The 134,888-nt window shown below is 39.7% G+C and overlaps 3 protein-coding genes across 3 annotated transcripts; all 3 read right to left on the reverse strand.

Annotated features, from left to right (window-relative positions):
- Positions 1–11,982: 11,982 nt before the first annotated feature.
- Positions 11,983–18,280, reverse strand: rab38a (RAB38a, member RAS oncogene family). The gene is made up of 3 exons (XM_056238616.1): positions 17,882–18,280; positions 15,504–15,784; positions 11,983–12,846 (listed from the first exon to the last, which is right to left on the reverse strand). Exons 1-3 carry the CDS (start codon positions 18,081–18,083, stop codon positions 12,694–12,696), a joined length of 636 nt encoding a protein of 211 aa, XP_056094591.1. The 5' UTR covers positions 18,084–18,280; the 3' UTR covers positions 11,983–12,693.
- Positions 18,281–25,108: 6,828 nt separating this feature from the next.
- Positions 25,109–32,677, reverse strand: ctsc (cathepsin C). The gene is made up of 7 exons (XM_056238595.1): positions 32,348–32,677; positions 31,359–31,504; positions 29,330–29,493; positions 29,026–29,181; positions 28,011–28,126; positions 26,567–26,698; positions 25,109–25,720 (listed from the first exon to the last, which is right to left on the reverse strand). The coding sequence occupies exons 1-7, from the start codon at positions 32,499–32,501 to the stop codon at positions 25,221–25,223; spliced, it is 1,368 nt and encodes a 455-aa protein (XP_056094570.1). The 5' UTR covers positions 32,502–32,677; the 3' UTR covers positions 25,109–25,220.
- Positions 32,678–57,595: 24,918 nt separating this feature from the next.
- grm5b (glutamate receptor, metabotropic 5b) lies at positions 57,596–107,279 on the reverse strand (the record flags this gene model as incomplete). The annotated part of the gene is made up of 7 exons (XM_056238632.1): positions 57,596–58,579; positions 64,861–65,800; positions 67,668–67,794; positions 70,416–70,584; positions 70,789–71,035; positions 75,294–75,529; positions 107,030–107,279. Coding segments are annotated over 7 exons (2,915 nt in total), but the record flags the coding sequence as incomplete, so codon positions are not given.
- Positions 107,280–134,888: the final 27,609 nt, after the last annotated feature.

Raw genomic sequence — 134,888 nt, forward strand, 5'->3', positions numbered from 1 at the left:
TTAACAGACTTTCGTAATATTTTCACACAAATGACATTTCGGGAAACGATTGCAATGCCGTTTGTGTGCATGTTTGGAATAGAGATCAGGAAAAATTAAACTAAACACCGTCCAGTTGCCGATCGCGTGTTTGGAGCACAAATAGCCGATCGACCGGTGCATCTCTAGAAAAAAAGGTCGCAACACAACAATCATTTGTACTCTCACAAATGCTCCCAAATAAATTTTGAGGTCGCACAGATTAAATTTTGGGGCATATGCATAAGCCTTGATAATGTGGGGGGGGTTTTTGTACTTATTTTTCTGTTGTTTTCGGGAGCTACCGGGACAGTCGAGTCAAATCACATTTATTTATATAGCGCTTTTTAAAATACAGATTGTTTCAAAGCAGCTTAGAAAGAGATAACAGGAAAATAATTCAACAAAGTTTGTTTCCGTCACAGTCCAGCTTAAGTAAAAAACTAAAAACTTGTAGAGAAATGCATTTTGCACTTTTTGTGTAGGCCTATACCACCTTTTATTAATGCGCTTTTAACTGCTAGATGGTCTGGTTACCAGACCAGAGCTCAGGTATGGCTATTACTACAGATCCCTAAGATCTCCTCTGAATTGGGTAGATTTCTTTTAATTTCTTTTTGCTTGTTTACTGTACTGTACACCTACACAGTTTGTTGCTGTAAATGAGAACTTGTTCTCAGTCAACTTACCGGTATAAAAAAAAAAAAAAAAAGTAAGTTCAGTGATGTTTCATTTTTGTTGTAAAAAAGTTATTAATTTAGTATATATATATATATATATATATAGCCGCTCTGGAGAAAACCGTGATGTCATCGTCCAGCCCAGTTCAGTTCTCATATAAAGGTGTCAATGCAGGCAGATCAATGTTATTGTTGAATACTAAATTAAATGTTAAATTTAATGTCCCCAACTAGCAAGCCAAAAGCCAATGGCAACAGTGATAAAGATCTATCGCGATCGACGGGTTGGCGGCCACTGTTTTAGATAATGCTTGTGGTTAGTATGACCCATGGTGTTAAACTGCATCTCTGTCAGTAAAATTACAATCCATTTCATATAATCTTCCTACACACCTTTGATGTGTCTGGGACAGTTTTAAACTGGTTTAAATCCTAATTTACTGACCGTTCCCAGTTATAAATATGGATGGGTACAGGTCTGAATTAGGAGAATCCTCTTGAAACATTTGTTGAGCTATTTCAATTACTTTTGTTTGATTTGTTCATTGCAAACAGCTGAAAGTCTGTCAATTTTGCCAGTAAACCTGATTTGCAATGGGGGTTGAATAATTTTGATTACAACTGTATATAAATGTTTTTAAATCAACATCCTTTGTGACATTATTGAGACCTATCAGACTGCTTTTATCATTTCTGCATAAACTAGTGAGTATTTGATTGTTCAGTTGACTACTTAAAGGAGAACTCCGGTGCAAAATGAACCTCGGGTGTAATAACACATTGGTACAGACTAAATCGTTCCCTGAGATTTGTTTTCATGATAATCGAATATAAAGAGTTTTATCTCTAAAAACAGTTTAGCTTATAACGCTAGTATATTGGGCATCGAGTAAGCAAAAAGAGATCGCTAGTTAATACCATTAACAAGGCTCAAATTAGCCCCACACTAACACGGCAGCATAATGAGTGTCCTTACATGCAAACCGAAGCATTGAGAACTTTGTAAGTGTATAGACAGTTTAATAAGAAGATACTTTACACAGACAGTACAGTTAGCGCATACAGACAGGAGCCATCTTGGAAAACAGTCTCGATCAGTCAAACCACGAACACGGTGATACGTGAGCTGAACTGTGACTTGGAATCTCATATGGTCCGTTGTTTCCGGAAGAAAGCACTGAGCGCATAAGAGAAGCACTGAACGCAACAGAGAACATATAAAAAAATAAATATAATTTATCTTATCTTTAATATCTACACGTACTGTTTGCTCACCTTCGTGGTTCGATTGATCGAGACTGTTTTCCAAGATGGCTCCTGTCTGTATGCGCTAACTGTACTGTCTGTGTAAAGTATCTTCTTATTAAACTGTCTATACACTTACAAAGTTCTCAATGCTTCGGTTTGCATGTAAGGACCCTCATTATGCTGCCGTGTTAGTGTGGGGCTAATTTGAGCCTTGTTAATGGTATTAACTAGCGATCTCTTTTTGCTTACTCGATGCCCAATATACTAGCGTTATAAGCTAAACTGTTTTTAGAGATTGTGGTGAGCAGGACGGCCGAGGGACGTGAGAGAACGTCGCGAGGCCGGTGGTGCGATTGCTAATGAGCAGCACCTGGGAAGCACACCGGTCTCGCATCTCTCACGGAGGAGCGGAAGCATAAAGGGGGAGCGACGGAGTGGATGATCGAGAGAGGAACAGGCCTGCTTTTGTTTGTGTTTTTTATTTTATTTTGGTAGCCAGCAGTCGTCCGTGAGGGGCTGCTGGCAGGTAGTTATATTTTATTTTGGGTAGCCAGCAGTTCCGTGAGGGACTGCTGGCAGATATTGTGTTTATTTCATTTAAATAAAGTTTTAATTTGATTGTCCGCCGGTTCCCACCTCCTTCTTCCCTGAACATTGCTACAGAGATAAAACTCTTTATATTCGATTATCATGAAAACAAATCTCAGGGAACGATTTAGTCTGTACCAATGTGTTATTACACCCGAGGTTCATTTTGCGCCGGAGTTCTCCTTTAATAGTCGTCTTTCCCAAGTGCAATGCATATCAGATATTTGTGAATGGTAAATTACTTTTGCAATCCAAAATTGTGTTAACCTAAGCCAATACCAATTCCTGATCTCATGAGAACATGTATTTTACATGATGGTGCTATGCTATGAATTTGTACAATGTGATTCATACAAAAACATAAAATTTTAGAACAAAAAGTAAGAAGGTTAATCATTAGCAACACATTTTACTTTCGTTATATTTGAAACAGATATTCAGTAAAAACAAAAAAAAGTCTTGATATTATTCCTCAGGAATTGACTGAATGTAGACAAATATCTATCAATGAAAAATGATTGGAGGTCTGAATAAAATAAGAGGTTTTGGGGACATCAACCAAATAGGATAGTTTAAAAGTTCGATTATACCAAACATTTCAGGAAAAAAAAAAATTCTGTGGAATAATGTGCACTGACGAATAATGCACAATAAGAGCAGGAACATGCATTAGTGTTGATTTCATGTTGAATTTAATATGCATTTCTACAAGAATGTGATTTATCGCATTGTATGAACACAAATGTGTGCCAAGAGAATCAAAGAGCATCCAAGGATCAAAAGTCTAATTTGTGCAAAAAAACAGAATCACTATTCAAAGAACATGGAGTTTCCATGGTTACACATCAACCCCCCCTTACATGCCTCACACACCCCTAAAACCCAGAGGAATGCCGATCCCAAGTCTGTGATGTCAGGAATTTTTCCTCTTTTTTTTTTAAATCATGATATATCGGTCATATGACTGCAATTCATGCTGTGAAATCACAAACCCTCAACATTTCATCCACAATGTTCGATTTGAAATTCTTAGTTCAGACAACTGGGTTTGATTAGTTGGGAATCGACATTAGAGGGAATTCTGTCTAACATGGGTTTTTTATGATGTAGTAATTCATTACTTAAAATCTGTGACTCAAAGGGTCCCGTGAATTTTAAAATATGTAGATGCATTTTTACAGTGTATAGCATATATTAGTAGCATGTAGTTTGAAATGTTTATCATTGCATTATGCATTGTTTCACTGCTATTTTTGTAGTAAACTTTCTAAAATAAAGGTTCCAAGGGTTTTCATAGTGATGCAATAGAAGAACCATTATATACATATACACCGTTGAGCCAAAAGATTACGACCAGTCACAGGTGAAGTGAATATGGTTGATCATCTCCTAACAAGGCCACATGTTAAGGTCTGGGTAGATTAGATGCTGAGCAAACAATCAGTTCTCATAATCAACATGTTTAATGCAGGAGAAATGGACAGGAATAAAGATCTGAGTGACTTTGACAAGGGCCAAATGGCAAGGCGACTGGGTCAGAGTATCAATGAAACGGCAAGACTTGTGTTGCTCCCGGTCAGCAGTGGAGAGCTTACCAACAGTGTCTGAGGAGGGACAAATCCACAAACTGGTGATGGTGTCAAGGCTCATCGATGCATGAGGGCATGAAGGTTATCCCGTCTGGTCTGAGCCAACAGAATCTGTAATGATGGTTATGGGAGGAATGTGTCACAACACAATTTTTTTGTATATGGGACCAATCCGAGTGCCTATAATGACCCCTGTCCACCGTCAAAAGTGCCTAAAATGGGCTTGAGAGCATCAGATCTGGACCTTGGAGCAGTGGAAGAAGGTCGCTTGGTCCTGTGGTAGATTTTTCCCTACGCACCTGACTTAGGTTGAACCGGGTATTCTTGACTCCTGAAAATATTACCTCTGAACGCGCGGGTTGATAGGGGGCGAGACGCCTAAGTTGATCGCACCCTATCGAACACTATCACTTGGTAGTAAGGTCTCTAGTGTCTCGCTAAATAACTTGTTCCACTAACTAACTTTCTGCGCAGCAATAATAACCAAACAGACTTCAGCAAATGTCCTCTAAATGCTTTAATCACAAAGATTAAAGAAGAAGAATACATCACGGCCGGAGGATCTCAGACAAATTTCAGAGAGAATCCCACCCAAAAAGAAGAACAGTTTTTATAGAATAGAGACAGACATAACAAATAAGATCATCGTGACCAACATGTGTCACCTTCTCTCAATATGATTGGTTCAATTTATAAAAGCAAGACCCCACCTTTTTACCCTCTGTTACTAGCAGTTGATTACTCAATATATCATGACATAATGCAGACAGTATATTTTTGATTTTGTCATGATCAGCACTTGAGAATTTTTTCATAACACAAATAGAAAAAGAACAGAACGTCTTGGTACATTTTGTCCAAAGTGTTAGAATGTTAGGAGGCCTAAGGAAGTAAGGTCAGATGTTAGAGTTATGATTAGTTTGATATACATGAGTCCCGTTTTCTTTTGCATCACGTGGATGACCGTGCACGTGTGCGCCGACATGGGGAAGTTATACACCAGGATGACCTGTGGGACGACGGGCCAGTGAGGGAGTGTGATGATCTGGGAAACCCTGGGTCCGGCCATTCATGTGGACGTCAATTTGACACGTGCCACACTAAACATTGTTGCAGACCGTGTACACCCCTTCATGTCAATGGTGTTTCCTGGGGGAAGTGGCTCTTTCAGCCGGATAATGTACTCACCTAGGGGTGTAATGATACCCTCATGGCACGATTCGATACATATCACGATACAATATTATTGCGATACTCCCAAGTCATATGATAAAAGGTTAACAAAAAAAGGACTGTTGATTAAAATGCTAAATTTGGTGTTACATTGTGGGTGTAAATGAATAAGCTTGGACTCGGCGCTGGGAACCCAATGCACAGGATAATGGTGACACCAGAATATAAATATTCATGATTCTGAAACTAAAGATACAAAACAAAATACAACTTAAAATTTAATAGATGAATATGCTTGCACTCTGTCACCGACTAGATATATTTAAAACAATGTAGGCCACTTTTTACTGGTAGCATCAGACATTTGGCATTATCAGGACCCACAAATATTCCCCCGTTGCATTATCTATCTATAAATTACAGGAACGTCTGTCTTTCTGTCTGCCTGTTAATTGAATATCTCTCGAACCGCTAGTCCGATGGATTTCAAACTTGACAGGTGTCTTGCTACGGGCAAGAGTAAGTGCAGTGCCGAGTTTGACGTTGTTTAGATTAGAAATGCAAAAGATATCGTTAAATATATTGGTAAAAGAAGCACACATTGAAGTTGTGGTTTAAAAATAAACATTCTGACATTAGAGAGGGTTGTGGTTTAAAATAATCATTCTGTCAGCTAAACATTAAGCCAGCTACACTGTTTACTACTTCTGAAGTAAAAAAGTTTATTTTTGAGAAATGTAGCGATTCTTTTCAAGGTTATTATACATTGTATACAGTGTTATTATACATTTATTACAATTGTAATTATATGTTTATTACAATGTATTTATACATTGTTTACGGTGTGTTATTGTACATTTATTACAATGTAATTATACGTTTATTACAATGTAATACATTACAGTGTTATACATTTATTACAATGTAATTATACGTTTATTACACTATTATTATACATTTGTTATATTTTTATTTAGTTGCATTCTTTTTGAAAAAGTAGCGATTCTTTTGAAAAAAGTAGAGATTCTTTTTGAAAAGTAGAGATTCTTTTCTGAAAAAGTATCGATTCTTTTTGGAAAAAGTATCGATTCTTTTTGAAAAAGTAGCGATTCTTTTTGGAAAAAAGTAGCGAATCTTTTCTGAAAAAGTATCTATTCTTTTTGAAAAAGTAGCGATTCTTTTTGAAAAAGTAGCAATTCTTTTTGGAAAAGTAGCGATTCTTTTTGGAAAAGTAGCGATTCATTTTGAAAAAGTAGCGATTCTTTTTGGAAAAAGTAGCGATTCTTTTAGAAAAAGTAGCGATTCTTTTTGAAAAAGTAGCGATTCTTTTTGGAAAAGTAGCAATTCATTTTGAAAAAGTAGCGATTCTTTTTGGAAAACAGTATCGATTCTTTTCTGAAAAAGTAGCGATTCTTTTCTGATAAAGTAGCGATTCTTTTTGAAAAAGTAGCGATTCTTTTTGAAAAAAGTAGAGATTCTTTTTTAAAAAGTAGAGATTCTTTTTTAAAAAGTAGCGATTCTTTTCTGAAAAAATACAAAACAATACATACAGTCACTATCCATATACATATTGTTGCATTTTTGTATTGCGACACGATATATTGTTACACCCCTAACTCACACTGCACACATTCTTCAGGAATGGTTTGAGAAACATGATGAAGAGTTCAAGGTGTTGCCCTGTCCTCCAAATTCACCAGATCTCAATCCAACTGAGCATCTATGGGATTTGCTGGACCAACAAGTTCAATCCACAGTGGCTCCATTTCTCAACCGGACTTGAAGGATCTGTCTTGGAGTCAGAAACCACAGGACACCTTCAGGTGTGCCCCGGCGGGTCAGGGTTGTTTTGGCTCATCTGTGAATATATATATTCAATAATCTGAAGAACCTTGCAATGGAAAGGTTCCACGGATGCCAATAAGGAACCCTATTTTTTATGAAGAATGTGATGTCTTGTTCAGTCTTGTCAGATTTCTCCTGCAGCATTTATGACTTTGTCCACTATTGATCTCAATCACATACCAACACGTGTGTGTGTTGTTGTGTGTGTCTGACAGACATTTGCTTGCTCATGGTTGATGTATTATGTAACTGTCACTAGTTGTTTGGGTAAAATGTGAGCTTCGTTAGACTCCTGTCCTGCAGGGGGTCTTTCATATAACCTGAAGTCCTGTATGCGTGTCATTACTCACAGATGTCACACTCACACAGGTGCAGGCTTTTCTCATTACTGCAGCTGTCAGAGATGCTTAAACTCCAGAAGAGTGATGACCTGCAGTCTACAGGTGCATCTGTGTGTGTCTCCAAAACAATCACACACACATCTGCACGGGGAACATCATGACATGCATGCGTTTGTATGCATTTCAACAAATGCTCTTTAAATGCTGCATCTCACAATTGTATATCTCTTTCGTTGTGAATGATTTAATGAGTGAAAACATTTATAACCGCAGCTGTATAAATACATTATCATTTTTCAGTTGTTCCTCTCTCTTTTTCATGCGCACACACGCGTTTTGTTTTAATTAAATGTCAAGCTATGTCAATTTTGATTTGATCTGCTATAAGTCATTGTCCTGCTTCTAAAGCGGCTCTTTTTCTTTCTCCAAATGGTGTATTTACAGGTCATCTTTATTCCTTCCATGCTCATTAAAGATCTAATAGCCTACTCCGGATTTGGTCATTTGATCTCCTCACACTCTCTTTCTATCCATTAATCACAGATGACGTGGGTCTCGACAGGATTGGAAACATTTATCAGGCATCTGGCGAATTCGAAATCCACACGATCAGAAATGTTTGAAACACTACGTCTGTTCCTTTGATCACATTAACGAAATTTTGCAGGCAAAAATGTCTATTGTCAATAGTGTAGCCATATTGCATTGTGGGAGACAGTGCTTGTTGCAGTGTAGATATACTTTTGCTTGCTCACATGCATGTCTGTGCGCAGTATACACTGCAAACATAGTAATATTCTGCAGTATGTAGGCTATAATGTGCACAGACATGCATTCCCTAAAAAGTAGCCAGTATTTTCTTATGCCTCTGCAGTTGATGCTTCAAGTTTTTTGAACGCTGAAAATTTTCAGTTAATTACAGAAAAGAAAAGGCCAATAAAAAGAGGGCAAACCGTTTAAAGGAAAAGAGTAAAGATTGTTCCTTTATGACAGAAAGACCTTATTCTCCTTTGGATTGTGACAGCCTGTCAAATGAACAGGTCTGGGATGATGTCAACCATACCCAGAATTCAATTCACCTCCTCATTTAAAGCATCCCAGCGAGAGAGAGAGAGAGTTGATGAGGGAAGGGGTTGTAATATGAACGATGGACTAAAACATCTCACAGTAATTGAGACCGAAAATGAATCTACTCTTTTCAATTCTCAGAAATTCAAAGTGGTAACAAGATACAAGCTGAGAAATGGAAAATGAGGCAAACACTGAGACCTGAGCTGAACGCCAATTCATAAAGGCTACTACTGTCACAGTCACCCTAGTGACGTCTTCCTTTGTTCTGTTTTCCCGCCACTCATCTGTTTCTATGGTTACTGTCATTTAGTTCATTGTCCCACCTGTGTCTAGTTAATTATCATCTGTGGCACCTGGTTTCTGTTAATCTGTGTCAATCAGTGGTTGTATTTAGTCCCTTTCAGGCCCTGTCCACACGGACACGGGTATTTTTTATAACCGTGACTTTTTTTACGCGTTTCGGCCATTCGTCCACACGGAAACGCACTGAAACCGAACATTTTTGAAAACCCCAGCCAGGGTGAGGATTTTCAGAAACGCCGGTTACAGTGTTGTCGTGTAGACAGTGATACCGGGGTTTTTGCCTTGCGACGTCAGAGTGTGCGCCGTTAGCCGCTGTGTTTGACGTCAGATTTGCGCTTCTGATTGGCCAACGTGGCTTTACGGTTAAGGGTTATATCGCCGCCTGCTGGCGTGGCATGCTCTTGGTCGCTCTTGATAGCGTGTTTTTGCGTTTTCATGTAGACTGAGACCGAGCATGTGTGGACGGGTTTCTTTTTTTTAAATACCCGTGTCCGTGTGGACAAGGCCTCAGTTCAGCCAGTCTTTGGCCGTTCTCAGTGTTATTTAGTGTGTGTTCATCATGCCCGTCTGTACCCGTTAGAGTTATATTTATAGTAAAAGTTTGTTTTGGAGCTTTTTGCCTCTTCACCCGTGACACCTACATCCTAACTAGTGGGCAAGATTAGGATTAATGCATCCCAAACTATAGTGTGCTGAAAATATGCAAAAAGCTGAATGAATTCGGAGGTAATAAATTTAGCTAGACCCTTTTTGTTTCAACTTAAAAAAAATGTTTATACTACATTATAATTGTAAGTTTAGTCACCTTGAAATGCGAATATTTGGATATTTGAGTTACATCTTAAGGCCCTTGCACACTTTCCGTGTCCGTCATAAGATTTATGTATTTGAATTGCACATAAAATTTCAGTTTGAATCACACAGTTTTAATATAAACAAACTAATAAATATAATGTGCGTTATTGTTCCAACAAATGTGTGTGTGTGGAAAGAGACTAAATGTATTTTACACAAGTAATTTAAGACAAATTTCATATATGTGAAAATTTTTTATTATTTTTTTAAATCAGCGTAATTTCGTGTGTAAAGAACACATTTCCAAAGTTTTATTTTCATGCTAATAACTATGGGTTAAAAAAAAAAACTGTACATACCTCTTCCGTGTCAAAATGGACCTGAATGCATTAGTTTGACAGACAAATATGCATCGAATTATGTTTATTTGTTTGTGTTAAAATTGTGTAATCGAAATGGATGGATATTTTATATGCATTTAAAATACATGAATATTAATGTAGGCCTCTTTCTCTCTCTCTCTCTCTCTCTCTCTATATATATATATATATATAGAGAGAGAGAGAGAGAGAGAGAGGGGCCTACATTTAATATTCAGCCAAATGGGAAAAAAAATAGTAGTGATGTTTACACTACAAATGTAAAGTGTATGTAAAGTTTTCAGAGAAGGATGGAAAGAAGAAAATAAATGAAAGAGATCTTCCGGAATCATAACCAAATCATAATGATTAATTAAATGCAATAAAACCCACACAAGATCCATGACTACAGCATGTGTAGGTCTATCATATCAACCCAGAACACCAGAGAGAGAGGGTAAATTACTCATTACTCGCTGACCTATTGGTCATGCTCTAGTTTGCATATCAAATGAATCCTCCTCTGTGTGTGTGTGTCAGGTCAGAGCTAAATTGGCCTGGAATATCTCGGAACCAATTTATTTCATTAGGAGCCGCGAGACCGGGAGCACATGGCCTGAGTGAACACACACGCTGAGATTCTGTAACTCAGTGGATACGACAGTCCAGTTCAATGGCAAATTATGCCACGAAAATCAATTAATAGTGCATGTTTCACTCTCAACATACAACACAATTTATAATATTTCTGTCTGCAAACATCCTGCCCCAAACACAACACATACTTTTGGTTGTGACAATGCTTTTGCAATGCTAACCCTGGATAATCAACTTAAACTCAAAAAATATATTAGGCCTAAATTTAAGATTTATGTATTTGAATTGTAAAATGTCCACCCATTTGGATTACACAGTTTAAACATAAACTATAATAAACATAATGTGACGCATATTTGTCAGTTACACATAAATGAAACGGGTAAGAGTCAAAAATGAGCGCATTGGAAATAAATTGAGGACGAATTTCATCTAGTGGAAGCGTTTGGTACTGCACACAAAACCACAATTTTTTTAAATATCAACTTCAAATTTGGAACACAGCTTTAGATTTATGGCTTTGATTTTCTAGCAGTTTGAGAGTAAAACGTGTTTTGGAAAATATATTTTTTATATAAAAATTGAAAATGGTATTTTTGTGCATTTTTTATAACAATACATGTCAAATTTTATAACTTTTTTCACTTCAGTAATATATGCCAAGTGTCATCTTTAAGAAGAGACCAAATTGAAGTTGCTTCAGGTCCATGCTCAAAAAGTAAATAAATGGACAATAACTACTGTAGTTTTTAGTAATATAAAATAAAATAAAAAATATTATCAAACTAAAATATAGTACATTTAATTGAAATTTAAAAAGTCCGACACACGAACAGCACACGAAACAGAGTGTTTATGTAAAACCAGCATTGGCTTAAAAATTTAAATACACAAATTTCTGGATTTCTTTTTTTATATATATAAATTGTTGTTTTTATGAATTCAATTAATTAGACATACTTTTTGATTATTTCAATTTAATTAAACCATTAAAATGGAATCTAAAAAAGTTCAAACAGAAAACACAGAATTTGGTAAAAAAAAAGGGAAAAAAAGGAATAAAATGTATTTCATAGGGCCCGAAACATGTCATTTTTGATAAACTTTGAATAAATTGTTGTTTAATGCTTTTTGATTTTTTTTGATTACTAAAATTTAACAATTAAAATAGAGTCAATATATATATATATATAGATATATATATATATATATATATAAAACAAATTTGGAAAAAAATTACGGAAAAACAGAATTTGGAAAAAGTGAAAACAGAATGTGGGAAAAAATAAAACGGATTTCATAGGGCCCTACATTTCATTGAGCATGAACAAATTGAAATCACAGAAATACAAGTGCAGAGGGAACACGCAAACACTTGAGTAGATATTGTTTATTAATACTTTAACTCTGAACCGTTTTGCTGTATACTGGGTAAGTACAGGGGTATTTACATGACATCATCTCATATTCTCTATCAAAATATATTTGAATGTGACACTCGATAAATTAAAAGAACAAATGTTGCCGGTTGATGGAACTGTAGTGTTTAAAACAAATGACAAACATTCTAAATAAGAACATTTTAGAATCATCCGTGTAACTGCATGCACACCAGAAATATTTATATTCAGGAATATTTCTAAGGCCAGCATTCATAATTCATTAGTAGCAAAATTTTATGCTCAGTGGGCAAAAAAAAAATTATGTTTTTAATTAGCTGGTTTTGCCTATTCAGACGATTTCGGTTGGACACTGAAAATAATGAATTCAAAGCTAAGCAGTAAAATGTGAATCAAATGAAGGAACCTCAAATGCTCAAACTGGTCTTTGGGATTTCGCATCCTGACGATTCATCCAGCAGGAACTTCCCGTGAATTCTCCCCGCTGCCTCTTTCTCCTGAAACAGTTTCTGCTCTGCAGAGTGTTCGATAAGTCTGTTACCATGGAAACCGAGACATGGTGGCGGCAGGGTTGCTGACACGGATAAACGAGAGGAGACGTGAGTGAGATGAGAGAAGAGAAGTACGATATGAGGCGGGAACGGGAAGAGAGTTCCTCTGGGACGTCCGGTCTGGATTTCAGGACTTCAGGACCTAAAACACGCTGAGCATGTTCCTCCTCGGATGGGCTCCTGCTGCGGAGAGATGATTTCCGAAACCTCGGACTGCAGCAGATCCTTCTCATTAGATATAATGTGCTTCACCAGGCAGTGTGCCGCCTCATCTATATTAATGTTCTCCTATAGAGAGAGAGAGAGAGAGAGAGAGAGAGAGAGAGAGTCTTCACACACCTTGTCTCTGGCTGTGACTGCATTAATTAGCTGGTGAATATTCATGAGGCATCATGACACACTGTAGCAGAAGGACTGTGAGTCAGCAGAAAGTGTGTGAGTGACTGTCAGCTCTGATGGGACAATCACACTTCTCACACCCGATTCGCTACACATAATCATCCGTAAAACAGCCTAGAAGGTCAGACAGCAAAGCAACAGTTAAAGTTGTCACCATTTACTCATCCTCGTGTCCTTCCAGGACCTTTTCCAAAGACTTCTTTTCATCAATGGAGCACAAAAGCAAGAATTTAACAGCGTTTCAGCTCCCTCACTCACTTTTTTAAATACTTTTACTGAGCAAGGACACATTCAATTGATCAAAAGTGACTCATATTCTACAAAAGATTTTTATTTAAAATAAATGCTGCTCTTTTGAACATTCTGTTCGGCAAAGAATCCTGAAAAATACACAAATATAAAGCATAAAAAACGTTTTCAACATTGATAATAATAATAAATCTCTCTTGAGCATCAAATCATCATATAAGAGTGATTTCTGAAGGATCATGTGACACTGAAGACTGGAGTAATGATGCTGAAAATCCAGCTTTGATCACAGGAATAAATTACATTTTACAATACATTCAAATAGAAGCGTTATTTTAAATTGTAGCATAATAATATTAAACACAATATTACTGTTTTTACTGTATTTGTATTTTCTTTCATATAAATGCAGCCATGGTTAGCAGAAGCACACCTGATTCAACCAGAGACAATTTATACAGAGACATGCCACTTCCTCAATCCTCAATACAACTATATAGGGAAAACCCGTAACGCCAAAGATGGCGGTTGTATGCACATGGCCCGGCCCTCCCGCTGGAAAGCCAATCGTCTGCTTTTAACAGTCAAGCCGGGAAACATGTAAGCCTATCGTCCGGTTCCACTGACGCATGCGCACAGTTGAGGTTTGCGACAGCGGAGACGAGAACCCTTGCGCATGCGTAGTAAACGCATAACCTTGGGGAAAAATACCTTTTAAACCTTATTTTGGGGCAAAGTCATCAAACTTTTTCAGCGATTTTTATCATATTTTACTGCTGTTTCTATACAAGCAGTTTTTATGTCCCGGTGACCAGTGAAAGTGCAGTTCTGACTCTCTGCCCATTCATTTAGATAGGAGCCTGGTCTTGTTAGTCCGAAATAGCTGCCCGGAGGCATTGCCAAGATGGCGGCCGAGTGGCATGACTTGCCTAAAAGGACTTTGATTCAACTCATCAGCTCATTATCACCTGGGTTAATGAGCTGATGAGTTGAATCAGGTGTGTTTGATTAGGGAGACAAAGAAAACGTGCAGTGTTGGGGGTCCTCCACATAGATATCCATAATAAAGGCTAGATGTCTCGTCCGCGCTGCTGGCCAATGGAGGTCTACGTCCGCACCTGGCGGCCATCTTGTCACAGGCAGCTCGCTCACTCGTTACATTGTGTTTTAATGGTGCATGTACTTTTTAAATAACCATAACTTGCTAAATTTTCTACCGATTTTCAAACGGTTTGGTTTGTTATAAACGTCAGAGATGTAGTTATGACACTGCATACTTATGAATAATAAGTGTATAAATAAATAATCATCCAGAATTGTAGCCACGTTAGTAACGTTTGTAAGAAACCAAACCGTTTGTAAATTTCGACGAGATAAGAGTATTTGTGTTCGTGCTGATCACTCATCTTACATCAGGCACCACAGAGCCTTGCCTGTTACAAGATGGCCGCCGGTGATGATGATAGAGACTCCGCCGTAAGACATCTAGCCTTTATTATGGATATCTATGGTCCTCCAGGACAGGTTTGAGAACCACTGATTTACAGGGTTAGTTCACCCAAAAATTATCCCATAATTCACTCACCCTCAAGTCATCCTATAGATGTTTATGACATTCTTCTTTCAGACAAACACAATCAGAGTTATATAAAAAAGCTTTATAATGGGAGTGAATGGTAACTTAAATTTTGAAGCCCAAAAAGCGCATCCATCCATCATAAAAATTATCCTTACGACCCCAGGGGATTAAAAAAGGGCCTCTGAAGTGAAGCGTTTGTGTAAGAAAAGTATCCATATTTATAACTTTATCAACTATTCATTCACTCCCATTATGAAGGTTGTAAGAGCCAGGATATCTTTTAATATAACACTGATTGTGTTTGGCTGAAAGAAGAAAGTCATTTACACCTAAGATGGCTTGAGGCTGAGTGAATTATGGCATAATTTTCATTTTTGGGTGAACTAACCTTTTAAGGAGTTTGCACATTCATAAGCTTCTCCGTGTGTCCGAAAGTCCTACAGGTTTGAAATGACATGAGGATGAGTAAATGACGACAGAACTTCAATTTTCGGTGAATAAACAATGTCTGAGATTCTTGACCCAATGAGTGTGCGCCGCTGTGTGATAGAAATGAGTCTTTCAATTAAACCACAAACAGAATAGAAACTAGATCATATTTTTTCTAGTATCCTAATTAACCTTTGGGACATTGATCTTGAATCATCTCAAATGAGTGTTTATATCATTATCAGCTGTCTATAAATAAGCTCAGGGTCTTCAGATGTTCGTTACATACCTTGGCTGAAGTTTCAAACCATCCCACGAAGCCGTTCTCCCGGCAGAACTGCTCCATCTTGATGCCGTTGTTGGTGAGAACGTCTCTGCCCTGATCGCACTTGTTGGCGAGCAACACAGCCGCCACGTGTTTCCCGTTGGATAAACTCAGCTTGGCGTCGAGATCCTCCTTCCATTTCGTTACCGCCTCGAACGTCGACGGCCGAGTGACGTCAAAAACGATGAAAGCTCCCATGGCCTCTCGATAATACACCCGCGTCATGTTCCCGAAACGCTCCTGGCCTGTGGAAGCGATGGAGTCGGAAAAAAACCACATGAGAGACAAAGTCTTCTGTAACAAACATATACACACATTCAATGACTACAAAGACAACAATGAGATGTTTATTATCAGTTGAAGCCTTGGGTGAATGTGAGAGGATTTCAGTCTCTCTCCTTGATCCACGTGATCGCACTTTGGGATTCTTGTACACATTTTCCACGGGTGCGAGCTAAAGCCTGGATATCAGTAATGAGGAAAAGCACATTCCAGCAGCTCATATTGATCAACTCCACTGAGCTCCAGCCTCACGCCGGTGAACTTAAAGCTCTGATCTGGGCCACGACTCAATGCTCAGGATTAGTGTCTGAAGTTACTGGAGTGAAGTCTGAGAAACACTGAAGCAGAACTGAGGAAGCCGAGTCTTGCAATGGAGACTGATGCTGAAACAATCCTTAATGAGAAATAAATAGTTGCCATTTACAACAGAAGAAAAAAAAATGCTGTCTTTACAATAAATGCCACTTGATATCTAATCTTAGGTATGACACTTAATTGCCCAAATAGATCTAAAATCGTGTTGTTGTTCATTTTTTGAAGTCCCCTGTAGTCAATAATTGTATCCCTTAAAACTCATCTTTGATCACCAAAAAGACATATTTAAACGTTTTTTCCTTGAATAAAAATTCTTCATGCCTTAAAATAGCTTGAAGCCCCGCCTCCACTCACTCACTCAGCTCAGAGATCCACTCGTTGACGATCACACGTTGATCTGATTGGTTACAAGGTAGTTTGTGACGTCAGAAACACCAGCGATTGTGTTTTTGAGACTGTCTTTGATTCACTGCAATTTTAAGGAGAAAATACTCAGCAATGCTGTCGACTTATGAATTTACACATGGTTTGTTTTAAAGCACCACATAGGCATATAAAAACATATTAAAACCTTGATTTTCACCACAGGGGGACTAATTTATAAAATAATGTTTTATTTAATATTTTTTTATTAGGGGTGTCCCGATATGATTTTTCATGGCGGAATCTGTTTTTTTTACAAGCAAAAACAGAGTGAGACTTTTGTTTTGTGAAATTGTCCTATAATTATGCTAGAATACACCTGCACAAAAGTGAGTGGAGGCGGGGCTCATTTGCATATTCATAGAACCGCGTTTACTAAATGGGGCAAGGGTGTAGAGTTACATTCGAGCTATTTTAAGGAAAGAACTCTTATATGTCATTTTGATGATCAAAGATGAGTTTTAAGGGATAAAATGATCGACAACAGGGGACTGAGAAGGTAATTTTGACTGCACATGGTTACATTTTTTCCCACCCGGCCCTCAACCTAAAATGAGTTCGACATCCCATATATACTGTAGAGTGACATTCCTTTTTTCACAGCAAAAACGCAAATATGTAATTTTGGTGATCAAATAAGTTTTAAGGGATAAAATGATTGACTACAGCCAGGGGAACTTTAAGATGTATGATTAAAACGTCAATATAGCCCAATGTTTTTCTGTAAAGCTGCTTTAAAACAATGTTGTGAAAAGTGCATTTGAATTACTTGACTTTCTATCGAGAACGATTTCACAATGACAAATCCTCCTGTCTGGTGTCCCTGTGCATTTCTCCTATTTACAAAGACGTTCCTGTTTGCCTTCTTTTGAAAATCTCCCTCACATGAGCGGCGAACACATGACCGCGCAGAGCGCGCGCTCGCCCGTGAGGAAAGTTATTCAAAAGAGACTTGAATAAAACAATGCGGAATCGTAATTGATTACAACATATTTGAATACACTTGGCCCATATAGCAATATCAGACCAACAAATTATAAAGTGCCTTAAGTGTGTAGAAATAAGTTGTCTGTTTATAATACGTAGAAAATATTATAGGCCTATAAGTTCTCGACAGCTTTCTGTGACAAGTCAAGAATAAAAATAATAACTTTTTTTAATAAATAGCCTATGGCCAAGGCAGTACATATTAGCCTACTATATAAATAAAAACAATTTATATTAATATATTGTTTGATTTAAATTAATTTTATACAAACTTTGGCCCAGAAAAAAGAGTAGGCTATATATTTAAAATTAAATTAAACATAATTCAAAGTTACCGGCGATGTCCCAGAGCTGCAGTCGGACGGTCTCCTGCTCGAGGTTCAGGACTTTGAGCGCGAAATCCACGCCGATCGTCGCCCGGTAGTTTGGTGAGAAGTTCTGGTGCACGTAGCGCTTGATGATGCTGGTTTTCCCCACACCCAGATCTCCGATCACCAGGATTTTATACAGGTGTTCCTTCTGGTGATGGTTCTGCATGGCTGTGAGAGATGGAGCCGAACATGGACGCGTGTGATCTGCAGTGAGACTCTGAGGGAAGAAACAGAAACGCCCCGCGGAGAGAAAAACTCAAACTTGTGACTCGTCAGTCGAGCATGAGACCAGAGACGTGAGGTGATGGAGGGGTCGAGGTCGAGGAGGGCCTGGTGAAAAACTGCATTAGAAATTCAGAATGGTAAGTATAGTTGTCGATAAAAAGATAATATAGTCACTACTAAAGTTAGAATAAGAAAAAGCTCTGAAATGTGTGTAAGGGTGTGAGGACCGTCTAAGCCCCCAAGAACTGACTAGTTTTCTTCATTAAATAGTGCTAAGAGTCTTCAAATGTGAAAAGACTGAAGTGTAGGCCTTATTATAAGTTTACACCCACTACTACCCTAAAATATAGCATGTGTGACGAGTGTATGTTGTTACACTAGATTATTGACATAATTAAATCAATAACAGTATTATTTTGTGGGACTCTTATTTTGAAAACATTTGTTTTGGAAACTGCACATGTGATCATAAACTTAATAATTTGCGTTGTTTTCAATTCTTCATACATGTATATTTCTTATTTTTTTGTATTGTTTTTGGTTTCACTCTTGATAAATATTTTTACACTAAATTAAGGAAGCACTATTACGTAAGCTTCATTATGCATGAGGGTAATGCCAAAGTCCTTTTAGGCAAGTCATGCCACTCGGCCGCCATCTTGGCAACGCCTCCGGGCAGCTATTTCGGACTAACAAGACCAGGCTCCTATCTAAATGAATGGGCAGAGACCCAGAACTGCACTTTCACTGGTCACCGGGACATAAAAACTGCATGTATACAAACACTAATAAAATATGATAAAAATCGCTGAAAAAGTGTGATGACTTTGCCCCAAAATAAGGTTTAAAACGCCTTTTTCCCCACAGGTTATACTTTTACTGCGCATGCGCTAGGGTTCTCTCGCTCTCTGTCGTGCGCGCGCTACTGCTCGCTCGCTCTAGATTCCGGGAGATTTGAACTAATTTGCGGTCATCAGGGAGCCGCTATCAATCTGCGGGAGACTCCCGGAACTTCCGGGAGACTTGGGATGTCTGATATTTACACAACTAACACATCAAATCTGCCGCCTTTTCAAACAGTAACATATTTTCCGCTGTCGCAAACCTCAACTGTGCGCATGCGTCGGTGGAACCAGACGATAGGCTTAAATGTTTTCCGGCTTGACTGTTAAAAGCAGACGATTGGCTTTCCAGCGGGAGAGGCGGGGCATGTGCATACAACCGCCATCTTTGCCGTTACGGGTTTTCCCTATATAGACCTTATTCGCAAACACCGGAAGTAGCTAACCGCGGCCATATTGTTGACATGACATCTGTCCTGCTGCCCCTAACCGCGCGCAGATTTGAGTTGAGGGGAGCAGTAGCCTGGCTTCATCTCGTCGGTATCAAGAGAAGATAATACTATTATTTGATGTGGGTCCACACCAATCAAGCTTAAGTAAAGATCCGTCCTTATTGCCACTTTGCCAGCCGTAACTTATCCGGATATTTATAACGATCTCGTTCATACAGTATCCGTATACAAACTACAATGCACCTCAACACAAGGCAACATAATGAACGGCACTCGTCTCATTCGTGGAGGTGGAAAAACAAGTTCTTTGTGACATGCAAGATTTGTTGTATTAAAATGTAAATGCAAAAGAAAAGGCATGAGAGTCGGTTGTTTGTCAATTTTAAGTTTTCATTTAAAATGTTTGTGCGTTCATGTAAATGTTTAACATGGTTACATATTTGACCAATTGCTTGAACAACTTAATATATAGAAGTAATACATGGAATAATTGGCTTACGTTGTTGAAATAGTGAGTATGTGTTAAAATAAAAATAGTGAGTACCGGGGTGTTTGTGGTAACGTTACAGCCGCGGATCAGTTAGCTATACGCACTGCAAACGCAGCATGTAGCACTAAAGCACTGTAGCGCGTCCTGCTTCTGTACCGTATACGCAACGCACCGCACACGCATTGCACACGGATTATGTGTGAAACCTGTGGTAAAAGGATGGGAACAGACTTTTCTGTGGTGAGTTGGCTGAAAGTTTAGCCTATTTATCCTAGCTAGCCTCTCCTGCGCTGGCTCAACTCTGTCTCCTTCCCTTCACGTTTTCTGACAGTCGGTAACTTATCGAAATCATAAAAACTAACTCCGGGGTTCTTATTGCTGTTGTTAGAACAGACGTGTATTACACAACACACCATCACGCTGTTTAAAAAAAAAAATACAGTGATAATACCATGGATAATACCGACACTGCCTCGCCTGTCAATTGACAGACTGACAGTTGCCGTGATTTCTATGTCAACAATATGGCCGCCGCAAACATTGATGACGCAGATCGAATAACATCTATAGTTGTATTAAGGATTGGGGAAGTGGCATGTCTCTATATAAATAGTCTCTGGTAATGCTGATGCAATTTGCGTGCGCGCAGCGCGCTCTCTCTTTCGCGGGATGTCGTGGCGAGAGGTATGTTTTTATCTGCTCCTCAGAAAAGTGTATAAATGTGCTATAAATGTTCAAATGTATTTTCTGTATATGAATTTACATTGAGATATCGTGTGTTGATTGACAGGCACGGCTAGACCGGAAATGCCAAGGATGTGTGCTTAAGTGTGATCGTGTCTGTTATTTCTTTTGACACAGGTATGTAGATGGATCATTTACTATTGTTATTTTTTTTTAATATTTCTTATTTTTCTTTTATTATTTCATTTATTTCTATAATTGTTAAGCTCTCTTTCGCGGGATGTCGTGGCGAGAGGCACGGCTAGACCGGCAATGCCAAGTATGTGTGCTTAAGTGTGATCGTGTCTGTTATTTCTTTTGACACAGACACAGCAAGGCTGAGAGTAAAGAAAAACAAAAGTACATCATTGTGTGGGATCTCTTTCTTTAAAAATCAAACACAACGCAGAAGAAAACCCACTACACATGTATCAATATTGCTGCCATGTATCATGGTACCATGGTATTTTTTAAAGTACTTTTCAATAGAGCATAGTAATTATTCAGTATGGTACCAACACAGTACATTTTTGTAAGGGGTTGCAATTGTAATAAATTTATTAGGATAGGATAGGACATAGGATCTCCTTACCAGATACGAATTTGGATTCAAGACAAGAGAGTGGTTAGAGATTGTGCCGTGAAGCCGTACGTAAACTGCTAAGTTATAATTCATGTAAAACCAAAACCAAATTCTCAAGCAAGCGGTTCCTTTAAGCTCTAAACAAGAGGTGTTCCCAGAGAGATCATTGAGGCTAGTCGTCACGAAGGAATACCATTTCCGGATCCAATTGAGAAAAAGTTTAGAGTAAAATCTAAACAGCTGTTCATGAGCACTGTTTATTTATATTACACATTTAAGCTAAACTGTTAATAACTCATTGAGTGCACTATTGTGTCCAGGGTCATGGCATCCCGGACACCAATGGGGGTTATGTGCAACATTTACATTTATGCATTTGGCAGACGCTTTTATCCAAAGCGACTTATATTGCATTTCAAGGAACACATTTACATTCTTATCAGTTCTTGCTTTCCCTGGGAATTGAACCCATGACCTTGGCGTTGCAAGCGCCAACGTTCTACTGTTTGAGCTACAGGAAAGCAAACTTTTGCATTTGGCAATTCTATAAGATCATTACAAATCACACTGTACAACACTGATCTAATAGACTTTGGTACAACGACATGTATGTAGACTTTATTGGCGCTTTTCCACTGCATAGTACGGTAGGGTTCGGTTCGGTACGGCTCACTTGTGGTGCTTTTCCACTGCATGGTCCGGTACGGTACGGCTCCGTTCCGCGCCGAGTCGTACCAGCAGTGGAAAAGCGCCATATGATGATGACACCTACTGAATTGTAGGCTTACTGTAGAAGAATAAAACATCATCGGCATGAGGTAGTGGTAAAAACAGAGTAAGATTAATCGCATTTTGGCAATTGTGGTTTTTATGTGCGCTGAAAAAAGAGAATGTAGCATAGCTTGGGAAAAGAGGCCACCTTGGCATGGCAATTTTGCAAATGGAGCTTGATCAATACGGCATTTCATGTTGCATTTTCATTGGCCAGTCAGAAGAGGTAGATCATAGCAGCAAACGCACTGAGAGATGATCATGCTAAACTGATGACAGTCAGAAAATTAACGCAGGCTATCTTTGGTCGCAAGACTCCATCAACGGCCATCTTTGAACCTCTCTCACTGTACGAACAGTTTCGCCACCACTGGCCATCTTTCATCTGGGACAGCCCAAAATTGTACTGGGCATAAAACAGGTTGCATCGATTCCCGCTCAGGTCTTTTGCGCTCCGCTAGATATAGCCTAGAGCGGTTTTACTCAAGATGCCTTCAAAGGAGCTACTAAAGAGGAGCATAACCGATGGCCATCGCATATGCAGATTGATATCTAAAAGCTTATTTTTCATGTTCTCACTGACATTTGGATATTAAAATTGAATAACACGCCAACAATAAAAAACTAGCTAGGTTAGCGGATTAAAAAACTAAAAAAATCCATAAACTGTCAGTTCATACTGCGGTTAACACTTTCTGAGAAGCAGATGCGATGAGACCCGTTTTCCTGTTTGTTCACGTGACTCTCGACAAACCTTATATTCTAATGATTCATAAAAGAATCTTGAACATAAAAAGCTGAAATTTCGTTATGAAGATAAAGGTTAGGATCCTGTTTTTGTGGTAGTATTAAAGCACACCGCAAGTTTTTATTAGCACACTTTGCTGTTGGCATCTTATATAGCGATTAGACCCGGAAAAGCAATGCATGACGTGAGACTTAAGCGGATAGTTCTGACGCAAATGTCATTTGCATTGCATTACATCTTAAATGATCAAAACCCACTTAAATACTAAACAGTCAATTTGAATTGGATATCATATCATATATACAAGTCTGATTTCATGCATTAAGGCAACAAAGTCAAGTACACCTGAAGTCAAACGTATCATTAAAAGCAACTTTATTAAAGATCATGAAACAGATACAAAGGCAAAATATTAAAATAGTCCTGAGCAGCTTGTCTTTTGGCAAATAACCTGACAGGACTCGTAATATAACGCACATCCCTTTAGTCTATTGCTATTCGAGTGATTGTTCATTAAACCAGAAATATGGATTTTCCCGAGGACAACTGTCAACTTGATATTCTCTGAATACAAAATGACCTCTTGTCCAATTAAAACAGTGGTGCAAAAGTGAATGCAGAAGAGTGCAAATGTGACATTCAGAGCTCACATGGATCAACGAAAATCTAAAATCCCTTTTCTAAAAAACACACTTTAAGCAGTTGAGGCTTGTGACAGCACCTGAAGGCATTCAACTTCCACTAGCGCAGATCCAGCAAGAGAAAATTAAATTGCCAATTTCTGTCATTCACACAGTTTTGGAGGAAATCCACGCTAAAAGAAACCAAAACAAAAAAAAGGACAAGGCCTCTCTTTCTCCAAGCAGGTCAGTTGCAACAAAACAGTAAAATGCATGTAGGTCTTGCCTTTAGATTAAGCAAAATTTAAAGCCATAACTAGACTCTAGACAGGGTTGGGTAACACTTTACTTGAAGGGGTGTACATAAGACTGACATGACACCTTCATAACCATGACATATGTCATGAATATGAAGTAGGGTGTATGCATGTTTATGACAACTGTCATTAAGTGTCTTTCGCTCAATAATGACATTTTGAATGCAAATATGACATTGTTTAAGATGTCTTTGTTATGACAACTTGACATAAACCATAACATCATTACCTGTCAGTGTCTTTGTCATGACAACTTGACATTAAATTAAATTAAACTGTCATGTGGTTGGTTTTGACATTGGCTGTCATGAGGCATTATAACTGTGTCATGAATATTTTTCGTGACCTCAACTACAGTGGTACAAATTGAATTTGTCATTAAACAGTTATAATGGCTTCATGACAGCCAATGTCAAAACCATCCACCTGACAGTTTAATGTAATGTTAACCAATAAAGCTAAGTGGTTTCTTAAGTTTGAAAATTAATCTGCTAGGTCATGTATATGACAGGTTGTGTTGTCTTAGTATTGTGAAGTTGTCATGACAAAGACACTGACAGGTTATGATGTATTTGCTTATGTCAAGGTGTCATAAAGACATTTCAAACAATGTCATATTTGCATTAAAAAAGTCATAATTGAGCGAATGACACTTAATGACAGTTGTCATAAACATGCATACAACTTCCTTCATATTCATAACATGTGTCATGTCATGATTATGAAGGTGTCATGTTAGTCTTATGCACACCCCTTCAAGTAAAGTGTTACCCAGGGTTGTTTTCGGCTGACAGCAACAATTGGAAACACAGGTGACCCAAGACAAAAACATGACAGACTGAATCAGAGCGAGAGTTTTTCCAGGGATGCAGGCGGCTCAGAGGAAAAGAGGAAGATGGCATCTGGGGGGTTTTCAAGCTCGAAGATTCATTCTCATGTGGATCTGAGCAAAAAGAACATCTTGACTAGATGCTTCGAGTTGAAGGGACGGAAACCGAGTGGCTCCACTATTGTTCTGTAAAAGGGCGCCTGGCAAGAGAAAGGACTGGAAAAGGCACAGATGAACAAATTCCCCAGAGGCCAGCGACAGGAAAAGTCAACGCTCTGAGACAGATCCGACGTCAACGGTCACATGGAGCCAGACCAAAGAGGAGAACCTCGAAGCTAAAAATTTTTTTTTAAAAAACCCACTTTGAAGCAGGCTGAGGTTGGTTTAATATGTTTGAGAAATGAGACCGAATCAAGTCTATCGGGTCTTGTAATTTCACACCGTTTGCTATTAAAAGGAATCTGAAAGAGAAAGATGAATTACAAGACAGTGAAGTTACTATTCTACATTGCTTCTTTCATCACCTAACCCGTCTAGTGGAGGTCATGGAGAAAAAGAAACCTGTTTTCAAGAAAGAAATTACAAGTTTACAACTTTGTTGCTGTTTTCCCTTTGTTTAGGCTGCAGAATTGCGATTATAAAAATGCCCAGAAACATGACTTTGACTGTGCTCGTTACAACTGGCCAATTCATCTACACGCACTTAAAGTTTGGAGATTGGCGTAGTAGCTACAGCAATGCTCTCAATGGCACACTCATCCGTTCCACGGCGGATCTTGAAAAACCCGTTCTCGCCCCAGTTGGATCCCCAGCTGTTCTTCACGATCCAGTATTTCTCCCCGGTCTTATGGCACTTCCCATACCCCACCAACAACACGGCATGATTGGTCAGCTCAAAGGGATTGTTGGAGTCGCGGAGGAAGGTGTGATGGTAGATGCCCTCTTTATAGTTCATGAAATCTGAGTACACCTCCAGTGCCACTCCTAGGGGTCCGTTCTTGACCAGCTCCAGCATCATGGCCTCCTCGCTGCATCCCCCGTAAAAACCACCCACGTAGTGATAGTCGGAGGCATAGTAACGGGTGCATTTCTCAGGGACTTTGCAGGGAGAATCATCTCCGGTGTACGGGAAACAGCTCTCCTCCACAATCCCGAAGTCCTGGATGTATTTACCAATCAGGTATGGAAAACCTCCATCACAACCTGTACAGAAGACAAAACCCTTACAAATCCAAAACATGAACGGCAGAACATCCATTTAATTGCACAATTATGAAAAAAACACATTCAAATGTTATATATTTGTAGTGACAATATGATTATGACGATTGCAAATTATACAATAATGTGTATGGTATAACAAATAACAGAATTGCTATTAATAATAATGATGATATCCATTATTTAAAAAAAACCAGCATTCACATAAAAAAAAAAGTAATCTAAAAACAAACAAACATCCTTTTTTAACATAGTTTGTTCATTCCTCTCCCAATTTTAATGTAGTTAAATGGAAAAAGTGCTTATTCTGAAACTTTACACAACTGAACAATGTTTTATTTTCATTAAAGCTTTGCAATATATAAAAGCATACATGTCTATATCCCTAAAGAAATTGTAACTAAAACACCTTAAAATAAAGTAACCAGTGTAATTATGCAGTTAAGTGTGGAGGAATATCAATAAACAACATGTACTTACTAGTAAATGTACTTAATAGTTTAGGATAAGGGGTAGTTGCATGTAATAATGCATAAATTACTGTTGTTACTATAGTAAGTACATTTAACAAAGGCACTGTAAAATAAAGAGTTACTGATTTTTCTTCTTTTCTTACAAAACCTACAGGAGGAGGAGGGGGGGGACCAAGTCAAACATTTATGCAATGAATCCATTCTGATCTCAATCGGATTGTGTAACCATAACCCTGAGGGTGTTGGAAAAGCAAACAGTCACAGTTTTATAACTGCAAATACGCAGACTCTGAAGTTCGGCACAGATACGGGTCATATTAAACATTTGCCTCAGGGCATCAGCGCATGCTTTTACCTTGAGAATACTGGGAGCAGGACACCACTTGCTGAGGACTGAACACTGGCTGCTGGGTGTTGTTCGTCTGGATTCGGACTCGTGCTTCAAGCATTCCCATAGTGGCAAAAGAGTAACAGCTGCCGCATTGAGCTTGAGAAAGAAAGAAGAAATCATTTACAGGTGAAAAAGGACCATTCACAACCTCATTTCCTCATCCTACAGAAACATCCTTAACCCGCTCTCCTTCCTTCTCGAATGTATCCCGAGCATCTGAAGGAGCTCTTCACAAAAGGCAGAAACTATCGGACTCTGAAAGGAAAGAGCCACTCCAGACACGGCAACCAGCGCCTGAAGAGCCGATCATCCACTCGCACTTATTTCAGAGAGAAATATGTGTTTCTCTTCGACCGTACAAGACGGACTAGGGAAGGTGAGACTGTAAACCCGAGAGCAAGTGGAAAGATACAAATCCAAAACAGACCTTTCCAGGGTCAAAAATGGTCAGATATCTTACGAAAAAGTCACGGCTTTAAATACACAAATTAGTGACCCAACCAACTTGCTCAAAGGACCGCAAAACTTCAGTACAAAATATTACACTTTTAAAAGCTGGTAAAACATCTACTAGCCTAAAATAAAATTAGCGAAATGTTTCTTGCCAAAAATGCTTCCTCCTTAGAATAGATGGCTAATTCTCAACGGAGATATGTGTAGTAAAAAAAAAATAAAAAAAAAATGGGTGTAGTTACTGCATGTACCAGAAGAAAATGGGATCAGTGGTTTGTGTGTGTGTGTGTGTGTGTGTAATATATACATACATTATATATATATATATATATATATATATATACACACACACACGTTACATCCTAGTATCCAAAAGTTGAACAAACACAAAAAAGACAAAAAGCAGAAATGACAGACTAAAATAAAAAAAGAAAACAAATATACAAGCTAATTCAAAGTATTATGAACTATAATAGTAATACTGAAATTAGACAAATCATAGTCATTCAAAAACATCCCTGCACTTTTTATGAGGGCAAAAAGAAATGGTGGCTTCTCCAGAAACTTAAATTCAATCATTTTTATACACTTAAATTTTAAAATAAAATATTAAACATTAAATAAATAAACATTTGCTGGGGAAATACATGAGAAACAGCCAAACACAGATTAGAGAAAGAGCTTGTAATTTCCTGGTAGTGTTTCTAGGATCATTTGTCAGGCGGTTCCAGTAAGAACAGCTTCATCACTGTCAATAACACACACTCCCAGGATTTCAGATTGAACACAATCAATAGTAGCATATTGATGTTTATCCCAGGACCGACTCAACTGTAGGTGTAAAGCACTGCATTGAAGACGTTTATAATATAAAATGACATGCTTCAGTCAGTGTTTGCTCAGAGCTGAACAACTGTTTTGGTTGCAGTATTTCCTCTCACACACACACACACACCTTGGTTGCGGACAGGGCTGACATAACTGAGCCCGTTCACGTTTCTCCAGTCCCATTGTTCTGGAAGACCAGCTGCCATCTTACGGTCTGCAGCAACAGTCACAGGCCTGACACGTCTGAGAGAGAGAGAGATTTTTATATTTAAAAAACAACTTTATTCTATACAATCAATTTGACAAATTCCAAAAAAACAAACAAAGTAAACACCAAAAAAAAAAAAAAAAAAACACCATTCCATTTCAAAAGATGTCATAGCATTCATTAATTTATAGTACTTCAAATCAACAACTCTAGAGCTGACATAGGCTTTAAATGGAGAATAGAACTGGCCAATATATTGTCTATTCTATTTTTCCTACTTGTATAGAATTGCAAGTTTTGAGAGAGAGAAATCATTAATTGACCATTTATCTTCTTAATAAAATTGGGCTGCTATTATTATTCTGTAATATGGAAGCTCGTTTCCGCCACAGAATAAAAAAAATTAAAAAAAATTATAGTTTGCATCTCGCAATTCTGACTTCATTTCTCAGAATTACGCGATATAAAACTCACAATTCTTAGAAAAAAGTCAGTCTTTATTTCCTCAAAATTGGACTTTAACTTGCAATTACGAGTTTATACCTCACAAGAAATAAAAAAAAGTCGGAATTGCGAGATAAAAAGTCGCAATTACCTTTTAAATTGTTTTATTCCGTGGCGGAAACAAGCTTCTATTCTGTAACCAATCGATTCATTTGGAGATATATTTTGTACAGTCAGTTTAGTGAAGTTTTGTTCAAGCATTAACTGAAATCAGCATGGACTAAGACTACTGAGATTTAACAACATTGGTTAAACATTAACAACATCGGTTGATCAAAATGAGAATAGATAAAAATCGAGAAATCATTACTTCTAAATAAATTGCACCAGATATTTTGAGCTGGAAATCAGTTTTAAAGGCATCCATTATTAATTTACACACAGAAGCCTGACTGCGCCAATGAAAGTGTGTGTGTGTGTGTGTGTGTACCGTGGGATCTTGGAGGCACGTCCTCCTGATCTTCTCAGCATGTCCTGTATAGTGAAGGTCTCATGGAGACTGTACGTCGTCGCTTTCCAGGACTTCTGGACGGAGTTTATCTGATCCACAAACGCCATGTTGTTTGTGTAAGGCAACTTCATGAGCCTAGAGATCATACAAGATGTTTGTTACCAATAAACATCAATCATTCATTCATGCAGTGCAGGGGAGATGAAATCACATGAGATCTCATCAAGATAGACAGCGAGATAAGAGACAATCACGAGCACAGCTGACACAATCAAACACTCACAGTTGGTGATCGAATCCAAGCATGTGATTGCGGTCGATTCGGGGGGGGATGGGCTGCACCTTCTTCCCAGTGAAACAGGCCCAGTTATTCCCCAAAACATCATGAACCCAACCGGGCAGCGTCTGATCGCAGTAACTGGTCACCTCTGAACCCTGCTGGGTATACTAGACACACAGAGAGAGAAAAAATTAAAATAAATAAGGTAACACTTTAATTTAGGGTCCAATTCTCACTATTAGTTGCTTATTAGTATGTATATTACATTTAGTAGATGCTTTTTTTTTTAAATCCAAAGCGACTTACATTGCATTTCAAGTTACACATTTACATTCTTATCAGTTCTTGCATATTTATAGGATATTGGTGGTTTATTAGTACTTCTTAATTCATGACCATATTCTACAGCCTTTATCCTACCTAAACTTAATCTTTCCAACTATTAATAAACAGTAATTAGGAGTTTGAGGCAAAATGTCAGTTAATAGTGAGAATTGGACCCTTAACTAAAGTGTGACCAAACACAAATACTCACTGTTACTTTTAAAGCACAGTATTTAATCCACTTTCAGACATTTATTATTAGGACTCGACGTTTTTTAAAATGACAAACATTTTATGTAAATCCCAAGCATCACGATACTAGGGTTGTGCAAAACTACATTTTAAAAAACGTGTCATAATTGTTTGTAAATTTCTATGTGAAGGCAACGGTCCGTTCTGTTGAGTCCATATCGTCTGAACTCCGTGTTATTGTTGACTGAAACTATCAAAAACTACAGAAATATACAGAGCCTCGCACATGACATGCGAGAAAAAATAAATGCATATTAACAATTTGTTCCAATACGTCAGCATGTTTTACTAATTTGTTCCCTTGTTTTAAGTAAATCGTGCACACAATATAATCATTTGTTCCCTCGATTTACTACATAATGGCCATGTTGTAATAGTTGTAAACGTGGCAACGATTTACTAAAACAAGGGAACAAATTAATAAATAGTGGGATCGAATTCTTAATTCGTGGACACTAGGGTGTAACGATATATGTATTTGTACTATGAATTTTCGGTACGCATGTGTACACAACCATGAACCACCAATGATCGCAATAAGCTCCATGTTTTGTTACTTAAGAAGCAGAGTCTCATATGTCAAATTATGTCCATTGTATCATCTAATTCAATCAATAAATGCCATTGACGCTCTTTGATGTGGCGTGACTGATCGCAGTATAAGCCAAGAATGAACGTGATCATCCCTTCCTCTTTAATACTACTTACAGAATAAACATGAATGAGTACAACAACTGAAATAAGTGGAATAAAAAGACAAACTAAATTAGAGAAAAAAGCTAAAAGATTTTAAAAAACGAATAATAATTAAAATAAAAAGACAAAGCACAAATCAGTAAAACTTAAACTACACTTCCTAAGGAGATCTAGTTAAAAAAGAAAGAGTATATATTTATAAATGTACGCATTCAAGCAAAACGGCTTATTTCTTTAAATTGTAAAAGTATTGTGCACCAAGTATAAGACATTGGCTAAAAGAAATGGTAACAAATATCAATGGAAAAGATGACTTATATTTTAAGGGACAAATATGATCGTTCTTAAAATGTGGTGGACTTGGAAAGGTGTTAATATAAGACGAGGTATAGACTATCAATGTAAAATACTAAGAGGCGGTTTCTTTTTTTTGTTCTTGTTTTCTGTTGCATGGAATTGTATGTTCATGTGTATAGTTAAAATGCAAAAAAAAACTAAACTAATTAGAAATTAAACTCTGAAAATATCAAATTCAAAATATTACTAAACTATAATAGTCATAATACTAAACCAACCAGATCTAGTCACTAAAAAAAGATAGCACTTGTAAAATCCTAGCACATTTATTGAGCTAAACACAGCAGTGCAGACCACAGAAACACAAAAGAGCTGATGTCAGAATTTCCCTTCTGTTGTGAAACCCGTCATCTGATCAGTCATGTGGTGTCATCCGAGACTAAAAGTGTCTCATCACGCTTACCTTGAAAAACCCGAACCATTTGTAGTCCTTGATCACCACTTCAAACCCCTGGTTATAGATGAGCGTGAAGAAGCCAGTGTGTCCCAGATCATCCACAGCTAGAGACAACTTCTGCAGGTCCACAGTCACTGTTGTCACCGGCTTCCCTGTTTAACAGCCAACCAAGTTTATTTTACAGCATTGAATGTGGAGAACATATGTAGATAATAACATGATGAGTAATTTAAAGTTGGTTTGATACCTTTAGGTCTAACAGTGTTGTAGTTTAATGGATTTAAATGGGTTCAATTATATGAAAATACCAGATTAATAATCTGAACAATTGTGCAATAGAGGGAATAATATTCGAGTTTGATAGGCTACGTCAAACGGTGTTGTAGTTTCATGGATTTACGGTTTCTCACACATTTAAAATTCCAAAATTATTATAAAACATAACATGCTAATTCCAAAAACAGCCCTGTGCAATAAAAGGGCTTAGCTTGATATAACAATATAATACATTTAAATTGTTTAATAGGGCTAATATACATTTTATTTCTTGAAATTAAGCCTTGTGCTATGAAAAGGGTATATGTTCATGTATATCTGAGTTGGTTTTGGGCTGCAACCCGATGAATGAAACCGAATGTCTAACGAATGTCAAACTTTAAGCTAACTTTACTTACAGCCTCGCTTTCATTCCCGTTAAAAATCAAAGATGGCGCTGCTGTGAATAAGGTCTAGTCAAGGTCTAATCATGGTAAAGATTCAGTACTAGTAGCATGGTACATGTCAAATTATGAGGCTAAAGTAATTACCATTCTGATCTAATCACTGTACCATGGTACCAAAACAGTAGCAGAGTTGTGTTGTTGTATAGTAGCGTGTACAAAACAATAGGGCAAAGATACACAGACTTTTCAGGGGAAACCCTCAACATGAAACCGAAAGTAAACTTGATCTTCCTTGTTGAAGAGAAAAGCGCACTGATGGTTGCCTGGTCTGACCTGTGCTGGAGCAGTCGATGGTCCGATCCTGACCCACATCAGACACACTGAAGATCCAGGTGCCCAGCAGGTCCTCATAGGTGCAGTTTGCAGGAGTATCGGCCGCGGACCCGCCGATAAACACGAACAAAACAATGACGGAGAGCGCGCGCATCCTTATGACGGCCCGACAGCAGATATAACGGTATAAGTGCTTTACCGATACAGCGCGCGGGGTGTTTAACAATGAACGGACGCAAGGAAACAGGTGTGTGTCCCTCTCGTCCTTCCGCGCATCTGCAAGTCTGAAACTCTCTGTTGTTGACCAGCCGCGTGCTACTGAACTTATACAGCAATGGTCATATGACACGAGTCATGTGACATTCCAGTAAGCGCGCGCGCGCGCGTGCACACACATCACTTCCACAGAAACCCATTCATCATACAACGGGACGCATTTGATTATATCACACACATAATAATTAACTGTCATGACAAACACACATTAACTCAATCACATAAGTATAAAAACACACGCACACACATATAAACCTATTCATCACATGAAGAGACAAACACATTTATATGGTCATGCACATTAAACAGTGACACTGACATAATCACAACAATTTACTCACAAAACCAACAACCCTATTTCAGTCTGAAATAATCACACTACAGAAGTGTGTAATCACAATAGACACTACTTTCGTGTTGAGTTTAAATGTTTTCAACAAATGTCTCCAAAGTATCTTCGAATTAAAAACATGCAAAGACTAAGAGGATGATCTTTAGTGAAGTGAAAATGCATGACCTTTGAAACACACTTCTGATTTTATAACTGATTTATCAGCAAAACAAACAAAGGACATGTCAGTGAGGATTACTCGTTTCACTTCTCACTGTGAATAAAAGTTTCAGCTCTTTGCTTCAACATTTAATTTTTTAAGGGTACGTTTACACGACAACGATGTATTAAAGGGGTCATATAATGCCATTTTTGTACAAGCTAATATCATTCTTTAGGGTCTAAATTAAAAGTTTGTAATATACTTTAATTAAAAATTCTCATTAGTATTGTAAGAAAACACTTATTTTACCTGGTCAAAAACAGCTCTGTTTTCAGCACGCCGTTTCAGTGCATGTGACTTTAAATGATCATGAGCTTTGCTCACCCCGCCCCTCTGTTCTGTGCGTACACGTTTGTAACACAATACCATAACGTGTTGTTCATTATAAACGTGGGATTATGAATTATATGGAGAACGTCGTACATAGAAAACATGCAGTAATGTACCCTGAGTGTAAACCTTAGACTCATTCATCGTGAAGCGATTTGCAAAGATATAAATATTAATATAAAGTTTAATAAAACGTTACACTCACTTCAGTTGTTCTAGAGGTTCAGCAGGAACACGAATATCTGGTACCGATTCTTTATTCAGGAGCAGCTGCTTAGCAAATCCAGCTTTATACTGACCCTCGTTTATAAAGCAGTCTGCTGAGAAATGATTCGCGCAAACATGAAAGCATTGATTGACGTTGCTCGTGGGGAATATTCCCTTCGAAAACAAACTCAGCCACTGCGTCTTCAGCGGTTCGGATTTAGGAACATTAAAATGACTGTGTTCGTTATTACACGCAAGAACAGAACACCACAATCGCTTAGACGCCATTCTGCTCATAGACAGTGCTCCAGCATATCAACAATGACCGCGCCGGTCCGCGCAGACTATGATTGACAGCTCTCACGAGCGAGGGCGGGTCTGTGTTGAAACGCGCCTATCAATCAACAATCGCGGGAGTGGCGTCCGACCGTGTGACGTCACACGGTCGAACGGCTCGATTTGAGGCAGGGGAAAACATATAAGATTAAAACAAAACCACTGGATGGATTTTTATCATTATATGATGGTTGTGTACAGGCACTGCCAACACACATTTCAGTACAATCAACTTGAAAAAGTGCATGTACCATTATATGACCCCTTTAAATACGGAAGCATTTTTCCTTTGTGTTTTTTGCGTACAGGCGACAACGTTGTCAAAACAATCCGCAAAAAACCCGACTAAAAACACTGTATTATGCTGCCAGGCCAGTAGGTGGCAATGTCACTTTGTAAGGAAACACTACGCGCCTATAGACTGAACACTCATGGTGCGTTCACGTGCTATGGAAAATATGATATTTTCCACTTGTGAACTATTTACCAGTGTGTTGCGTTTAAGTGCTTTTGTTGTCGTAATGTGGTAAAAAGATGGAGATCCAGACCTGTTATTTAGCTAAAACTATTTTAGATTGCTTAAGTCATCTGCTACAGCAAGAAAATGATTTATCAAAACTCAAACGGTAAATAATATGCTGTATATTTTCTAGATCATGAATAGTACATATTTTTACCATTCACGACTCTCGCGTTGCTCTCCGCCATTTTGAAAAGGTCAAAGGTTATCTCATCTCGGCAACTCGTGCATCAAAATATTCTAGGAGCTGCCCAGTGGAAAATACCACGAGGGGGTGTTCATGTGCATTTTCCACGTCGGCTTTTGGTATTTACCATAATTACCATAGCACGTGAACGCGCCATTAATATTAGGGGTGTAATGGTACGTGTATTCGTCCTGAACCGTCACATACAGTCAGACCATGAATACAGTCAGACACAGGCGATCCACACTCCAATCCAGAAGAGGGCGCATGCGGTAATGCAACATTGTTTGCTAACTGCAACAACAGGAAAAAGAGCAGAAGAAGAAGAGATGATCTACGCACTAACCAAAAACATAAGAGTTCAGATGGGACGCAAGAGCCTAAACGCTTCGTTTCCATTAATTTTTGTGACGCGCTCCACAAATTTCATGAAAGGAAACCGGGATGCCAGAAAGTGGCATCATGATTGTATTCTTTATTTCACAAAAGCACAATGTTTTTTATTGTGAGTCTACACAAATAAAATAGATGAATAATGTCTTACTTTTATCTGTATGACCGTAAATGACGGAGTATTTTAAGTTGTTTCCGCTGTTATAATGAGTTTCTTGCACATCTTACCGTGATTTCTTGAAAAAGTGTAATATTGAACTTTGTGCATCCGCTATAGTAACCGCATGTTAATGAACTCACGCGCAAAGAAAAAAGTTGTATTTTTCCATTTATTTTGTAGCTTTTTGATATAATAATACCTTTGAATATTTATCAGCCCTAAAACTATTTAAAATAACCTATATGCAAGAGTTCATTCTGTTTATTGCGTAGTGCTTATAATACACTAAAGGAGGTTGTGTAGGAGGAACAAACTGTAATTTGCACTACTGTCTGCTCAAAATAAATAAAAAGAAACATAGCATTGGGGATTTGTCGCTTTTTCTTTTTGTAACGAACCCGTATTGAACCGGGACTTCAGTGTACTGTTACACCACTACTTAATACGCATGTGCACGACGTCACCGCTTTCACAAATGTGTGTATTTTTAGTGTACACGCAGACAATAACAGTATTTATTTAAAAAATGTGCACTTTGAAACCCTTTTTAAAAAGTTTTCAGGCCCACAAAAAGCCGTTGTCGTGTAAATAAACGGCCAAAATGTATAAAAGGTTTTCAGTTTTTAGTTGAAAATTTTGTCATATAATGATTTTATAAATAAAATAGTTTATTCTTTAGTGGAGTGCTTTATCTGATCGTGCAACTGCCTAAAGTTTTTGGATGTGCACATAATACTTCGAAACCATTTTATGCAAAACCAACACTACATTTTGTGCTTATTACAAAGTATATTGAAATGAAAATGTAAAAAAAAAAAAAAAAAAAAGAAAAAAAGAATCAGTGTTCCAATGCTGATGTCATTTCTAACACTTAACCCTGGGTTAACATATATTATTTTACATCCACATTCTCCATTATCGTCATGTTAAGGTCAGTTTAAAACCACGTCAATTAATGGAGTCCTGGAAAAACAAACACTTTAGCATCATATACGCAGCATAAACTTCTGATGGCAAATTTGGAACTGAGATAAAAGTTGTCAGACATTGTGTGAGTTGCAACAGCTTTTCTTCAGTTGATGTTTTGATTTTATTGTGCTTCCACAGACTCTCATTTCCTCAATTTGATAAGTGATGTTGCAGTTTCTACTGAAGACGGTGACAACCAATCATAAACTTGTCAATGCTTGCCCCATTAAATATTCATGTGCTTTGAACAGTTACCAGAACAATCAGATGCAAGTTTTCGGCACCCGAGGGTTGAAAAACATCCAAGAGATTTTCAGCAGGATGAGAAAAAAAAAAAAAACAGGCTCCTTCCGTCGGGTGCATAAAGCACACACACATTAATTCATTATAATATTTTTAGCAGCATATCACACATTTTGACCTTTGGCAACAATAATGTGCCCCGCTGCTGTATGAAGGAAAGCTTCCTCGGGCCATTAGTGGTTTAAACACGTAATGATGCAGTAAACAAACTTAATGTATGAAGTGATATTTTTTCCTAAATGCTATTGGCTGATTAAATTTGGAGCTGTTTAAGACAGAAAAGGCCATCTGACGTCCCCCTCTGAGCTCAGCTGTCTCTTCTACTGAATGAACAAGCTGGGGCTTTTAACGAGCCTCATTAACCAATCAGAACAGAGCAGGGTGGGGGAAGACAAAGAGGAGCAATTACCACAACGACTATGATTCACACACTCCATCCTAACAGCCCAGAATAGACAGCGCAGAAATGCTCAAATGCACAGGAATTAGTCACTCGGGCTATTTAGATGTACAGCACTGCCACTGTGTGTGTGTGTGTGTGTGTGTTAGGAGGAAGACAGTGAGAAACAGAAGGAAGTGAGAGTTTGAGTGTGTCCACTTTAAAACAGCTGTTTTATTTGGAGTCCTGGTGTGGCACTATTGTTTCGTCTGCCAGAATATTGTTTTCAGTCGTTGCCGTATCAGTGACACTAATGAGAAGATGATTTCAGAGCAGTTTCCTGTCGCTGTGAAATATAAAATGGGAGATGAATAGAAGAGATCACAGTACTAGCATACTGCACTGCACTGCATACTATTTATCAAATAGTACATCGAACAGAAAGCAGGCAGTAGTATGAAACATTGTTGTCATATTACATCATTATTATGCATTTTTATACATCTTAACTTTTGGCGGCCAGATGAAATAATGAGGTGAAAGAGATGTCACCTTTGGTTCAGTCGTCACACTGGACATGATTGCATTGTGGGATGCATTGGGATACTGTTCGCAGCGCAGCATGCTTGCTCTATACTGCACATGTTGGTAAATGTGGTACATTTACATTCATGCATTTGGCAGAATGTGAAAAAGTAGTGTGCTTGTTTGTATTTGTACTTCAAATCATAAAAGTATATTTTTAAAAAACTGTACTTGCAGATAATATAATATTAATGAAATAAAAGGACATTGAAGTGTACTTAAAGTAAGTACACTATCATGACTATGGGCCCTATTTTAATGATCTAAGCACATGGTATAAAGCGCAAGTGCACTTAGGTCGTGTCCGAATCCACTTTTGCTAGTTTAATGACGGGAAAAATGTCCCGGCGCATGGTCTAGAAGGGTTGTCCCTATTCTCTTAATGAGTAATGGATGTGTTTTGGGCGTAACATGCAATAAACCAATCAGAGTCTCATCTCCTATTCCCTCTAAAAGCCAGTTGCGCTTGCGCCATGGCGGATTCGCTATTTACATGGAGGAATTTGCAACAGGAAAAACTGAGCGCTTCTCTAGCGAGGAAACGGATCTGCACGTGCACGAGGTTAAAGCGACCAAGCAGACCATTGATGGGACAAAATGTACGGGCGTTGTGTTCCCGCGAATCCCGCCTATAAGCGCATATTACTAACGCGCTCTTTAAATAACAAAAAAAAAAAAATACTGAACTAGTGTGAACGAGGTGTGTTCAGGCGCATTGTTGGCGCGTTGCTATTAAATAGACTGCGCCATTGACCAACTGAAACCTGGTCTATTTAATAGCAACGCGCCAACAATGCGCCTGAACACACCTCGTTTTCAGACCATCCGCCCATGGGTGCACAGATGGGCGCAAATGCATTTGCTATTTAAACAAGGTGGCACAGGACGTGAAAATGATAACTGCGTCAGGCTGAAATTTAAAAGTTTTAATTTACATTTTAAATAAATGTTTTAATCTTTTTTCATGCTTGAAAGTACACTTATTTTGATGTGTTGACCAACATACTAAAGCACATGTAAAGTATCATTTTAACTGTGTGTGTTATATGATATTGCATTTAAAGTTAATATATTTTAAATGTACTACATTGCAAAAGATAATACTCATAATTATGAAATTACATATAAAGATGTACTTAAAGCTGCAGTCGGCAAGTCTGGCAGATTGAGTGGATTTAGGAAAATTTTGAATGTTTACAACTCTCATGCCCCTCCCCCACTATCAACGGATACCCTCCCATCGAGTTCATGCTCGTCAGTGCGTGTGCACCAGATTTTCAGTGAACGCGCCCGTCTCATCAGCATCCATCAACACCACGGAGTATTTGGAGGTATGCTGTCCTGGCAAATCTACCGATAGATTGCAATTGCTAACGTCATTTATACTCTAAATGAGCTTACTTGATTAAACTGCCATCACTCTTCGTTACTGCGCGAACTTCCGCGAACTTCAGGCGTGTGCATGTGTGATTGTAGCGGGCGCGAGGGAGGGGTGGCGTGTGCCCGATCTGTGATTGACAGTCAGATCTCACACCCCCCTGCACTGATTGGACCCGATGAACCGGGAGCTGTGGATTTTTGCAAAACAAATAACACACCAGGTGGAGTTAGCAGCTTCTAAAACCACTTTATTTATGTTGTTCTGTCAGATTATAGTGTCGATTTCACTGAACATGATCAAAAAAATGTTGCCGACGGCAGCTTTAAGTCCTGCTTAAATGGTTCAACTAGTTGCATTTAAAGTCCCCATGTGGTGAAGTTTTTAATGTTGTTTATATGTCTATGTGGTGTTTCTAATGTGCTTTAAGACAAACCATGTGTATACTCATAAGTCGACAGCATTGCTGAGTATTTTCTCCTTAAAACTGCAGTGAACCAAAGACAGTCTCAAAAACACGGTTTAAATCGCTGGTGTTTCTGACGTCACAAACTACCTTGCAACAAGTGGATCTCTGAGCTGGGTGAGTGAGTGGAGGCAGGGCTCATTTGCATATTCATAGAACCGCGTATACTAAATGAGGCAAGGGTGTAGAGTTACATTCAAGATATTTTAAGGTGTGAAGAATATTTTTAAAAGGAAAAAATGTTTAAATATGTCATTTTGGTGACCAAAGATGAGTTTTAAGGGATAAAATGATTGACTACAGGGGGAGTTTAATTTAAGTTTAAACCACAATACATACCGCCGGCGGGCCCATTTGCCATTGCATGTTTAAAACAATAATATCTTAATAAAAACCTAAAGTAATATTGCCAAACTATATATCATTTGAAAGCTTAAAATCTCTAGTTTTCATATTTGGTGGCTGTTATCTAAAATAAATTACAGAGGAGCAGTAATTTATCAATTTGCAACAAGAATATTTCATATTCATTAGGAGTATTTAGGCCTTTATTTTGAAATAACAATAAACACGAAAAATCATGAAAGATTGGTAGAAACCTCAGTTTGTTTTCATGCCATGAGTTCAAAAGATAACACCAATTCCATTTTATGAGAAAAAAAGGTCTGAAAATGTTTTAAATATAAAGAAAAATGTATGGATTCTCGATTTCTGATTGGCTGCGAGCTATAACGCTATAACGTAGTCTTTTTATGCATTTATTAGAGGTTGAATTCAAATCAAATACTGCCAAACCACCCATACTACTTCTGAATAGGATGTCTACTTCATAAATTGTATGAAAATTATGGAAATACATGGTTCAGATCACTCAAAACATATATGAAAATGGAGGCGCCCTTATATGGGCAGTAATGGAGTCTAGTGAAAAAGTTGGGTACTGCGCCCAAATAAAATCTTACTGAAAGCTCATTTTTTTAGATATCAACCTAAAATTTGGAATACAACTTGTTCAGATTTTTGTCTTTAATTTTCTTGCCGTTTTAGAGTAAAATATATTTTGTAATATATATATTTTATATAAAATATTAATAATTATATTTTTACATTACACAATTTCATAAACTCAAACTTATATAACTTTTTTTCTGTTTCATTTTTTATAATTTCTAGACTTCTACAATAATCTGGAAAATGTCTTCTTTAAAACAAGACCAGCCATAGGTCTATATTCCAAAGCATTCCTGAATTACAACCATTTAAGTTTGGATAGTGATTTTTATGTCTATGCAAAAAAAAGGGGGGTGACAGTTAACAGGTTAAAGTATATTATTTCCATATTAAATACTCTTTTTAAAAGTATGCTAAATTGTACATATTTTTCACAAGGCCAAGGCAACTTGCAAATATATGCATCAATCACGTGACCTTGGTATTGTTAGTGCACCTTATAGGGGTAGATAATGTACTTCTGACATGTATGTAGGCACAGAATACATACTTTATACTGCAGAAATAGTGTGGTAGCATGCATTTGAACAAAGCCATTATTAGTATTCAGTAATGTTCTGCTGTTACAGATGAGCACATATAGTACAAGTTAAATTACACAGATGAAACAGGAAGCAAGCAGCATTTAAGACAAATGCAACAGCATTACACACTCGTCTGGAGGAGCTTCAAGTGTGGGGGCACTTCAAATTAACAGCTGTGTGTGTGTGTTTCTGAAGTGGTCTTACATGTGATTAGTGTGATCACCACACATTTTCCTGGTGCGTGTGTGTTTGAATGACATGTGATCTCGGGGTCTTGAATTCAAACGTGTTGCTGTTCGTTGCTCTCGCCCACACGTAATTACATAAGCTTGGCATCTGCTGTCACTCCAGTAGAGTGTTAAAACACACAGATGCATCTCACCCCAACACTTACTATTTTATGCAGTCTATTAATGTCATTTTTCTGTATGCATAGTGAAGGTGCATCTGTCAAAATATGCACTGAACAACCAGAGACTGTATCCCACAATGCAATGCATTTCTATTATGTTGCATGAACCAGAAATAAGCAATGAGTTTTTAACATCTGTCTATAATATTTGATCGGACTAGGGCTGTGAAACGATTAATCACATCCAAAATAAGTTTGTGGTTACTAATATATGTGTACTGTGTATAATTATTTTGTAAATACACGCACATGCCTACTACATGTATATTTAAGAAATATTTGCATGTATATAGTGTATATATATATTATATATATATAAATATTTTATATATAAATAACCAATTTTTCTTAAATATATACATGCATGTGTGTATAATTATTTTGTACGCACACATGTATTATGTAAACACAAACTTTTATTTTGGATGCGATTAATCGCGATCGGATTGACTGGACTGCCAAAAGTAAATACTTTTTTTTTACATTAAATGCAGTTAAAAATGCAAAGAACTGCATTTATAATAGCACAGTCAGGTCATGTGACCTCAACACTGGTTTATTTTTACATACTACATATATAGTATATACTGTGCAGTAAGCAAAGTACTATATATTGAACATATGTTCAGTCACATGCTCGCTCACATGAGTTTGCCGTGTGTGTGGTGCTGATAAATGAGCTGGGAAGTGAAACACACAGCTGAAATGATGGAGTGCACTGCTGGTCTGTTGGCTAATGATCTGGGCTGGTAAAATAAAGGTCTCATGCAGGGCTAGAGTTGCTGAGATACTATCGTGAGTGAGAAACAAAAGCTCCAGGGAAACTGTTTTTGCAGCACATGTAGCGCCTTTGAGCAAAAGACCTCTACTGCATGACAAATCCTTTATAACTAATAAATTAGCAGCTAAAAATGTATTTTGTTCTTCAGTATCGTTGATACTAGTGGAGCAGAAATTAAACACAAGAGTAGTACAGTATTCGTCCCCAAGGCCAGACTCTTCCATTTAAAGGTCAAGGGCCTCATTTATAACCGTTGCGTCGCACAAAACAGGCCCTGAAAGAGGCGTACGCCACTTCCCACGCATAAGTTGTGATTTATAAAAACTAAATTGATGGGAACTCTGACCAATGCGTACAAATGTTTTGGAGACAGAGCAGTTTGGCGACACCGATGGTGAGCTGAGGGACTGTCGACAGATGAAGGAAAGCCACTTCAAGGGCCCTGCATACATCCGGCGCAATGCAGCGCCAGGCGTGACGCGAGTGTTTTTTGCTAGTTACAGCCCGACGCAGTTATCATTTTCACGTCCTGCGCCACGTTGTTTAAATAGCAAATGCATTTGCGCCCATCTTTTCGCCCATGGGCGGCTGGTCTGAAGACGAGGTGTGTTCAGGCGCATTGTCGGCGCCTTGCTATTTTGAGGAACTGAAATAGACTGAGACATTGACCAACTGAAACCTGGTCAATGGCGCAATATTTTTTTTGTTATTTAAAGAGCGCGTTAGTAATGTGCGCCTATAGGCGGGTCCACAACGCTCGTACACTTTGTCCCGTCGATGCTCTGCTTGCTCACTTTAACCTCGCGTACAGGCAGATCCGTTTCCTAACTAGAGAAGCGTTCCTCGCTCCATATAAATAGCCTATCCGCCATGGCGCAAGCGCAACTGGCTTTTAGAGGTAATAGGAGATGAGACTCTGATTGGTTTATTGCACGTTACGCCCTAAACACACCCATTACTCATTAAGAGAATAGGGACAACCCTCTTAGACCATGCGCCGGGACCGCCGACCATTTTTCCCGTCGTTAAACTAGCAAAAGTGGATTCGGACACGCACTAAGTGTACTTGCGCTGTGGGTTTTAGACCATGCGCTTAGATCGTTAAAATAGGGAACTAAATCTTCATTATAAGTCCTACACTGAAAAAAATGATTTTTGCTGCTTGTTCAAATTGCTTAATTAAAATTAGCTTAAGCAACACAATTGCTTTACATTTTGTCCAAATTTAATTTGATTGTGTCCAATCTGCTTAAATATATGTACAATTTAAGTTTACTTAATCCATTTGTGTTGGATTACATGAATGATTTGTGTTGCATTAACTGAAACTGGGCGGTGCATGTTAATTCCCAGCATGCTTTGCATATGTCTGAATTACGAGAGAATAAATGTTGAAATGAAGTGTTATTTTATATTTTTTTGAGAAAATGAGAAAAAGTTAGTGTGTAATTGTGTTTAATGTTCAATTACATTGGAATTATTAGAACCATTTAAATTACAGTGGGTTACCATTGTGGAGAAGAGTGGAGCATTTGGTTAGGCTGTGGACCGATTCAACTATGCTTATAGCAACTGCTGTTGCTGAAGGTGCATGTACACCTTAGCATTTAGGATGCTAATAAGTACTATAGGTAGCTAAATGCTTGCAATATACTAGAAAGTGAGTTGTGTGATGCTAAAATACATTTAAATCTTCATTGGATAAATGAATAAGAATTTGAATACCTGAATCACCCAATCAGGGAGCATTTTAAAATTCACTTTGAAACAACTTAATTGGTTAACTTAAAATGACTTAATTCCATGATGTTGAAGTTACATGAATAAATTATGTTTGTGTAACTTAATTGGTTCATGTGGGACCGATGTACACTATCAAATCATGTAAATCCAACACACTTTTTTTTTCAGTGTAATCATAAATACAGTGCATGTTCACAATAACAGTTTAAAAAAATAAAAGAATGATTTAAACTATGTTTTACATCTGATATACACATTAAATTTAAATATGCCATTCTCATTAATGGAGTTAAGCACTTAAATTACATGAAATCATTACAGTGAAGTTACAACACTTTTTATATTCTAATAAATAGAAATATTTGTAGCGGACGCAATGGTTTTGAACACTTTTCCTGTGGTATGCTGTGTTTTAATGTTTTAACTACAGCGAGGATTGCTTAGCGCATGATAACAGCAGAACTCATGGTCTGAGAAAATATTTTCGCGCCAATAATGATCAATAATGCACAATATCTGTTTCCATTAACAGTACAAAGCAATTAAAAATACTATTTGTCCAGTGGAAAAGATTGAGAAAATTTTTTCTCTGAAATTTATTTTATGCTATTTGATTTATTTATTCAAAAACAAGGCAAGGATATGATACTAAATGGTTTTTATTAATGTAATATGACGGCACATCCGTATCTCATATTTTCATAATGTCTTGTACCGTTAAACATGTTATCACGTGGATGCATATGCAAATGATATGCAGATGAGGATGGATAAGCATAGTAAAACGAGGCGTTGTAAACTCCATATTTGGTTATTTCGGGGAGGAGACGCGTGTTCGCACAATTTTACGCTGAATGGGATTTATAAAGGGAATTTTGCGCAGGTTCTGCCGTACGATTGGTTTTATCTGTGCGAATATTTTTTGCCGTAGACCCTTTTTTTTTATCTTTATTTTACCAGGGAATATAATCACATTGAGATTACAATCTCTTTTACAAGTGAGCCCTGGCCAAGAAGGCAGCACACAGAGGATACACTTACACAGACAAGTAACAAACAGACAGGGATGCACAAGAATATTACAAATAAAAACAGAAAATCACATTTTAAAACAATCACATGTTGTATAAATTTGATTTAGGTAGGAGTTTAATTCAGTATGTGAAATAAAAACCTGCAGTTTTAGCTGATTTTGCAACTCATTCCATGAAGTTTTGCCAAACTGTTTTAGTTTCTGGAACAACATTTTTGGCTTTGGGCGCACGTACACTTTTAGTGAGGATACGCACTGTTTTATAAATGAGACCATTCTGGGCAATAATATGTGAATAATATCTGTGTTTATAAAGCTCAAATCCATGACAATGACAGTGTTGAATCTTTTCGATTGGCTGCAGGCGACGTCCTTCACATCAACACACTTTCAATCCAATCCACTTTCAAGATTTTTTCAAATATCATCCCCTGCTTTTTTTTCTCTCTGCATTTTTGTTTATTTATATATTTCACGAATGCTTCGGATTTGTCAGGTCACAAGGGCTCAGAGTGGGAAATAAAACCGACATGGCATTGAACGGCTCTACATGAGAGGAGACGAGCCAGGGGTATTTATGATGCCAAGTCTTTAAAAGAGAATGAAAACTGGATAATGGAAACTACCGCCCACTTCTACACAAGTCACGGCGTGTACGTGCGGGGGTGAGAGCAAGACATTTGTTTGAGTGATGGAAAATTATACTGATGCACTTTCATTCATATGTTTATCAGTCTGTTGCTGCTTCAGAGTTTGGATATTTTTCTCCTCGACCGAAACTATTCTTATACGTAAATTGTAAAATTCAATTCAATGCGATAATTTACGTACGAATGGTTGCTTGAACGATTCGCACGAAGGCTCATTCTGTGTGTGATGAATGAGGCTCATTGTGGATATTATGAGCTCTGAATCTGATACGGAGAAATACAATAACAGTCTTTATTCAATAGCGCTGTATTTAACCAGTCAACCAATAATAACAGATTACAGCCAACTTATGATTCAGATGAAGTGCAATATCTCAGACGGTCGTCCATAAGACTAAAGATGTGTAAAGAAACAAAACGGTCCGCGATTAGAAGATCGTTTACTGTTTTACACATTCTTTAGATGTTTGCTAAACAGGTTTGATTATCATACAATATAGGAACATTGATTTATTGACGTTTTTATTTGTTTAAAAGAGACAATTAACCAGCTTCCCTGTAGCTCAACAGGAGAGCATGCGATGTCAGGGTCATGGGTTCGAATCCCAGTGAATGCATGATAATATTCACTGTAAATGCACTGATAAACCTATTTTAAAGGCCAAAAAAAGCACATCCATCCATCATAAAAGTTATCCATACGGTTCCAGGGGGTTAATAAAGGCCTTCTGAAGCGAAGCGATGCGTTTTTGTTAGAAAAATTTCCATATTTATAACTTTATAAACTATTATCACTGGCTTCCGGTAACGTCCGTACACAAGTCTGGAGAATCGTGAACCGTCGATGCGTCTCTCGACAGGGCTGGGCAACAAACTCAAGCTCCTCCCACATTTCTCTTTAAATACTCTCGTTTTAGACTTCTAATTCGTGCCGGTTTTGTTTCGCTCTATCCTCTGTGCTTCCGCGTTCATCAATACGCCATGCGTCGGGTCAGAGGTCACTCTCCCGCCTGTACTCGACTCGTGTACGGCTGTTACGGAAGTTTCTTACAAAAACGCATCGCTTCGCTTCAGAAGGCCTTTATGAACCCCCTGGCAGTGTTGTGCTAGTTACTAAGAAATAGTAACTAGTTACAGTTACTAGTTACTTCATTCAAAAAGTAACTCAATTACTTTGTTGATTACTTACACCAAAAAGTAATGCGTTACTGTTAAAAGTAACTTTTTAGTTACTTTTTTAAAGAAAGTTCTTAAATGTTCCCATTAATGCCCTTTAATCCGTTATGGTCTATACAAACACAAAACTGACTTAAACAGAAAGTAATTTTTAAACACTATTTTATTAAGTTAGACCAGCACAAACTGAATATATCAAGGATTTCTGAAATAAATAACAAAACAAGCATTTTTAAAGCTAGTGACTTGCTTGCTTTCTCAACATTGATATGTTCATGCAGCTGACAGTATACGTTTTTACCACTGTGGTTTTTACTGCATGAATTAATATTTGAGCAATACAATTGTACCTTGATCATTCTTGTTAGTTCATAGTAGGCCTACATTAACTAAGGAGATACAAATACATCTAACAATGAATGATACTTCTACAACATTTATTAACCATATTTAATGCTAAAATTGTAATCTTATTGTAAAGTGTTACCATTTATATGATTCAAGCTTAAAGGAGATGGCCATATTTCAATATCTGCAAAGGCCAGAGCATTAAAATTACATAAATGTGGACCTATATTACATGTACAGTCTTTCACTTTATTTGCTTAAATTTTAGAACACTTGATTAGACTTGATGTCGGCTGCATGAACATATCAATGTAAGCAATCAATCACGTCACTAGTTTTAAAAATACAACTTCGCCGGCTAATGAATGCATAAAAGTGACCAGCTGGATATAAACTAATGCAAATAGATGGTAACAATTGCGACATAAAACATGTGGGTCAGGTCTGCGTGTGTTTTTGTCACATTGCTTTAATCGCTTGAGGTAAGTTAGCCGTTACTAATGTTATTCCTCTCAGACTCGACGGCAAGCTTCTGTTCTTTCTCTGCTGATGCAGCATCTAGTCAAAAAATGTATTACTTTATAATGATATGGCAATGTGTACTTAAGTGTTCTGTATTCATACCGTTTCGCTGTCTGTGTTTTAAACAGTGGTGGACGAAGTACACATACCATACTTGAGTAAAAGTAAAGATACTCAAGGTAAAATATTACTCAAGTAAAAGTAGAAGTGCTGCCTTTAAACATTCACTTGAGTAAAAGTACAAAAGTATTTGCCTTCAAATGTACTTAAGTATCCAAGTACTTTTATTTTTTATGGCTATAATGTCCTATTATAATTTGTCACAAGACTCTTGCTTAACTCAGTCTAAGTGAAGACTAACGTCACTCTTGGCACACCAATCTATTAATGAAATGACATTAATTAGTCTGATATATATATATATATATATATATACTGTATATATATATATATATATATATATATACTGTATATATTTAAATTGAATTAATTTTGTGTGTGTTTAATTTAGGAGGGAAGGGGACTGTTTCCATAAGGTATAAAACATTTACAGTATTTACTGTATACAGGGCTCTAGAGTGCGACCAAAATTTGTAAGGGTGCGACTAAATTTTTTCCTAGGTCGCACCAGTGCACCCAGGGGCGGCGCTAGGGGTGGGCTAAGGGGGCTGGAGCCCCGAATGTTTTCAGTAAAGCCCCGAATGTTTTTATTACCATGCATTGTACGCACCATCACTGAGTTTTCATGCGCATTCAAATATTTTTTATTAAAATTTAATCAATTAAATGTATATCTCTCGACTCTCACATCTACAGTGTCCGTCAATATACGCGCTGTCATTCATAACCGACAAGAACCGCCCACTCAGGCTAGTGCTTCTGACTGACATGTAAACTGGCCAACCATCGATGAGAAGTTCAGCGTCTGTACGATCCAGCCAATGAAATTAGATATTTTGGAGCCAGGCGGTTTGTTGATGTGTAAGTTAGTAAAATGGATATATTAAAATTCAAAAAAAAAAAAAAAAGGAAGTAAAACACCCCCAGCCAGCACTAAAACAAGATACAACAGCTTCAGCAGGTATCTGTAACTTTTAATCATAGTATTATTTACATTTACATTTAGTCATTTAGCAGACGCTTTTATCCAAAGCGACTTACAACTGAGGACCTAAAGCAAGCGAGTCATCGTGAAAATGCAAAAAAAAAAAAACCCAAGAAGTGCTCAAAATACCGGACATTGTTCGGAGTAGCATAAGCCAGACAAGCGAGGATTTAAAAGGAAAAGGATTTAAAAAAAAATATTTTTAAAAAAATGTATATTTCTTATTCGGTTTTAAATTGTGTCTGATTTACATTTTGATCGTCTAACAGTTAATGGTTGCGCAGCACAGTCTATAGGACACACGCGCGCATTTTTAGAGCGTTATATGTTTGGTTAGCCTGCAGGTGTCAGGGCAACAATTCAATAAAAAAAGATAATAGCCTAAAAGTAAAGAAAACATTTCGCTAACGAAAATGGTTTCAAACAAAGCCTCGCGGTGTTTACTGAATGAATTTGCTTGTAAATGATTCACTGACCCCGCCATTCAAAAAACATTTCTTACTTTTTTTCTAAATGAATCATCTGTTTTGAACGAATCAATTGAATAAACCGACTCACTAATTAAGGGAGTGGCTTGCCGCCATCTAGTGGCAAAGTACCATTCTAATTTTTTCAATATTTCATATTTCTGTATTCCAAATTATATTTGATACATTAGTCTCATAATATTATTTATGCAAATTGTAAGTGCTGTGTAAAATTAAAATTTTAATAAGCCAGAAAGATTTACCTTGTTAAAAAAAAAAATATATATATATATATATTTAAAACATTTTATTTAAAGTTTATTCCTTGTATCCTGACACATGGCTTTCTCTGGGCTAAGCCCCGGATATCCACTCACCCTAGAACCGCCCCTGTGCACCTAATAACGTTCTCGCATGAACGCATCCGTTGCCTCTCCACAAACGAGTCTTTTGTTCTCCTTGCACGCATGGTTGGATCATATCGTGGTCTAAACCAATCAGAGATAGAGATTGGGAGGGTCTTTGCCTCTGATTGGCTGTGGTTATGCTCCGTGCTGAAAATGCTCTAAGGGTGTACACACACTAGCCAGTTTGAACCGTGCCCGAGTGCGTTTGACCACCAAAGCGCGGTTCGTTTGACTAGTGTGAGTGCTCCGAAACCGTGCCCGGGCGCGGCTCGATTAGCCGGCCCTGGCCCGCTTGGAAGAGGTGGGCCAGAGCACGGTTCAGTTGGACTCGGGCGCGGTTCGCATGCAGTGTGAGCGCTAACCGTGCTGGAGCACGGAACAGGACGCGTGGCGTCATGGTTTTGCGACGATCCAAAACCAACACAGTCCGTAATCAAAGCTGCAAAGTCTTTGCTGCACTTCAGCTGGTACCTTGCAAACCTCATACGAGCAGCACGATTACGTGAAAATTTTCGCGCCACTAAGGCGACGCATCTGTTTAACAACAGGCTGTGGACCACCGTGGACCAAACGACACAAAATTATCCACAAAGAAAACAGAGCGATGGACTCCCTTGTGTTCAGAGAGCGCCGCTCTTCTTGTTTATCCCGAAACCGTCGCACGCACCATAATGACGTAAGCGTGCTCCGGCACGAATGCTGAAACCCTATGTGAGTGCAGGCCAGAGGGGGAGTGGGGAGGGGGGAATTCTCTGGTGCTCACGTCGCAATTTATTTCAATCACACAGCACGGAGCATTCACACTAGGCACGGTTGCCATGAACCGGGCCCGAGTACGATTCGCTTAAAATCATTGTCAACGCGATTTGTTTGGAACTATTGAGAGCTACACGAATAACGTAACGGCGAGATCACTGTCACAACCATCTATGTTCGCAACTCTCATATTTAACGTCTCTGGTTCGCGCTTAGTGCTTAGTAGATATCGCCAAGGCAAGTTCAAAACAAACCGCGCGCGCTGTACTGTGATTGGTGGCTCGTTTGGCCAGTTACGTTTTTATCCACTCATAAATAAAAAGGAACGACTGATTTTGAAAATGTAGTAGAGTAAAAAGTAAGATATTTGACTTTGAAATGTAGTGGAGTTAAAGTAAAAGTCTCCCAAAATTTAAATACTTGAGTAAAGTACAGATACGCAAAAAAGCTACTTAAGTACAGTAACGAATTACATTTACTTCGTTACTGTCCACCACTGGTTTTAAATGCGCATCAAGTGCTCAACGCTCTCCGTGCAGCTTGTAATCTCCGTGCTCGCGCTGCCTCACGTGTACGTAAACAACTCAGCCAGTGAGTTTGTTATGTGTCCTCAGGTGTCCTCTCGCTCTGTATAATGCTAGCAGTCTCTTCAGTGCTCTCGTACTGTGTAATGACAGCGCACACTTCTCAGCCGCTCCAGCAACTAATTCATTTAAAAAAGTAACGGACAACGCGCCATATGGTAACGGTAACGGAGTTAATTTATTTAAAAAGTAATGCGTTACAGTATTAGTTACTGTCAAAAGTAACTGCGTTACAGTAACGCGTTACTGCCCAACACTGCCCCCTGGAGCCGTATGGCTTACTTTTATGATGGATGGACGCACTTTTTCTGGGCTTCAAAATCTGAGTTACCATTCACTCCCATTATAAAGCGTGGAAGAGCCAGAATATTTATTAATATAACTCTGATTTAATTCATCTGAAAGAAGAAAGTAATTTACACCTAGGATGGCTTGAGGGTGAGTAAATTATGGGGTATTTTTCATTTTTGGGTGAACTATCCCTTTAAGTTCTGCTTTTCCATAGGAAAAGTCGAGATCATTCATTCTCAGAGACGGCTGGACTTATTCCATGTTTTTAATAATGACTGGAAAGATTTAATACCACACCACAATGGTTTCCATGTCAAAAAAAGAGGGGAAAAAATTTGTACAGCTGTAAGCATTTTCTCACATTTTTATTTTCCCCACAAAGCTGCAAGAAACTGGAATATCAACAAATGTCAACAAAAGTCATCTTCAGTACCACGTCAATGATGATCAACAATCCACAGAATCTCTACATCAGAGAATCAGCAAACACAAGTCCCAATATATAGATATAGATATAACAAAAATATAACCACTCACTTGAGAGTAAAGAATTATACACAAAAAGATGTTAGCACTTTAGATGGAGTCAGAGTTGGTTTCGTCCTTCAGTCATAAACCCGTGCGAACGCTAAACAATTGTGTTTCACACATAGCACTAATAAAAGATCTCATGTACTCCAGCAAGCATCATCATGAAGTAGCAAAATGTAAACATCAATGTGAGTCTACTATAGGCAGCGCAGCAACATTGACATTCAACCCAGAGCTCCTACAAATGCATCTGTCATGTTCATAAACCCACTTAATGAAGAGAAACAGAAACTGAAAAAATGAAGAAATCGCCTTCCAGGGGTAGATTTATTAATATTTCACCGGGTCTTTCAAGCTTCATGTTTTTGATCTCGCCGAGTGAAATTTAAGCCTTTCCTGACGAATCGCAGCTGCTTCCCAATGTACCGCAATAAATCTGAATAATCTCTCCGGCTGCTTCTGTGTACCTGTAGCAAAAACACTAAAGCTTATTACCAAAATGACACACGTGTTATATATCATCTGGAATATTACACACAGGTTTATGATATAATATAGCCTACGACCCCTGATTTATGTTATCACAGTAAACAAAAACAAAGAGAAAGAACGAATTACGCTGACCACAGTATTTTCTCACAGTATAGTGAGATGACGGTTCAGCCAACTGAGTTTAACGAGATTTTAAATCCTTGTTCTGTCGATCATCTTAAAAATCGTGACTTGGAAAACAGCATCGCGCGCACAGCGTCTGTTACGTCAGCAGTTCGTTCACCCAACAAACACTATCCTAATCAGTTTCAAACGACAAACAATGTGTTTGCTCACACACACTGATCTGCTGCACAATCATAGGAGATATTTGAGTCCTAATATACAGTTATGCGTAGCAGCATTTCTGGACCAATGAGATGTGGCGACACCGCAGAAAAACACTTACCGGAAGAGATGGCTTTATCGTGTCGTGCCCGGTTTAGGAGACTGTTCTGGAAGTGACTGTCATGGATTTAGCATCATATACTCATTATTATAATATTAAAGTATTGCTACAACATATAGTTAGCTTGTCAGCACTTAATTAGATATATAACAAAAAAATTATTCACAAAACGGCAAGTCATTCATATGCACGATATTTTTAAATAAAATAAAATAAAATAATTTAATTTTTAGGAGGAAATAAAACTGCTGACGTAGGCCTGGATATGCAGATTATGGACGCTTGTTTCCGCCAGAAAAATTCAGAATTCTGATTTAATTTCTCGCAATTTCGAGTTTATCTTACAGTCTTCTGACCTTTTTTCTCAGAATTGCACGGGTTTCTTTTTGCGACCAATTTGTAGAAATACCATCAGAATTGGAGATGTTAACTAGCAATAGCGGGAGAATGAAAGTCTTAAAGGGAACCTATTATGCCCCTTTTCACACAGCCCGTTCTCATCCCAAGGCGTCATAACTGACGCTTTTGACCATGCGTCAACATGCCGACGCACATGGCACCCCTTAAGCGTCAATATGAGACGCGCCTCCTAGTGGTCTAACCCTAACCCTACCCCAGACCTAAACCTACCCATAACGGAAGCGTCATCTAACTGACGCTAAAGGGTGCCATGTGCGTCGGATTTAGACGCATGGTCAAAAGCGTCAGTTAGATGACGCCCGAGGATGAGCATCTCATATAGAGGGTATGCGCATGACGTCACCGTCGGCCGGAGTGAATGCGGTCACGCCCACAAGTGGCAAAAAGACTGAGCGGCAGCATTTGTTTTCAGCGTGAACGCCATGAAAATCACACAAAACACATCTAAAACGGGAAAGAGCTTTGCGATTGACTGTACAACTAGATTTGACCAGAAATCTGAGGTACTGTATATTTTTACAGACTGCAAAAAGCTACAGAACAGACTATATTCTGCATAATTGGATGTTTTTAAATAAACACTGACAAAAAACTATACAAGTTTTAGGGCTGGACGATATGATGATATACAGTATAACATTAATGTAAGTGATCACTCGGATTTAGACCTATCTATATTGTATTTATATAAAACGTTTACAGGCAAATTGTCTTCATTTATTTCCCCGGCGTCGAAATCAGGCACATATAAATGTCAGGAAACACGATTCCTGGCTGCATGTCAATATCCATGGATCACTGGATCTTTGATAAGTTGTAAGGAACACTATATCGAGTCCAACTTTTAGTTTAAACTGATAATAGTTTGTTTTACTTGCGTTAACGCAGTTTCCCCTATTAACTCCAGTCACGCAGCAGCTCTTCTGCCACTCAGTCCCGCTGAGGGGGGCGTGTTCCGGCGGGGAAGTGACGTTAATGCATTCCCTCTATAGACACTTAAAGGGTACCATGTGCGTCGGCAAAAGTGTCAGTTAGATGACGCCTTGGGATACAAGATGTATATACGCCGTTTTGTGTGTGTCCCTTTAAATGTAAAAGAGTTGCTGCTCTGTTAATGATTTATGGGGATTATAAAAAAAGGAGAGGGTGTATTTCTACCATTATAGGCTGCTTGTTTACACACTCTGTGGACACACATCTGTGTTCAACCACCTTATAAAAGTGAATTTTGCATTAGGTCCCCTTTAAAAAATACTTTATTTCCCATAATCGTTTTATTCCGTGGCGGAAACGAGCTTCCATGGTTTTTAGTGTAGACAGAAGCATTGATTTAATTATTTTGAAACACGTGTCTGGTACGTAGATGCGGCCTGGATCCCCGAAATATGACGTGAGAGACGGAGGAAGATTTCTCATTCACAGAAAAGAAGTTTCAAATTGATTAGAAAACTTCTAAAGCCGATGTGCTTTGTATATGCGTATGGTTTGTATTGCTTTGAGTCCCAAAGTCTGGTCTATTTATAATATATATTTATAATATATAAAAAGAATACTCATCACCATAAAAACGATTCATATATCATTATGTTACGAAAAACACACATTTCGCCACACGTTCTCCCTCCCCCTTTGGCACTAAAAGCTCTATTAAGATAAATATTACTTGTAAATTTCTCTTTTTGTTTTTCATATAATTGCTAGACACTTGAGTAGCCTCACATTCATCTAAGCACGTTCTGTACACAAGGGAATGGTAAGAAAAGACATCTTTAGACTCGTAAAATCTTCTGTTATTTCGTCCTCGTGTAAAATGACTGCAATTGTTCAGCTTTAACAATAAGACACTGTTAAAACTTTACTAGACTTGTTGCTGTCCGCATGCCCTTGATATTTACACAATCAATAGGAATGATCAATCAAAATGATTAGAATGGCTTCATGGTGAACACATAACTCATATCATTTATGATTCAAAACCTGATGATTGATATAGATAGAGAGATAAAGATAGAGAGATAGATAGATAGACAGATAGATAAAGATAGACAGATAGATAGATAGATAGATAGATAGATAGATAGATAGATAGATAGATAGATAGATAGATAGATAGATACTCAGGAAAAGAAGCTGTTTAAGATTACATAAAAAAAGCCCTTCTGATAGAGAAAAGTATCATTAAAAGTCAACATGAAATGGCATTTGCAGCCCATTATAGGCCTACTTCTGTACTGTGACATAATTTATACATTGTTCAGTTGTTTTTCTTAGGGACTAACGTGTCCTGCACAGATATATTTGTTCAAAAGAACACCAGGAATGTGTTTTAAGAAAGTAAACATTTTCATTCCATGTTGACTTTGGACCAAAACGTTGTTGACTGAATGATTTGATTTGATACAGATCCATGATATGACCCACAGTGAACTGGTTTGTTGGGGGTGATATGATGTCATTTCCCCTCTACCATCTTACAAAAATTGAATTTGTGTCTGTGTAGTTCATGTTCAGAGTTTCACTCACTAGTTTAGCCATTAACAAAAAAGTAAATAAAAAAGTACCATGGTATTCTTGGGAGTACCTTGGCATTACCACCTGATACCATCACTATGACATGGTACCACAACGTTTTGGCAAGGTGTGTTACAGGATCTGGCTCCAGAGTTTGGTCCCACAATTAAATCAACAACAATAACAATAAAAAAAAAAAATGCAGGTAAATATTATGAAAACATGTCCAGGTCACAGTTCACCCCAAAATTAAATACAATTAATATGATTGACTAAATTAATGAATGAATGTATTTTTTAAAATAAATAAACTGAATAAATACAAATAAATACATCTATTTGCTTATTTAATATAAATAAATGCATAATGAAGGATCTAAGGATTCTCAATAACAATCTGTGTGTGTGTCTGTGTGTGTCTTTAAGAGAGCAAACATTTAACACAACGTGTTGTTTTACTTTCTTTGTTTTTTCATGATTAAATTTTATAATCATTAGTCATTTATGTAGTTGTCATTTGATTTATCATGTAATAGTTTAATAATATTATTTGATTTATATAATTTATGTTTTAATATTTATTCATATTCTTATTCTTATTATTATTAAATTATGTCTTTTTATATTTTATATGACTTATGTCCTTGCTGTTGCGATGCTTGCAGGGATTCGGCGTGTCTGATATTTCTGACGTGGAGATCCATTCAATCTAACAATACATAAAATCTATTTATTTAAATTTGTACAAATAAATCTATATTTATTTTTATAAATAAACCTAAATAAATAAATGGTTGCGGCTATTGCTTATTGGGACAATAAATCCCTCCCTACAACTTCCCCAAACCCAAACTGATAAACACTTTATTATTAAACACACGTTAGACACTTTATTTCCACTTTTTGAATATTTTCTACATTTTTATTGAAAATAAATGCCTTTCCGATCTAATATGAGATGGGAAAAGGGAGATTCGAACTCGGGTTCGAACTTTCTTTAATCCGTCTTACCCCTTTACTATTGCTACAATTGACAATCCAGCATCTTCCGTAGTTTTGTCTGCCCCAATCAGACGTCAGTGGGCAGAGTTAGTGTAAATAGCCTCTGCCAACAAGGCGTGTAAATAGACACTCCATTAATAAATATATTTTAGCCAAAAGCAATTAAGCCTGTTAATCATTAAGCCTAAAATCATTGCATTGTGACATTATTTTCAAAAATGACCACCTATGATCCTATAATTTTCTAGAAGCAGAATTTTGGGGTGAAATATAATCTGGACAGGTTTCATTAGATTCACCCAAATATGCTCTGTTCCTGAAAAAGGCAGGTAGAAAAATGGGGGACAAAAATAGAAGAATTAAGAGAAGAGGGAGAGAAAAAGGAGAAGAGAAAATCATGGACAATGATGATGTGTCTGAATATCGGTCTGTTTGCTCTCTCACACCGTCCTGTGGTACATCAAACAAAGCACTTTGTTCAAAGATTGCGTTTGAATCTTGGAAAGCATCGGGGGACGTCACCTCGGACTCTTTAATTATTACAGTGTACCAGCAGTCGTGTACGAGCGAAGCAATATGTAATTAAACAGGCTTTTCCCTTTGCTGCCGTGTCTTTTTCCAGCCCTTAATAATCTCATTGTTTGATGATGAAAGTAGCAAAAAAAGGCTCGTAATGTCCGTGTATGGGAACATCCCCGTGACGCATGTGAATCTCCCTGTGTGTTCGTCCGCCAACATCCTTTTGAGGGGGACACCAACATATCGTAGTCATAGAAACAGCACTAATTAGATGAAAGCCATGTTTGTTTAAGGCCACTACCAAAACAGACCAATGGAACGCCAAACTAGACGAACGACTGAGAAACTACAGCAGGTCTGATGTTGGAGATATTTCTCTGGAGGGGCGGCGGAGCCCGGTTTTGCATTGGTCTGAAGGTGAGAACATGTAAACACACACACTCAAGCCGTGTCCATTATTAACGCCATTTGGCGCTCCATTCTTCATTCTGTTGTCCGCCATGCTGGTCCTCATAATGAAGACGAACTCTGGCTGTAGTGTCGGAGCACCAGGCAATCGTATTTCGGGACAAGCGGAAGTGCGGACATTTCGGCATCCGAAGCGGGAGAACTTGGCGAGGCGCTTCCCGACCCGACGGAGTCCCTGAAGGGGGAGGGCGGAGTCAGCGCTAGCAGTTCCTCAAGCTCAAGCTGATTGGACGGCGACTCCATAACCGAGGACACGCCCACTTTAAGCTCCTTCCCACTGGTCGTTGGTGACGTTTTGAGCCGCGATGAACCGGAAAGATGGCAGGAGGGTGCGGGGCGACCCACGTTTGGCTCCACCGGTGGGAGGGGCTGTATTTCGGCATAGGTCGTCATGGTGGACGGCATGGAAATCTCTCGGGACAGGCGGTAGGCCGGAGGACAGCAGGGTTCCTGTGCGTGAGCGTGAGCAGAAGCGCTGGTGGATAGAACCGCGGTGCTTCCCGGAGGAGAACTGGTGAGCATCATGCTGTTCAGCTCGCTGATGTTAGCGGTGAAACGGTTCACCACGCAGCTAATCTGCTCCATTAGCGAGCCCTGCGACGCACTTCCGCCGCACGAAACGTTACCGCGATGCTGAGGCTGACACATGTACGTGGAGACGCTCATGACCTGGGCGTCGTTGCTTTGCGCTAAAGAAATACTCGCTCTCTGGGTCACGGTGCTGATTGGCGAGGGGGTCTGGGGGCGGTAGCTGATGGGGTAGCGCTCCTCCGCTTCGGTGACCTCGTAGAGCATCTTGTTGTTACTGTTGTCGGTGTTGATGTCGCTGCCTCCGCAGTAGCGTCCCTCAGACGTTTTGGAGAAAGGTTTGATCACGGCCGTCTGATTGCTTTCGCGCTTCTTGATGTGGAAGGAGAGACGCTGCCACAGGTGGCTGCCTTTGGAACTGCACTCATTCTGGGCCCAAGTCACAGACTTCCCATTAGAGCTGAAACAACAATTAAAATAATATTTACTGTTAAAAATGGTTGCAAAAAACTATCTATCTATCTATCTATCTATCTATCTATCTATCTATCTATCTATCTATCTATCTATCTATCTATCTATCTATCTATCTATCTATCTGTCTGTCTGTCTGTCTGTCTGTCTGTCTGTCTGTCTGTCTGTCTGTCTGTCTATCTGTCTGTCTATCTATCTGTCTATCTATCTATCTATCTATCTATCTATCTATCTATCTATCTATCTATCTATCTATCTATCTATCTATCCCTCTTTCTGTCTGTCTGTCTGTCTATCTGTCTGTCTGTCTGTCTGTCTGTCTATCTATCTATCTATCTATCTATCTATCTATCTATCTATCTATCTATCTATCTGTCTGTCTGTCTGTCTGTCTGTCTGTCTGTCTGTCTGTCTGTCTGTCTGTCTGTCTGTCTGTCTGTCTGTCTGTCTATCTATCTATCTATCTATCTGTCTGTCTGTCTGTCTGTCTGTCTGTCTGTCTGTCTGTCTGTCTGTCTGTCTGTATGTCTGTCTGTCTGTCTGTCTATCTATCTATCTATCTATCTATCTATCTATCTATCTATCTATCTATCCCTCTTTCTGTCTGTCTGTCTGTCTATCTATCTATCTATCTATCTATCTATCTGTCTGTCTGTCTGTCTGTCTGTCTGTCTGTCTGTCTGTCTGTCTATCTATCTATCTATCTGTCTGTCTGTCTGTCTGTCTGTCTGTCTGTCTGTCTGTCTGTTTGTCTGTCTGTCTGTCTGTCTGTCTGTCTGTCTGTCTGTCTATCTATCTATCTATCTATCTATCTATCTATCTATCTATCTATCTATCTATCTATCTATCTATGCATGTAGTATATCTGAACACAGAGATTATGTGGTAAACTATCAGGTAGTGTTGTCAAAAGTACAGACTTCGGTATCAACTCAGTACTGAAATGTAAAAAATGTGACAATACCAGCATTTCCCTCTAGCATTTTGAGCGCTGTTGAATGGATTCTTAAACACCTCTTATTGGCCATTGTGTTGACACGCTCAACATATATGTTTCTGATTGGCTATTGTGTTGACGCTTCAAAAACATGTTGTCTTTGACGGTCTTCATCGAGCGCTTACACAGATACACACGGGAGCTTTTGAAAGCGCCGTCTATCAGCGGACCCCTAATATATCGGCTGATAGACGGATCCGCTGATAGACGCCTGCTTTCAAACGCTCCTGTGTGTATCCGTGTAAGCGCTCAGTGAAGCGTGTCAAAGATGTCATTGTTGATCATTGTAGCCAATCAGAGACATATATGTTGAGCGGTTGAACACAATGGCCAATCACAGGTGTTTAAGAATACGTTCAACATGCTAGAGGGAAATGCTGGTATCGTCCCACTTTTTAATTTCAGTACCGACTTGGTACCGAAGTCAATACTTTTTGACAACTCTACTATCAGGCAGTGTGAGCAGACACACATTCAGGTGAAGTAAGCGCTTTGAAAAACGCTGTTGAAAAGGGGCTCAGAACCGAGCACCAAAACACACTTGTAGCCAATCAGCAGTAAGGGGCGTATTCACTTATGATGCTCAGTGCACAGGACAGACATTAGCAGAACGACTATTGAAAGAGAGAGATGAGAAAATACAAAAGAGGAAAAGGCCAGGGGAATATAACTTTAAAAAGAAGGGTTACGATCAATCATAACCCGCGTGAATATCGGAGAAGCTTTCCAGCGCTGGAGAGACCTAAAGGAGTGGGAAGGCCTGAAAATAGACGGCGAGTTTGCTTTATTTCTTCTCGATACGCGAGTAACGTTGGTTTTGCTGTTTCACAGAACTAAGATATGTCTTTTGCTTGAATATACATCTTTTTTTTTAGTTTGTTCATATGCATTATTATTATTATTATAAACCTGGAATGTCTAAACCTCCTCCACCAACCCGTTTCAAGCATCAGCTTCCAAAGTGTGTCTGAAAAGTGAGATAACTAGGGCTGTCAGTTAAACGCATTATTAACGGGGTAACGCAAACCCATTTTAACGGCGTCAATTTTTTTATCGCGCCATTACACGGCCTAGCAAACTTTGTAGTTTTTTTGACATGCTTTTGCAACAGGACGCGGCAAAACGCGAGGACGTTTTGTTGCTTCGTCGACCAAAGCGCAAGCGGATCTAGCTAGACAGAAAAAAAACAACAGGCACGCCGCACACACTTGTTTGGGCTTGCGAGCCGGCCAAATAGGTGGTTAATGTTACGTTTTGAGTGGATGACGAGCGCGAGACGCCGAAATGGATGCCAATGAGATTCTGAATGGAAAGTTTACTTTTAAAAAGTTGCCAAATGGTTCCATTGACAAGACCAAAGTGATCTGTGTGTTTTGTCGTTGTAAACTGAGCTATTATCATCGCAGCACGTCCAGTCTGAAATACCACTTGATGATGGCCAAGCACACACACACACACACACACACACACACAGCTGATGCGAATTCTCCGCCCCCTCGTCAATATCAGGACCTCGTCAGTATTTCTTTCTCTTATTAAAATATTAGTAGTTCTCTTTTATTGATGGTCAGTGTTACATTGTTTGAGAGATTATTTGCTCCAAGTGAGAATGTTAGTGTGAAATTGAACACAGTATATGCCAATGTTGTTTTCAATAAAAAAACATTTGCACAAAGCAAGCCGATCCACTTTTCCATGTTGATAAGAGCATTAAAATGAGAAAAAATAATGGGACAAAAAGAAATCAAGAGACATTTAGAATAGATAAAAATGTGCGATTAATTGCGATTAATCGTGAGTAAACTATGACATTAATGCGATTAATCGCTGGATTGTCGTTTGACAGAACTAACACACTTATAAATGAATGTTTTTTCTTTTTGTTCGCATTTTAGTGATTTTGTCACATTTGTAATGCATTAGTTATTTTGACTGTTGTGTAATGTAGGGAGCTGTTCATGAATTTTTTCTTTTTTTTTGGGATGAAAGGGATGTACAACCTAGAAGCTTTGCGTAGTTTTACTACGTGAAATATCATGGCCCACAGAGAAGGACATGAATAGTTGAATAAAGTCGTTATTTTTGTTTGTTTTTTACGCACAAAAAGTATTCTCGTCGCTTGATAAACTTAAGGTTGAGCCACTGTAGTCACTCGGACTATTGTAACGATGTCTTTCATAACTTTTGGGCCGGCCAATTTCGATCCCTTAGAAGCCTATGGAGGAGTGATCCAGCTCTCAGATTTAATCAAAAATATCTTAATTTGTGTTCCGAAGATGAACGAAAGTCTTACGGGGTTGGAACAACATGAGGGTGAGCAATTACTGACAGAATTTACATTTTTGGGTGAACTAACCCTTTAATGTCAAGCCCTACGTGTACACGGATGTGGGGGCGGAGACATCAAGATAGGGGTTTGTTAGTTTGGGTGATCTCAAATATCAACAGCGTTTACCAGAAATCTCTAACTACACCTTTAATACATTAATTTCTATAATCACAGGTTGTCTAAGGTAATCACTCTCTTTTTATGGATGTCAATAACTTAACAGCCCTATCATTACCACACAAACAAGATGTGCACTGAGTGTCATTACAACAGCAGGGCAACTTCATTTTCACAGAACCAATGCATAAAACCTGAAATTTGAACACTACTCTTTTCTTGCTACCCAGCAAGCAATAGCCGTCATTTCACCATCTAGGTTAACTATAAACCCGATAGAGTCCAGCTATGAGTGGCCACTTCTAGCCAAAATAACCTTGAATTTGGTTACATGTCGTTTTTGCCAAAATAACTTGCGAGATGTATGATATTTCATCATGTAAGCAAAGTAAATAGGGATTACAAGGTGTTTGGTTTCATTTCTTCACTCATTTAATTTCTTTAAGGGTGTAACGATACCCTCATGTCACAATACGATACATATCACGATACTGAACTCACGATACGATATTATTGCGATACTCCAAGACACATGATAAAAGGCTAACAAAAAATGTACTGTTGATTAAAATGCTAAATGTGGTGCTACATTGTGGGTGTAAATGAATAGGATTGGACTTAGTGCAGAAAACACAGGACAATAGTGACACCAGAATATAAATATTCATGATTCTGAAGCTGAAAACACTGAATTATTTTACACGAATATGCACCCTGTCACTGAGTAGATATATTTAAAATAATGTAGGCCACTTTTTACTGGTAACATAAGACATTTAGCATCACCAGGACCCACAAATATCCCCAATTGCATTATTATACATTATATCCAACATTATACAGGTCCTTCTCAAAAAATTAGCATATAGTGATAAAGTTCATTATTTTCCATAATGTAATGATAAAAATTAAACTTTCATATATTTTAGATTCATTGCACACCAACTGAAATATTTCAGGTCTTTTATTGTTTTAATACTGATGATTTTGGCATACAGCTCATGAAAACCCAAAATTCCTGTCTAAAAAAATTAGCATATTTCATCCGACCAATAAAATAAGTGTTTTTAATACAAAAAAAAAAAGTCAACCTTCAAATAATTATGTTCAGTTATGCACTCAATAGTCAATACTTGGTCGGGAATCCTTTTGCAGAAATGACTGCTTCAATGTGGCGTGGCATGGAGGCAATCAGCCTGTGGCACTGCTGAGGTGTTATGGAGGCCCAGGATGCTTCGATAGCGGCCTTAAGCTCATCCAGAGTGTTGGGTCTTGCGTCTCTCAACTTTCTCTTCACAATATCCCACAGATTCTCTATGGGGTTCAGGTCAGGAGAGTTGGCAGGCCAATTGAGCACAGTAATACCATGGTCAGTAAACCATTTACCAGTGGTTTTGGCACTGTGAGCAGGTGCCAGGTCGTGCTGAAAAATGAAATCTTCATCTCCATAAAGCTTTTCAGCAGATGGAAGCATGAAGTGCTCCAAAATCTCCTGATAGCTAGCTGCATTGACCCTGCCCTTGATAAAACACAGTGCACCAACACCAGCAGCTGACATGGCACCCCAGACCATCACTGACTGTGGGTACTTGACACTGGACTTCAGGCATTTTGGCATTTCCTTCTCCCCAGTCTTCCTCCAGACTCTGGCACCTTGATTTCCGAATGACATGCAAAACTGAGCAACAGTCCAGTGCTGCTTCTCTGTAGCCCAGGTCAGGCGCTTCTGCCGCTGTTTCTGGTTCAAAAGTGGCTTGACCTGGGGAATGCGGCACCTGTAGCCCATTTCCTGCACACGCCTGTGCACGGTGGCTCTGGATGTTTCTACTCCAGACTCAGTCCACTGCTTCCCCAAGGTCTGGAATCGGTCCTTCTCCACAATCTTCCTCAGGGTCCGGTCACCTCTTCTCGTTGTGCAGCGTTTTTTGCCACACTTTTTCCTTCCCACAGACTTCCCACTGAGGTGCCTTGATACAGCACTCTGGGAACAGCTTATTTGTTCAGAAATTTCTTTCTGTCTTACCCTCTTGCTTGAGGGTGTCAATGATGGCCTTCTGGACAGCAGTCAGGTCGGCAGTCTTACCCATGATTGCGGTTTTGAGTAATGAAACAGGCTGGGAGTTTTTAAAAGCCTCAGGAATCTTTTGCAGGTGTTTAGAGTTAATTAGTTGATTCAGATGATGAGGTTAATAGCTTGTTTAGAGACCCTTTTCATGATATGCTAATTTTTTGAGACAGGAATTTTGGGTTTTCATGAGCTGTATGCCAAAATCATCAATATTAAAACAATAAAAGACCTGAAATATTTCAGTTGGTGTGCAATGAATCTAAAATATATGAAAGTTTAGTTTGTATCATTACATTATGGAAAATAATGAACTTTATCACAATATGCTAATTTTTTGAGAAGGACCTGTATATAGTAGTTTAATGAAGCACTGACACTTAAACTCTGAAAACTTTTTTTTTTTTTTCCACAGTAATTTTTACTTTGGGTGAACTATACACAATACATATGGTCACTACCCACGATACACATTGTTGCATTTTTGTATTGCGATATATAGTGACACGATATATTGTTACACCCCTACATTTTTTTGTTATCTAATTGATGACTAGTCTATTCTTGGGCTATGGTTAGACGTGTATAAAACTTTCACTGACAGCCCAAATTTTGCCTTGTTTTAGCCTAGACGTCTAGGCTGTGCTTGGACGGCTATTAGACGTCTTTTAAACGCAAAATTGCTTACTGGGTAGTATGAACGTATTTCTTTACGAAATGCAAATCTAGTATTTAATTGCTGCACAATTGAACACACACCTGAGCGTCTCTCCCGACGAGCCTCGTCTCTTCCATAGGTTGACCAGGCTGCTGGACCGGCTGGCCGCGGATGAGGATTTCCCGTCTCCCACGTGCATTCGCACAACCGTCGACGTAGTGAACGCGCTGCGGACGTTCCTCTCCGGCTTAGCGAGGATGATGTAAACCTTTGGGGCAAACATGCAACACAAAGCCACGGTGGCGCTCAGACTGACGGAGAAGCACATGGTGATGGTCTTGTAGTTGGAGCCGAAGTAAATGGGTACGAAGGCCAGCCAGATGATGCAGGTGGTGTACATGGTGAAGGCGATGTACTTCGCTTCGTTAAAATTGGCCGGGACGTTGCGCGTCTTGAAGGCGTAGAAGGTGCAGCTCATGATGAGAAGGCCGTTGTAGCCCAATGGCGCCACCACACCTAAGTTAGTGGTATTGCAGATGAGGTTGACCTCGCGGATCGAGGGATAAGCATGGACGACGTCGGGAGGCTCCATCACGAAAAGCGCCACGATAATGCCCAACTGCAGGAGGATGAGAAGGAAGGCGATCACTAGCTGGGCGCACGCGCTCATGAAACGAGGTTTCTTGGTGCAGATTTTCTTTTTGCTGCCGGCCAGAATCCGAGCGATGCGATTGGTCTTGGTGACGAGGGCCGAGTAGCTCATGGCGGGCGATAGGCCGATGCCCAGCCGCTGCAAGTAGCAGTAGATCACGTGAGGCTTCGCGATGAGACAGAAGGTGCAGAGGTATCCCAGACAGATCCCCGCCAGAATGATGTAACACAGCTCACGACTGGACGACTTCACCACGGGAGTGTCGCGATAGATGATGAAGATGGAGGTGACGAAGAACGTGGCCATCAGACCCAAGCAGGAGAAGACCACGGCTGCGATGGGCTCAGGGTCGCCCCATCTCAGAAACTCCACTGGGATTGGGTCACATCCTGAAACAAGTCAAGAGAAAGACAATTAGTGGCGCTTGCAAGATAATTGGATACGAATAAAAAAAAAATCATTATAATATTGCACTTGAAGGGATAGTTCACCCCAAATATACAAATTATGTTATCATTTACTCACTCTCAAGTTGTTCCTAATCTGTATGAATTTCTATCTTGAAGAATATGGGTAACCAAACTGTTCATTTTCCTTACTTTGAAAGTCAATGGGGTCCATCAACTGATTACTGACACTCTTCAAGATTGAAATATTCTTTCGTGTTCAGCAGAAGAAACTCGTATAGGTTTTTATTAGACCTTGAGGGTGAGTAAATTTCATTTTTAGAGAATTTTCATTTTTAGAGGAACTAATAACATTTTTTGGTTGATGAAATGTTTTAGAAAATATATATTAAAGATTTTATAGTAAATAATAAACATACTATAAAATTCAACATATATATTTATTGTAGAAATATTTACTATAAAAACAAAAATGTTTAAAATATCTCTGATCCTTTAATTTATATAATAATAAAATATACAATATTATACTTGATTCTTGATTTTTTAAAAATATTTGTATACAGACTGCACTTACAATGAGCAATTTCTAGTTGATGAAATATTTTAGAAAGCAAATAATAATTTTAGTAGATAAGTAAATAGAATATTTATATTTATTATATAAATATTTTTAATAAAAAATTAATATTTGTATTTTCTAAAATATTTTATCAACTAGAAATTGCTCATTCAACATAGAGTAACATATATATTTATTGTTATTTCAACATACAGTAACATATATTTATTATATAAATATTTACTATAAAAACAAAAATGTTAAAAAATATCTGATCCTTTAATTTATATACTATAATATACAATATTATACTTGATTCTTGATTTTTTAAAAATCTTTTTATACAGACTGCACTTAAAATGAGCAATTTCTAGTTGATGAAATATTTTAGAAAACAAATAATAATTTTAGTACATAAGTAAATATAATATTTATATTTATTATATAAATATTTACAATAAAAATTTAATATTTGTATTTTCTAAAATATAAGTATAATTTCATAAATTATATTAGATAAAATATAATATGCAAATATTTTTAAGATTTGTTCAAATAAATATGTTATACCTTTAAGAATGGCACTTTTCCATTGCCAGACAACTGTATAGTATATATTGACTTTCTATAATCATTGTGGATTCATGACATGCCAAAACTACTATACATAGCAATGTATTGAAACCACCTTACCCACAATGCCCTAATATCATGGAGGAGGGTGTGGCACTGGCATACATTAATTAAAAAAAAGTGTAAAAATGTACAGTACTTGGTTATATTTGCTATATGATTCATCTCATTCTATCTAATGGTATAAATAGATAGTAAAAAAGTGTGTGGGCTGATCACAGGGAGACAGATTTGATAAGTTCAACTCAGACGATTTTGATGCCGTTAACCTTTTAGCTCAATGACTGTGTGTATTTGTTTTCTCCTGAAATGATTTACTGAAATGCATTTGGCACAAATATCTCTCTTTCTTTTTTCCTCTTTCTATTATAGGCAATGTAAGAGAGATGCAAACATGCATTTGGCAAATAAGTCGTGGTGGTGATTTGGGATCCCAAACGACACTCCATGAAATGTTAGATTTGTGTGGAGTGTCCGTCCGTGTGCGTCCGGGGCTTGAGCACTTTACAGAATTAGATTTGCTAAACTGAATAGAGGCGGATAAACGTGTTATTGAACCCTCAACAGGCAAGAGCACGAGCAGTTCATGAGAATTGGGGTGAGAATTGTCATCAATCGGATCCTTCCAGCGGGTTTATGTGTTTGTCGACTCACCGGTGAGGTCATTGGTGGGCCAAGATCCCAGCTCACAAGCGCGACACGTGTACTCGTCCGACACAAACTCGTTCTCCTTACAGGGGGTGCATGTCCAACAGCAGCTGACCTCTCCTTTACGGATCACCTGCAGACGAGGGAGAAAATCACGTGACCTGCTGTCATAATCTCATCAGGTGGTAAAGCAGCGCTTCTCAGCCGGCGGGTCGTGACCCTGAAAGGTTGCAGTCCGGGGGGAAAAACTTAAAAAAATAGTCAAATTTAGGATAGCAAAACTAATCAATTTTTTCATTTTGCCATTTTATGATCCACCGGATGATAATAGTAAGTCATTTTAAGCTTCGCAGCTGTGATATTTCAGGCCATGGAAAATGGATAAGTTGTGTATAGAATATTTTTTATATATTAAATAAAATATGTATATTTTATATATATATGTATATATATATATATATATTAATAAAAAAAAATATATATATATATATATATATATATATATACATATATTAATAATATATATATATATATATATACATTATGAATATTAATATATATTACATATACATATTTTAATTAATATATTAAATACAGAATTTAATAATAATATAATGATATTTTACTAAATTAAATAAGTATGTAGTAAATATAAATATTATATTTACTTTTATAGTATGTTTATGTACTATACAATATTTGCATATATTTTAAATGTATTGGATGATATTAAATAAAAATATTAAATTAATATTCAGTCATTCCTTCATTATTTTAATCAATATTAATTTAAAACATTTGAAAACTATATATATATATATATATATATATATATATATTTGTTAACGTATTAAATATACATATTTTAATTAATATATTAAATACAGCATTTATAATATTATACTTATAATATTTTAGAAAATTAAATATTTAAGTATAAATATATTTACTTTTATAGTATGTTTATTTAGTATAAAATATTTATTTCTAAAATATTTACATATATTTTAAATGTATTGTATAATATTAATTAAAAGATTACATCAAAATTTATTATTTGATTCATTATTTTAAATGAATATTATTTAAAACATTTGAAAAAAAATTTTTATAGTAAATATTTATATAGTAAATATAATTGCATTTATTTTTATAGTATGTTTTAAAGGAACACTCCACCGTTTTTTTAAATTGGGGTTATAAACTTTATCAATTTATCAACAATTCAAATGTTTCATGCATAGTCATTACTTTCGCCAGTTCTTTGTGGCAAGCTTTATTTCAGGTGTTGCGTGATATCTCTGCGCCCAAGTAGCAGTGCTTCGCCTGTGCTTCCCCCTCATATAGTCCCAAATCAATCTATGCCTAGGAAATCACCTAGTCTTAATCTGCATTGCTATTTGTACTCACGACCTGGCAACATAGGATTCCATTCATTATGCTAAGCTAAGCTAGCGGTGGCGCTAGCTTAGCTTAGTAATAGCTTAGCAAACAATGCATGCACTGAGACAAAAATGCATTTGCCCACCTATCTAAATGTAGGGGAGACAGTGAATAACCCCAATTTCAAAAAACGGTGGAGTGTTCCTTTAACGCATTTTTATTGACATAAAAAACAACAACAAAAGTCGTTCTCAACTTTTTTTTACTTCAGGACTTCAAGTGGTGAAGATACAAAACCAAACATTTTTTATTGTAAAAGTTTTTGCAATAAGTAAACAAAAGCTCCTTTTATATCATTATTATTAAGATTACATTAATGTTGACATTTTTGGGGTTTCCAAATGTAAGGATCTCCTTCTAAAAACAATGAGTAAAACTACAAAAGGTTAATCAATCATGCCACATCCAGACATTAAATACATTTACATTTACATTTAGTCATTTAGCAGACGCTTTTATCCAAAGCGACTTACAACTGAGGACTAAACCAAGCGAGTCATCGTGAAGAGGCAAAAGCAACGCAAGAAGTGCTCAAAATACAAAGTTCAGCCATAGCTCGGAGTAGCATAAGGCAGGCAAGCGAGGATTTAGAGGAAAGGATTTTTTTTTTTTTTTTTTTTTTTTTTTTAAGTTAAGTGCTCCCGGAAGAGATGAGTTTTCAGTTGTCTTTTGAATGTTGTCAGGGATTCTGCATTCCGGATGAGGGTGGGGAGATCATTCCACCAGCATGGAACCGTGAATGAGAATGTTCTGGATAGTGATTTTGTGCCCCGCTGTGATGGTACCACGAGCCGTCGCTCATTGACCGATCGTAGGCTTCTGGTAGGGATGTAGACTTGTAGTAGTGAGTGGAGGTAGGAGGGAGCTGAACCTGTGGTCAATCTGTAAGCAAGCGTCAAAGCCTTGAACTTGATGCGAGCAGCGAGTGGTAGCCAGTGCAGAGAGATGAGCAGAGGAGTGACGTGGCTCACATGCAACTATAAATGTGGTTTGAGCCTTGATGTGTTTTATGCAGGGAATTATTAGAAACAGAAAGCATGAAACCAGCAAAATTCATTTAAGAAAGCACTCAAATTATAAAGACCCAAGTCGTGTGGTTTGGCCTATCCAGTAACGTATAGTATCAACCTCTCAATTTCAATGTTTGATTTTAAATTTGATTTATGTTTTTTTGCTGACTCGCAACTTGATTTTCAATGTAAAACCAGTTGAGTTTTACTTCTCACTCCAGTACATGTCCACATGCATAATGTGATTGCTAAATACATGATTACAGGGAATGAAACATTGCGAGTGTGACTGTTTCCTGACCTTGATTTGACCTTTATCGCAGGGTTCACTGCACACTGATCTGATGATGTCCTCTCTGTTGGGCCAGATCTCGTCGTCATTGATCTGCAGACCGCTGATGTCCCAGCTGCCCACGTTTGTGTAGTCGAAATAATCCTTCCCCATCTTCTTGAAGTTCATGATCACGTAACTATGAGCCGTCAAACACACAAAAGCACGATTGATTTAGTGGAACGGAATGAAGATGAAGGGTGAATTCATCAAAACGACTGATGCATTGATCCACTCATTGACGAACTGTCGGCTTGATGGATTGATTATCTTATTTATCGCTTGATTAATTGTTGGATTGGCTGATTGGTTTGGTCGTGGATGAATGAACGGAAGCTCCTACCTCCCTGGCGAATCTCCATTCTCGTCGAAGTAAATGTGTTCCCCGGTCACTCCGGTGAAGTTGGTCTTCATGAGGAACTCGAGGAGCTTGGCGCCGTCGATGGGCCTCATGGCATCGCACAGTCCCACCACACCGGGACACAAGGATTTCTGCATGTTGTGAAGGCCGTGGGCCATGCTGTAGATGGCGTTGATCACGAAGCCCATCTTGGTGTCCTGAGCGTATTGCTGCCGCAGAGAATCGCGCTCTGGGAGAGGAAGAGATTGGGGTTAATGACAGATAACTCGTCTTTTCCTGCTCGTACCCTGTAGGCCGGTCAAATGATGAACTGTGCTAATTTGCTAATGTTCTGTGAAACTGATTTCATGCAGTGGAGAGACCCATATTTCCATCTCAGAGGGTGTGTTTATCGGGCTCAGAGATGTACAGTTCAAGCGTTTTAGGTCCTGCTAATGCGTTGCATGCTGTCTAAGGCTACGTTCACACTGCGAGCCTTTGTTCTTTTTTGTATAGCTGTTCACATTGTTGTTTTAAAGTCAAGTCAAGTCATCTTCATTTATATATAGCGCTTTTAACAATGAAGATTGTTCCAAAGCGGCTTTACAGTGATAATAGGAAATTACAGTAACAGAGATGGTTTTGGCTTTATGGCATCTCTAGAATAAAGTTATTGTCCAGTTAAAGTTAGTTTTAATTGATTCACTTCCGTCGCAACGATCATTAGTTATTAACTTAGGGGCCGCTAGTATGACACCGTTTTAACAGAAAACTCTTAAAGGGATAGTTCACTTTGAAATAAATTTTTGATATGTTTTAGCTTACCTCAAGGGCATCCAAGATGTAGGTGTCTTTGTTTCCGCAGTAGTTTCAATTTTGATATTTTTAGGTCAAACCGTTCTTGTCTGTCAGTCATATAATGCAGGTCTATGGTCACCACCTCAAAGAGCATGCACAGAGAAGTCCAAATTAAACATGATTTAATGACTCGTAAATGTAAGTACACATTGATGGCCTGAGACACGAAACGAGCGGTTTGTGTGAGAAAACGAACAGTATTTATATCGTTTTTACCTCTTGTAACCACAGCCACGTCCAAGTGATCTGAGGGCGCGGGCGCTTCGGTCTGCGCTTTACAAGAGGTAAAAACGATATAAATACTGTTCGTTTTCTCACACAAACCGCTCGTTTCGTGTCTTAGGCCATCAATGTGTACTTACATTTACGAGTCATTAAATCATGTTTAATTTGGACTTCTCTGTGCATGCTCTTTGAGGTGGTGACCATAGACCTGCATTATATGACTGACAGACAAGAACGGTTTGACCTAAAAATATCAAAATTGAAACTACTGCGGAAACAAAGACACCTACATCTTGGATGCCCTTGAGGTAAGCTAAAACATACCAAAAATTAATCGGTTCGTGAGGTAAGCTAAAACATATCAAAAATTTATTGCAAAGTGAACTATCCCTTTAAGTTCACTCTACGCAAACTTTAAAAACACGAACCTGTGAGAACGCTGATGGCGCGCACATGCGTATTAAAGCAACACCAAGGAACTTTTCCTCTGCGGTCGCCCTACAGGTTGGAAGCGGAATTGTCCATTACCGCTGTCGTAAATAATTTAGCCTACCGCAGCCTACTGTCGCACGCGCACGCTCACTGTTTATCCAGCACCGGCTTTGGAATCAACAATGGCCACAGACAATTTGAGGGAGTGGTGGGGGAAGTGACGTATGCCGTAAAGCAGTTGAGTTTTGTAGTTCTTTTTGTGCTCCGGTTACTACCCGAAACCCGAAGTTACATAGTGCTAGGAAAAGCGATACAGACCACGTCAGGCTATGGCAGACGTGTCATTTAACCTATTGTAAGTCGATGTACCATCACAAGGGTCTTGGAAATATATCATGAAGGTTGAAAAACTACATAGTGTTACTTTAAGAGTTCATTCTATAGGTATGCGCGTTTGAATATATGTGCGCAGGCATGTAGTCCTTCCCTAAAAAAACAACCCTCAACAAACTACTTGTCTGGCTGGCCTTAAAATTTATAATACAGAATTGTATCGCTTCGGCGTAGCCACGCGAACCGGAGTTATCCCGACAACAATTATCTGTACAGAGGTAAAGGGAAGGAGGCCAATATCAGATTCCAGTGTGAACAGATAATGGTCCTGAACTGACACGCATGCGCAAAGGAACAATAAAAAGACGTCACGCAGCATAATATAATACCCCAAATTACCCATAATATAGGTGAGTATACAGTGCTTTAGTCTTGTTTCGGGACTCTTACTACCAATCGAATCACAAAACACACTTCACTTTGTTTACACCGGTATTTCGTGAGATGAGAGGCAAGGCAAGTTTATTTATATAGCACATTTCATACACAATGGTAATTCAACGTCCTTTAAATAAAAAGGATTAAAACAAATAATCATACCAAATGCATAAGAAATAAAAATAGCAATAAAAGGTAAAAAATGTGTTAAAAGTTTAGTATTCAAAATTAAAGTAGACGATATAAGAAGCAGTTGGACTACTCGAAGAAAAAGACTAGGAATAAAACTAAAGGCCTAAAGCTAAAAGTGTACTTCAGTTTTTAAACGTATACTAGAGTAGGCACACAGCGAACATCACATCAGTTTCACCAGCAGGACAGCATGCGCATACTAGAGTCGACCGATAGTGGATTTACCGATGACTATAACCAGGTGGGCTCACGCTGGCCGATAACGATTAATCAACCGATAGTTTTTAAAATAGATACCGAATGAAAACAAACATAACATAAAATAGTGCTGAACTTTGTTACAAAAGTTGAAAAACAGCACTGACCCATGAAAATATACTGTACTTTGTTCCAGCAAATGGTTATCGGTGTCGATTAATCAGCAAAACCGATTAATCAACCGATAGTTTTTAAAATAGATACCGAATGGAAACAAACATAACACAAAATAGTGCTGAACTTTGTTACAAAAGTTGAAAAACAGCACTGACCCATGAAAATATACTGTACTTTGTTCCAGCAATCGATTATCGGTGTCGATTAATCAGCAAAACCGATTAATCGGTCGACCTTTAGCGCATTCAGCATGATTTTTCTACTCTTTACGCTCAGTTTTTACATGCATTTTGTTGCATTAACAATGACCCGTTGTTTCAAAACGAACACACTAAAAAATGCTTGGTTGTTTTGAACCCAACTTTGGGTCAAATATGGACAAACCCAGCCGTTGGGTTAAATTTTGTATTACATTTTTAACCCAACGTTTTGGTTTATCCGTATTTGACCCAAAATTGGGTTAAAACAACCCAGCATTTTTTAGAGTGAAAGAAACTGAAATATGAAAAAAACAGATACTTTTACTACTATCAATATCAAACCTGCTTTGTTCCATAAAACAAAAATGCATGTTCAATGACTGTTAAACTACTTGACAAGAGTACAAAGACATTTTTATCTTGTCACACCGAACAAAGATGAAGCTTTCCAGCCTGTGTGTCGACTGTCTGCTAGCAAATGAAGTATAGTGTACTTTGAAAGGCTAAACGCGCTTGTCGAAACTGAAGCATACTTTGGGCTTTAGTCTGTTTGTGATTATGTATTGCAGTTGAAAGTCTTGTTTTCACGGCAAATTAATTTCATTCAAAACTGTTTGATCCCCTCAGCACGCTCTGATTGAAAAATGAGGCTTTGAACTGACATTAAAAACATAATTTCTCTCCTAACTTTTGCTCCTGTTGGTTTATATCCTAGCAGTTTTGATTCAGGTTTCAGAGGGAAGTTGTGGTTGTTCTTTTCTTCTTTTTTTCTTAAATGGGACCAAGATTTTCAAGTTTCTTTGAACTCAAGCAGGAGCCTGGATAAAGACAGCGAGACTAATGGAAGATGTGATATCTGAAGAGGAAGTCTGGATGAAAGAACATAATCATTCGTTCCTGTCTGTGTTCTTAGACTATTGTTACTCGTAAAGGTTACGGCTTTTCTCTGTCCCATCTAGACGTCATCGTACACACACACACACACACACACACACACACACACACACACACACACACACACACACACACACACACACACACACACACACACACACACACACACACACACACACACACACACACACACACACACACACAATCAATCAAAAACTAACACACACACACACACACACACTCACGTAGTTGTTTTAATATTGTAGTCACTTAATCATAGCATTCACTCAAACAAGTATTCATTACTTCAAGCTCATTGTTTCTGCCTTAAATTAATATTGTTTAAATTAATAAATTTGTAGCTAACTGTGATTTTGTATATGTACATTTCTGAAATACATAACTTAGACAGTTACCTCTGATATCAGATCACTCTAAATTGTAATGTGGACTCTTGCTTTTTCTGTAAAGCTGCTTTGAAATTCTGTGTATTGTGAAAAGCGCTATACAGATAAATGTGAATTGAGTAGAGTTGAGTTGAGTTGAGTTGAGTGGACTTACTGCCGCAGGTTCTGTTGTATTTGTTGTTGTCCTGCGGGTGTCCTTTCAGCCGGCAGTGGAACCGGTGCTGCCAGAACTCGGGGAACCAGGGATTTCGTGGGTTATTGTCGGGACGTAGTTTCAGGTAGTAATCGTCAAACCACTTGACGTCTGCGGACTGCAGTTTAATCGTGATCCCGCCGGCGGCCTCGCGCACGTACCCGTCAGTGACATCATACCGGTCCGCCCACCCGTCACTGAGGAGAGAGAACAACAACATCAGTGTGAGGAATCATGAGGAGGATCACATGCATCTTCTGCTGTCAGTCATCATGAGTGTGTGTGTGTGTGTACATGTGAGTGTATGTGTGTGTGCGTCTGTGAGTGTGTGTGCTTCTATAAGTGTGTACGTATGTGTGAGTGAGAGTGTGTATTTGTGAGTGTGTGTATGTGTGTGTGAGATTGTGATTGAGTGAGTGAGTGTGCATGTGTGTGTGAGTTTGTTAGTGTGTATGTGTGAGTGTGTGTGTGAGTGTGTGTGAAAGAGAGTGTGTGATTGTGTGTGTGTTCGTGTGTTTGTAAGTGAGTGAGCGTGTGTGTGTGTGTGCGCGTCTGTGAGTGTGTGTATGTGTGTGTGTACATGCACGTCTGTGTGTGAGTGAGTGTCTGTGTGTGATTATGTCTGTGTGTGTGTGTATGCATGTGTGTGTGAGTGAGTGTCTGTGTGTGAGTATGTGTGTGTGTGTGTGTGAGTATGTGTGTGTGTGTGTGTGTGTGTGTGTGTGTGTGTGTGTGTGTGCGCGTCTCTTTGTGCGTACAAACAGACAGTGTGTGTGCGTACGCTACGGGTGTGTGTGTGTGCGTCTGTCCTTCTGGGAGTGTGTGTGTGCGCGTGTGTGTTTTGGCAGCGTCATGTTGAAACATTCAGTTCAGCTATGTGAAGCCTTCCTGAAACGTACACTGACTGATACATTTGAGCAAATTAAATAGTTTCGATACAAAGTAGATACAAATTGCCAATTAAATGAACACCCGCACACAAATGACTCATTATTTTTCTCTGTCTGCGCTGCCAGTTTCCCCAGTAACCATGACAACTAGAGGCATATTTTTAAAAGACTGATAATTGTTGATGTGGAAATCTCACATGCATCTGTAAGTGTAAATGTGTGTGAGACACAGAAGCAAACAGTCAGATCATATGGCACTGATCATTGACCCGGGACATCCATGCACTAAAAACACACATTAAGATTGATATGAGTTTATATATAATGTCAAAGGGTTATAAATATACACATTGATTCACACATTTAAAAAATAAAAGTTTGTGCATGTATGATTTTCTAGCCAAATCCGAATGAGCATCACAACTGATATGTGACTTAGTGATCTTTATAGGCAGCATCTTAAACACTAAACGAATGCGTAAATGCTGTCTGGGTAGGTTTAGTAACTGAGCTTGTGTGTGATTGTGTGGATGTGTGTGTTTGTTAACGCGATTACACCCCTGCCGACGGGTCAGCTGCAGAAATCAACCCTGGGTTAAACTTAATACAAAACACAGACAAAAAAAATCACACACACCCTTCAGCCGGGACAGATAAGGACAGTCACCGTATAATGAAACTAGTGCAAATGAGCTCACACACACACACACACACACACACAGTGCAGATGGCATCATTGTGAGCAAACTCATTTGACACCCTGTGTGGTTGCATGGAGGGACTGATGACCTCACAGCTGGCTGCGACACGATTGGCCGAGACTGTAGCCATGGCGACAGCATTGGAGTAGGTGCTTATGGGGGATTCCGAGGACCTCTACTGAAAATGATACATTGTTTGTGTTGTAGGCTCTTATGCTCTCTGTTTTATTACAGTACCATCTTTATCTCAGGTGTTTCTCTTTAAGAGGCCATATTACGCACTTAATTTTGGGCTCTACTAGAATATGTTTTCATGCTTGAATGTTCATAAAACACATTATTTTTCCCATATTCTCCATAGTTGCAGCTCCTCTCTCCCCAGTCTGTCAGTAACGCTCTGTTTAGTTCCTGTCTCTGTGAAGCCCCTCCTTCTGAAAAAGCACACTGTGCTCTGATTGGTCGGCTGGATCAGTGTGTTGTGATTGGTCAAGCGCTTAGAGTGTGTTTGGGAAATGTCCCTCCCCTTACCTCGAGTTTCAACACACTACTAACTAACTCAACCAGGCTCCGCCCCTTTATCCTGCATATTAATTATTTAAATGAGGAATATTGTGACGTGTTCGTTCCCGGAAGAAACTCAAGACTACAATGGAGGTTTCAGGAAGTTCAGAAACACTGACCCTGATATAAAGAATAAGACACAAAGAAGGCATGATAATTCATGCCAACAGAGCTGGGAGCGTCAGACCAACTGCAACAATGAGCAATTTAAGACAGATTAAGATGATTTCAGGCAAAATGGCTGAAAAATTATAAAATACAATCACTAGTAATATGATTTAGTGGTTTGTCACTTTTGATCAATAGGTGGCGCTGTGAACACACTGATGTGTTGTGGTCAGAGTGAGGTGACAATGACACATGCAAAGTTTGGTGTCAATATGACAAAGTATTGCAGAGATTCAGCCTCAGAGTCGTTTTGGCTTCATTTCATCGAATTTGAATCGAATACAAAAAACAGATTTGTCTATCAACACGAAATTCATAACTTTTTGCTGGCATAGTCTGAAGATGATCTGACTCGAATTTGGTGAAAATCTGACAAATGGTCTAGGAGGAGGTTGAAAAAGTAGTTTTTGAAAGAAAATCAACATGGCGGACAGGAAGTTTGGCCGAATATGACAAAATTGGTATCTATGTTCTTGGCATGAACCATGGACTGTTTCATTTAAATAGGCTAATTTAATCAAAAGCTATTAGCATTTTTGGAAATTTTATTATAATTTTTTGTCTCTAAGCTTTTTGAGAACCTTCAGGCCACGGTGCTGAAGACAAATACCAGGTTTCGCAACGATACGCCAATCCGTTTGTAAAATATAGCATTTTACGACAAAATTCAAAATGGCTAATACACAAAATGGCTGACATGGGCTAATTGGGTATCGTTCGACTCGGCGTGTCGCACCAGAAGTTTGTTTCTAGGAAGAAGAAGAAGAACACTAATTATTGCAATAGACTCTGTAAAACTAAACTAAATAAAACAAATAAAACCTAAATTAAAGCTGTAAAAATTAAATGTTACTCTCTCTTCCCATAAATTTTGCGTCTGAAAGGGAAACTCCTAGCCTGGGAAAACCCAGACAACGTCCGACAAATTTAGATTTTCTTTGAAAGTTAGTCTGGCAAAGAGCTCATTCAAGCCCATTTCCAATCCGTCGAAATCGCGGCACCAATCAGAAACGTTGGGGCGGGCTTTACACGATGACGACAGCGCTGGGATTTTGAAGCAGATTTTGTAGCCTACATTACAAAGATGGATGCCGCCGTCGAACATCACTCGTTCCAATCAGCTATCGCGTCTGTTTTAAGCGATCTGAACGTTTCCTTTTAGTTAAAAACCGAGCAAAGAACAACACTCGGAGATGTTTCTCCGCCGCTCTGCATACGTCATCTCCTTCATCGCTCTGATTGGTTTAGGTATATCCACGACGTCCGTTGGTGACGCCCCTCTGGAAATGATTTGTCTATGACGCTTTGCCAGACCATAACTCAGTTACAACTGAGAATTGTCTGGTTTTAACAGGCTAGGAAACTCCTACAAATGCATATGCAATAAATTTAGCCGCAAAAATAACCCTGTCCTCGCATTTCCAGCGCTAATTTTTCACAGCGTGTCTTTAGTAAATCCTAACAGTTGTTAGGAACCCAAAAGAGGGTTGTGCTGGAGCAAGCTGTTAGAAAATCTGGCCCTAAATGTGAAGAGAGCGAGAGAGAGAGAGAGAGCGAGAGAGAGAGAGAGAGAGAGAGAGAGAGAGAGAGAGAGAGAGAGAGAGAGAGAGAGAGAGAGAGAGAGAGAGAGAGAGAGAGAGAGAGAGAGAGATAGAGAGAGAGAGAGAGAGAGAGAGAGAGAGAGAGAGGCGCTGTCCCATCCCAAGGTGAAGGATTAAACTAGAGGTGACCGACAACAACAGTTCGTCATGCAAACACACTCTGTCCTGGAACAAGTGCTGCGTGGCCGAGATAACTTGAACCGTGTCGACACACAGACACTGGCAGAATGTGCCATTTGTGCTTCCCACAATGCACTCTGACAAAACAGCATCCTGAAGAATTGTTATTTGCAGCGGATTTTTACTGGCTCCTGAGAAATATGAAACTAATGAATCACGCACAATAACACCAGAAGAGTGTCGGCTCTGATTCCACTGGTTCTCTCAGAGGACGGATCTTTAATCACATCTCCGTCAGGTTTTCCCAAAGAGAGGAAGCTTTGATCTCCTCCTTTACAATCTGTCCATTCAGGTCTGAATCTGAACTTCCTAGCAGCTGTAAACAGTCTCTCTCTCCTTCTCTTTCTCTCTCTTCTCCTTCTCCCTCTCTCTCTCTCTCTCTGTCTGTTGCATCTTCCCGCAGACATCGCTGTCTCAGCGTCGTGGAGACGAGACGACAGATTGCCATGGCGATAGAACTATCGTTGTTTGATAAATCTGACAGCAACTTTTGGAAGAGATGTGTTTAGTTGTATTGAGTAATACAGAGAGAGAAGTGTGTGTCTGTAAGAAGAAAACAAACATTCACTGTTTCTCTACTTCATCGGGGAATGCCTCATCCAGGTCACACCTGCGGTTTCTGTCTCTGAGAGAGAGATTGTGTGTGTGTGTTTTCATAATGTCAGTCTTTATTAATATGCTGGGCGGGTTTGAGCAGGTGTTTAGAAATGAGACGCGCCTCATCAATCAAACTCCCATCACTGCAAAAACATTAATATAACACTCATGTAACACTGATATAACGCTGATTCGTGTCATATGAGCCTGGTACACAAAGACAAACACACTCACTCACACACACACCCACACCCACACACACCATCGGCTTTTTCAATTTAACTACAAGTCAGTCACTGTTACATAATATAAGTGTGTCTTATGATTTTGAGTTTTTGTCATGTGTGAGAGAATCTGTGTGTGTATGTGTGTGTGTGTGTGTGTTTGTGTGTTTGTATGTGTGAGTGAGTGAGTGTGATTGTGTGTGTGATTTTGTGTGTGTGTGAGTGAGTGTGTGTGTATGTGAGTGAGTGAGTATGAGTGTTGATTGTGTGTGTGTGTGTGTGTGATGAAAGTCTCTTTACAACAGACCTCTCACATTTCACACAAGCGGCACACATGTGGGCGTCTGCTCTTCAACATGTAGACCTCAAACAGTCTCAGTGTGTGTGTGTGTGTGTGTGTGTGGGCGTATAAAGAGCTTCCAGTTCACCACGCTGGAATTAAATATCTTACATTTATTAATAAAAGCAGATAAGAATCATCTACCTGTGGACATTATTGACTCGTTTATCCGCCTGTTTAGATTCCGTCTGTATTTATTGGGTTTTCCACTATCTGTGTGTTTCCATCAGTCCCGTCAGGAAGGGAAATGAACAGGCAGATGATACGCCTGGACTCGTTTATTTGTGAAGGATCATATCTATCCTCTCTTTCACACACAGCTGCACCCCAACACATCATCTGCCACGAGAAACCCTTCACAGAAAACACTCCAGAACATTCCCTCGCTCTCAAAGGGAAGGAAAATCACAAAATGAGATCGCTAATATCTCGATTGTTCATCGACTGAGATTAAACGAAGAGCAAATGTTCGCCGATTCTCGTGCTCCTCGGATGTTTCTCAGAAGAAGACCCCAGTGATCTGCAACACAGTCTCATCCCAAGGCGTCATCTAACTGACGCTTCTGACCATGCGTCAACATGCCGACGCACACACCACCCCCCAAACGTCAACATGAGACGCTCATCCTCGGGCGTCATCAAATGCCGCGCACCCTTTAGCGTCAGTTAGATGACGCTTCCGTTATGGGTAGGTTTAGGTCTGGGGTAGGGTTAGGATTAGACCACTAGGAGGCGCGTCTCATATTGACGCTCAAGGGGTGGCATCTTGACGCATGGCCAAACATGGTCAAAAGCGTCAGTTAGATGACGCCTTGGGTGTGAGACTGGGCTGAGTGATCTCACTTGTGCCTCCTGTAAAAGCTTGTTTCCATGGCGGAATAAACAAATTAAAAGGCAATTGTGGCTTTTTATCTCACAATTTAGACTTTATAAGTACAATTGCGAGTATATATCTCACAATTCTGAGGGAAAAAAGTAATTGCAAGATTCTCAGAATTGCGAAATATAAACTCAGAGTTGTGAGACAAACTTAGAATGACGAGATATAAACTCACGAGTTGTGAGTAAAAAGTCAGAATTGCAAGATATAAACTAGGAATTGTAAGATAAACTCTGAATCGTAAGATAAACTCTGAATTGCGAGAAAGAAACTCTGAATCGTAAGATAAACTCTGAATCGTAAGATAAACTCTGAATTGCGAGATATAAACTCTGAATCGTAAGATAAACTCTGAATCGTAAGATAAACTCTGAATTGCGAGATATAAACTCTGAATTGTAAGATAAACTCTGAATTGCGAGAAAGAAACTCTGAATCGTAAGATAAACTCTGAATCGTAAGATAAACTCTGAATTGCGAGATATAAACTCTGAATTGTAAGATAAACTCTGAATTGCGAGATATAAACTCTGTATCGTGAGATAAACTCTGAATTGCGAGATATAAACTCTGAATCGTAAGATAAACTCTGAATTGCGAGATAGAAACTCTGAATCGTAAGATAAACTCTGAATTGCGAGATAGAAACTCTGAATCGTAAGATAAAATCTGAATTGCGAGATAGAAACTCTGATTTGTAAGATAAACTCTGTATTGTAAGATAAACTCTGAATTGCAAGATATAAACTGAATCGTAAGATAAACTCTGTATCGTAAGATAAACTCTGAATTGCGAGATAGAAACTCTGAATCGTAAGATAAACTCTGAATTGCGAGATAGAAACTCTGATTTGTAAGATAAACTCTGAATTGCGAGATAGAAACTCTGAATCGTAAGATAAACTCTGAATTGCGAGATAGAAACTCTGAATCGTAAGATAAAATCTGAATTGCGAGATAGAAACTCTGATTTGTAAGATAAACTCTGTATTGTAAGATAAACTCTGAATTGCAAGATATAAACTGAATCGTAAGATAAACTCTGAATCGTAAGATAAACTCTGAATTGCGAGATAGAAACTCTGAATTGTAAGATAAACTCTGAATCGTAAGATAAACTCTGAATCGTAAGATAAACTCTGAATCGTAAGATAAACTCTGAATCGTAAGATAAACTCTGAATCGTAAGATAAACTCTGAATCGTAAGATAAACTCTGACTCTGAATTGTAAGATAAACTCTGAATCGTAAGATAAACTCTGACTCTGAATTGTAAGATAAACTCTGAATTGCGAGATAGAAACTCTGAATCGTAAGATAAACTCTAAATCGTAAGATAAACTCTGACTCTGAATTGTAAGATAAACTCTGAATTGCGAGATAGAAACTCTGAATCGTAAGATAAACTCTGAATTGTGAGATATAAACTCAGAGTTGTGAGTAAAAAGCCAAAATTATGAGATATAAACTCTGAATTGTGAGAAAAATGTCAGAAATGTGTTATAAACTCGGAATTTTAAGACAAACTTAAAATTGCGAGATATAAACAAAAACAAAAAACAAGTCACTATACCTTTTTAATTTTGTTTATTCCATAAACAATACTTCACATTTATTTGTATAGCTCTACACTGGATGACAGTATTGACTCATTTGAGTCTATATAACTATATAAATATAGTAAGTCGAGCTGAAGCAATGGAGGAACACTGAGACTTAAATCTCCCTCTGTTTCTCAGTAAAACTGATCAATAAACACCTCGAACTCTGATTAATCCAAACAACTCCAACAAAACAACTTTGGTATATACACTGCCATTCAAAAGTTTGGGTCAATACGATTTTTTTAAACAAATTAACACTTTAACTCAGCAAGGATGCATTACATTGATCAAAAGTTACAGTAAAGACATTTATGATGTTACAAAAGATTTCCATTTCAAATAAACGCTGTTCTTTTGATCAAAGAATGCTAAAACATGAAGCAACAACTGTGGTCAACATTGATAATAATGAGAAATGTTTCTTGAGCATCAAATCATCATATTAGACTGATTTCTGAAGGATCATGTGACACTGAAGACTAGAGTAATGATGCTGGAAATACAGCTTTGACCACAGGAATAAATTACACTTTACAATATATTCACATAGAAAATCTTAAAATTGTAATAGTATCTCACTGTTTTTACTGCATTTTTGATCAAATAAATGCAGCCTTGGTGAGCAGAAGAGACTTCTATCACATAAAAAAACGTACAGACCCCAAACTTTTGAACGCTAGCATACAATATTACATTTCAAAAAGACTCGCGATTGCAGAATCAAACCTGAGTGTTGCTGCCATGACAACATGAAGACACGCCAAGCTTTTACAGCAAACATGTGCTGATCAGCATGAGGTTACGTTAAAGAAATCACACACACACACACACACACGGTCACAGGAGGACACTGTCAGTGTGTGCCAGCGTCTCTCCATCAGATCGTTCTCTCTGTTCTGACAAGTGAATTGTGTTGTGACCGAACAGCCCAGATCAAACCCGACCTCCTCTCATCTCCTGTCATGTGTGAGATGCTGTGACGTCTTTACATCGGCTGCTAATTGGGTGCAAAACGAGAGAAAAGGAGCCCAGAGAGAAAGCGAGGGGTTAAAACAACATTCGTAACCCATTTTACTGCTAGCATTCCCTTCCCAAAGCTAACGTTTCCTTTTCTTTTTGTCACTATTTTTGCTGTGACATTTCTTATATTAACACAAACAGACTACAATTTCCATATTAGAAATGACATTTTCTTAGATTAAAATATAATACAAAATAAATATATAAAATAATATAATAATGTAAAAATAGATGAATATTATTATTAAATAATTATTAGTATCACTACATAAAAATATAAAAATTAGCTACTAAATAAAAAATGTATAATTATTACTATAGTAATATTTAATTGTAGACTAAATAGAATAAAATTATAAATGACATTTCTCCAGATCCAAAATACTTTGTCTTGTTTTGTTATTGTAGTAACATGATTAATATTTCCCAATAAGACCAGGATCATGTATTAAGAAGTTAAATGGGGTCAATTTTGATTTTATAAAGGACAGAATAAGAGCATGAAGGAGTAAGAAGAGATGAAAAGTAAATAGAGAAAGAGAGAGATTGCCGTGGTCTTTCCATTCGTTTAAGTCAGGAGATAATGGGCGATCGTCAAGCGTTTAGAGAGAGCTGAAAATAGAGAGCAATTACTACAGCCAGTCAAAACACTGGCCACAGCTGTCCTTCACACACAAACACACGCGAAAACAACACACACCTCACACCAAAATACAGTCAGTCAAAATATTTCTGCTTCTTTGATTTTAGCAACTAAAGCTATCACCCAAAAATGAAAGTATGTGTCGCCATTGTGTCAGTCCAAAACCATATTTCTGTCATGTCTGTGTTTTTTTTTTTGTTGTTCATGTGATTTGTGCACTATATTCCAGGGCCGTAGCCACTATTGACATTAGCTATGTTTCCATCTAATATTGTCTCTATATTTTAATGTTTTATTCAAGTAAAGATTAATAAAAAAAGGTAACAAACAAACCTAAAACTGGCATGAAATAAATGTTAAAGCAGAAATAAGAAAGCTGTGAGGTAATCTCTGGTTTAAACTTGCTTGCTCGCATTAGATTTTGGGAAATAGTGCTTCAAAGAGTTCGAATTCAGAGAGGATTGTGGGTATAAAGTAGTGAACGCATGTAGGGAATTATGTCGTTCACTCAGAATTTCGGACACCACTACAAAATGCCCGACACCCGATATAGTATATAGTGCACTATATAGTGGATAGGGCGGTTTCGGACACAGCTCATGTTTTTAAGCGCGTTTTGAAGTATCGCATCAAAAACGAGAAAATTTCGAAAAAGAAAGTCCCTTAAAGCTGCAGTAGGGAGTTTTGAGAAAACGTTGACTTAGCCTGAAAATTTGAACAAGCGCAACTTACAGGTCCCACCCCCTTGCTCTCTGCTGCGCTACAGCCCTCCCTCCACAGCTCGTCCTCCACAGCGGAGCCTGTCGTGAACAAACACGACAGGCTAGTGAACAAAGCAGGCTAGTAAACAGGGCCACCGATAGCGGATAAAAAGTTATATGGCACATTCACTAATAGGGACTAAACGTCAATAATATGCTTTACATTGACTATGGCCTGCCCATACTTTGACTACAAACTTGGTCCTCAAATCATTATGTATTTTCCAATAGCCTACATGTAACTTTATAACGTTGCACTCTTTCTATAAGTAATAAATAGCTAGTAAGATAACGTTAATATAACGGTAACTAACGTTACAGTATGTATGTAATTATTCTAGCGATATATAATGCTAGATAAGGTGTGCTAGTACATTATTTCAGCAACATGACAAGCCAGTGAATTAGCAGGTTTCAATTGTTGCTTAGCAGAGTGCGTGACATTTTATCTACATGTTCTGCAGCTAGAGTTTTGACACCGAGTCAGTGGGCTCTGTGTAATTCTTTCTTTTTCGCTTGTTTATCGTCATCTGTCTTTTTTCTTTTACCTCTTTGTTTGATGAGCAGGTGTCACTCGAGAATTGGCAGTTTAGGTTGTTTCTCCGTCATAAGCACAGCTGCAGCACGCCGGCAATCTTGAGTTTGAACGACGGCTCGCGCTGTGCAAGAGAGGGGTGTGATCCACGCGTACACGAGCGTGATTGACACTGCTAAGACACTCCTCCTGGCTCTGATTGGTTGTTTCTGACCGGGAGCGTGTATTTCTTGCAAATGGCAATAGGACCACTAGGAGGAGCCAGAAGAGCTTGATTTTTACACAGATTATCTGTCTCATATTCTACTGTCAGGACATAATGACAGTTTTAGCAAATACATTTTTTCAAAAGTTACCTACAGCAGCTTTAATTCGCAAAAAAGTTTTTACTCTCGCTTAAATTGGTTTTTGAAAAGAGATGGAAACGCATTCAAACCTAATTCGCATTTGTTTGATTTTTCTTTTCTTTTTTTGCTAACTTGGAAAAGATTCGCTTCACGTTTGGATGAAAACACAGCTATTGAGCGGGACAAGTCCTCCCCAATAATTAGAAATGTCCAAATTGTCCCCAATATTTGATGTTCTTGAAGCACTCCATCACGCACTGCTCTATTTGTTGTAAAAGACGTTTTAAAAATTAAATTGTGAGGCTGGTTTGCCTTAGCAGTCTCACCACCACGCTCATCAATGTCAAAAGGATTGAGATGGCCAATCATTTAAGATGGTTTTAATTTTTGGATTTTCTTATTTTTGACAGAAAACCAAAGGGATCCATTAAAGCTTCTCTTTTATTGACAACAGCCGGTTTCAGCGCCTCTCATCACAAGATGGTTGCCGCATGTTGTGTTCCCGAATAAACGCTATAAGAGACACAAACTCAGGCGCTGTGTCTGAAATTGAAGACTTCCCGACTATAGAGGAGAACTGGCCTGGATTCTCCCAAGGTTTTTTCTCCATTCTGTCACTGATGGAGTTTGGGTTCTTGCCACTGTCGCCTCTGGCTTGCTTAGTTGGGGACACTTAATAATCAACAACATTATTGATCTGACAGCACTGACACTATTGGATGAGAACCAAACTAAGACAACATCACTGTTTTCTGCAGAGCTGCTGTATAGATGAAATTAACTAATTAAACAATTAATGATCTTACACTGAATCAACACTGAACTGACTTTAGATAAACAATGACACTATTTTCTTTTAGATCTGCTGTACAGCCAAAACAAACTTTGTTCCATTATGTTCCTGTTATCACTGTAAAGCTGCTTTGATACAATCTGTACTGTTTATAAAACGATTAGTTCCAATCCTTGATTCTGATTGGTCAATAGCTGTGTGTTTTATTCACGATAAAACACGACTATGACCGCTTCACCCAACGGTCCTATGTATCACTACACAACACTCGCAACCACTCTTAGCAACTTGGCAAACACATATTTGATTTAATTTATTGTTCATTGTATTTGTGAGAGATCGAGTAAGTGAGTGTACCTGCATTTACAGTAGATAGCATTTTCCTTCAGGTCAGTCCGATATTCATAATAAACAAAATCCGTTTGAATGTCCTTCGATATCTTGTCCGTTTAACAGTTAAGGGGTTTTCCCGTGCCTATAGCATAAGCCTATAACGTTAGTCATCTGTCAGTTGCGTCTTCCTTCTCCCAGATCACATGAGTCCTTTCAATGTAAAAGTCTTCTCTTCTGACTGACTCGCTCATAAAGACAGTTTTTGCCGCCATCTATTGGCGAAATATTGTATGTAACTTATGTTGCTGTTTACGGCCGGGGACTATTTTATCCAGCGGAAGGAAGGCTTTTAGTGATTTTACTTCATTAAAGTTGCATAGATACATACACTCACCGGCCACTTTATTAGGTACACCTGTCCAACTGCTCGTTAACACTTAATTTCTAAGCAGCCAATCACATGGCGGCAACTCAGTGCATTTAGGCATGTAGACATGGTCAAGACAATCTCCTGCAGTTCAAACCGAGCATCAGTATGGGGAAGAAAGTTGATTTGAGTGACTTTGAACGTGGCATGATTGTTGGTGCCAGAAGGGCTGGTCTGAGTATTTCAGAAACTGCTAATCTACTGGGATTTTCACGCACAACCATCTCTAGGGTTTACAGAGAATGGTCCGAAAAAGAAAAAACATCCAGTGAGCGGCAGTTCTGTGGGCGGAAATGCCTTGTTGATGCCAGAGGTCAGAGGAGAATGGCCAGACTGGTTCGAGCTGATAGAAGGGCAACAGTGACTGAAATAACCACTCGTTACAACCGAGGTATGCAGCAAAGCATTTGTGAAGCCACAACACGCACAACCTTGAGGCGGATGGGCTACAACAGCAGAAGACTCCACCGGGTACCACTCATCTCCACTACAAATAGGAAAAAGAGGCTACAATTTGCAAGAGCTCACCAAAATTGAACAGTTGAAGACTGGAAAAATGTTGCCTGGTCTGATGAGTCTCGATTTCTGTTGAGACATTCAGATGTTAGAGTCAGAATTTGGCGTAAACAGAATGAGAACATGGAACCATTATGCCTTGTTACCACTGTGCAGGCTGGTGGTGGTGGTGTAATGGTGTGGGGGATGTTTTCCTGGCACACTTTAGGCCCCTTAGTGCCAATTGGGCATCGTTTAAATGCCACGGCCTACCTGAGCATTGTTTCTGACCATGTCCATCCCTTTATGGCCACCATGTACCCATCCTCTGATGGCTACTTCCACCATGTCACAAAGCTCTAATCATTTCAAATTGGTTTCTTGAACATGACAATGAGTTCACTGTACTAAAATGGCCTCCACAGTCACCAGATCTCAACCCAATAGAGCATCTTTGGGATGTGGTGGAACGGGAGATTCGCATCATGGATGTGCAGCCGACAAATCTGCGGCAACTGTGTGATGCCATCATGTCAATATGGACCAAACTCCCTGAGGAATGCTTCCAGCACCTTGTTGAATCTATGCCACGAAGAATTGAGGCAGTTCTGAAGGCAAAAGGGGGTCCAACCCGTTACTAGCATGGGGTACCTAATAAAGTGGCCGGTGAGTGTATTTTTCGGCTTTAAAGCAGCACTAAGTGGGAATTCCGTTTTTGTCAAACAGCGACCCCTAGAGTCGCTGTGGAGTACTTGTACTGTCGTGAATAGCACTCACGCAGAGATGGCTCGCACTCAGTAAAAGAAATGGACACAGCGACCCCATAGACTTCAACGGAGAAAAGTGAAGTCAAATAGAAGCACTCACTTCCTGATAGCCAAGCGCACTGCGCATGCTCAAACTGAGCTTGATGACGTAGATGTGACGTGAGCAACCTGACTGACAGTTGTACGTCTTCTAGTAGCTGTGCCAAGAGGAATCTGAATCATTCCCTTCTGAATCTTGCAGAGCCGGAGATCGTGAGTATTAGCTGTTCATGAGCTCGCAGCAGGAGCAACTTTATGACTCTCTATGGGCTTCTCCCTTGACTTTATTCCTCCACGTCCCCCGATTGCGTATGAGCTTCTACATCTGTCTTTACGGTAATGTACTCTTCTGTGCGACAGAGAGTTTCATGTTATGACGCAATTGTTAGCCTATTTTTACAAAAACTGCTTCTACGGGGCCACAACGTAAGATACAAGGTAATAGAGCATTTTATACATTGTCGTGTTTCTTTAGAAATAAACAATGGACAAATGGAGTCTTTAAACGTCTCAGATGTAAAGTTATTCGCTGTCAAAGTGACGCAAAAATGAATGGGAGTCAATGGGATGCTAACAGCAGGTAAGGGCTTGTTAGCCAATGGCGGCCCCCGGGGAGACTTCAGTTTCCGGCTGGTGGATTACCCCCTTGCTCGCACTCACGGCCGGATCCCCTCCCCCTGTACACCGGTAGCTGTTCGCTGGCACAAAGTTGCAAGGGTGGTTTTACGGCTCACAGGCACCAGGGGGGTGCGAGACGACCACCATTCAACACGAAAACAGTAATATAAACATTACAATGACTCCAAAGCTGTTCGGTTAAGGTAAAAAAGTTACTTAGTTCACCTTTGATATTTGTATTGTGTGGTAACCGTTTTATAAAAGCAATAAGGTACTCGAGGCTAGTGCTGTATCGTGAATAAGTCACGGCTGAAGGGTTGCAGGCACGACAGCCTCTCGTACCTTATTGCTTACGTAAAGCGCTATATAAATAAAAGTGACTATATGCGAAAAACAGTACGCAAATGTAGTATATGATATCCAACTAATTTTGAAAACAGTAGGAGAAAAAGTCCCCGGATGACCTACTACTTCCGCTGGGATTCTGAAGCACATGTTCGATGGACACTTTACTATCCCATAAAGCCAAGGGAGAGGATTATTGAATGGCAGTGAAGTGACACAACTGGAAGGTCACGTGACAGTAACAACATGGCATTTGTATTATATCCAATTACGTTCATACTAACTAACCATATTCATACAATACAGAATGTAGGGGAGAGCGGGGGCGAAAGTACCATTTTTCAGAAAAACATCTTTTTAAAAGATGATGGTTTAGACAGAGATATATTTTTGCTGTGGTCAGTCACTCACAAGTGTGGTCTATCAATACCAGGTGGTATTTTGTAAAAATGTAGAACAACTTCAGTATAATTTCACTTTGAACTTAAGACTGCTCATGTTACTTTCGACCCCATCAGTTGGGACGAAAGTAACACACAGGTGGGTCAAAAGTAACACAACAATATACAAGCTAGATTTTTTGTGTTACTCTTGTTTTTTGTTTTGTTTTTGTTTTTTGCCTAAATATACCCGAGTATGACCTTGTTAACATGTAACTGCAAACATATTTTAGCCTTTATCTTTGCAAAAAAATGTTAATTTACATTTTTTCATTTTAAATTTCAGTTTCATCAAATGTTTCAAAAGTAACCCAACAGTACATACTTGAATTGTTTAGATTTTTTATTTTTATTGTCAATCCATTTTATAAAATGTTTTTTTCAACATGAAAAATATGAAATTAAATTAAATTAGCATAATATAAATTATCAACATAATGTAACAATAGTCATGTTTCCATCCAGCTGTTTTTATGCATAGCCTACATTTAAAATGTGCATAAAAAACATCTGGATAGAAATCCTGCAAATGCATAGGTGGAGGTGTTAAAGCTATAAGGTATGGCTAAAATCTAAATGTGACTAGGGTAAATGGAAACAGATTGAGTGAAAAAAATGGTGAGACAGAAATCAGCTGATTTAAATGTGACTTAAGCTTTAAAAGCCCCCTCATAAACATCTGCCATATTCTGTTGGTATAATATGACATAAATATGTTTAAATAAATGCTGCAACACACAGAAAGTCACCACATTAGAGGAGGAACAAAAGAAACGCTTGTTTTCCCTATAGCGGGACAAAAGTAACGAGTGTTACTTTCGTCCCGACAGGAACTCCTGACATTTAAACCCGATTTACTTTTATACTGAAAAACTCTGACCAGGCAAACTTCAGGATGTGTTACAGCACTAAATAACCTATAGATTGATCATTACTGTGTGACACATGAAACGAAAAACACAACTTGTAATTAAAAAAAAGTACCGTTTAAGAAATTTACTTATCATACTGGAAAACTGCTTTCCGGACCTAACCGCGTGAAACGATGATGAAATCACGTGATATTTATCAGCTCGGTCACTGGCTGCATGCCGAACGTGCTGTCATAGGTTGAAATGCAAATGTAGTCAGGGCTCAGAGAAAATCGCTTTGTTACTTTCGTCCCGTGTTACTTTCGCCCCGGTTCTCCCCTACTTTTTTTAATGCAAGTAAATTTAAACTCAAATGTAGTTCCTACTTAGACAGTGTGAGATTTGGGACGCAGCAAGAGATTAGTTTTTACTGTGAACACAAACCTGCAGATCAGGTAAATGAACAGTTTCACTCTGGGCCGCACGTATATATGATTCAGTTGCAGTCTTTGCGATGTGATAACTGCCCTGAGCTATATCGCCATTCCGGTTTTATTTCAATTAAACACATAGCCTCGGAGACACAAAGTTGTATGGACTTCTTTTCCAGTGCTTGTTTTTTGGCATTATTGTCCCTTCACTTTTATTGTATGAAAAAGAGTAGTGTGAACATTCTTCTAAACATCCCATTTTTTGTTCCACTGAAGAAAGTAAGTCGTACAGATTTGGAACGACAATAAATGACAGAATTTCATTTTTTGGGCGAACTATCCCTTTAAATATGGTTTGTAGCATGCATCTCTCACTTGCTGTTCATCTTTTTATTCTCGGTCTTTAAAACAAATGTCAGGCTAAGTGGTGTGTGTGTGTTTTAGGCACACTGCGGATCATATTCATGAGAGGTCAAAAATTCATGCTGTGTCCATCTGCACACACACACACACACACACACACACACACACACACAGTAAAATCTGACAAGACAGAAAAACAGACCCACTCACATGAGACTGACGGTGAGACTCTCTCTCTCTCTCTCTCTCTCTCTCTCTCTCTCTCTCACACACACACTCACACACACACACACACACACACACACACACACACACACACACACACACACACACACACACACACACACACACACACACACACACACACACACACACACACACACACAGTAAAATCTGACAAGACATAAAAACAGACCCACTCACATGAGACTGACGGTGACATATGAGGGGCCGTACAAGCCAAAATCCATTCTTCTACTCTCACACTCATACATTCTCCTTTCACATACATACATTTCTACTCTCACACACATTCTCCTTTCACAAAAAAATATGTGTAGCCTATGTAAGAGAATAATGTATATGTGTGAGAGAGAGTATAGAGGAAACGGAAGGCAGGTCTGGTCAAGCCAGCCGCGGTTTGAAAATGAAAATACAATGTCAATCCAGCCGTCAAAAAAATGGGTGTGCGCCTATTACTATGACTACGGTAAATTCGGGAACAGCAGCGGGATAACTTTTTATCGCGGATGTCCGCGGCCGCGCCGTTGGATGTCGTGCGGGAGATCGCGTTTAGTTTAGTTATAAAGTTAAATAGCTACGTAAAATGCTTGTAGAGTTGGTGTATGTTAATTGAGCGTTATAGCCTGATTACTGAAATGTTAATGTCAGTAGGCCTATTGTTTTATTTGTTGGAATACAGATTCATTTTCAGTGCCCATACAGTATCAGATAAATGTGTAATGTGAGTTAATTAGAAGAGCGTTTCACTTTTTGACATGAAGAAGTCACACTGCCAGCTATTTCAACACTGAAACAAAAAACGAATTTATTATTGTCTTTGTTGAATTTGCAGATTGTACAGTGTGTGACAGAAATAAAAATAGGCCTATGTGCCACAAGAAAAACAGCCTCTTCTGTGTTCAACATATAACTGTTCTCAGGCCTGATTCTTTGTCTGGATTCATAAGCAGTCCTACATTTAGACATCCATATAAGGACTCCAATGTCTACTTACTCCTGCTCTATTTCTTGAATCCTCAACAAATCTTGAGACTGACAGAAATCCACATAGGGTTTGAATGTGATAAAGTTCTCAATGCAGCCTATCGTATCATGCACAAAATAATCTGTTTCTCTTTGCATTTGCTCAATACATTCCAGCACATTATTAAAAAATTGTCTGATTTCATGTTCATTGCTACTTACTCCAAAAAGTAAAAACTGTACTTGAAAAGAAAACTACTCGGTTACTCACGTAACCTCAGTTCCCTGAGTTAGGGAACGAGTATTGCGTAGCTATACGCAGTGGGGGGAAACTCCTTTTCCTCGATTTACTGAAGCCTTTATGTAAAGCGCATTTGCAGCTGCACAGCCGAACATGAGCGTCTGGCTCGCTCATAGGCTGTGCTGCGGCAACTGCATATCCAATGGTGCGGGCGCCTCTGACGTGCGACCAATGAGATCACTCTGCGTCATACACGTCAGAGCCCGCCTAGGGGGCGTGTCCTCAGACTATATTAGTCCCCGAATTTGCCATTATAGCAGGTTTAACGACTGAAGCAACAACTTGCCATGTTACTATAGTGCGGCTGGCTACGCAATACTCGTTCCCTAACTCAGGGAACTGAGGTTACGTGAGTAACCGAGTAGTTCCCTTTCGAACGGTCACTTCATATTGCGTAGCTATACGCAGTGGGGACGCCATGCAAAACGCTGCACTGGATAACTGGCTGCTACTGCAACTCAGGACCCCTGAGCATACAGAACAAGCCATAACCGCATAATAATGTATAAATAGACCAGACACCGTCAGGTCTAAATAGTACACCTCAGTTAGTAATAACTTAACCTACTACACCAATGAACCCAGACCCTGTCGGGGTTATTAGTATATGAACATACCACCAGTCAAGTGGGTTTATATATATAACATAACCGGCCAAAGCGGGTTTATATATGTATGGAATATAACCGGCCAAAGCGGGTTTATATCTCTATGTGAGTGTGATTGTGCACAGTAATATATGACAAGACCAGCCACCGAAGGGTCTTAATCATACCGAAAGCAACTTCGCCTGCAGGGAAGGCACTTCCATATTATAGAAATTCATAAGTGTGGAAGGCGAGGACCAGCCGGCCCCATCACAAATATCCCTGATGGGAATGCCAGATGACCAAGCCCATGACGAGCCCATACCTCTAGTCGAATGGGCCCTGATACCTATAGGGCAAACTTGACCCACTGCGGTATAAGCCATAGAAATAGCATCCACTATCCATCTAGACCAGTGGTTCCCAAACCTGTCCTCAAGGCACCCCAACACTGCACATTTTCTTTATCTCCCTAATCAAACACACCTGATTCAACTCATCAGCTCATTAACCCATGTGATAATGAGCTGATGAGTTGAATCAGGTGTGTTTGATTAGGGAGATAAAGAAAACGTGCAGTGTTGGGGTGCCTTGAGGACAGGTTTGGGAACCACTGATCTAGACAGTCTTTGCTTAGTGACTGGATCCCCCTTGGATCTACCACCAAAGCAGACAAAAAGCTGTTCTGATTGTCTAAAAGACGAAGAACGCTCCAGATAGATTCTCAGCGCTCTGACAGGGCAGAGAAGATTCACCTCTCCATCCTCTGCAGAAGGAGGGAGGGCTGATAACGTCACCACCTGTGCTCTGAATGGTGTTGAGAGCACTTTAGGAACGTAACCATGTCTGGGCTTGAGGATGACTCTGGAGCCTTCTGGACCCAACTCCAAACATGCAGGGCTCACAGAGAGCGCCTGCAGATCTCCCACTCGCTTGATAGATGCCAACGCCATAAGGAGAGCGGTCTTCAGCGAGAGAGGTTTTAGATCAACCGATTGGAGCGGTTCAAAAGGCAGACCTTTCAGCGCCCCCAGGACCGTGGAGAGGTCCCAAGACGGCACAGACGGAGGTCTGGAGGGGTTCATTCTCCTAGCACCTTTAAGGAATCTCACGACCAGGTCGTTTGTTCCCAGTGACTGGCCAGCCACCAGAACATGATGTGCTGCTATGGCTGCCACATACACTTTGAGCGTGGACGGGGAGCGACCCGCATCCAGCAGCTCCTGCAAGAATAAGAGAACGACAGATATCTCACATGACTCTGGGTCAGCCTGGTTTTTCGAGCACCAGCTGGAAAAACCCGCCCATTTTGAAGCATAAAGGCGCCGAGTCGAAGGGGCCCTGGCTTCAGATATGGTGCTTAGGACCTTCTCAGGAAGGACCTTTGGTACCCGTTGAGGGGCCAAAACATGGAGGGCCCATAAATCGGGTCTCGGATGCCACAATGTCCCGTTCGCCTGTGTGAGGAGGTCTTTCCTCAGTGGGACAGGCCATGGGACTGTGTCCGATAACTGAACCAGTTCCGGGAACCACGGTCTGGTTTTCCAGAGAGGGGCCACTAGAAGGACTGGGCATCCGCTCTCTCTGACCCGTTTGATGACTTGTGGAATCATTGAAACGGGGGGAAAGGCATAAAGGGGGCGGTTGGGCCAGACATGGGCAAGCGCATCCCTGTTCTTCGAGAAGAACAATTTGCAGTGGGTGTTGATTTTCGAGGCGAAAAGGTCTATTTCGGCCTCTCCAAACACCTTCCATATCAGACTGACCGTCTGTGGGTTCAAGGACCACTCGCCGAGGGGAGTGTTGCCCCGTGAGAGCATATCCGCGCCCACATTCTGGACGCCTGGGATATGCGTTGCCCTCAGAGAGCTCAGGTTGGTTTGTGCCCATAAGAGGAGGTCTCTCGCCATCGCATGCAGGTTTCCAGACCTGATGCCCCCCTGACGATTTATGTAGGCCACCACTGACATATTGTCTGTGCGGACTAACACATGGTGGCCTCTGAGGTTTGACAGAAATGCCTTCAGGGCCAACCCAACTGCTTTCATCTCCAGACAGTTGATATGTAAGCTCTGCTCCGTGCTCGACCAGAGGCCGGATGCAGGCATGCCCTCGTGCAGCGCTCCCCAACCCAGGTTGGACGCGTCTGTAAGAACCACTTTCCTCCTGGAAAATGTTCCCATTGTCACCCCCTTGTGGTACCAGTTCTGAGCCCGCCAGGGAATCAGGGTTCTTAAACAACCGTGATTCACCATAATACGCAAGCTGCCTGACTGCCATGCGTGAGTTGGCACGCGGCGTTTCAGCCAATACTGCAGCAGGCACATGCGCAGTAATCCCAAGTGGAGTACTGGCGATGCTGCTGCCATGAGACCAAGCAGTTTCTGAAATCTCTTCAGTGGCACGCGCTCACGCGCTCTGAAAGTGCCTGCAAGCGCTCGCACCGAGAGCGCGCGCTCTGGCGTGAGTCGCGCTGTCATAGCTCTCGAGTCTAAAACTGTGCCCAGAAAGATCACGCTCTGGCTGGGGGTTAGTTTGCTTTTTGAAACATTGATTGTGAAACCCAGGCATTTTAGATGGCCGAGAATCAAATTCCTGTGAGCTAATAGCTCGGTTCTCGACTGTGCCAGCACCAGCCAGTCGTCGAGATAATTTAATACGCGCACCCCTTGATGTCTCAGAGGAGAAAGCGCTGCATCCACACACTTCGTGAATGTGCGGGTTGCCAGAGATAGACCGAACGGCAGAACGGTGTATTGATAAGCCTGGCCCTCGAAGGCGAATCTCAAGAATGGCCTGTGGCGAGGATTTATTTGAATGTTTCAGATCCATTGTGACAAACCAATCCCCCGGGCGCACTTGCGCGAGGATATGTTTGATAGTTAACATTTTGAACGGCCGCCTCATGAGAGCTTTGTTCAAATGTCTCAAATCTAGAATGGGTCTGAGACCGCCGTCTTTTTTCGGAATCAGAAAATAGCGGCTGTAAAAACCCATATGTTTCAGCGCGGGGGGGACTAATTCTATCGCCCCTTTTGCTAAAAGATTCTGTACTTCGGTGCGAAGCACGTGACCCACGTTGCTTCTCACCGAAGTCTCGAGAACCGCCTGAAACTTTGGTGTTTTTATGGTGTTTATGACCCAACTCGACACACCGGGGATAGCTTGCCAGGCTAGCACCCGTGTGGCTAGGGCTTGACACACAGATTGGGGCTGGTCGCTTAATGCAGGGGGACCTGGTACCCTTACATATTGAGTAATGGACTGACTATACAAGCATTTGCGTGTGGGGAAGTCAGTGTTACAACAGGGGAGGGGCCGCCTAGTGAAGGGGGACCTGATACCCTTATATTGTGATTTGTGCACACATTGAGTATTGGACTGAGTGTACAAGCATTTGCGTGTGGGGAAGTCAGTATTACAACGGGGGAGGGGCCACCTGATGGAGGGGGACCGTGAACCCATGTGTTGTGTTTGTGAAACATGCTCTTTTTGTGCTTTATTTGGGTCGCCGTGAAAACGGCGTTTGTTTGCAAGAACGCGCTTACTGTTGCGGGCCTTTTTGCAGTAATAAAATCCCCAGCCGCCTGAACTGAACTGTGGGAAGTTTTCTCGGCTTCTTCGAGGGTGGTCCGGCGAGCGCGGGACCCGTGCCCTCTCTCTTTCCTCTGCGTGCTAGGACGACTTTGGCGGCGCTGAGTGGGGCGCGGCGCTTGGTCTCGGGCCTTGGCGTCGGGGAAGCGGGAAGCGCTTGGTTGCTCTCGGCTGGCGCTGGGCATCAGCCGCAGGGCGGGGCTGAGAGGCCTGTTTCGCGGGCTTTGCTGGCCGAGGCGTCGACGGGGCTAGCTTGTGAGCACTCGACGCCGAGCTAGAGCATTTAGGCAAGAAGTGACGCATGGCCTGGGACGCTTTCTGTGCCTCGGTGTATCTCTCCGAGAACCCCTTCAACGCCGGGCCGAAGAGGCCGGTGCTGGATACTGGGGCGTCGAGGAACCTCGTTCTCTCCGCGTCCTTAATGTCAGTGAGGGTAAGCCAGAGGTGGCGCTCGAGCACGACCAAACTCGCCATATTCCTCCCGATAGCCTGTGCTGTGGCCTTGGTAGCTCTCAAGGCCAAGTCCGTGGCGCTTCGCAGGTCCCGAAAGGCCTCAGGGTCCGGGCCAGCCTCGTCCATAGACCGGAGGAGTTTGGCCTGGTAGACCTGCAGCACGGACATCGTGTGCAGGGCCGATGCAGCCTGACCGGAGGCGGAATACGCGCGTCCAGCGAGGGCTGAAGTGCTACGGCACGGCTTGTTGGGATGAACAGCCCTAGCTCGCCAGCTAGCGGCTGTGTTCAGGCAGAGATGAGCGGCCAACGCCTCTTCGAGGGGCGGCAACGACTCATAGCCCTTTTCCACTGCTCCGTCCACGGAGGAGAGCGTCGCGGAAACTGCGGGGCCTCGTGTAGAATACGGAGTGCGCCAGGCCTTGGTGAGCTCCTCGTGTACTTCAGGAAAAAATGGCGCTGGCTTGTGACGAGGGGCCTGTTGATGCCCCGGCAGAAACCAGCCATCCAGCCGACTTGGAGGGGGTTCAGCGGGCGCGGCCCACTCGAGCTCGAGGTCCGCTACGGCCTGCGTCAGGATCCGAAGCATTTCCGCGTCGGAGTTAGTCCTGGTAGCAGGGGCGCTGGGCGTCGGCCGGGAAGCCATGACGGGGTCGAAAGAGCCCGGCCATTCTTCCTCAGACGCGGCGATCGACAGGGTGTCGTCGTGCTCGCTGGGCCCGCCGAAGGAGATAAGGCCCGCCACGTGGGGGGGGGGGGGGGGGGGGGGGGGGCGCTGATCTCCCTCGAACAGGACCGGAGATGAAGGAGCTGGAGAGAGTGAGGCACGCGGGGACGTGGCCGGCGTGCGTTCACTAACGTCCATGCTCTCCGGTTGCCGTTGGCTGCGGCGCTTCTTCTTCTTCGGCTGAAGTAGGGCCGGAGAGGGAAGCGCGGTTGAGGCGGCGTCGCCATCCCGGGAGAGGGCTAGCCGAGTTCGCAGCACGGAGATGGGCATGCTCTCGCAGGCCGCACATCCGCCGGCAGACAGTGCATTCTCCGCGTGGTGAAGTCCCAGGCAAGGAATGCAGTCAGCGTGTTCGTCTGCCTCGTGCAGCTTGCATCCGCACGTGGCGCAGGTCTTGACACGAGGCATTAGAACAGCTAGATACAGAGAAAACACACAAGAAATGCAATAATAATGAAAGGATATCGCCGGATAGCCACAGGAGAGACGGCGTCAGGAGAAACACGGTTGAAGTGTCGTCTGCTGAACTGTAGCTCGCTCAGGCTGAAGGCTTGTTCGACGGCGAAGGTTTCAATAAATGGTCAGAGACGTGAAGTTTGTCGCTGAAGGAGTAAAATCTACTATAATGGCGAATTCGGGGACTAATATAGTCTGAGGACACGCCCCCTAGGCGGGCTTTGACGTGTATGACGCAGAGTGATCTCATTGGTCGCACGTCAGAGGCGCCCGCGCCATTGAATATGCAGTTGCCGCAGCACAGCCTATGAGCGAGCCAGACGCTCATGTTCGGCTGTGCAGCTGCAAATGCACTTTACATAAAGGCTTCAGTAAATCGAGGAAAAGGAGTTTCCCCCCACTGCGTATAGCTACGCAATATGAAGTGACCGTTCGAAAGGGAACAGGATTGTTTAAAGCTGCTTAAAGAGGAAGAAATGGATACCAAAAACAAACAAAAAAGACATATATGTGAAAGGAGAATGTATGTGTGTGTGAGAGTAGAAGAATGGATTTTGGCTTTTACGGCCCCTCATAGTGACACACACACACACACACACACACACACACACAGTCAAGTTTGGCAGACAGATTACTGGAGGGTGCTGACTCAAACACACACCAAAATACAGAAATTTGCCACGCTCACACTGGTGACCCACAGGGTTTCTCACACGCAAATGTTTCTGTCACTTTGATTGGCAGGCCGGGAAACTTTGACACTCACACACATCATTCAACGCCTTCAGACATTCTCTCTCTCAGTCTTCTTCCATTACATCCTTCAACAAACAATACACACCTTCTGAAACTTTACTCTCTCTCACAGGGATGTCCTGAAAAAAGTCACTATACATCCACCACATTATATGTTTTATTTTGAATAGCAATAAAATAAATGAATATGAAATATACTGTATAAAAATATATGATTTAATCCAATTTATTATTGATCTGGCACAAAACCGATGTGGGCTTTCAAACTCAATCAAAGAGATTTACTATATTTTCTTAAAAAAAATGTTTTAATTGAATCACCTGATAGTTATACATTTAAAAAGAAATATCCCTCCTAAAAAGCTTCAATGCAGTTTGCAACTTTTTGTTATTAGGTTGTGTGGTTAACGTTAGATTACAATGAGCTTGAGAAGCAGATTCACTGATTAATACGCTAACCAGAACATACATTTTCCTTTTTTCCAGGTGCAGTGATTCACGCGTTTCCTCCAGAAAGCGTCAAGCTCTGAGCGACTGATGTGTGATGATTGTGAAAGTTTGTGGTAGTTCATCATCAGCGAGAATCCTGGCGGCAGAACAAGATATTCGTGGTAAATCCAGAGCCTCTCTTTAAAGTCTCACTCAGTCTGTTCACATCCCGCTCTGACTAAATCTGAGACTGGCGGCGGGGGGGTGTTGGTATGGGTGACAATTCTGTTGCTATGACAACAAGCCATTCCAATTTTGTTCCGTCTCCAGCTCATAGTGCAGAACTGAAGGAACGAGAGAGGAAACGGAACAGAATAGTTCTGTTGATCGTAACCTCACACACACACACACCCTTGGACTGTCATTAATCAGTTAGCACTCAGTGTGTGTCTGTGGGGTAAATGCTGCGGGCAGGACAGGGCTAATGCATGTCACGCGGGCCATAGAGATCAGTGTTGGGAGAGTTCAGCGAGACAGGTCCATTAACGCTGACACGCCAGTTTCATCTCTTTAAACCCTACAGGCTGCTAGAGGCGGGAATGAGGAGAGGGCAGATGTGTGTGTGATTGTGTGTGCGAGATCCTCCAGCAAGAGCGTAAGAGGATCTGGGATATTCCTACTGTCACAGGTTAGTAATCCTACAAGCCCCGCCCACGAAACCTCACAGGTTGACCACGGCAAACATGACAACACGCATGAAACTACTAAAAATGATCAATTAAAATAGTGCAATTCCTGTTCCAATAGCAGCACCAAACGGAATAGTACAAATAACTATACTTTTTACATTTAGCAAGAAAAAAAAAGTTTTTTCACAATGCTAAGGTGTTCTGGCTGGTTGCTAGGGCATTACTAAGATGTTCTAGGTCAGGGATGTCCAAATCTGCTCCTGGAGGGGCCATAACCTGAAGAGTTCAGCTCTAACCCTAATTAAACACACCTGAACCCGCTGATCAATGTCTTCAGACTCACTAGAAACTTCCAGAAAGGTGTTTTGGATCTGGCTGCAGGATGTTGGCCCCATAGGAGCAGGATTGGATAACCCTGTTCTACGTGGTTGCTAAGGCATTGATAAGGTGCTATGGGTGGTTGCTAGGGAATTTCTGAGGTTTCTAGGATGTTTATATATGGTGTTCTTGGTGGTTGCTAGGGCATTACTAAGGTGTTCTGGGTGGTTGGTAGGGTGTTACCAAGTCAAGTCACATTTATTTGTATAGCACTTTTTACAATACAGAATGTTTCAAAACAGCTTCACAGTAAAGAATGTGTTCTGGTTGGTTGCTAGGGCATTGCTAAGGTGTTCTGGGTAGTCCCTATGACGTTACTGAGGTATTCTGTGTGGTTGCTAAGGCATTTCTAAGGTGTTCTGGGTGGTTTCTAGCTTATTCCTTAGTAAATTACCCTCAAGACTTTTTTGTATTCTGGTGTCAAGGCATTACTAAGGTGTTCTTTGTGGATGCTAGGGTGTTGCTAAGGTGTTCTGGGGGGTTGCTAGGGTGTTACCAAGTCAAGTCACATTTATTTTGAAAGCACTTTATACAATACAGATTGTTTCAAAACAGCTTCACAATAAAGAATGTGTTCTGTTTGGTTGCTAAGGCATTACTAGGGTGTTTTGGGAGGTTGCTAGGGCGTTGCTAAGGTGTTCTAGGTAGTCTCTAGGGCGTTACTAAGCTGTCTGGGTGGTTGCAAAGGCATTTCTAAGGTGTTCTTGGTGCTTTCTAGCTTTTTCCTCCTTATTAAACTACCGTCTTTGTGATGTTCTGGTATCTAGATATGCCTATCCCAAAAATGTGTGGGTATGTATATGTGAGTGCGTGTGCATTTTTGAGCAGATGTTTCGTTCTGTCGTACGCGTGTGTGCTCCAGAAATGACAGACCTTGAGCTTTGAGACGCTTTGATCCTCAGTGTTTCATCTCTTGCCTTAGATCAGTCTAACAGAGGGCCATTTACACACACGCACACTTTTCATTTTTAAGTCTGCCTTTAAGAATACAACCATATTAGAAATTAAAAGTGGGGATGCCAATTGAACTTGTTATTTTAATTATTAAAAAAAACTAAAAAAAATCCATGTAGGATTCCATTATAAAGGATTTTCTTACCATTTAAGAAAAAAAAAAGAAAAAAAACATGAGCCATGATGACGCAACTCTAAACGCATGTAAACATAGACTAACAATGAATAATGATGTATGCAATTAAATGTAATTAATTTGATTAATAATTGTTCTGAAATGACAGTTCAAAAATAAAAAGCCAGTTGGTGAAAAATCCTCCTGTTATAAATCATTTGTTTTCCTAGATAATTTGCACAAATCTCTGCTGCCTGCTCTGTCTTTCACTGGCTTTCGTCCTGATTTCTCTGCTCTCTGTCTCTATCAGCTGTTAAATATTCCTCTCACACTTTCGCCACTGCCGGGAGGAAGAGGAGGATGACGAAGACTTGACAGCTCCTCCGCATGGAACACAGACCACCGCGCAAACATCCCATCCTGCCTGAGAGGGAGGCAGACAGGAAACGCATCATAAACACTGTCAGGGCCTTTAATAATCATCAAGTTTGCTCTATTTGCTTGCAGTTTCTAGACTGTCGTGTGTCTGACCTGAGACCTGTGCCGATGCCTATACTTCTCAAAAACATGGCAAGAGCATCTCAGGTGACAAGCTCTTATCTGATCGTCTGGCTTCAGGCAATTTCCAGGAGTCGGGAAGCACAGATTTATATCATTCCACCGGGAAACAAAGTTCCCAATGCTAAAATGAACGTTTCTTTGGAAGAACTAGGATTTGGCAAGATTTGATATAATCCTATATTGACCAAATCAAAGTAGATGCTATGTTTAATTTGGTGATGCTAATGATTGGTTGCTATGGCATCGCTTAAGTGTTCTGGGTTGTTTACGGTAGCATTACTAAGGTGTTTTGGGTGGTTGCTAGGGCATTGTTAAGGTGTTCTGTGTGGTTGGTTGCTAGAGTGTTCTGGGGACTTGCTAGGGCATTACTAGCGTGTTCTGGAAGGTTGCGAGGGCATTCCTAAGGTGTGCTGGGTGGTTCCTATGGTGTTGTTAAGGTGTTCTAGGTGATTGCTAGGGTGTTGTCAAGGTGTTCTGGGTGATTGCTAGGGTGTTGTCAAGGTGTTCTAGGTGATTGCTAGGGTGTTGTTAAGGTGTTCTAGGTGATTGCTAGGGTGTTGTCAAGGTGTTCTGGGTGGTTGCTAGGGCTAAGACAGTTCACCCCAAAATAAAAAAAACATCATAATTTATGATATGTTGTTCCAAACCTGTATGACTTTATATGTTATGAAAGAGTATATTTTCGATTAACTGTTTTTGTCACTATAATAAGTATAAATAAGTATTTCATAATATATGCTTTCCTGTAGCTCAAATAGTAGAGCATGGATTCATGAACTAATAAAAAAATGTATGCCATCAATGCAATTCAAGGTGGTTTAGATAAAAGCATCTGACAAATAATTGAAAAGTAAATTGGGTCAAAAACAAGATTGGACTTTCATTGTATGGACGGAAAAACAACAACACTGGAGGCATTTTTCAATATATGTTATTTTAGAACAAATAAAATCATTTAGGTTTGAAATGACATGTGGGTATAAATAAATGATGTCTTGAAATTGAAAAGTTTCAATCTTAAAATCTAATATAGCATTAGTTTTAGACAGAAGCATGAAAAACAAACACAATATTCTATTTTATCTTTCTGTTTTGTGAGTTACTGCTTGTCAAATTTTTATATTTACCGGCCCAAACAACAAATTAAAAATGCAAACTGTGTTTGGTCACTTCACATGGTGGTCAGATGGTCTCTCCGTGTGTAAATGAGCAGTATTTAGCCTAGACAAAATATGGTACAATATGAGTCACACACACACACACACATGCATGAGACGCACACAGATGAAGGAATAGATCACCCAAAAAACAAGATTCTGTCATTATTTTCGGAACTTAGGCAGAAAGATTTCCTATGAAAAATGAGTTAAATTTCAGTCTGTTCCTCACAGAAAGCGAGTGCACATGTTCTGCGGACCACTTTAATTTCTGTGCTGTTGTGTGGTCATCAGTCAGCTCTTGTTGTGGTTCTTTAGACCATGTGACCTGAGACTAAAGCAGTAAACGCAGTAATAACTGAGTAAAAGAGAGGAGACTAGATTAGGAAACACATTTTACCTGAAGATAATGCAATGATGATGATTATGATGATGGTTATGAAGATGACAATGATGATGATGGATTATGATGAACGTAACTTCCTGTAGTTTCTCATCTGGACTGAGTAGCTGATGCTGAAAGAGTCAAACACACAGAGATACTCTCACACACGCAAATGTTTGTTTCACTATATTAACAGAAAGCTTTAATTGTTATTCACAGAAAAACTCAATATAGAACACTGAAATACTACTTTTATGACACTTCTGTGGTGTTTTTTTGTTGTTTTGGAGCTCAAAACATGAGTAATGAAATAAGAAATATGTCAAAAAAGTGCAATAAAAGTGAAAAGAAAAACTTATACATATAAGTTTGTTAAACGTGTGTGTGTGTTTGTGTGCACTGCAAATCAAAAATAATAACGATCACCATGGCCTTGTTTACAGCTGGTATTAAGATGTGATTTCGTCGATCGGATCACAAGTGGATGACGCTTAATACAGGTGTAAACAGGTCTAAAACGTTTAAAGCTTTTCCACCACTTCCAGAGGTAGTCGAAAACACATTCGACCGGATTGCTTTCATGATGTAAACGCTGATGTGGTCGAATGCGTTCAAACAGCCTTGAAGCAAAAATTCCAGCAAAATAAATAAAATGCTTTCAAAAATCAAGATATGGTGCAAAAAAAAGTCTCTATAAGTTCTTGTTTTTTAATATTTATAAGCAATATCACACGTGCAAAACTGCCGTGTTCCCGAATATCAATGTTTGGAAATGTGATATTGATTTTATACAACAATTCAATAAACAACAAGTTAATGGACTTACATTTTAGACACAATATTGTCAGTTTTTCCTCTATTTTGCCAACGAATATAGTTCTAACCAGTAAAGCCACGTTGTTTAAATAACAAATGCATTTGTGCCCATCTGTGCGCCCATGGGCGGCTGGTCTGAAGACGAGGTGTGTTCAGGCGCGTTGCTATTTTGAGGAACTGAAATAGACTGAGACATTGACTTTAGACCAGGTTTCAGGTCTATTTCAGTTGCTGAATTTTTTTTTGTGGATGTTTTCTGTCCACTAGTCTGAAAAAACACTTTATGAAAAGCCCAAAAATCTCAAAATTGACAGATGCATGAAATAACACTTTTTGCCTGTAGTGTCTCGCCTTAAAGTGAATGGGAGAGGAGACTCAACTTGCACGTTACGCCCAAAACACACCCATTACTCATTAAGACAATAGGGACAACCCTTTTAGACCATGCGCTTAGATTGTTGAAATAGGGCCCATAAACTTTGTCGGCTGAAGACCCAGGTTTGGTTTAAAGATGAAAACCGTACCAAACACAATGTTCTCTCACCATTCCTGATTTCTAACACACACTCACAGCGTTCGGCTGATCTTGCGTCTGTCAGAGCAGAAACTAAAGCTGATGTTCTCTGTGTGTTTTTCCGTCGTCTCCGGTCGTGTTCATATGTAAATTGAACGAGCTCATTTCGTCCAATAGATCGAAAGATCTGAAGAAACCCATATATTTGCCCGCCCCTCGAAGAAACCAGGACACAAGTGGTTGAAAGTGGACAAAAGTGACGGATTAAAACACCACGTGTAAACTGGAATGTGTTTCCCTCGTCTATTTGTGATCGATCGACCAAAACACATCTTAACACTTTCACCGCCATTGACGCAATTTTCCGGCTTTCCGTGTTTTCAATGTTATACGGTAGGGGGCGCTATTACGCAACTTCTGAAGGAGTGCTGAATCTCCCGATCAAAACACAGGCAAAAAGGAGCAGAAACAAGTGATAGAAGCATTGCTTATGCACATTGCTCTCTTTTTTGTTCAAAATGTTGCTTTTTATGAGAATTACCAATATTCAAGTCTTGATAAAAACAGAATGCATGAAGAATGAATGCATGCATTACAAATTTAATCTCTTCATAAAATCGCACTCATTTCTCCGTGTTTTCCCGCATCCACTCATCATCCACTGACCTGCCGACCAATAGGAACTCTCCAACGAGGTTCTGGCGCCTCATGGCCATGAGGATGTTTCGTACGGTCATGCCCTCACAGAAACACGCCACCACACGAGCTTTGGGAAGGTACTTGCGCAGTTTCGCCAGCAGACGGTCGAAGTTCTGCTCGCCGGCGTTACTCCAAATTTTATCCGAGTGAGCGATACAAATCCCTTCCTTTCCCGCCATCTCTTTAAACGCCTCCATCCCACTCTCACCATAGTTACCTAGAGAGGGGGAAAAACAGATAGTTATGGATATGGTCAGAATGCACAGGTACTTCATTTACTAGCCATTTTTAATAAAAACATTTTTTGAAGTAAACCCTTCAGCAAATTTATTAGTTTAGAGACTAACTCAAACATTGAAGAAAATTTTTGGGGGAAAAAATAGGAATATTTTTTTTTTCATATTCTAGAGCAAATTTAACCTCCAAAGCATAGCTCAGCAAACATACAAACACAGACCATTGTGTTACAGTGTGAAATACTGAAACTGTGATGTCAGACTTCAGCTGTGTGGATTCACTGAAGTTTGCAGAGACAATATTGACTCTTCCAGTGTCTCTCCTGCTTTCTCTGATGGAGAACTTGAGGAAGGAGAGGTGTAAACAAGGGTAATTCATCTCACACACATAAAATATGCAAAAACCAACCACACACACACACACACGCACTGATATGTACACATATATGAAGCTTTGGTCAGGTTCTGATGTGGTGGCTCTGGTTATTGTGGGTATGTGTAAATTCTCGTAATTAGTTTCACAGTGAGAGTAGCAGACACGAACAGATGGCACACACACACACACACACACTGTTGACAAACACAATCACAGTCTCCGTTCATAAAGGGGACAACAGCCTATACTTCCTGTCAAAGATCATTGAACAGAGATCATTTACTCAGTCAATGAAATGACTCACAATAAAACATTCGATTAAACTAATGATCTCTATTTTTCAAGGTCCCATATAATATCCTTTAGGAACATAACAGAGAATTCGAAGCAGAGATAAAATATATGTAACTGAAGTAATGACCCACAGGAAAACGGTTTTGAAATTAAATGAAATAATATAATACAACAAAAAATATGGACTGACAATTTCCAATGTTTTCAGATGTGATAGTAAATTAATAGGACTCCTCGATAAATAAAATATAAAAATAAAATATCTGGAAACAATGGAAATTGTCAGTCCATGTGATACTTTAAAAAAATTCACAGGAATCCTCGATAAATAATAACATAAAATAAATAAAATAAAATATGGACTGACAATTTCCAATGTTTTCAGATGTGATACTTTACAGTAAATGAATAGGACTCATCGATAAAATAAAATATTTTTAAAAATAGAATACAATAAAAAATAAGACAATATAAAATAAAATATCTGGAAACATTGGAAATTGTCAGTCCATTTGATACTTTACAGTAAATGAATAGGACTCCTCGATAAAATAAAATAAATCTAAAATAAATAAAATAGAATATAAAAATGTTATGTTAATTGTTACCTTAAATTTGACTTACCAACTACAGTGAAAAATTTGATTTAGCAACAAGAAATTAATTTTATTTAGCACAGAATAAAAAATACATTTTATATTGCCTGAAACATTCCACCAACATTTTACAGTCTAAAAATCCTTAAGAGGAATAAAAAAGACACACAATTAAAGCAAAGTCAATAAATAAATATGATTAGCATTGCTCAGGTCATTTAGTTTTGATGAGAAATTATGATCTTTTGATCGCATACTTTAGTATCTTGACAAACACAAGCAGTTTGAGACACTGTTGAGATTTCTAGAGACACGTACGAGTCTTTTTCTTCAAATAAATCAGTTGAGTAAAAGTCTTGCATGCTGTGTAGGAGAAATGATAGAGATCTCATTAGTGATTTCTAAAGGGAATGGACGGATAAATACAGACAACGCACACACGCACACACACACACACACACACACAGCTCCACCTCAAAGTGCTGCACTCGCCCGGCTGGAGTGTGAATAAATATTACAGCAGAAAATCGAACATCTGAACGTCAAACGCTGCCCTTTCCAAGCAGTGCAGGAATACACCAGATTTCAGAGAGCATGCGTGTTGGTAGAAGAGTGTGTTCTGGGAACAGTTGTGTATCTGAGTGAGTGTTGACATGTGCTGTAGTGTGTTTCTCTGTAATTACCACAGACACACTGGAGCTGAAGAGAGATGCTATCAGGACTCTCTCTCTCTCTCTCTCTCTCTCTCTCTCTCTCTCTCTCTCTCTCTCTCTGGCTGCACTCCAGCAATCTGGACTTAATCGTTGCGATAGGTGAAGGAATGTGTAGGCCTTCATTCATGATTCTGGCCTTATTTTACATGTTCATTTTTATTTAGAGTGTAATGTTGCTGTCTGAGCATTATAAAAAGCTCTGAAAAGCACAAAATCTCTCCAGCAGGAGTTCTTCTCTATATCTGGCCGCATTTCAATTACCCTTCAAATTGCGAAAATTGAAATTGCGAGTTACGCACAATGGAAACACATCAATTTCACAAAAACTCCCATATATCGCTAGCCTGGTTAAAACCAGACCATTCTCAGTTGTAACTGAGTTATGGTCTGGCAAAGCGTCATAGACAAATCATTTCCAGAGGGGCGTCACCAACGAACGTCGCGGATAGACCTAAACCAATCAGAGCGATGAAGGAGATGACGTATGCAGAGCGGCGGAGAAACTTCTCCGAGTGTTGTTCTTTGCTCGGTTTTTAACACAAAGGAAACGTTCAAATCGCTTAAAACAGACGCGATAGCTGATTGGAACGAGTGATGTTCGACGGCGGCATCCATCTTTGTAATGTAGGCTACAAAATCTGCTTCAAAATCCCAGCGCTGTCGTCATCGTGTAAAGCCCGCCCCAACGTTTCTGATTGGTGCCGCGATTTCGGCGGATTGGAAATGGGCTTGAATGAGCTCTTTGCCAGACTAACTTTCAGAGCAAATCTAAATTTGCCGGAAGTTGTCTGGGTTTTCCCAGGCTAATATTTCGCAAAAAAATAAAAAGTTTTTGCGCTCATATGAGGTTGATTTTCAGGCAGTTCGAAATAGGAATATTTCGCAAAGCTGCAATGGAAACATTTTTGGCGCATTTATAGGTCACCTGACGTAGATGGCGCAGAAGACGAGACAGAGTTCTTCATTAAACTCATAAAAGACAAAAGTATTATGGGAATACTGGACTCTAAATAACAAAGAAATCCCACAATAAAGACCTTAAAGCAGATAGCACTTCATATGTGCTGCTCACAAGTATAAGGGGCTTTCCTTGTCATTAGTGCTTGGATAAAACGGCTACATATAATTCGATTAAAAATAATGGCTAGTGCGATGTAGGGGTGGGCGCTATACCGGTATGAACGTGAATACCGGTATTATGTTGTGCCATGATATGGATTTTGCGATACCGAGGATACCGTATTCATAAAATTCAAATTTTGCAGTTATATTGTTTTGTTCAATTTGGTAGCCAACTCTTTACAACTGTTAACACTAATGACGATACAGAATCGAATACGCTGTTTAAGGAAATGGCTGATTTGGCGCTTCATACGCGTGAAGTTGCTGAGGCGATTAACCGCTGTCCTGTGACGCGTTCAATAAGGACCGTAACGTAGAACACATCGCTAGTGCTAGGCGGCTGTTCATAAAGGATGCATCTTTTGCGGTGGAATGGGAAATAACAAGGTAATGAGACGCAAGTTTGACTTTTAACTTGAGCGCAGCATTTTTAGAATGCCGTTCCATTTGCGAGACGCGGGTGCAACACCAAAACAAGTTCGTCAAGCACAAACAAACGTTAAAGTTTAAACGTTAAAGTACTGTATGTTTGAGATGTCATGTTTTCATGAAGGTTGAAAGGCTGAAAGCTGCTGTTATTATCTTTGTTTTTACAAAACATTTACTGCTAATAATATTATCCACGTGGAGACATTTCCCCGCAATGTAACGTTAGGCTATGAATAACAGGACACAACACACACATAAGCGCCCGCATACACACGGCACACACATGAGCGCGCGCATACACACGACACACACATAAGCGCGCGCATACACACACTGGTCCACTATCTTTGTGGGGACTCTCCATAGACGTAATGGGTTTTATACTGTACAAACTGTAGGCCTTTATTTTGTCTCCTTACACTAATGAATTTGTTTGTATGAAAATTTTCATTGTTTTTTTCTTACTTTTATAGTTTCTTATACTTTTAAGTTCTATTTATTTGGTGCTTTGTTTAATCTCAAACCATTATTTTATTTTTATTATTAAGATGTCTGCACAAGAGTTAACTGTAATCTGTGCAAACATTAAACTTAAATTAAACGTCTCGCTTTGGTCTACACTGGGAGTGTTCTGCTCGCTCTGCTAAAGCTAAACTATAATTACTAAAGCTGAAACTAAATAAAATAAAAACTATATAGAAATGTGTTTGCAAAATAAAACTAAATAAAAACTTACAAAACCATTAATGAAACTAGCTAAAACTAAACTGAAATTTAAAGCAAAATTGAAAACGATATTAAAATAAAAACTAATTTAAAAAAGAAAAACTATAACAACAGATATTCCCGGAGACAGAGCACACCCGAAGACGGCTCTCACTCAGAAATCAATAAAGTCTTCATTCGCTGCCGGTTCTCATTATGACAAGACGAGCAAAAAGTGGAAAGACATAACAAGTGCATTCAGGCCTACCTCATGTTGCACGGTTGCACTTTTTGAGAAAAAAAAAGGCAAAAAACAAACAAAAAAAACATTTCAGGTCTATGTCCAATGAAATGCCTCACCTGTTTCTAGTTATCTACTGTTAAAATACATATTTTGCCTGTAATTTAACTAAGGTGTACTAAAATGTGATTCCAATTTTTTTTCTCATATCGCGATATAATATCGATATCGTCCGGACAGTGAAAAATATCGTGATATGAATTTTTGCTCATATCGCCCACCCCTAGTGCGATGGCTGCGATATACATAAAACTATCAAAAATGATTTTTTTAAATGACTTATCGCGAGAGGAAAAAATTATGCATTAGCCACATAACATCGTTTAATGGAAACACCATCATTTCACAATCGTTTTTTATCGACATTTCGCAAAAGTTTTGCGCAAATCTGTAATGGAAACGCGGCTAGTGTTTCTGAACTCCCTGAAACGCCTCCATTGTAGTCTTGAGTTTCTTCCACGAATGAACGTCACAATATTCCTCGTTTAAATAATTCCTGCATTGTTTCCTTCTGTTGTTGCTGAGCATATTTTTGTTCATCGTCATGATTACTCATTGTTTCACTGATTTCTCACACCTGACGCTTGTTTTGTTTATTGAGTTCATTACAACGTCTGTGTTGCTCCCTATACCACTAAATAAGGCACTATTTAAGGGAACAGCTATTTGTATTGGTGTCCGAAACCATAGTGGATGTCATCGAGTGCACTCAATTCCACAATGCAACGCAATAATGAGTGCACAACCGCTAGAGAATACCCATAATGCACTCTGAGAGTCGTGAGCCTAATGACTTCCAGCATCTGACCAGAAGATCAATTATCCATCCATTCATTTTCCAATGTGGCTACAGCGTAATATCATACATTGCTTTATAATTGATTATTAAATTGTTTAATTAAGGGTTATACATAGTTCCCGATGACAGAGTTCAAGATAAATCTTTGCATTGCTACCAGAGCTGCCAGTTTGCTAAATTTATTAAACATCAAGCACAAACTATGCAAAAGCGGCGCACTCAGTGTCCGAATTCACACACTCGTTTTCATTCCCTCCCTCAAGTGGACTATATCAGTGAACTAATGTAGGGAATAGTAAATGAGGGAATAGGAGGCGATTTTGAACACAGCCCTTGTGTATGTGTGTATATAGATTTCATTGTCTACTGTTGGCTGTGCTTTAGCACACTGTTTAATTACTCTCTTTCTTTAATTTAATCAAGTTTACGCTGCTATTAGATCAGTTTTGCCTCTCGACGTCTTCCTTTATGACTTGATGTTAAAACAACATCTCATAACAAACTCCTCCGTGACTAATCTTTTCACAAGAGAACGCTCTGTGACTGTTTTCTGAAAGATGGCACCAACTAAAGTAAAATAAAATAAATAAATAACTGAAAGATGACGGCAACTATAGAGGAAACCGCGACTGTTCATCTAATTTCACATGCAACGAGATTAGCCAATCACAACACAGCTCATTTGCATATAGAAAGCACAGTAGCAAAATCCACATCAATTCTGATGCTCAGAGATAAAATGATCATGAAAGAGTGCAGCTGACATTGAAGTGGAGTTCAGGGTGAAAAACTAAAATGCTGCAGCAGTGTAAAATATGGGCTCTTTAAAATCTAAACCCCCTAAAAGCTGTCCTTCTGCTCATGTATAAGAGAGAGAGAGAGAGACAGATGCAGTTATCTGTGAAAGGTCTTTCTCAACCCATTACATTACTGTGAAGTATTTGCACTAAATCAAGTGGAGTATCCAACGGCATCAGATGATAAAAATCCCCCGCCGCGCCACACTGTCTGAAAACCGTCCCGTGGTGATATCATCTGAAATACATCTCTTAAAACGCATTTCCCCTCTCAGCTTTACCACTATCATTTTTCATGATTTACCCATGTTTTATATCAAAATCCTACAAGCGTTCGTGGTTTGTGAGGAACTAGTGCTGATACCTCGACATGAGCAGATGGCACATACATGTCCGTCTCCACAGGACACACACACACACACACATGCACAGGTATAGTTTCTCCTCACTACATTACTGTACATATCCTACTCTGTGATTATGCTAATGCTATTCAATCTGTATTACATCATAATCACATAACCCCTCCTCTCCTCTAAGTCTGTGCAACAACAGTCGGGTTCATTTTCTCCATAAGGAAGTTGATTTTGAACGCTAACTTATAAACCTTTAAAGACAGCGCTACTGTGAGCAATGAGGTTGTTAATCGATGTTTCGGCTTCATTATTACAACTTAGTTTTTAAAATAATCGTGTTTAACAAAGTAATTCCTGGTGAAAAACTACATTACCCATGATGCTGTACAGAAGATTACACCAATCAGATTTAATTTAAAAGAAACACACGTCAAAATAGCTCATAGCTCCGCCCACTTCCATGAAGCAGCAAATGATGTAATCTAATCGCTCAAAATACTGAAATGTTTGCACATTTTGCAATAAACCTATTGTTTTTATACACATACTCAACATTTGTGAATGAGTAGTTTTATATTCCTCCATCGTTTTTAATTCGATTATGCTACAGTATTTGCAATGCTTCATGGGTTTGTAGTTCTTCACCTCTCTAAAGCCGTTAAGTTCACAGTCTCATCATACCTTTGTCGGATTTTTTAAACCTTTTATTGCTTCAAATCAAAGTGTGTAGTGTTATGATTCACATCGAAGCTGATCATGGCTTATAACTCTCTAATGAAGACTATTTTAAAATCCCTATGGGGAAAAAATATGAAAAAAATAAAAATACTTCAGCACTGCTGAAAAAGGGGGCGGGCACTAATGCACTCTATTGGCTGGCTTAAGTGATTGACAGGTAGAGGGGAATCCATCAGCCAATAGTTTGCCTGCATCATTTTTAAGCAATATATGGGTTCTGGAAGCGCTTTCCTATTTTGTTTTTCCATATGGATTTTTAAAGAATTTTTCAAACCAACCAGTTCAGAATGAATCACAAGATTACAAAACTGATTCAAACTAGTCTGTATATCTTCATCTATATTAATAGCAGAGAGAAAGCTTGCACAGCAGATAGAGGGGAAAATCCTACACATTTCATTTAGATGCCAAATGATCCAAACAAAGAGCAACAAAGAGCTAAACATTTTCTGGCCCTTTCATTGTCATTCGGCACTAAGGGAAACCCTAAAATGTATATGTTTCTGCATTACTGTAAGTTATTCTAAGTGCAAACAGACACACACACACAAACACACACAATCAAGTTCACATATTCTATTGTTAAAAGTTTGGGGTCAGTACGATTTTCTTTTTTAAAGAAATTAATATTTTGATTCAGCAGGGATACATTAAAATGATCAAAAAAACTGTTTTATAATGACATTTGTAATGTTACAAAATATTTATATTTCAAATAAATGTTCTTTTGAACTGTTCAAAGATTAAGTATACACTCACCTAAAGGATTATTAGGAACACCATACTAATACTGTGTTTGACCCCCTTTCGCCTTCAGATCTGCCTTAATTCTACATGGCATTGATTCAACAAGGTGCTGAAAGCATTCTTTAGAAATGTTGGCCCATATTGATAGGATAGCATCTTGCAGTTGATGGAGATTTGTGGGATGCACATCCAGGGCACGAAGCTCCCGTTCCACCACATCCCAAAGATGCTCTATTGGGTTGAGATCTGGTGACTGTGGGGGCCATTTTAGTACAGTGAACTCATTGTCATGTTCAAGAAACCAATTTGAAATGATTCGAGCTTGGTGACATGGTGCATTATCCTGCTGGAAGTAGCCATCAGAGGATGGGTACATGGTGGCCATAAAGGGATGGACATGGTCAGAAACAATGCTCAGGTAGGCCGTGGCATTTAAACGATGCCCAATTGACACTAAGGGGCCTAAAGTGTGCCAAGAAAACATCCCCCACACCATTACACCACCACCACCAGCCTGCACAGTGGTAACAAGGTATGATGAATCCATGTTCTCATTCTGTTTACGCCAAATTCTGACTCTACCATCTGAATGTCTCAACTGAAATCGAGACAGGCAACATTTTTCCAGTCTTCAACTGTCCAATCTTGGTGAGCTCTTGCAAATTGTAGCCTCTTTTTCCTATTTGTAGTGGAGATGAGTGGTACCCGGTGGGGTCTTCTGCTGTTGTAACCCATTCGCCTCAAGGTTGTGCATGTTGTAGTTTCAAAAATGCTTTGCTGCAGACCTCGGTTGTAACGAGTGGTTATTTCAGTCAAAGTTGCTCTTCTATCAGCTTGAATCAGTCGACCCATTCTCCTCTGACCTCTAGCATCAACAAGGCATTTTCGCCCACAGGACTGCCGCATACTGGATGTTTTTCCCTTTTCACACCATTCTTTGTAACCCCTAGAAATGGTTGTGCGTGAAAATCCCAGTAACTGAGCAGATTGTGAAATACTCAGACCGGCCCGTCTGGCACCAACAACCATGCCACGCTCAAAATTGCTTAAATCACCTTTCTTTCCCATTCTGACATTCAGTTTGGAGTTCAGGAGATTGTCTTGACCAGGACCACGCCCCTAAATGCATTGAAGCAACTGCCACGTGATTGGTTGATTAGATAATTGCATTAATGAGAAATTGAACAGGTGTTCCTAATAATCCCTTATGTGAGTGTATATAATAAAATGAATGACAGTTTTCACAAAAAAAAGAACTGTTTAATAATCATATGTTTTTTGAGCATCAAATCATCATATTAGAGTGATTTCTGAAGGATCATGTGACGCTGAAGACTGGAGTAATGATGCTGGAAATACAGCTTTGATCACAGGAATAAATTACATGTTACTATATATTCACATAGAAAACAGTTCTTTTAAATTGTAATAATATTTGACTGTTTTTACTGTATCTTTAAAAACGTTTTGAGCGCTACACGACATCTAGACTCTGACAAGCCGTATCATTGTCTTCTTCCTCAAAGGCAGTCATGAAGGCAGATGTCCAGATGTAGACCTGTAGATGTCCAGCTGTGTCTCAGCACAGATGTGTGTGTGTGTGTGTGTGTGTGTGTGTGTGTGTGTGTGTGTGTGTGTGTGTGTGTGTGTGTGTGTGTGTTTGTTTATGTCCCTTTTGGGTACATTCACCAGGATACACACCAGTAAACTGAGGACCACCTCAAAAATTGAGGACATTTTGTATGTCCTCATTTGTTTGACTATATAATGGCATTCAGCATACTCTAAAATGGTGTCCAGACTTAAAATCTCACTTGTCCCAAAAAATCACTTTTAAGTGATTTGTGTATGTGAAGTGTGTATGCCCCCCCACTAAAGTGTGTATAACACAGCGCCCTCTAGGAGTACTGCACTTCCGGAAAAGATACACACTTCGGGGATTCTGACCAATCAGAGCGCAGGAAGCCACTATGAGAGCGGGACTTGATGATCTGACCAATCAGAGGCCATTACGTCATCAACAAAGATGGCGGAGGCAAAAAAAAATCATTATTATAAATAAATAAACAGATAATCCACATTCAATTATAGATAAATTGCCAATAATTATTATTTAAATAAAAAATTACTAATTTGCCCTGAGCAGCAGGAGCTCTCATGATGTATATGAGCATGTGTTTCAACTTTAATCCTCGCAGTTTTGCTCTCGCATCAGAGTCTGCTCTGTGTGTGTGTGAAGATCGCGCTGCTGCGCGTCACCGAGACTATACAGCACGTACAGTAACTTACATAGGAGTTTATTAATCATGTAGGAACGAGTTTGAAGCGGGGAAGGGACAGACACATTACGTCATGTGAATTTAAAAAGTACGTTACATATTTCCTTCCAAAAGCAGAGGAACAACTGATTAAATCTGTCAATATGGGTGTGATGATTTATTCATCCGAGTTTGTTTAATAAAAACAGACAAGCCACAAAAAGATGTGAAAACATGCTTAATCGCTTGCTTTTATGAGTAATCTTTTTTTAAAAAGTGTTTTCTCCTACTTTGCGTTCTGCCGTTCCCTCTCATATATCAGTGAGCGGGCGCCGCCCCGCCCCCACCCACCGCACAAGCGGGAGTCCGTTACCACAGCAACACATTCACTTAAAGCAAACAAGCAAACATTTCTCTTAATATTATATTATATTATATTATATTATATTATATTATATTATATTATATTATATTATATTATATTATATTATATTATATAGAGGAGAGCAGTTACAGCAAACATTCTCTTTAAATTGTATTATATTATATATTGTATTGTATTATTTTATATTATATATCTAGGAGAGCAGTTACAGCAAACATTATCTTTATATTATATATTATATTGTATTATTTTATATATTATTTTATATTATATATCTAGGAGAGCACTTACATGCAACATTCTCTTTATATTATATTATATAGAGGAAAGCAGTTACAACATTCTAATTATATATTATATTATTATAATAATTATATTGAAGTTTTTTTCAGTCGCTTTGGTGCATTTCCCAGATCACAACTAAAATTCTTGTTTTAGACATCATCATCTAGTCACTGTTTAATCAACAGAAACATTTGAATAACCTGTTAAACATAAGTATTTCTATTTAAATATAAATAAAATGCACATCATAAAAGCAGTTTATCATTCTTTTGAACAAATTGCAAATGCTTTGGTACATTCATGCAATTTATATACAAGTGTCTGCTGTTTCTTACATTATTAATTGCTTATGTCATGTTTATCAAAATGTATTATACTGGTTCTCTGTTGAATAGTCTCAAAACATATAGGCAATAGACCCCTCAAAACATATAGGCATTAGTTCCATAAGTCATTAAATGCAGAATGGTTGAACTAGTTGTCATAAACTGTCAAACATATTTTCTATACAATTCTATTAGACTTTTTTTGTCCTGAATTGTTGAATTGCAGATGTGAATTCTGAATTTCACTAATGAAGGGGAATGTAAAGCATTAGATCAATCAATGATCACCAGTTCTCTATAATCGCTCAGAGTGCATCTCATGATCTTCCTCTGGCATATAGACAGAGCACAACACATACACACTCTGAGAACGGAAGAACAACAGGGTGAACAGCCGAGGAGGAGAAGAGGAGTAAGCATGTGTGGTGATACAGAGGTAAAACAGAGGAAGAGATAGAACAGGCCAAGAATGTAGGTTTCTGAAGAAATAAGGGCCACTATGTAGATCATGTTCAGTCATGACCTCATGGCCGAGGCGGGTTGAAAGGTGAGCCATGAGAACAAACGTGTGTGTCCTCAATCATTCAAGCGTTTGTAGACAGAACAGGTGTGTGATCAGACAGTGTTCACTAGGCTACTGTTCACCATAAGTTCATTATACAGTAAATATACGTGATAGAGACATAATGTAACACACACACACACACGTACATATGTGTGTAATAGTCTTTTTCTTTATTGCAATGACATTGTACTGTAATTTTTTAACAGACCAACAGTATATATGTGAGTCCAGTCTCAACTAGAGTAATGGGCCATGTGTGTTTATGGCTACGTTCACACTGCAGGCTAAAACGACCCAATTCCGATTTTTTTTGCCTCTATGCGACCTGTATCTGATCTTTTCATGACAGTCTGAACGACACAGATCCGATCTTTTCAAATGCGACCCAGGCCACTTGGGTATGTGGTCCAAATCCGATCTGTATTCGATCTTTTCAAATGCGACCTCAATCTGAACGGCCAAGTCACATGTATCCGACCCGCACGCCATTGATATGCGACAAACGTCATAATTCTGCGTTGAAGTAGGCGGGAATGAGAAGATAAACAAGTTAGCTATCGTACGATAGCACGCACCTGTAGCTAGCCACTACACTCCAACGCGTTGCACTGTTTGGTCCGCCGCAGACGTGTCTCTTCCCGTGACAGAGTTAATCGAAGGTGCTCAAACATAATCGAAGGTGGATCTGGTCATTCGGAAGTTACTGATGAATTCTGTATTAGTGAAGCCACTCACATCAGTATCCCACCACTCCTGGCTGCGACTCCGCATCCACACAAATAACTTTAATATTGCTAAACGAGCTCCACTGTTGACATTCATGTTTAGCTACTTCCGCAAACAAGTGACGTTGTTGACCGTTGAGTACTCTTCTGCGCATGCATATGTGTCATACAGATAAAGTGCAGTCTTTTGTATTTTCAATCATTGTCATCAAAATCGTAGCCATTGTTTACTTCTAAAAGTACTGATACAGTTATATTGACAACATGACTAAGCATTTTGACATTCTTGTTTGTGACACAAGGCACAGTCAAAGGCAGAGCTAGGGTTAGGGCTAGGGTTAGGGTTAGGGCTAGGGTTAGTGCAGATCCAATGGCTTTTAAAATCAAAGAAAGAACAAAATAATTCTGAAAACAAACATTTAAACATGTTAGCTTGATTCATGATTCTTTTAAACACTTTTTTTTCTTATATGACTATATGTAACTGCTCTGTCTCTCTCTCTCTCTCTCTATATATATATATATATATATAGAGAGAGAGAGAGAGAGATGTTTGCTGTAACTGCTCTCCTCTATAAACAGTTCTTATCAGTCGCTTTAGTACATTTCTTGAATCATTCTTAAGATTTGCAAATAAGGAAAGCGCATTTCGTACAAACAGCAGAACACAATAGATTACCATCAAAAGCCTGTAACTTGCTCAAAATCCTTAGTACATTATATATCAATGAACATCAGAGAAAGAACAAAATAATTCTGTAAACAAACATTTAAACGTGTCAGCTTGATTCTTTTAAACACTTTTTTTTCTTTTGTATGACTATGTAACTGCTCTGTATCTCTCTCTCTCTCTCTCTCTCTCTCTCTCTCTCTCTATCTATCTATCTCTCTATAGATATAGATAGATAGATAGATAGACAGAGCAGTTACATGTAGTCATACAAAAGAAATAGATAGATAGATAGATAGATAGACAGAGCAGTTACATGTAGTCATACAAAAGAAATAGATAGATAGATAGATAGATAGATAGATAGATAGATAGATAGATAGATAGATAGATAGACAGACAGAGCAGTTACATGTAGTCATACAAAAGAAAACAAATTGTTTAAAAGAATCATGAATCAAGCTGACACGTTTAAATGTTTGTTTACAGAATTATTTTGTTCTTTCTTTGATTTGAAAAGCCATTGGATCTCCACTAACCCTAACCCTAACCCTGCCTGTGACTGTCAGTCTGACTGAGATCTGCTCACACTGTGATCAGCCGCCCTTCCCCCACAGCACTGAGACTGATCGCGCGCGCGCCCTTCCCCCACAGCACTGAGACTGACTGCAGACACAGCTGAACTAACAGGCAGACAGTGACAGACAGGTAGATAGCTAAGCAGAACAAGTGCTGCTCAAAAGATGACAATCTGTTGTGGCTATGCGTTTTTAAAGCACTTTTACCAGGTCTAGCTTCTCCGCCCTTTAATGTAAAGTACCATTAATTTATGAAAGAAATAAAAAGAAGATATGCTGTTAAAGTACTGGTTAAAGTTTAATTTAGAGCCTCGAAATAATCCACATCCCTCCCCCATCTTAACTCAAATAAATTGACAACAACACAGACTCGTGCAAAACTGGATACATATATACCAGCTTGAATATCAGCCCTGCTGTGTATTTGCAGACATCAATTTACTATTTTGATTAATAAATGCTATTAGTAGAAAATAAGATGTCTGTTCAAGAGATCTAGGTTGCTCATTTAGGCATTATATGCTCTTTTAAACTTGTGCTTGTACGGACATGCGCACTGGTTCCTAGTTCGAGTCCTCTGGGTTCGTTTAAAAGTGATCATGTGCTCTGTCCACTAGAAAGACTTACTACTTACTCCACCAGTTTTTTTTTTTTTTGTGTGTGTGTGTGTGTGTGTGTTTGAAGAAACACTATTGTGATTAAAACAAAGATTCTTGTCATCAGAGAGTTTTTTATTCGGTCAAATAAATATAATCACAATTTCAACGTGAAATCCAAATACGTAACTACGTCATTGACGCAAGTCTGCGACAGTCGATGTATTTTCCCGGGAAATGCAGACACGTGACAATGGGACGCGAAACAGATGACAACCCCCCACCACGCAGGAAAGGTGAGATCAAGTCTTGTCCTGAAAATGCATGATAACTAAATACATTGTGAAATATGAAAGTAAGTAAGTGGTTTATTTGAGTGGTTTAATTATTTTTTGCGTAAGGTTTTATTTACTTCTTGATTGTATTGAATTTGCTTCTAATTTGATGATTTGTTGCAATAAGGAAAAAAGTTTATTGCCTACTGTAGGCATTGCCCAGTAAATATAATTTTGTTATTTTTATATAATAGTACTTTAGATTCTACAAATTAATCAAAACAACCGAGTCAGTGATAGCCTACTATATCATTGTTTTTCTCAAAAGTGTTGTCAAATAGCAACTGTAATTTGAAATAATTAAATTATATATTTTTTATATCATTATTATTTGATATATTTATTATTTTATGTAATACATTATTACATTATTTGCCCAAAAATATTTTTTTCAGTGGAATGTTTTATTTATTTATTTATTATTATTTATCTTCACAAAGCTTTTTTTGCCCAATGATGGTACATAGACACTTATAGTATTTTTATTGTGTGTTTCAAAGTCCAAAGCAGACAAAAAGCACATTAAAAATAGTCCCTATGAATCTAGCTGGTTATTGACTGAAAATCTCCTGTATGCTGTAGCTCTTAATTCAGATATGAATATACAGTAGATTGATGTCAATTATATCTATATCACAAGACACACAAGAACCAATGTTTTTTGGCACGTTGCCTTTTTAATTTAAATTCCTGTTGTACGTGGAATTGTACAACTGTTGTGACTGGTCACACATGCTGTCATTGAATAGAGCTCTGTGATGTGATATAGGCTAATATAAATATATACTTTAGTGTTGAACAGAAAAAACACAACACAGGTTTGGAACAACATGAGGCTCAATTGGAACAACAATTAACATAATTGTATGTTAATTACATATGTTTTTGGGTGAACAATTCCAGTAAGATCAACAAGATTTTTTAAATATGCTTGTTTATTTCATTCACATTATATTTAATTTAATTTTTCCACTCATTTCAAGAAAGAAAGTCGCCATGCTGGGAAATAAAAGACGTATAAAACCTCTGCAGGACGCTGAGCATCACATCACTGTGAAACCGACAAGCCTGAGCTTCAAGAGCAGTTCATCAGCAAATATAAAGGCAAGTATTTATGACTAAGCAGTTTAGTAATAACGTTAACCTACAAAACTGAGAATTTAATGTGAGGCGAGTCATATGGTTGTTAGGCCAACTAATATCCATGTTTCACAAGTTAAACAGTACTTTATATTTTATTTTTTTGTGCAGTCAAGATTCCTGAATAGAGGCATTCTGCAGGCATTAGCCCGAAAACAAAAACAGTTGCATTTCTGCACTTCTGGTTCCATCAACCCAAAGTCAATGTTTACTTGCACATTCTTAACCCAATTATGCACAAGAAGCAGACAGTGCGTGTGGTCATGTAAACGCAGACTAAGGTCATCATAAACGGCATAAGCATAAACCAATTGACACAGCTAGATTTTTGCCCCTTATTCCATATTTGCCCGGCATGTAAACACATTAACCTGCGTTCTGTGGCTTATTGAAGTGAGCATGTGTGATGTGTGACAGGAAAGTGTCCTTATTGTGGATTTAAGCACATCCAGTCAGAGCGAGCGTTTTCTTGACCCAAGAACATCTTAAAAAGTGTTCTCATCTCATGCAGAAGTGGTACAGTCGAAATCCTGCATCCGATACTGCATGAGAGGAGAATATGAGTCTGTAAGTTTCCCGCTGAAATTCTGGAATACTCTTGGACTTTATTTAACATCACAACTGACATGACATGAAATACACAGTCAGATACTCGCAGTGTTGGGCATGTTACTTAAAAAAAGTAATTAGTTATAGTTACTAGTTACTTCTCACAAATAGTAACTGAGTTAAATCAATATATAAGAGACTAATTACCAACTAATTACCAGGGAAAGTAACTATTACGTTACTTTTGAAAAAAAAAAGTCAAATAACTTGCCCTCAATATTAAATATGTTAAATTAATGAAATGGACACTATAGAATAAATTATTATTATAAAACATTGTAAACTAATCTACACTATTGTAATGTTGCTGTGGGACAATGCAATATATTGTTTAAAATATTATCATTACTATAGAACAATAAAACATAATAGATGGTTTAGAACTTTTAATATTTAATATTGCACAGACCACAGCTGGCCAAAAAATAAGTCTAAAAATAAATTATGCTTCTTAAGAAATGTACCAAAAATGAATAAATAATAATACTTTGTAGTGCAAGTTAAAATGATAAACAGTTTAACAAGAAGTGCTCCCAGAACCTTCCCAGAACATTACCTGCCAGCTATTTTTTAGATTTTATTTCTATAACCATGTAAATTAATTAAAACGTTGCAGATGATACCAATAGGCTACAGAGATTATTCTAATGCTGAAATTTGTAATTTATTTATAAACAAACTATATAATGCTCGGACACCCTCGGCCTTTCTCGCGCACTGTCGAGCGCGCTCGTGGACACACTCGGTCTCTCTCGCACTGTCGAGCGCGCTCGCGGACACACTCGGTCTCTCTCGCACTGTCGAGCGCGCTCGCGGACACACTCGGTCTCTCTCGCGCAGTCGAGCGCGCGCTCGCGGACACACTCGGTCTCTCTCGCGCAGTCGAGCGCGCGCTCGCGGACACACTCGGTCTCTCTCGCGCAGTCGAGCGCGCGCTCGCGGACACACTCGGTCTCTCTCGCACTGTCGAGCGCGCTCGCGGACACACTCGGTCTCTCTCGCACTGTCGAGCGCGCTCGCGGACACACTCGGTCTCTCTCGCGCAGTCGAGCGCGCGCTCGGACACACTCGGTCTCTCTCGCACTGTCGAGCGCGCTCGCGGACACACTCGGTCTCTCTCGCGCAGTCGAGCGCGCGCTCGCGGACACACTCGGTCTCTCTCGCGCAGTCGAGCGCGCGCTCGCGGACACACTCGGTCTCTCTCGCGCAGTCGAGCGCGCGCTCGGACACACTCGGTCTCTCTCGCACTGTCGAGCGCGCGCTCGGACACACTCGGTCTCTCGCACTGTCAAGCGCGCTCGCGGACACACTCGTCTCGCGCAGTCGAGCGCGCTCGCGGACACACTCGGTCTCTCTCGCACTGTCGAGCGCGCGCTCGGACACACTCGGTCTCTCTCGCACTGTCGAGCGCGCGCTCGGACACACTCGGTGTCTCTCGCACTGTCGAGCGCGCGCTCGGACACACTCGGTCTCTCTCGCACTGTCGAGCGCGCGCTCGGACACACTCGGTCTGTCGAGCGCGCGCTCGGACACACTCGGTCTCTCTCGCACTGTCGAGCGCGCTCGCGGACACACTCGTCTCGCGCAGTCGAGCGCGCTCGCGGACACACTCGGTCTCTCTCGCACTGTCGAGCGCGCGCTCGGACACACTCGGTCTCTCTCGCACTGTCGAGCGCGCGCTCGGGCACACTCGGTCTCTCTCGCACTGTCGAGCGCGCTCGGACACACTCGGTCTCTCTCGCACTGTCGAGCGCGCGCTCGGACACACTCGGTCTCTCTCGCACTGTCGGGCGCGCGCTCGGGCACACTCGGTCTCTCTCGCACTGTCGAGCGCGCGCTCGGACACACTCGGTCTGTCGAGCGCGCGCTCGGACACACTCGGTCTCTCTCGCACTGTCGAGCGCGCTCGCGGACACACTCGTCTCGCACTGTCCAGCGCGCGCTCGGACACACTCGGTCTGTCGAGCGCGCGCTCGGACACACTCGATCTCTCTCGCGCAGTCGAGCGCGCGCTCGGACACACTCGGTCTCTCTCGCACTGTCGAGCGCGCTCGCGGACACACTCGGTCTCTCTCGCGCAGTCGAGCGCGCGCTCGGACACACTCGGTCTTTCTCGCGCACTGTCGAGCGCGCTCGCGGCGTTCGCTTCGCTTTTGTCCAGTCCGGCGCCTCATAAACACACACACACACCAGAGAAAAAACTTTGCAGGTCCTATGGCGGAGAGAGAGCCTACTCGGATGAAAACCGCTTCAGTGGTACCATAGCTTAATTAGGCTATGGTAACGCCGCATTTTATTGTCAGTAACGGTAACGGCGTTGTAACGGGGGAAACAGTAATTTGTTTGATTACGAAGCGAAGCGAGCCGAACCGGATCGAGTCGTACCACGCAGTGGAAAAGCGAAGCGAGCCGAACCGTATCGAGTCGTACCACGCAGTGGAAAAGCGAAGCGAGCCGAACCGTATTGAGTCGTACCACGCAGTGGAAAAGTGAAGCGAGCCGAACCGGATCGAGTCGTAACACACAGTGGAAAAGCGAAGCGAGCCGAACCGGATCGAGTCGTACCACGCAGTGGAAAAGCGAAGCGAGCCGAACCGGATCGAGTCGTACCACGCAGTGGAAAAGCGAAGCGAGCCGAACCGGATCGAGTCGTACCACGCAGTGGAAAAGCGAAGCGAGCCGAACCGGATCGAGTCGTACCACGCAGTGGAAAAGCGAAGCGAGCCGAACCGGATCGAGTCGTACCACGCAGTGTAAAAGCGAAGCGAGCCGAACCGGATCGAGTCGTACCACGCAGTGGAAAAGCGAAGCGAGCCGAACCGGATCGAGTCGTACCACGCAGTGGAAAAGCGAAGCGAGCCGAACCGTATCGAGTCGTACCACGCAGTGGAAAAGCGAAGCGAGCCGAACCGGATCGAGTCGTACCACGCAGTGGAAAAGCGAAGCGAGCCGAACCGGATCGAGTCGTACCACGCAGTGGAAAAGCGAAGCGAGCCGAACCGTATCGAGTCGTACCACGCAGTGGAAAAGCGAAGCGAGCCGAACCGTATCGAGTCGTACCACGCAGTGGAAAAGCGAAGCGAGCCGAACCGGATCGAGTCGTACCACGCAGTGGAAAAGCGAAGCGAGCCGAACCGGATCGAGTCGTACCACGCAGTGGAAAAGCGAAGCGAGCCGAACCAGATCGAGTCGTACCACGCAGTGGAAAAGCGAAGCGAGCCGAACCGGATCGAGTCGTACCACGCAGTGGAAAAGCGAAGCGAGCCGAACCGGATCGAGTCGTACCACGCAGTGGAAAAGCGAAGCGAGCCGAACCGGATCGAGTCGTACCACGCAGTGGAAAAGCGAAGCGAGCCGAACCGGATCGAGTCGTACCACGCAGTGGAAAAGCGAAGCGAGCTGAGCCGAACCGTGCTGCGCTGCGCAGCACTTTGTTCTTAACAATATATAGACATGATAATAATGTTGGTGTAAGAAAATGAATGAAATTTTAACTGTATAATTTTAAGACTTGAAAGTATAATGTAAAGTATAAGCAAAGCATACTTCGAGATTAGCCTGGCTATTGACTATTTTCCTACACTAATTTCCCTTTTACATCATATAATGTACATCGTATTGTTGAGAACTTTCAGTAATAATCAAAATAAAAGTGGACATTAAAGAAGCTGCAGCTAATATATTTCTCCTCTTCAGGGCGTGGAGTTTTCACCACTGGAGCTTTCTTCACAGGGGATTTTGTTCTTGAATACAGAGGTGAACTTCTGAGTTCAGAGGAGAGTCTTGACCGATCTGAACACTACACTGAAGCTGAGAACACGTTCCTGTTTGATTTTCAGTGGCATGGCAGAAATTGGTGGTGAGTAAAGAACTGTTGGATTGATGTAGTAGGGATGCTAAAATATCTGGACCTGTAAAATACTCAGGGTGTGTTCATGCCTGTAGTTCTGTTCGCTTGGTTCGTTTGGTCCGGGTCTGCTTATTGTTCAGGGGCCGTATTCACAAAGAATTTTAAGGCTAAAAGTAGCTCCTAACTGGCGAATTTAGGAGCAACTCCTAAAAATAATGGGCGTGTCACTCGTAACTTTAGGACTCCTAATTTTTTTCACTAAGAGTAATTCACGAAGCATTTTAGCCCTAAAAGTAGCACCTAAGTCTAGGACAGCTTAAAAGAAGTCGAGAGGACTCCTAACTCACTAAGACCAATTCACAAAGGATTGTAGCGCACACCACCGCCTCTCGCAGTCGTCCGGGGTCCGCGACACAAGCGGGAATGCTGCATTGATCTGCAAACACTCTCCCATTCTCACGCTTAGTTTTGCTTCATATCCCAGTGCCGAATTTCACTTTTTTTATGTTTTTTTTTTCTAGCACTAACTGGGCCAGCAGCAGTTACTGATCATGCGTCCAGTTTGGCTTTCTTTTCCGTTTTGGCGAGTTCATAATCCACCGTCATTCAAAGTTACATTACTTCAATAGGAGCAACATTTCCTTGTTTTAAGTTTATTTTTCTATTTAGGCTAATATGATGTCAATTAACCAAGCAAGTGTTAATGCAAGTGTCGTTTTTCATTATTAGGCAAGTGACGGTTTTCATTGGGGTATTAGGCTACATTGATTTAATTTAATTCACCACTTTTCTCTCTCTCTCTGCCTTTTTAGAATTGCACTTCACTGGAGCCTGCACAAACATGTCATTATATATGCATTTCGATGACATTACTATTATTATTTTGTGTAGGACACAGACATATTTAGATATCGTAATTCCATGATTTGTTGCGTCTGCGTTATGTTCCGCATGATGGCCCTGTCATCTAACAACCAATCACCGTGATCACTGCGAGGAAGCTCGTGCATGAGAAGTGACGTCATCTATAGCAACGATGACTCACTCTTAGTTTAGGAGTTGTCATTTTTCTTTACTAAGAGTAGGTCTGAAAGGCGTTGTGAATAACTTTTAAGAGAAAACTCCTAGCTAAAATATTTTAGTGCGATTTAGGAGTACTCCTAGTGGTAAGATAAAATTCTTTGTGAATACGGCCCCAGATTGGCATTTCTATCGTTGAACCTGTTATGCTTGACCAGTTTGCCCTTTTTAGGGTCACATCTTCGTGTTTTTGGTTCGTTTACATGTCTCTGGTCCATGTTACGTTCATATTTCATTCGAACCGCACCAGAGTTCGTTTGGAAGCCAACTGATACCCATTTTTTCAGCATCTCGGTCCGCTTGTTTGGTGGCACCAGGTTTCAGATGGCAGCGTTCACACTTATTCAAATAAACCGCACTAACAGTCTAAACAAACATCCCAGGTGTGAACACACCCTAATACTTAAAATTCACCATGAACTGACAAGAGTACTGAGTGCAGTTTCCTTGAGTCATCAGTATTTGTTTTCCCTGTATTCCCTAAAGAGAACAAAATGGTTAATTTGAGATGCCGTTATCTGAGAGCTGAGAGGATGTTGCAGTACACTATCATATAGATCAGTGGTTCTCAGACCCTCTCTGCAGATTCTGTATGTCTCCTTCACCTGACACACTCGGTTGAGTTCATAGAGTTGTGTTCTGATGATGATCAGGTGGATTAAAACACGAGACATACAGCATATGCAGAAACGTGGGTTCCCAGGACTGGGGTTCAGAACCACTTCTAGAAAATAACTGTACATTTCTAATATATATTCTAAGATTACAAGTATTGAGTGATAATTGTATGTCTTTATAGCATGGATGCATCTAAAGAAGACGGGTTCTCTTTGGGAAGACTTGTTAACGGTCAGACCAGAAATCCTACTTGCAAAATGAGAACCGTTGAAGTGAGCAGAAAACCTCACCTGTGTCTCTTTGCTGTACGAGACATTCTACCAGGAGAAGAAATCACTTACAATTATGGAGACTCAGATTGGCCATGGCGAGTCAAGGTACTATCAAGAAAATGCTAAAGAGATTGATCAGTAATTCATTCATGATAATCTTTTACTGTCATTCTGATTATTTACCATGTGATTGTGGTCTCATATTTCTGAAGCCTTTAAATCAAGCATCAGCAGAATCTACTGATAAAAAGCCAGCCAGCAGTTTGGGCCCGCAGAAATCGGTAAGTCCACTTTAAAACATCTGTATCATTATATTATTGACTATTTCAGCATAGAGATGTGTGTGAAAGAAATGATAGATAAAGTGTAGGATAGCTAGAGGAATTATCGTGAACACGTTTTTCTGTCCTTCACAAATATTTCTGATTTTGTTATTCCCTGGTTTCTTTTCTGACATCCAGCCCCATTGTGCAGCTTCTGTTCCCTCTCCTGGATTGGACAAGGTGAACAGCAACGGTCCACATAAGCACTCAGGCAAAGCAAGAACATCAATGAATAAAACGGTAACCATCTCATACATGCAGAGCTATCTACTGATGTTTACTGCCAGCTAGTTAAAGGTGCAGTAGGTGATTCCTCAGAAACACTGTTGATATTTGAAATCGACACCTAAACAAACACACGCCTCCCTTCATTGCTCCGCCCACAGTATAATGAACACGCAACACAGGCAACCACTAACAGCTGGTGCTCAGGTGTTCAACTAGAAAAGATTTTTATTGCTGGCAAACCATAGGATGCATTTGAAGGTTTGGTTTTAGTTGATTGTACGTGCATATCCACTTCATCCAGCACATGTGTGTAAACGCTTCAAATGATACAAAATAAAAAACAATTGTCATTAGAAATGCAATTAAAATGTACCCACAATTGACCCTTCGCTAAGCCTTGCCCGAAAACCGCCACTGGCCAATCGTGGCTTAGCAACCGTAACTAGGCACGGGAGGTCTGTCAAGCTTTCGAGCGAGGGAAACATGCCGACGCGTTGTGCGTATGGATTGTGCAAATCTGATACCCGGTATTATAAAAGTTTGGACGGTGGGGTGGCATTTTTTCTCTTCCCGAAACCTAAAAGCCAAAGGGGAGAAATCCCGGGCGTGGATCAAGCAGTGTGGAGACCCATTCACAACTAAATGACGACAGGATTAACAAAAAAAAAAAAACGCCTATTGCTTGGAAATAATGGCGGTTCTTTGTTCATAATGCATATATTTGAAAGTAAAATAAGACGATTAAAGGCAAGACGGAGGCTCACTGACATACTTTAAAATATATTTCAGCATTTTGTTAATCGACGGCCTACTAACGTTACCCCTGTAACTTTACCCCAATCCGATCGCGGCTCTCCCGGTGTTAGATTGATGGATAAGCAGTTTGATTTGTAATTATTAGATTATTTTCACATTGCACTTACTCTGCTGTGCATGAACATAGCTGTTCCGCCATTTGTGTGTTTCCCATGTGAATGGTCTGCTAAGGAGGCGACTGCTGCTTGCGCTGGGACCTAACATTATAGGCTTTAGCTTCAATTTTGATGAAATTATTCTCTAATCTGTTGCATATTATGTCGCGGATATATCCCTCGAATGCATACTGCTGTCCCTTTTGTCTTGCTCTCTCAGATATTTCACCTGTTCTCCAAAAATGACTAATTATCTCCTTGGGAATGTCTGACACCGGTGCATTCACACTGTAATAGACGTGGCAGCCGCGAAAGCTTGACAGGCGTAGCAACAGTAACTAAGGAGAGCGGGGCTTAGCGAAGGGTCAATTAAACCTACTCTAAAACAAACAAACTAACATAAATACTTAAATGGTATGGAGTAAATGTAGCACGTTACTACCCACCTCTGCTTGTAAAAGGATTAGTTCACTTCAGAAATAGTATTTCCTGATAATTTACTCTCCCCATGTCATCCAAGATGTTCATACATTTCTTTCTTCGGTCGAAAAGAAATTAAGGCTTTGAGGAAAACATTCCAGGATTTTTCTCATTATAATGACTTCAATAGGGTCCAACGGGTTAAGGTCCAAATGTCAGTTTCAGTATTCTAAAAAAAATTTTTTATATACTTTTTAACCACAAATGCTGGTCTTGCACTAGCTGTGATGATCCACACATTATGTAATCAGGTTGAAAGGTCACGCGTGTTCCGGTTCAGAAATGTAGGGTGAAAAACTCATTTACTCCTCCAACTTCAAAATCGTCCGACATCGTTGTTTTACCTTTTATTTACGTTGTCCTTGCACGTTCAACTTGTAAACTGGTTTTACTTCTGAAGTGAAACTAGTTATAGTTTATACGAGTTTTAATGTCTGAACCAATGTAACTATTATTGTGACTATTGTCACAATTTGTACGTAAAGTTTGTATAAATGTTTGGTTAGGGTGTCAAATGTTGATATAAAATAATTTTTATTAATGATCTTTACTTTGAAATGTACAAAACATGTTTGTTTATTTTTTGTTCACCCCTAGAGTGTGTTTGTGTTTGTTCTTGTCTTATTTTCTTTGGGTGCCACAGTTTTCAATATTGTCAATGTACATTTTATTCTTGTTTAAGCTAAATACCTCTTTATATATCTGCAGAAGCGGTTTCAATCAAGATTGGCAAAATTAAGACAACATCATGAAGATTGCTATGAACGTTTTAACAGAGCAGAAATTGAAAAGGAACACATGATTGCCAAACAGCAATCACAAAAAGTTTGTTTGGTGAGTAATTTGTGAACATCATCACACTATTCTGTGATCAACGCCCATTAACAGTTAATTATTTTATTATTAATTCATTTGATCAATTAACAGTTTGCTTGGTCCTTTTGCTTTTAATTTAGACCTAATATTTTTATTCAAATTATATTTCAAGCTGTCCTCATCATCCTCATCCTCGCCTGTGCAGCCTTCATCATGCTCATCCTCGCCTGTGCAGCCTTCATCATCCTCATCCTCGCCTGTGCAGCCTTCATCATCCTCATCCTCGCCTGTGCAGCCTTCATCATCCTCATCCTCACCTGTGCAGCCTTCATCATCCTCTTCCTCGCCTGTGTAGCCTTCATCATCCTCATCCTCGCCTGTGCAGCCTTCATCATCCTCATCCTCGCCCTCGCAGCCTTCATCATCCTCATCCTCGCCTGTGCAGCCTTCATCATCCTCATCCTCACCTGTGCAGCCTTCATCATCCTCATCCTCGCAGCCTTCATCATCCTCATCCTCACCTGTGTAGCCTTCATCATCCTCATCCTCGCCTGTGCAGCCTTCATCATCCTCATCCTCGCCTGTGCAGCCTTCATCATCCTCATCCTCGCCTGTGCAGCCTTCATCATCCTCATCCTCACCTGTGCAGCCTTCATCATCCTCTTCCTCGCCTGTGTAGCCTTCATCATCCTCATCCTCGCCTGTGCAGCCTTCATCATCCTCATCCTCGCCCTCGCAGCCTTCATCATCCTCATCCTCGCCTGTGCAGCCTTCATCATCCTCATCCTCACCTGTGCAGCCTTCATCATCCTCATCCTCACCTGTGTAGCCTTCATCATCCTCATCCTCGCCTGTGCAGCCTTCATCATCCTCATCCTCACCTGTGCAGCCTTAATCATCCTCATCCTCGCCTGTGCAGCCTTAATCATCCTCATCCTCGCCTGTGCAGCCTTCATCATCCTCATCCTCACCTGTGCAGCCTTAATCATCCTCATCCTCGCCTGTGCAGCCTTAATCATCCTCATCCTCACCTGTGCAGCCTTAATCATCCTCATCCTCGCCTGTGCAGCCTTAATCATCCTCATCCTCGCCTGTGCAGCCTTAATCATCCTCATCCTCGCCTGTGCAGCCTTCATCATCCTCATCCTCACCTGTGCAGCCTTAATCATCCTCATCCTCGCCTGTGCAGCCTTCATCATCCTCATCCTCACCTGTGCAGCCTTAATCATCCTCATCCTCGCCCTCGCAGCCTTCATCATCCTCACCTGTGCAGCCTTAATCATCCTCATCCTCGCAGCCTTCATCGCCTACACCTTCTCCTGCTCCACCCTTATCTTCGCCCTGTGCTGCATCCACACCTGTGGTTCACTCATCACAGGTGTCTGAGACACACTCATTAAGGGAGGTGGGTAGAATCATTGGCTGAATTATTGGGATGGTCGGAGTATATTGCACTGGTAGAACTAGCGATAGATTTAATGAAATTATATATTATTAATATTTGTTTGTATTTCTCCTCTTCCAGATACCCTCTTTAAGGCCATCAAGAAAAAGATAGGTATGTGACTTGCCATGTAATACTTTATATGCTAATTTTTTTTTGTTGCATAATTAGGACTTTGCTTGCCAGTATCCACAATACGATGAAATTTAATGTTACAGGAACCACTGCCATGTACACTATGCCCACATACTCCCTGTTTTGTTAGATTCTGGCAGTGGTGTACTCGTGTGATCACTAAAAAATATAATAGAAAAAAATATTTTGTACTATTTGAGTAAGTGTTAAATTCTCTCATTCAGTATTCAGGAAGTGCTGTATGTGACACAGACTACAGCGATGTTGACTACATACCAAAAATCAGCTCAGAGGAATCTGATACATCCAACATCTCCCAAAGAGGCAGGTGATTCATCGGATCAATTTATAACATCACCAAAAAAGATTAAATGCCAAACTAAAGAGACAAGCACCTTTTCTGGTGACAAGACTTTTATTCAGTCAATGCCATCACCAAAGCAGGAACGGAAGGCGTACAACAAGAAGCGGTGTTGCCTTTATTGCTCTAAGCCATATTAAAAAAATGACAAGACACCTTGAATTTGTCCATCGCATCGAAGTGGGGGTTATAAAGGCAGTAGCATTTCCAAAACATTTCAGTTAAACCTCCTTAGAAAAAGGGGCAACTTTGCCCACAACACAGATGTGGTGAGACAAGGACATGGGGAGATGATTGCCTGCTACCGTCCAAAAAATAGATAAAGAGCCAAAGAATGTATTCACTGCATTTACTGCCAAGGGCTTTATAACAAGCGTAGCCTTTGGAAACATATCAAAAACTGTCCCCTGAAACCTAAAGAGGATGATGCCCTGGGCCGGAAAAGAGTTCGATCTCTGTGTGCTTTAAACACACCAGTCGGCTTAGAAGTGAGCAAAGGTTTCAAGAAAATACTGTCCTTTATGAACTATGAAGTTTCGCGTGTAGTTCATTCTGACAGATCCATCATGCAGCTGGGGGAGCACATGTTCAACAGGATGGGGTCTGATGTGACCAAACAGAGTTATC

The sequence above is a fragment of the Rhinichthys klamathensis genome, unplaced genomic scaffold (assembly GCF_029890125.1).
Source record: "Rhinichthys klamathensis goyatoka isolate OS25496 unplaced genomic scaffold, OSU_Roscu_1.1 h1tg000527l_1, whole genome shotgun sequence".
NCBI lineage: Eukaryota > Metazoa > Chordata > Actinopteri > Cypriniformes > Leuciscidae > Rhinichthys > Rhinichthys klamathensis.

Excerpts from the sequence above, each read along its gene's own strand:
- rab38a (XM_056238616.1), bottom strand. The coding sequence starts at position 18,083 with ATGCAGAACCATCACCAGAAGGAACACCTGTATAAAATCCTGGTGATC. Across the intron at positions 15,785-17,881 it reads GCAGCTCTGGGACATCGCCG|GCCAGGAGCGTTTCGGGAAC; the intron begins GTAACTTTGAAT and ends TCGCTTCCACAG. Across the intron at positions 12,847-15,503 it reads GGTTTGAAACTTCAGCCAAG|GAGAACATTAATATAGATGA; the intron begins GTATGTAACGAA and ends CTCTCTCTATAG.
- ctsc (XM_056238595.1), bottom strand. The coding sequence starts at position 32,501 with ATGCGCGCGCTCTCCGTCATTGTTTTGTTCGTGTTTATCGGCGGGTCC. Across the intron at positions 29,182-29,329 it reads CTTGGATTCGATCACCAACT|GCTCATGAAGTTGCCTTACA; the intron begins GTGAGTGTTTGA and ends TATGATCTCTAG. Across the intron at positions 28,127-29,025 it reads CGTGCCTCCAAGATCCCACG|ACGTGTCAGGCCTGTGACTG; the intron begins GTACACACACAC and ends TCTCTCTCTCAG.